Source organism: Astatotilapia calliptera, chromosome 6, assembly GCF_964374335.1.
Source record: "Astatotilapia calliptera chromosome 6, fAstCal68.1, whole genome shotgun sequence".
Lineage (NCBI taxonomy): Eukaryota > Metazoa > Chordata > Actinopteri > Cichliformes > Cichlidae > Astatotilapia > Astatotilapia calliptera.
In genome coordinates this window covers 28,917,771-29,020,783 of record NC_137427.1, presented here as the reverse complement: position 1 = coordinate 29,020,783, position 103,013 = coordinate 28,917,771, and the positions used below count along the sequence as shown (strand labels likewise).

General features: G+C 41.1%; 7 protein-coding genes and 1 long non-coding RNA gene across 8 annotated transcripts; 4 read left to right on the top strand and 4 right to left on the bottom strand.

Annotated features, from left to right (window-relative positions):
- Positions 1-2,121: 2,121 nt before the first annotated feature.
- On the bottom strand, positions 2,122-3,872 carry sfrp2 (secreted frizzled-related protein 2). Its single transcript, XM_026169339.2, has 3 exons — positions 3,195-3,872; positions 2,917-2,997; positions 2,122-2,709 (listed from the first exon to the last, which is right to left on the bottom strand). The coding sequence occupies exons 1-3, from the start codon at positions 3,694-3,696 to the stop codon at positions 2,405-2,407; spliced, it is 888 nt and encodes a 295-aa protein (XP_026025124.2). The 5' UTR covers positions 3,697-3,872; the 3' UTR covers positions 2,122-2,404.
- A 25,625-nt stretch (positions 3,873-29,497) lies between these two features.
- On the bottom strand, positions 29,498-59,091 carry dchs2 (dachsous cadherin-related 2). The gene is made up of 20 exons (XM_026171498.2): positions 57,239-59,091; positions 54,492-54,683; positions 54,173-54,404; positions 53,292-53,528; positions 50,515-51,537; positions 50,238-50,425; positions 49,222-49,321; positions 48,407-48,564; positions 47,249-48,092; positions 46,815-47,054; positions 44,431-44,565; positions 41,485-41,694; positions 40,074-40,934; positions 39,880-39,993; positions 39,094-39,305; positions 38,856-39,007; positions 36,480-36,610; positions 36,045-36,331; positions 35,562-35,703; positions 29,498-33,037 (listed from the first exon to the last, which is right to left on the bottom strand). Exons 1-20 carry the CDS (start codon positions 58,967-58,969, stop codon positions 30,441-30,443), a joined length of 9,786 nt encoding a protein of 3,261 aa, XP_026027283.2. The 5' UTR covers positions 58,970-59,091; the 3' UTR covers positions 29,498-30,440.
- Positions 59,092-59,137: 46 nt separating this feature from the next.
- LOC145429484 (uncharacterized) lies at positions 59,138-62,747 on the top strand. The gene is made up of 2 exons (XM_080303066.1): positions 59,138-62,075; positions 62,304-62,747. Exons 1-2 carry the CDS (start codon positions 61,876-61,878, stop codon positions 62,572-62,574), a joined length of 471 nt encoding a protein of 156 aa, XP_080159192.1. The 5' UTR covers positions 59,138-61,875; the 3' UTR covers positions 62,575-62,747.
- Positions 62,748-62,901: 154 nt separating this feature from the next.
- On the bottom strand, positions 62,902-68,721 carry plrg1 (pleiotropic regulator 1). Its single transcript, XM_026171497.2, has 15 exons — positions 68,572-68,721; positions 68,260-68,366; positions 67,275-67,411; positions 67,003-67,056; positions 66,825-66,918; positions 66,597-66,687; positions 66,413-66,511; positions 66,209-66,301; positions 65,761-65,910; positions 65,365-65,466; positions 64,553-64,655; positions 64,330-64,438; positions 63,796-63,935; positions 63,503-63,696; positions 62,902-63,408 (listed from the first exon to the last, which is right to left on the bottom strand). Exons 1-15 carry the CDS (start codon positions 68,578-68,580, stop codon positions 63,349-63,351), a joined length of 1,542 nt encoding a protein of 513 aa, XP_026027282.1. The 5' UTR covers positions 68,581-68,721; the 3' UTR covers positions 62,902-63,348.
- Positions 68,722-76,018: 7,297 nt separating this feature from the next.
- LOC145429483 (uncharacterized) lies at positions 76,019-77,702 on the top strand. The gene is made up of 2 exons (XR_013909732.1): positions 76,019-76,275; positions 77,072-77,702. It is a non-coding gene; the product is annotated as an uncharacterized LOC145429483 (long non-coding RNA).
- Positions 77,703-80,396: 2,694 nt separating this feature from the next.
- Positions 80,397-83,896, bottom strand: fgg (fibrinogen gamma chain). The gene is made up of 9 exons (XM_026171496.2): positions 83,524-83,896; positions 83,392-83,439; positions 83,084-83,270; positions 82,878-82,962; positions 82,314-82,444; positions 81,906-82,039; positions 81,310-81,494; positions 80,867-81,144; positions 80,397-80,767 (listed from the first exon to the last, which is right to left on the bottom strand). The coding sequence occupies exons 1-9, from the start codon at positions 83,584-83,586 to the stop codon at positions 80,583-80,585; spliced, it is 1,296 nt and encodes a 431-aa protein (XP_026027281.1). The 5' UTR covers positions 83,587-83,896; the 3' UTR covers positions 80,397-80,582.
- Positions 83,897-89,711: 5,815 nt separating this feature from the next.
- lrata (lecithin retinol acyltransferase a) lies at positions 89,712-91,140 on the top strand. The gene is made up of 2 exons (XM_026169338.2): positions 89,712-90,565; positions 90,672-91,140. Exons 1-2 carry the CDS (start codon positions 89,834-89,836, stop codon positions 90,822-90,824), a joined length of 885 nt encoding a protein of 294 aa, XP_026025123.1. The 5' UTR covers positions 89,712-89,833; the 3' UTR covers positions 90,825-91,140.
- Positions 91,141-91,907: 767 nt separating this feature from the next.
- LOC113023319 (lecithin retinol acyltransferase) lies at positions 91,908-94,301 on the top strand. Its single transcript, XM_026169337.2, has 2 exons — positions 91,908-92,400; positions 93,189-94,301. The coding sequence occupies exons 1-2, from the start codon at positions 91,915-91,917 to the stop codon at positions 93,342-93,344; spliced, it is 642 nt and encodes a 213-aa protein (XP_026025122.1). The 5' UTR covers positions 91,908-91,914; the 3' UTR covers positions 93,345-94,301.
- The last annotated feature ends 8,712 nt before the right edge of the window (positions 94,302-103,013 follow it).

Below are 103,013 nucleotides of genomic sequence, written 5' to 3'. Positions count from 1 at the left end.
AGCCCCTTTTATTGAATGAAAATTGCCGACAAGAATAGTGACTGCCGCTCCCTCCCTTTCTTCAGCGTACCAGGACGCGGAATGCGGGGAGGAAGGCGAGGACTCCGCTGGGTTTCCCTTTTACATCACTTCGCTGGACTTTTTTAGTTCTTTGTGACTTTTATATCGTGGCGGATGCCACTGGACCTTTAACGTTGTGTTTTATTGCTTTTTATCGTGTTATCCCTTGGCCAAGGTTGTTTTAATTTATCTTACATTTTTAACTATTTAAATATAATAAATTATATTTTTAATCTTACAGTTTAAATTGTGTGTTTCCCTTGGCGGCTCCACTGCTCTGCCCGTTTTTAGGAAGGTCTCCTTCCTTTTAAAAACATAAAAACAACGTGGAAATAAAATCAGCCTTTCCGCTCCGTTACATAAATGGCGTTGTCGACAGGATACGGAGCCAGAGCAGTTGGGTTAGTCAGGGGAAATGCAAATATATGATGCATGTGTATATTAGTGCCCCCAATAATGTGTGTTTTAGGTCGTATGTCCCCTGAGCAAATGAGTATGGACAGTGTGCACAAGTATGAGTGTTGGCCACACCAAGAGTGAATGGAGGACGTCCAACCGAGGTTGTCATGGGAGGTCAGCTGCAGGCTTGCGGGAGTTGGGGTAATGATTTGCTGCTAGGCAGCAGTGCTTGGGATTAAGCACGAGACCCAGGTTAGGCCTGGAAGTATCCCCACGGTAGCAGCCGGGTGCAGTGTAGGACCTTATGGCTTCCGGGTAGCTATGCTACGAGGACGTGAGAGTGATTGCTCGTTTGTGGCCTTGGACTGAATGGTGCACTTTTTTATATTTTTGCTTGGGGGTAGAAGACGGAACCGGACTTAAAGAAAGCTTCATGACTGGAAGCTGGGTTTTTAGCAGGGACTGCTAATCTTTCAGTGTGGGGGGATGTCACGGGGTGAAACGGGACAAGTTATTTAGGGTTTTATTGTGCATGTTTTGCAATGTTTTATCTGTTTTAATATTTTAATATTGTATATTGGGTTTGTTTGTATGAGCTTTATTGCATGTTTTTATCTTATTTAAATTGAACACCTGTCCTGGAAAGACTCCGCCCCTACCTGATAATAGACTGTTCACACCTGCGAGAGATCCCAGAGAGGCCAATAAGAGGGCCTGGCAGACCAAAGGAAGCAGTTCGACCGAGAGGCTAGAATGACGGCCAGGAGTAAGTGGCGCCAGGCGGCGGCGGCGCCTGCAAGCCGAAGGGGCTGGTGGAGCTGGGCGTTAAGAGGACGGACAGCACCAGCGACTAGGGACGCGGAGCGAACAGGCGGACGGCAGTAGTAACGAGAGCCCAGCTTGTGCACTGCGGGAGAGCAGAGGCGGCGAGACAGCTGGTGCCGACTTGCAGTTTAAAGAAGCGGCGGGCGGAGTTGAGAGCTCTGCCCACCCGGGGTAAGTCTTCGACTTAGCCCCTTTTATTGAATGAAAATTGCCGACAAGAATAGTGACTGCCGCTCCCTCCCTTTCTTCAGCGTACCAGGACGCGGAATGCGGGGAGGAAGGCGAGGACTCCGCTGGGTTTCCCTTTTACATCACTTCGCTGGACTTTTTTAGTTCTTTGTGACTTTTATATCGTGGCGGATGCCACTGGACCTTTAACGTTGTGTTTTATTGCTTTTTATCGTGTTATCCCTTGGCCAAGGTTGTTTTAATTTATCTTACATTTTTAACTATTTAAATATAATAAATTATATTTTTAATCTTACAGTTTAAATTGTGTGTTTCCCTTGGCGGCTCCACTGCTCTGCCCGTTTTTAGGAAGGTCTCCTTCCTTTTAAAAACATAAAAACAACGTGGAAATAAAATCAGCCTTTCCGCTCCGTTACAAAAGCTTTGCTAGTTTTCACTCTCTCCGTGTAAGTTGTGATTGCTCTGGACCTTGGACAGCAGCTGAGTGCAATTAACTGTAACTGATGGGGCCGCAGCAAAGACCATTCGCTGGGGAGGGACGCACAGTTTGAAATTGGCAGCTAGGGGGCACCAATGTTACCGGTGCGTACAAACTGAATGGAAGTCTGTCTGGAAGTCTGATTTTCACAATAAAAACCACAGTTATAGTTTTAGAGTCAAATAAAAGATTTTTGGTTTATTCAAGCGTGTTTATCTATACTTTATACCCCATTTCAACTTCTTCTTCTTTTTAAACATTATCTGTATTCAATGATAAACCAATGAGAGAAACAGTAAGCTGTGCGTCCTCTGGGGCCAGGCAAACGTCTTTGCTGCGCTCTAGAGCAGAAAAACCAGAACTGCGACCACAAAAGAAGGACTCCCTCAACAAAACTTGACCTTCAACCTTAACATGCAGGTACCCACCCCACCTCTTCCTCCCCCCTCTTCCCTAGCACTGTAACTTGCGGACGCTGCGTGAAATCCTTTTAAACTCGCGCTGTCCCTTCTGCCAGCGCTTCAGAGAGGTGATGACCAGATGGCCATCCATCTTCTGGCCCATGACGAGGTATGCGGCGTTGATGTCGTCCATCTCCTCGCAGATACACTGCAGCCCGTCCTTCAGCCACAGCGCCGTCTTCCTGAGGTCTCGCTCCGTCACGCCGTTCACCATGTAGATTGCCTTGCTCTTCGTGTCCGGCACTATTTTGGTGTCGCCGTTGATGTAGGCGATCTCCTTCACTTTGATTTTCAGAGCTTTAGTGCATGCAGAACGAAGAAAGAGAGCGAGAGATGAAGGAAATGCTCACTTATGAAAGACGTGGGAAATCCATGCAGGGGTGGAGGCCTAACTGATTCTCCTCTTCATGCTGCCCTGAGACAACTCGGCGAGCTCTCAGGGGCCCCTAAGCTATGCTGACCTTGATGTACTAATGCTCTGATGCATGGGTTGGGGAGACTTACCAAAGTCATTTTTGCAGAGGTTCTCAACAATTTCGTTGTCATTTTCATCAGTTTCCTTGCAAGCATCGCACACCCTGGGCGCTGAAACGGGAATCAAATGAGGCAAATATTAAAAAATGATTTGTGCATTTACTAAATATACATGACTAGAACACATGCGTCGATTTTAATTTTTTTGTTTAACTTTTTTTTTATGAAGCTGCAAATATGTGTGAATTTTGAGCCAGTGTGCCTCAAAGTGAATTTGGGATTCATGCAGAATGTTTGCGCCTGGTTACCCTCTTTGGTGGCTGGCGCAAAGCTGTCGATGCTTGCAGGCGGTATGCACAGGTCATTGTCGAGTGGGAAGCGCTCGCAGTCCAGCATCTTTGGCCACGGAAAGCCAAAAGCGGACATCACGGGCGCGCAGCCGCGCTTGACGTTTTCACAGAGAGACCTGCACGGCTGTATGGGCTCGTCCAAATCGTCCAGACAGACCGGAGCGAAAAGAGAGCAGAGGAACTTTCTCGTGTCCGGGTGACACTGTTTCTGGACCAGCGGGATCCAAGACGACGCTTGCTGCAGTACTTCGTTCATGGTTTCGTGTCCGAGCAGGTTCGGGAGGCGCATCTCCGTGTACTCTATATCGTGGCAAAGCAGGAGATTTGCAGGGATTGCCTTGCAGTTGTTCTTCTTGTAGAATAGTTCATGCTGGCCGAAGTTATACAGTCCGTGGATTGCTTGCAGGCAGGGCATTGTTATCACCCACAGCACCGCCACGGTCGGAGTCAAAGCTCTCATGCTGTCTGGTGTATGTGAAAGTTTCAGGCTTTGGACGGAGCTTCTGTCAGTGGCAGGCTTCTACTGTGACAGGAGGTTTTCTTCCCGGCATGTCTGGGAGGAGTCTGTATAATATGCGCAAAGACCTCTTCATTCAGCACATTTGGTTTTCCTCCTATCAGGTGAACCATGTGGACAAATTTGTCTTCTCGGTCAAAGATCCCCCCCCCCCCCCCCCCTCCCCGCGAAATTCTTACTCCTTTGGGGCGTAGAGGCATTTTTGATTTCTAATTATGGCTCGTAGTATTTTATCACCAGTCGCTTTCTTGACAGCTTCCCTCCCCCGAGTTAATCTCTGGCTCTCCGTGGAAATTAAAACAAATGCGTCTGACAGGTTCCCCTCATTACGCCCAAATCAACAGACATTCATCCTGAGTGATCCCCCGTTTTCTTTTCTTTTTCTTTTTTTTGCAAATAGTTTAGAAATGTCAGTAGGGGCATTTAGCTCAGTTCACTGGAGCGTTAATTTTCCATCATTAGGAGTGGTGAAATCCTCCGGGCAGGTCTGCAGGTTCCATACCACATGGTGAAATATTGTTTGCCCTGGTGTGAGAAGCAGACCTGCACAAAGCACACCCAGGGGTGAAACCAAATCTGCCTCCTCCGGCACTGCAGCTCTGGCTCATGTCCACTCGCAGACCCCCATGAGCTACAGTCACGTCTGCAGAGAGCAGCGTGGTTATTCTCAGGCTTGAACTTCCTCTTCACATTCACTTGAATGGAGCTGAAATGAATTAGGACTTTGGCCTTTGGATCAGTTCAGCAAAATCACAGAAACATATTTTCCTCCTTAGGCTACTCCCCCGTGGAGATATGCACATGCTTTTGGCTTTTACTTACCCAAATCCAGATATCTGTTGTGAGATGCCTGCTGCCTGAGAGCCCTGCAGCAACGTGGCTTTTGTTTCCAGTGGCGAAGACCTGAGGAGCATTAATTAAGTGCCACACACTGATTCCTGTGTTGTCAGTGCTCCTTTATATTCCTTCGATCATTCCAAAAGGTTATGAGTCACTTGTTCTAAGTAATAGTCAAAAAGGTATTTGAACTGAAAACAGTTGTAGTTTATTTGCTCTGAATTAAACATGTCATTAAAGTTTATGGGTCCACGTGTGCCAGTTTTGAAAGGGCTCGCTTTGCTGTTTTTCTTTCCATAAGAAAACAAGACAGAATATATAAATGATTTGGTGAACCTGGCACATCTAAAGAGTATCTTAAGAACAGTTTTGCACACTTACATGAAGTGTTAAACCGTTTACCTCCTGCAGATACAGCCGCAGTTATTTCCAAGAATCGTTAGAGGACAGCAGCAGTGGTAGCGAATTCATGTCCCAATGGTGTATTTCCTGTATTTGAAATAAAATAATTTTCTTTATAATAATTATAGAAAAAAATAGAACAGGGTTGCAATGTTGCATGCCCTCAAAATTAAAGGTGAAATCTAAGGATTTATGTTTTTCTTATTTGGAATAAATCTCCTCCCAAGCCACACTGAAATTCCTCCACTAGTAAGTGTTGCTTAGTAGCTTATGTCACAAAGTGCCATAGACGTCCACTGTTGTCCAGAACTAAGAAAAAACTTTGCGATGCGTCCAGCAGATAACTGAAGCATTCATTCAAAAGTGGAGAGAAGCATCAGCATGATAGTTCCTCTGGGGTGATGAACTTTTCATTATCCATTTGAATTTTCAGCATCATGTCATTTGCTTCTTAGGAAACAGCTGTTTCACTATGCTGGTTAATTTCTTTTTTTACATCTTGATTTATGCTTTTGATTAAAAGTAAGTCAAACAATTTCTGCAATTTCAACACTCTTTTTTTAAAACAATGAAACAAAACCTTTGCAGTGGCACATGTTACATATTGCCTCCGTGGCCCAATGACAGCTGCAGCTGCGCAGTGCTGTGGGGGTTGAGGATTACACTTTCACCAGTTTAATAGCACTATGATGGATACATTTAACATTCATCCAGTGCCTGTTTGTTCTCATGAAATTCACCTATTCTTCATAGACAATATCCCACTTAGAGTAAGTGACCTAAATGCTATGTCATTTTTGTAATTTGGTTGAACTAACAAAGCAGGGAGACTTTTGACTTTGAAATTGAACACGATTATTAGCATAAATTCCAGAGACTTGTTTCGTAACCTGTTTCAGATTCTTCTATTTTTAATTTTCTCTTATCACCAGCAAATTCAATTCCAGTTTATGTATATATCAAATCGCAACAAGAGTCACCTCAAGGCGCTTTATATTGTAAGGTAAAGACTACAATAATGCAGTAATAATACAGCCCCGCCATGCACAGACACCCCCTTCAGCAAGCACTTTGCAAAAGTGGGAAGGAAAAACTCCCTTTTAACAGGAAGTGACCTATGGAAACACATTAACTTAAAGCCCAAGTGTGATAAGTATGGGTTTGCCCTGTGCTGATAGTAAATTTCAGTTGCAGACGTTAGTAAATCAGTTTGTGCACTTGATTTAAAATTTCTCCTCCCTTTTATTGCACCTTGGGAAAGGAACTCCCAGAAACACATATGCATCAGGGTCAGTTGTAGTTCCCAGCTCTTATACACACTCTTGTCACTGCGCTCTCTTTGTAAGTATTGACAGTACTTTTTTTTCACCAAAGTGCAGTTTGCGATGGCGCAACGCGTTACTAAATCTACCCCCAGGGCCACTAAACAAGATCAGATTTAAGCAGGCCTCATATGCAAACCGTTATGGGAGATATGCTGCAGAATCGCATATGTAAAATATGTGGGCGAACAGACAGAGGAGTGCATCGTCAGGGCTTCATCTCAGCTTTGGAAATTACAAGAACCAAAGTCTTAAATCAAAGATTAACCAGATCCAAAGGGTGGGGGATGGCCTGGATCAAGTCTAACAGTGTTTAAGGGTTTATCTCTCCAAACACAAAGCCTCTATTACAAATGCACTTTCACAGACATTTAAGTTTGGGGGCTCAGCGGAGACGTGAGCTGAGCGTTACCCCAGCAGGTTCTCATTACAACTCTGTGTAAAATCGAGAAGCAGCTCGTCATCCCATCTTTAGCTCAGTAACCTCGCCCCCATGCTTTGACTGTTTTTACTTAACAATGCTCCTCTCATTTCTTTCATTCTTTTTCTTTCATAAAGACTCAAACTACTGACAGATATGATCACAGACTGGGGCAAAGCTCAAAACAAAGTTGGACCCTAGGGGCAAATGTTTCGAGACATCAATTTATTGACTGTTTATAAGACTTGTCTTAGTGTGAGGAGCATCAGCAAACTATGATGCAAACGCAGGCCTGCTGTTTTTCATTTGGTATGTTTTGTTTTACCATTTCCACGCAGACAGGCTCATACAGCTTCATACATTAGCTTTCAGTAAATGAAAGGACAGGTCTGCTAATCATTTATATATTTTTGATTGTCAACAAATCTCATTAAAAAGCCATAAACAAAAACAAATTGATCCAAGAATGAAATTTGCAGCCAAAGGCAAATCAAGTTTCCTTCACTGTGTCACTGACATCCATTACTGTCAGTCTGAAACAGGAAACACATGAATGAGGCACAGCGCTGCACCAGGTGACATGTTTTTCATTATAATGAACAGTGGCTCCATGGTGTAAGTCTCCCCCACATATCCAGCTATTGTCAATGCTCACTGATACACCAACTGTGTGTTGAGTTGAGGAAAAAAGTAGTCCATGTCATGCACGCACGCACGCACGCACGCACGCACGCACGCACGCACGCACACACACACACACACACACACACACGCTCCTGCCTTTATAGCAGAGCTACTGTGACCTTATAACAGCAATCTGATCTTCTGATTAGGGGCTCCTAACTGTTCCACTCTCATTTTTTAAAACCAAAGGCAACAACGCTTTTGAGGTTGGAGCACTTAAACTTTCAAACTTCCTCAGCCTATCAGATCAGCTCAATCTGTATGTTTTTATTTAATGACTGCAGAAAACTCATTTTTATAGTTTAGTGTTTCTTTGATCTTTCTCCTGTTAATTTTGACCATAATCTGTATCTAATGTGTGTAAGTTGTGCTGGACTGCATGTGTCTGTATTTAATGTGTGGATTTTTTTTTTTTTTTGTGATGCACTTTGTAACCACGGGATTTAAAAAGTACTATACAAATAAAGTTATTATTAATAATAATGATAATGAATAATTTTGCAAGCTGGAGTCAAAATTCTTTACTCATTTTTACCGAGATGGTTTTACTTGGTGTTAACTGTGAAACTACAAAATATGCTTAGTCCACTACAAAGCCTTGACTGATAACCTTTACTTATATTCAGAGGCACCAAACTGAGAATCAACTGTACGGCTCTGAACATTGTCTTGAAATGCACTAATGAGCGTGTCAACTTGAATCACTCTTTTTCTACACAAACATTTGGGAAGGTATTCATCCCATCCAAGAGGAATTAATCTCGTTAGAGCCCCTTGAGTTATATAGATCGTGCCTGCTTGGCGTAATTGATGTTCCTATTGTACAGGTCTAATTGACTCAGTATGGGGTTTCAGTGCAGCAGCTGGGACACAAATACCAGGCTTTGGCATAACCAAATCCATATTACAGATGCATGCATTGCACAGAGAAATGGGCAAATACGTGGAGGGTAAGAATATTCATTTGTATTTGTGTGATTTGACCAGTCGTTGTAGGGTGATTAAAGACAGCAATAACTCCACCATTTATGGAAATACATCTGTTTTTATCACAATGTCAAATTAGTGTGTATGTGTATCCTACTCTTATGTCTGTAGAGTATCACCCAGCAACAGGTGTTAGCTGAGTTCAGCTAACCATAAGCTCTGTTCAAAGGTTCAGAGTCTAAAAGCTTGAGGTTGAAGCTGTTGATTAGGAGCAGTACCTTGAAATAGCAAAAAAAGAAAGAAAAGGAATTACTACCATAGTCGTTGTTATTCCTTTACAGATTAAATAATCTAAATTTAAAAAAAGTTGCTTTCAGCTGTTTCTTTATTCATAAGGCATCAACCACAGCAGGTAGCAACACATGCTATATTTGTCAGATTCTTATGCCAGATGTATGGCCTTCCTGACGCAACCTCACAAATGAGTGAAATGTCAAAATGTTTAACTACTGCTCTACTGAGGACTAGTATAGAGTCATGTAATTAGTACTACTCACATGCTGGGTAAGAAATAATAACAGTAATAACAACAAAATGTTTATTTTTTACAACCAAAAGCACACAAAATATATATTTCTGGATCAGCACGGAGAGCAGGTCTATCTGTAGGGTCTCTCTCTTTGACCGCTGACTCATACTGAAACTGGAAGACTCACACCGTGAAGGGCTCTGATGGAATATTTACAACTTTGCGGTGACAGAACTGCAGTCACTAAAGTGCTTTCTAAATTACATGTACAGAATTTCCATCCATATGGTGGAAAGCATCATAAAGTCCTGCCACTCTCCAAATCACTCATTCCACAAAAGTTAAACCCCCTCAAAACTTCACTTTTTTACTCACAAAACTTGAGTGCAAAATAATTTTTTTCTTATCTTATCTTATCAAAAGCCACCATTTACTTGTCAAATCGGTTACAACGACAAAAGAAAGGAATGAGGTAATTTTAAATAGTGGAAATAATAATGCTTATTATTTTGTCCTTCACAGTTTGAGTCAAATAAGAAATACATCAGCAGCTGACTTTTTTGGGTCTAGCTTCCTAAAGCACCTTGCATAAGAATAATACTGTATTGCAGCTTTTTCTGAAATCGAGGCCTTTAAATTGTCATTGTGCTATTGTAGAAAGAAATCGCCTTCAAACAAGTGGTGACCACAGGGCATAGTGTTGCAGAAATGAGTGATAGCCTTCTTTGTTCAGCATCTTTTATGCAATGATGTTTTAAATCTTCAGCACTTTCTCTCTGCACTTCACAAAGTTCATTTTAATTTCCCGTGACCGTGCTTTTTAAAAATCTTAGCACATTTAGCTCGCTCTTCAGTACTGTGCCCCAACCTGACTCTAGGTAGCCGCCTGTTGCTTGATAAAAACATCTCAATGAAGAACTTTTTTGTTCCTTAGCTTTTTATTGTGAGCACTTTTTTAAATATGTAAAGTGTTTCCGAATGCATATATGTTTAATTGAATTCAATATTTTGATAAAATTACATAATTATAGGATGTTAAGTTGCTTCCTACAGTTCTCCAGTACACAAACTAATTAGTATGCTGGTACAAGTCACTGATCATTTGCCATTTGACAGTTTGGGTTGTAAAATATAACCTCACATACATTCATCACAGGACTTTGAGAGGCGGAAAACAGACATTTTAGTGATGGTGGCAGTAGGTTAGCAGCTGACCCACACTGACCTCCGGAATACCAGACATGGGCTCAAGTGTAAATAAAGGTATGGCATTCATTCACAGTTGTGACACCACAACAAGGACACATTTCATAGCTGAGAAAAATGAGATTTTACCCAGAATGAGCCTCAGCAGGACTTAAAAATAGCACCTTCTTAGATCTTAAGGATTAGAGAAAGTAAGAAGCAGGCAGAGGCTGCTAATGAAACACTCTTGATTAGCTGATCATCAGTGACTGTGAACACCTTTATAAAAGTATTCAGCGAGTATTCAAACCCTCCTAGAATGAAAAAGACTGTTAACAACATACAAGACAGCTGCCATGGTCTTCCCAGGAGAACTTCAGTCAACATGTTAAACTTGATAAACATTAAAATTCATGACAGTACGAAAAAAAAAAGTATGGTTTGTTTGGAAGGGTTGCCAGGAGAAAGCCTCTTGTCTTTAAAAAGAACATGGCAGCAGAGCTTAAATTTGCAATGATTTATCTGAACAAACCACAAGACTTTTGGAACAATGTCTTTTAGACAGATAAAAAAATGGAGATGTTTGGCCATAATGCAACAAATACAGCATAGCAGCAAGCACAGAGTCAAGCACAGTGGTAGAGGTGAGTCACTGAATCAACTTTTCTGTATACCAAAGTATTCTGGAGTCAAATGTACGGCCATTTGTCTGAAAGCTAATCTACAACAGAATAGCTGAAAAAGTATCAAGGTTTTTGCAATGGTCCAGTCCAGACCTCAACCTGATTGAAATGCTGTAGTGGGACCTCGAGAGAGCTGTGCATTAATGAATGCCTGCAAACCTCAATGAACTGAAGCAACGCTGTAAAGAAGAGTGGGTCAAAAGTCTTCCACAATGACGTGAGAGACTGATAAATTGATTACTTTAAGTTCTTACATCTAAAGGTAGTTCTACAAGCTACTGAGCTACTCTGTGTACACACCGCTTCTACACTTTAGATTCATTTTTGTTAAATGAATAGTGATACGGTGGAACATGACATGTGCTGTTATTCATCTCAGTATTTAAGTAATTTTCAAACTTGGTAATGACCAGATGTCCTTTTTATTTTGTCCTGATACATAAAACATTACAAGTAAAAAGAGGGTTTACTTTCTTTTTCACGTAACTGTATTTTAATAGTTTTAAAACAAATAAAAGATTAAATATGTTAAATATGTCTATTTTTAAGCTTATGTATCAGCGATCCTCTATGCCTAAAAGTGGCTCAAAACCATGAAACAGGATTGGACTTGCTATTTGCTCTTGCAGTTTGAATACAGGGACAAAACCATTAAATTATAAAGATGTGTTAGAAAAACATACATTGTGCCAACATCCGCCCAACTTTTTTTCCCTGCCAAAAACTACAGGGAGTATAAACAAATGATATACATACGAATGTGCTGTAGAATAACAATTAAAAGCAAAACCACGTGAAGCACTTTGGCTGATATTGGTTTGTTTAGTTGATTTTTTAAATTAGTTTTAATATCGACATAATATTCAAACAAACTGTTACTAGAAGTGTGATGGAAAAGTGACTCAGTAACTCAGGTATGTTGGAAAATAAAGGTAACACCTGTAATGCTTTTATTCTATGAATATGTAAGTGCTGTATAAATGGGAAATGGTTCGCAAGACATTTTACACAACACATAAAATAGTATCAGTGAAAAATGTGACAAAGTAATGGCAGGTTTAACAGTGACGCTATGGCACAAGCATCAGGGAAGCAGTCATGCATTGTGTCTGTTTTCTTAATAAATGAAGATTTAGATAAGGAGCTTTTCCCTCCTTTGGCATCCAGGTTTTTAAATTATACATTGTAGCCCTCAGTTTCAATGATGGTAGAAAAAATGTAAACATAAAGACCATAAATAGAGAATGAAGAATGCAAACAGAACTTAACAACCTAAATATCTTATGTTAACAATTCATTTAGATTTTAACCATGTTTTCCTCAATTCCACCAATAGTAGACAAATTAAAAAAAAAAAAAGTAATAATGAGTTAAGCAACTGAAAAATGTAAGAGTAAATACACTTAAAATAAAAAAATAAAGAAAATTAATATACATAAAAAGGCCAGTAGAGGCTAACTAACCTTATTAGTGTGACGCACATGTACTGTGTGTGAAATACTGATCAACTGCTCAATAATTATGTGTCTGCGTGTAGTTTAATAATTACATTGAATGGCTTTTTTTTATTTATTTATTTTTACTTTTATTGCCAAAAATAACAAGGCAATTCACATCAACAACATGACCTGAGACCAAATCTGCAGCATATAATGGTGAGGGTTATTCAAAAACTTAATTTAAAAGAAAAAACATATATACACATATACATATACATACATACCTAAGCACAGACGTTAAGGCTTGAGTGTCCTTTCAAGATATTCTATAATTAGTCTCCATTTTTTCTCAAAGGTTGGCACTTTTAGTTGTAGTTGAGCTGTTATCCGTTCCATCGTATAGACATGTCTAGTTTTCAGAAGCCACTGGGCAACCATGGGTGTTTCTGGTTTGAGCCAGTGAATTGTTAGCATTTTTCTTGCAGTCATGAGGAGGAGATGCAGGAGAAAGTGCTGCTCATAGGAGAAACCATCAGGAAAGATATCCAACAAAAAGATCAGAGGATCCTTTGGGAGGTTGACTGACAATATGTTTTGTATAATGTTCTTGACATCCATCCAGTACTTTTGTATGTAAACACACACATATGCGTCTGGTCCCCCACAAACCCACACCCTCTCCAACATTTATCACTGACACTACTTTTGGATAGAAAGGTTTTCAGTGGAGTTCAAAAAAATCTTAATTTAGTAGTCAAATTCCTTCCACATTTGACTACCCACCCCTCTATGGCAGCCACAACAGACACTCTCCCGTGTGACATCATCCAACATTATATTGAGCTCCATTTCCCATTGTTGTTTTATATGATAGGTATTATCAGACATGTCAATCAGTAGTTTCTGGCAGATCAAAGACACTTGGTTTTTCAATGTCCCTGACTTTTCAAGCAGTTTTATAAAATGGTTTTCCAACCCGATTGGTTCTCTTCTAATATTGTCCCAGTCTTTATGCCCTTAACTGTAAGTATCTATAATGGTCCCCTGGGGATAAAGCATATTTAGCCCTTAGCTGGGCAAAACTTTTAAGAGTATTCTTTTCAAACAGCTGATTGACTGCAATCAATCCTTTCTCCGCCCACCTCTCAAAACTCCGATCTGACAACGATGGAAGGAACTCAACACTTCCATTTATGGGAACCGCTCGAGACATCGTCAAATTCCCTTTTAACATTTTTAACACTTGGTTCCAAATCTTTACGGTGACCCATGGGTTAGTTATTTTAATCTTTTTCCGTGATTGTGGGTTGAGAAATGGGAGACTCCGAAGGGAGATACCTGGTAATGAATACTCTTCCATAGATACTGCATTTCTGAATCATGAATAATCCAGGCAGCCATTGATTTTAATTGAACTGCCCAATAGTACATTCTGAAGTTAGGCAACTTGAGGCCCCCTTTTTCCTTTCCACACATTAGCATTTTGAGTCTGACCCTTGGTCGTTTATTCTGCCAGATAAATTTAGATGTAGAATGGCTTTTTTTTAAAACTGAAAATGTTAGCCTATCCTCAGAGGTCAGCTGTTTTATATTTCCATCTCCTGGTAATTGTTCATGGTTAATAGCCTCAAAGTGACCATGTCCATTTCACATTTTGGAGAGACAAATCATGAAATGGACATGGTGGACAGGGGTCTATTACACGTTTTGCCGTGGTACCGGGTTGGGATACCAAATGACTCCAGTAGAGTTTTGATCGTATCTTAATATTAAAACAATAATCTACTAAAAATAGTTTATTTTTGAAAATCTAATATCTTTATAAAACAGTTAAATATATCTCATATGTGTCTGACGGAGGTGCACTGAATACTCACAAGGTCACAACACAGCAGCTACACTACTATATCAGCTGCTAACCAAGCTACGACAGCTGAAACTTGTGATCACATCCATATAATGCCGTCTTCTAATTTACAAACATGTCTAAGCAATTATTAAAGTGTAGATGGATGTAAAATTTTTGGTTTTCTGGGGTTTTTTTTGGTTTTTTATCGTTGTTTTTTTAAATCCTTTTTATCGTTAACTCTGTTTCCCCGGGTCTTTCCTTGTGTGTTATGAGTAAATCTTCTTGTTTTGGTACCGCCACTGGTTTTATTTTGTTCTATTTATCCGCGACACCTTAAAGGCTAGTCCGTGAAAATATTGTTGGACATAAACTGGTCCGTGGCGCTAAAAAGGTTGGGGACCGCTGCACTAGGACACATAGCCAGAGAAAGACTGGATGAACTTCATTATGCATTTAATAATTTAATAGCTCATGTTAAAGGTTTTCTATCAAATAAAGTCTAGTGCTCTTATTTTACAGTTCTGCAAGTTTATTTTGGAGACCCTTTCCAAAAGTAGACGTTTTCTCCTATATGGACGTAATCTGTAAAAGTCCCAGTCTTGAGTAGTCCAACAGACCCACCAGACAGAATCACCAGGCTGTTTATTTTTCCTCAGTGCACTCCCAGAAGAGAGCATGTTAGCCCTGACTTAGAGTAGCACCCCTACCTTGTGTCCATGTATGTGTGTGTGTTTCAGACTAATGGTGTAAGGAGGCAGATGGAACAAGCCTGAGGCGGTGCATAATAAACCTGCAGAGCCCTGCTGAGACGAAGAGGAAAAGACCCAGAGTTAGCCGAAAATGGGGAGACACACCACTGCACACATTTAAAGACTGGCCTCACATTTGCTAAATGATTGCACCCCTTTAAGGCTGAGGGCTTTTCCAACCTCAAACATCCAGTGAAACAGCCTCCTCATAAGTTCTGCTCCAATTGTTCGACATTCTGGTTGTTTTGTGTTTTCTGCAGTATCACCACTGCACCAAAAGATGCTACGTGACCAGAGAGAAACCATAGTCATTCCTGTTTTTCACTGTGATTTATACTTAAATGCTCTCCACATAATTTCTTGACAGTCCTGGCTAAATTATGGCAATGGCTTCCAGCGTTGCTGCCAAAACATTTCCTTGGCTCTGCCTCATTCTGCCAGAAGTTACGTATGCCCTATCAGATGACACATTCAGCCTATACAAGACTGAAAATAACATTTATTCTAATCTATTCCATGCATAATGTCTACAGCTAAAACTGCAAGCCAAAAGTGACAAACTTGCTCAGCGTCAAGATAATAGTAGTGTTTTGATTGCCCCATTTCTGGAAATAAATGTTATTTTCTGTTGCTTCATCCAGGAATCAGAAAACAAGATATCCAACGGCTTAGGCTCTCCAAATATGCACAATTGCATACAAGTTCAAGTCTTTCAGCATTTAGGAAATCGCCATCTTTATGGACTGCACACAGTCGAATCTATCAGCCAGCATTAGTCTAGTATAATGGCTTGAAACAAAGAGAAACTACATTCACATTTTACTGAGATTTTAAACCTTGGCTTGAAATAATTCCTTCCACTATCAATTTAACTATCAAAAACCTCACTCTATGGCTGTGTTTTGTCAGGTCTGCTTTGCTTTTTTGCATCACTCCTGCATTAAAACAGTGCAACGGTGGAATAACAGATAATATCTTCGTTATTTCACTGTATACAGATAGACGAAAAAATGTGGCTGTTAATGAACACCGGCTACTGGAATAATTAACAACACTCACAAACACTCAAAATAAAAAATAGAGTTTTTACGCAGTCCTAATGCTCATCAAAAATATCTTCAGCTTAACTACATTAAATTATCTGCCCTTAAGCTAATTGTCTATGATATCTAAGACTTTTATTTGTAATTATTTGCTCTTTATTTAAAGGCGACTTGAGCAAAATTCCATCGTGGTTACAAATTTTGGCGACCGTTAAGTTATATAGAGGCAATTTACTTTGCACATAGCGTGTGAGACAGACTCAAACAGCGAATGTAACATCGCACTGTGATGAAGAAACAAATCCAATATACATTAAAAACAAGAGAATTGTAATTTAAAATCTTTTTAAACAAACATATATATATGTGAGGCAATGTGCGCACAAAGTTTCCTTGAGAGTGGCCGACCTGTTATGGAGGAGATGTATAAATCCTGTTTGGTTCCTATTCTTGCACTTTTGTACTACATCTTCCTTCTATGTAAAGGCTGCACACACACAGTACGTATGTCTTTGTTCGTGTGCTGTATACTAAAATAAAAACACACAGAGTCGCATTCCTTGTACATGCCAGTCAACTAAACATGTTTAACTGCACAGATGCATTATGCTTCTACACTCTCCGTATTATCCGCAAAGTAAAGGGATAAAATGAACTCCACATGGAACATTGTTCCTTCTCTTGTACAGCGCTGGCTACCCCAAAACTCCCACCCCTTCCCCCACCTCATCCACACACACACACACACACACACACACACACACACACACACACACACACACACACACAAAAGTAAGGACCAGCCACAATTTGTCATTTTCCAAAATGTCCTCACTTTGATGGTGTAAACCTCAAACTGGTCCTCACACACACCAACTCCCACAAACACACAAACATAACACACACACACACACACACACACACACACACACACACACACACACACACACACACACACACTCTCTAACCTTAATGACCACTTCTCCACTTCTTCTTATTGCTCAGCTAAACTAACCACGAATCATATCTTTACCTTATGTAAATGGTTTGGTCCTCATAGGGATTATAGATTCCCATAATGTGATTGTGTAAACATATTCAGTCCCCCACAATAAGGCCTATCTGGACTACACACGCACACACACACATGTACTGATTAATTTCCTCTGTCTCACATATCTGTGTCTTTGGGTTTTATTATTTAATACCTCTGCCATTCAAACGTCTCTATGCGGCACAGACACTTATAAGCCCAACAACAAAAACTGACGGGGTCTCTGATTCAGTTATCCTGAGCTAACCAATGAGTAGTTCTGTAGTCAGAGAATGAACTCATGGTACTTACCACCTGTGTTTATTTCACATGTTTGTTGTGGCTGGATTGTGCGTGTGAGTGTGTATAGAGGATGGTAAAGTGACCCAGAAAACAACTTGGGTAATGCCCACCACAGGGTAAGAAAAAAATCTTTGGCTGTGTTTGTTCCAGTCTGTCGGCCTGTCCTTAATTTATGAACGCTCTGGAGGAAGGATATAGACAAAAAATCCCTCACATCGGCTATCCTTTTTTGAGCTCTACTGACATAAGAAAACAAAACTGGCACCACAAGAGATTGATGTTTGTGCCTGTGTCATTTGCTACCTGTATTATTTTTAAGTTTATCTTCATGTCACTGGGTGAAGGACACCCAGTGAAAAAAGAATATGGCCCAGTTGGAAAAAACTTGACCCTTAACATTGTTTGATCCCGTTCATCCTCTTGATGTCTGCAAAGACAAAAATGGACCGACTCTTTTTGGACAAGAAGGAAGGAAAGCTGTCATTGCCGCCTCGTCTACACACCGTCAGACACTGCCATTTGAACCTGAGGCTGGGACATAAATCTCCACCCTCGGGCCAACCTTGACATTCTTTTCCCAGATGGTGCCTCCCCTGCTGTGGACTCTGCTCCATAGGGTCCTGGCATCTCAGATAGATCCATCCATCACAGGACAACCAGACTCTTATACTGGGAACAGGGGCGCACCAGGGAGCACCTGCCCTTAGGTTTTCACCTTGTGGCTAAAACCACCCCCAACGGTCCCAGGCGTCCCCCTTCCCCCACTGTTTTCCTGAGAGGTTAGAGGTCATTTGAGGGTGTGAGACAACTTCGCATGTCCAGAGACACTCTTTTAATGTGACATTCACACTTAAGTCTGTGGCACAATTATGGGCACGTTAGAAGCTGAGATTTTATTAATGTTAACAGACGGCCACACAGGCTACAGAAGAAACAGAACCTGAAAGATAATCACTGCTGGAGTCAAACTGACTGCATGCAAGGAGACAAAAAACACACATGAATATAAAAAAAACAACATGGAAAAGCAGATAACATTTAATTAAATATAAAGGAAAGCTGAAAAGTGCAGGTCATTTTTCTTTAGAAAGAAAAAGAATGCTATTTTTTTTCACTCCAAACAGCTTTTGCAACAAAAGAATCATACTCCCACTTTTTGTCCATCTGTTTTATATATCATAGCCAAAAAACATCACTGATTTGATTGGACCCAAATGTGACGCTTGAGGCTCCTTCATACATCCAAAGTCTGACCCTCCCAACAAAGCTCCTTTTCCCTCTCCCCACTGGCCTTGTTCAAGGGGCTCCAATCCTAAATCTGTGTGTGTGTGTGTGTGTGTGTGTGTGTGTGTGTGTGTGTGTGTGTGTGTGTGTGTGAGACACAACTTCTGTCACAACTCCTGCAGTGACAGCCTGTGCAATGTTAAAGTCATCCAAAAACTTCTGGTACTAGTTGCAAATACTCCTGAAAAGTTGGCTTTGAAAATCTTAGTCTAAGGTAGATTCACATATAGACATTTTATACACATTGCACCGAAAGAACAAAACTAGCAGTGGAGCCAAATAGCAAAACTCCATACTTACACTCTCTATGTTGAGTGCATTAATGTTTCCACTCTATAGACACTCATCAAGCTACAACAAACAAGAGAAATAAACACAGGTGGTTAGTAGAATGACAAAAATCAGAAATCCAAACAGTTTTTTGATCTGTACTGACAAGAAGCTATATGCTTCAAGCTAACCTTTGTTTTCAGGCAGTGATGTTTACGTGCAGGAAACGGTTTTCACTGTTAACAGAATTATTGTGTGGGGATATTTTCAAAAAGCTGCAAATGATCACAACTAGCAGAGCAATAACGGTCGGATTTGTCATACCTCATAAGCTAAGCACTTGCTGTGTGTCGAAATATTGCGACGTTGATTGCAAAATCAGTGCTGCACCAAAACCCTCCTTATTGTTGCTTTGGTTGCTAGGAGATTGTCGCAGTTTCCTCTAGTTTGCATGGAAGATACTCTGTGCAAACACTTGCTAACTACTAGAGGTCATAAAAGGTTGAAAATTTTTCACAGTAAAAGCTGTGCCTCAGTACTACAGCCAACATGTTTGCCAGGGCGCAGCTTTTACTTTGAAGGTAAATGGACTCTGTTTCTAGTTATCACTTTTTAACAGTTTTAATCTTGTTCAGGCAGTATTTAGTGAGTGCTGGGAAACAAGTCTGTGTGCTCCATGAGATTTTTTCCATCCGATCAATCAGGGTATATACATTTTCCCCTAGCAACCTTTGCTTTCCAGAGAGTCACCGACTGGGGACTGTGCCTGGGGCTTTAGCAATCACTTTCCCAGTGCCTGTCATCAACCACTTGTCAACTGGTCAGCAAATACACATTTTTCTGGTGTTGCAAGATGGGCATGAACTGGTTTCTTGGCTCCTACAGTGTCAAAGTCATTGTCACATCCAAAACAACAGGCAAGTTAATGCCACGTGATTGCTAAACCTCAATAGTGTAGTGTTTTAGCTAATCGAAAACTTCAGCCGCCTAAAATCCTTATAATGGAACTGAAAAATATGTGAACCAATACAGAAGCATAACTGAAGATTATGGGTAAGTCTAAAACCAAACAAATCAATTTAAAACATAGAACAATCCATCTATATCTTTTACTCAAAGCTATAAAATACCAGCCTCAGGCTGTGTCCCAATTCAGGGTATGCACGCTTGAAGTACGCACACTACGCGTACTACGGATGGTGCGTACTGTAAGTACGGGAAGTGCGGAAGTGAGAGGCTTGTGAAATGGGACGGTATACGCTTCGTCGCGCTGTTCAGGTTGCCTAGCAACCATGATACTAACCGCGAGACACGGTACATACAGCATTGTTTGACAGAAATGAAGGAGAAAAATGTTTTGTTGGTCATTCATTTTTGTCATGACATCACTGTGATTAGCTGAGTATCTGAGGCTGAGACCACGGGACTGTAAAACATGATTGTTGGGCTTCATTTCTGTGCTGAACAGTCATTTAAGATTAGTTAGTAAATAACAATTAGTTAATGTTGTTCATGAGACTAAAGTCATCTCACTGTGGTAATGTACATATAAGATGGCCAATATTATAGTATTGTCAGATTATTATGATATATATATATATACATATATATACATATATATATATATATATATATATATATATATATATATATATATATATATATATATATATATATATATATATATAAATACACACACACACACACACACACACATATACATATATCACTAACTTTCAGCTTGTTGTGTTTGTGGATATATGACTGACTTTAATTATTAAACATTCGCACATAAATAAGTGACGTCATATTCAGTAGTTTTGACAGTTCACTCTTCGGCCGCTCCATCTTATTAGGGAAATTCCATATATATAAATGTAAATTTCAAAACTCAACCCCATCATTTAATTTGTTTTTGATTGAAATTGAATATTACTTAAACTCTCTTAAATTAATTTCCAATAAAAAAGGTTTATCATTGATTGAAGTTCATTCAGAAATGTTTAAGGTATGAGCTGTCACAGCTTTCAAGTACAAAGTTGTTATGAAGTCTGTCACATCCCCCCCAAAATTATCCACACCCACCGCCGCGCTATGAATTGTGGGATATATGGGACACGAAGCGTGCACCGGACCACGCTTGATATTTGGGGAACTCGACGGCGCATTTGGAGTATGCATTTGAAGTACACTTCGCATTGGGACAGCCGTCGTCGTGTGGCGGTGACGTAACCGCACTTGAAATGCGTACTTCAAGCGTGCAGTCTCTTAATTGGGACACAGCTTCATTGTGGTGCTCAAGAAGTTTTGAAGATGATCGAACCTTTATGACTTTTATGAATCAATGTAAACTAAATTTCTTTACCAAATGTCTTATGGACATTTCTATATATACTATTTTAGGCTGTAACTGGAAACAGACTGTACTAGAGAAGGTGATTGGAGTCCTCATAACAATCAATGCAAAGTGCAACATTTTCCTCTTAAATAGCATAGAGTAAAACTATCACTTATATTTGAATGGAGAATAGTGCTGCTGTTTGTAAGGAACCATTTCGTATATTTAAGAGATATGGATGTTTTCTCTAAATTAAGTTTACTCAGTTCTCCATGCAATCCTGTGGAAACTCCCTTCTTAACATGAATGTGCAGAACAGTTCTAGTCTGTTTCTGCAGTTCTGCAGCGTGAACCCCATTTTCAACCTCTTGTTCCTGGCTCTGCTCAGCTATCTCACATCATGTCTGTATGAATTTTCATCAGGAGCAGGCACAGCAAGGCACTCTGGTGTATATCGTCCCGCACACTTGTCAAACATCTGAAAAGCATCGAAAGGATGTTCCACATGTTTCTGATAAAAACTGAGGTAAATATGGGTACAGAGTGCAGCTTACTTGTTCTGTGATTAATCCTGTAGGTAAATAGCATTGCTATCATTTGTTAAGATTATAAATGTCTGTGGGTAAAGTCTCTGTATTATAAATAAATACTAAACGGTCCTCATTAATAATTAATCACGATGATTAACTTTTCTTTTGTCACCTATCAAATGCGTTGAAGCCTGTAAATTAATCACAGAACGTGCACTCAGTGTGACAATGTTTATATAATCTTTCAGCAGCACAGCATGGATGAGCTTATAGATTTGTGGAGAAATATATATTGTAGCTCTCTTCACGACAACACAGACACAGGTCGGTTCTTTGAAACGGGCGTTTATTACTTGGGCCTTCTCTCCTCAGCTTCACCATCACCAGTACGCCGATACGCCATTACGCCGTGAGAACTGGTCACGAGCGAACAGTACAAACCAATTGGCAACTTTACAGTACACATATTAAGTCCAAACACAAATAAAAAAAACATTTCTCAAATGACAAATACCTCGTTGGCTGCTTGTCCTGAAAAGAGGTCCTTAAGTCCTTGTATTGCCTTTTCTTTTAGCAAACTTTTAGCTTAAAATCGCTTCATGAGAGACATCTGCTCACTCGCAGTCCATGAAAAGTCTTGTGTACTCTCGTTAAGGGTATTCTCACGAGACACTAGCTCTTACACTTTACACATGTACATTTCAAATAAAGACATTTCAACACAAACTATATATATTCATGAAATTATGTAACTTATTATAAATCAGTCATCTACATCATGAAATCTACACAGAACATTTTAACAGCATTTACATATACAGTGGGGCAAAAAAGTATTTAGTCAGCCACCGATTGTGCAAGTTCCCCCACCTAAAATGATGACAGAGGTCAGTAATTTGCACCAGAGGTACACTTCAACTGTGAGAGACAGAATGTGAAAAAAAAATCCATGAATTCACATGGTAGGATTTGTAAAGAATTTATTCGTAAATTAGGGTGGAAAATAAGTATTTGGTCACCTCAAACAAGGAAAATCTCTGGCTCTCACAGACCTGTAACGTCTTCTGTAAGAAGCTTTTCTGTCCCCCACTCGTTACCTGTATGAATGGCACCTGTTTGAACTCATCATCTGTATAAAAGACACCTGTCCACAGCCTCAAACAGTCAGACTCCAAACTCCGCCATGGCCAAGACCAAAGAGCTTTCGAAGGACACCAGGAAAAGTATTGTAGACCTGCACCAGACTGGGAAGAGTGAATCTACAATAGGCAAGCAGCTTGGTGTGAAAAAATCAACTGTGGGAGCAATCATCAGAAAATGGAAGACATACAAGACCACTGATAATCTCCCTCAATCTGGGGCTCCACGCAAGATCTCATCCCGTGGGGTCAAAATGATCATGAGAATGGTGAGCAAAGATCCCAGAACCACACTGGGGGACCTGGTGAATGACCTGCAGAGAGCTGGGACCAAAGTAACAAAGGTCACCATCAGTAACACACTACAACGGCAGGGAATCAAATCCCGCAGTGCCAGACGTGTTCTGCTGCTGAAGCCAGTGCATGTCCAGGCCCGTCTGAAGTTTGCCAGAGAGCACATGGATGATACAGCAGAGGATTGGGAAAATGTCATGTGGTCAGATGAAACCAAAGTAGAACTTTTTGGTATAAACTCAACTCGTCGTGTTTGGAGGAAGAAGAATACTGAGTTGCATCCCAAGAACACCATACCTACTGTGAAGCATGGGGGTGGAAACATCATGCTATGGGGCTGTTTTTCTGCCAAGGGGACAGGACGACTGATCCGTGTTAAGGACAGAATGAATGGGGCCATGTATCGTGAGATTTTGAGCCAAAACCTCCTTCCATCAGTGAGAACTTTGAAGATGAAACGAGGCTGGGTCTTCCAACATGACAATGATCCAAAACACACCACCCGGGCAACAAAGGAGTGGCTCCGTAAGAAGCATTTGAAAGTCCTGGAGTGGCCTAGCCAGTCTCCAGACCTCAACCCCATAGAAAATCTGTGGCGGGAGTTGAAAGTCCGTGTTGCTCGGCGACAGCCCCAAAACATCACTGCTCTCGAGAAGATCTGCATGGAGGAATGGGCCAAAATACCAGCTACTGTGTGTGCAAACCTGGTAAAGACCTATAGTAAACGTTTGACCTCTGTTATTGCCAACAAAGGTTATGTTACAAAGTATTGAGTTGTATTTTTGTTATTGACCAAATACTTATTTTCCACCCTGATTTACGAATAAATTCTTTACAAATCCTACCATGTGGATTCATGGATTTTTTTTTTTCACATTCTGTCTCTCACAGTTGAAGTGTACCTCTGGTGCAAATTACTGACCTCTGTCATCATTTTAGGTGGGGGAACTTGCACAATCGGTGGCTGACTAAATACTTTTTTGCCCCACTGTATAATAGATGCTGCACACATGTTAATTGTCTGAATTTAGTGTCCCAGTGTGATTGATGATAGTGAGGACGATGATGTCTATTTTCTTTGGCACAATGTTGACAAAGTCCAAACAAAATCCATGACAAAAACACGTCCTCTCTGCTGCTTTGAGCTTATTATAGCTCCTAGTAACCAGCAGGGTCAACAATTATAACCATTCTGCAAAAAAAGTTTAATCAGTCCCTCCCCAAAGATTATAATACACTAGTGCATCTAGAAAAAAATAGAATATCGTGAAAATGTTTTTATTTTTCATTTTTTAACTGAAAAAGTAAACTTTCATATCCTCTATATAAATGTTTAGTGAAATATTTAAAGCCTTGGCTTTATTCTTGTAATAGCTTATGAAAATCACAAACAGCAGTTTGAGTTAAATATTATTTAAACAGTGTAAATATTGTGTGTCTCTCAGTCTAGTTCAGTACACAACTGCAGTCATGGGGAACACTGCTGACTTGACAGCTGGACAGATGACTATCACTGACATCCTCCACAAGGAGGCCATAGAAGGTCATCGCTGAAAAGGCTGGCTGTTTGGAGAGTACTGTAAGTCATATTAATGGAATTCTAACTGCAAGAAAAAGTGTGGTAGGAACAGTAACAAGCTTCACACGCAGTGCATTAAGACAGTTTCAGAAAACGGAGGTAACACCGTCACATCACAAATAGCACAGCAAAGCCACTCCAACAGCAAGAGCATCCTAGCTTGGTTAAAAGTGGACTAGTGGTCACGGGTCCAAAGCTTTCAGATGAAGATAAGTTTTGCATGCTAAAGCTGCCACCAAAGAAATCTGGGCATCAAGAACATCTTAGCCGTTCCCAATGAGCTGGCCACACATGGTCTCCATGCCACCCCACACTGTTCACCACGAGTGAACTTACTTTTATAAAGATTGATGTTTCTGCATTGTAGATAATTTTTGGATTAGTCTGTGAAAATACTCGAATAACTTTGTTAGTAGCTTTAAATTAGGAGGAAATTAAGAGATTTGGGGATAGCCAGAACAACAATATTTATTCATTCAAAATCTCCGTTTCATATGATATGACTGTGGCGAACAGGCACAAACTGGACGGGACTGTCGCAAATGCTGGAAAAAACACTGATAGACAACAAACCTTGTTCAGATAAACTGTATCATCGTGCCATGTATTGTGCTAATGGAGAACACTCTCTTTATTGTGATTTTGAGCTAATGCTCTCAGATTGATGTTACAGATGCTTCTCAGTAGTAAACACATGTATTAGGGATCATTTGTGCCAAGTGCAAGTAATGGATATAGTCTATATTTGTGTATTATAAAATTACTGTTTCACAATATGTACTAGTATCAGCAGGTGAACTAGCATTACAAACTTTGTATTTTTTTTTCTTTAAATCCAATGTGTATGGCTAATAATATAAAGTATCAGAACCCTATGATTGCATTAAACTGGTCCTTGCTCAAACTTCCTGATTAGCTAAACACAAACACAAACATATGTGTGAGGTAAAACACACAAATATGCCTCGCAGCATCCTGTATAGTGTCCTATATACTTGTCCATTAAATCGTGATTGTTTTGCCAAAAGGAGAAAAAAAAACCCCTAACAGTCATCAACACCTTTAATGATGAGTATGTAAACAGTTTAATTATAACCTCAGCTGTATTCCTGATTGCTCCTCGACGTGAAACAGTTTCTCAGCCAAGTTGAAGTAACCTAAATTCTTTCAGTGCATCATAGGGCCTCAAGCCCCCTGTGATATGAGCCAGAAACCACAATGCAAAACTTATTTAGAGGCCAGCATATATCTCAACAGAATGCAAATAGAGATAAATATGAAATCCAATCCAGGAGGAGAACACAGCTGGGTTTTATTTGTCAGTGCCTCTTCTTCCAGTTGATCAGGCCGAACGAGCGTTTTTCTTCTTTTCTTCCTTTTTGGTAGGAAAACCTGGTTCAGGAGGAATAGTATTAGCTCGACCTGATCCGACAATAGAGGATCCAGTATAAGCTCATAGTCTTATATAAGTTGCCTTGCGTTGGTAGTTGTGGTGATGCATTTGTCAAAATATATAAACGACAAAAAAACCCCTCTATATAATAAAAAACAAAGAGCTTTGTCTCAGGTCCTGAGCTCAAATAAAATTAACCGCACAAAAAGTTTCCTACCCAAAACACAGCTCAAGTTTCTCATAATCACGTATCCAGAGGAGCGCATCAGAATTAGGAACATTTTATGCCACCCTTAAATCATCTTGTAATGAGCAATAAAATGTACTGTGCTTTGCCTTCAGTCTCACCCAAAATACACAATAAACAGACTTTTCTCTTTGTGCACACCAGGAAACATGTCTGTTTCTGTAGCTATTGGCAATATATATATATATGTGTTGTTTTTACATGAGGCGATAGGCTTTTAATTTACACTTCAACCATCTGCACGTTACAGTAAAAATTAAAGAGTCACTCATTGAGCTGAATGCATACGTCTGACTTGTAAGAAGGTAAAGTTTGCAGAATTACCACCTTTGTTCAGGGAGCAATGCTCCTGGATCCCAAGACCCAAACATCCACCGTTCAAAACGTGTCAAACGGTGTGACGGGACAAGACGATCGGCTCTTTGAAGGCGAAACTGTTTAGTGCTGCTCTCAGTGACTATGCTTCAAGATGTGCTAAATGTTTGTTGCGAAGGAGTGAGCTCAGATGTGTACATAAGAGAAGTGTCTGAAGTGGTTGTGGAGTAGAAGAGAGGAGGAGGTTTTAGAGGCAGCTGTGGCTTTTCTTTGTTTAAAACAGACTGCCTTCGTTTCCAGACCTCTCGATGGCCGAATCTTTGGAATTTTCAAATAGATCGAGTACTGCGCTTAATGACGCACAGCAGGAAGAAGTCAAGAAGAATCTAATGGTTGTAAAACATATGGCTCTTAAATCAGCCTATAGCAAGTCTTCAATTAACATGTCAAAAGCTGACTTACTTGCCTGACAAACTGCTACTACAGCTTCTATGGGTTATGGTATAACAAAGTCTCCTCTCAAACATAAAACAATAGGTTATTGCACAGAGTCAGTCTGGCCTTTGAAGTTAAACAGAATGAGACTATCATTGCGTCAGAATCTGACTTTCAGGCTTCCAGTTCAGTAAGACGATGTCCCGTTTTCTATACTTTCTAAATTCTCGCTGTCATAACTAATGGCTGTGAAGATAGCAGCACTATTTATCACTGTCTTTTGCTGCTTACCATGACTATGGTAAATATGACATGAAGTGACACAGGGTGGCTGTAGCTCAGGGGATAGAGCGGGACATGCCAAAAATCCTTGGGAAAGATACTAACCCCAAGTTGCTCTCTCCTAACAAATCCATCGTTAGATAGAAAGCACTTACATAGAAAAAAAATGCTTGTATGAATGTGTGAATGAGGCGAGTTGTGTAAAGTGCCTTAAGTGCGCAGATAAAATAGAAACGTGCTGCATAAGGACCAGTTTACCCAAGTATCACAAAAAATGTGATGCTCAAAAAGAGTCGTAGTGACGTAAGCCCGCTGAAACTCAAAGAGTGTTACCAGACCGCACAGACGCTAGATAACAATAATAGCAGATAACATGATAAAAATAGACTTTGGCGTATGCTTATTGGAATGCTTTAGCGAGCGAGTTAAACCAAGTAGATTTGTCTTTCACATGCTGGACGCCAAACTTCTAGCCTGCAGTTTGTGAGATATTTCTGATTTTTTAGACCACCTTTTCAGCAGGACACCCCGCATTGTAGCACACAGTCATAGTCTATGTGCCTCACATTTACTTTACTGGGATGTGGTCCCCCTGTGTCCACATAAACATTTATGTAATATTTTAGCACACGGTGGATAAACAATCTGAACAATCTGGTCATGCTGATGATTTAAGCCAGCCTAATATGACGTTAACATTTCTCAAGCATGTGTTCAACATTATTCACAAACCTCTCTTTCTTTCGTGTAAGTACTGAAACATTTTAGTGTGGTTGAGACTTCTTGACCCTTCTTTGTAAACGTACTCATACCTGACTGCCTGAGTGATGGGCAGCGTTTTATAAAGATCCACCGAATAACTCTTAACATTGGTGCAGGGACTGCTGAGCTATGTGCTGAGACACACAAGCTTGCTTTGCCAGATCACCTGATATAGTTAGAGATATCTTTCATCACTGTGGTCCTGAGGCCAGAGACCCACTGAAATCACAAATACAGAAGAGTGGAAAGCTTGTCAAAGCCCTGCGATGTGCAGTAGAGAAGCTGGCTAAGTCAATAAATACTTAAACATCTCTCAGTGGCTACATGCAGGGCACACTTGGCCAGTATAGTTCAAGGCTCGACTGTTTATTATCTTCTGTGAAACTATCTGATAAAGACTTTAGCTCTTCTGCTTCCTCGGCTCATATGTTGCCCAAAGGCAGCACACTTGGATTAACAGCAGACCACGTGGAGCCATGTTGAACCACTTTCAGATCATTTAAACAAGACAGGAGAGATGTGAGGTCTCGAAAACTTGAAATAAAAGGGGGAAACATAACAACAATAACTCATTATTAGGATTATAATCCATCAGTAAGTACTAGGTTGAAATATACTAGTGATGATATTGGCTTTCCTCTATTTTAATCAGTTTGTTTCATAACCTGAATTAATGTTCACATTAGAAAAGCCAGACTCTGATGTTTTGATGTTTAATTACCAGGCAAAGATTTGCTGCTGCTGTATATTTGTAAACCCTGGAAATGGTTGTGTGGACAATTGAAATACTAAAGGACTGGCAAAGTAACTTCAATCATCATTCTGATGCTCAGTTTGAACTTTAGCAGGTCATCTTGACCATGTCTATGTGCCTAAATGGACTGATTTGCTGCCCTTTGATTGGCTGATAGACACATATTTGCATTAAAAAACACTTTAACAGGTGTACCTAACAAAGTGGTTCGAGAGTGTACACATATTATAGTGTTGGTCTATAAAAAGCATTTACACAGGATGTAAATGTTTACATCAGGATCCTAAAAGTGAAGAATAAGAACAGAATCTGTGATAGCGCTGCACACCACCACAAGTGTTCACATAGTTTGAAAACCTTTATCCCATTTTTCTTATGTAAAGTATTATCAAAGAATTTAACCTCTTGTTGCTGTTCAGATGCAAAATATTGAAGCTGACCATGTGAAAGACCAGATTCATGAAAAGAAAACCATCTGAAGCGTAAAATGCAATATCCTGGGAAAACACATCATAAAAGTTTAATGTATTTGTTGCAAAAATGCCTTTAAAGAGCTGTTTTATTATTGCCCCACCACAAGAATCCTGTCTTTATTACTGGTTCATGTCACTAATTCTCAGTTACAGTGACGAAAAAACATTTTTATCACTGGAAATGAGGAAATACGTACACATGCAAATCAAATTATCCTAAAGAAACTCGGTAGCACAAAAAAGCCCAAGAGAAACTTTTTTATTACAAATTATTTACTTACAAATGTTTTAGATTAGATTATACATTTCTCTGAAAATTATACCTAAAGTTCTGTTTATTAACAGGGTGGCCAAAGTTTACAGACAGCACACAGAAACAATCATGAATATATATCATGAGAAAATGACAAAAATCTGGAGCTGGTTCAGGAATAGAGACAGCAGAAACAGTACAATCTGTATAAACTTCGTACCAGTGAGGAATTCCTGAACTGCATTTTGGTTTTGAGAGATAGCTGCACTAACCCAGTCTTTCTTTTAGCTTCAAAAGTATTAAAGTATTAAATTGAAGGAATAAAATGTATTCTGTTTCTCACTGGGATTTATTGAGAGATTATATGAAAAGGGGAGGCAAAAAGGCCTGGATTCAAAATACCATTTTTTATTATTCCAGGAAGCAGCTAACATAGCTAACCGCAGAAAAATATTGCCTTTCTTTGGTTATTAAAGTTAAATCAACCATGAAAAAGTTTCCATTTAGAAGCTGCAACCAACTGCAATAACAAAGTGTTTCATTTTCTGCTCATATACATGTTTACAATAAAACATTCGGTAATTAATTGCTGACTAGAACATCTGCTCTTTTTCAGACATGTACATAACAAGGATATAATGCAAGACAGGTTTCAGTCCGGGTTTTCCAGATATTAATTTAGTATTTTTACTGAAGTGAGTTACGATTTCGCCCGGAATGCAAACCACTACAATAACTTCAATAGGATATTATTGTGTTGTATTACTGTATCACCCCTTAAAACCCTACAAGTGGACAATGAGACTATTATGGAAATGATACCAGGAATATATCTGAATATCAGCAAAATCACAACCAAACTGTGCAGTGTCTCCCAAAAAAATCTTCAAAAGGTGAATCGTAAATGAAAGTGATGTCACTTAAAATCTTTGGCTATACCTGTATTTCTGCCTCTAAAAGGCTAGCAGTGAGGGGTCCTGATTCAAGTCTGATCCCCCCAACTCCAGTGTCTGAGACAACTGGTGAGGCACTGGGGGTCCTTATAGTGAGCGAAGACAGTGATGGGGAGAAATTAGGTGTCATAGCTGAAGGGGTAAGTCCAGTGTTCCTGGCTAAGGGGGAATAAGCATATTTCCGGTAAGAGGGTCGTCTGACGATGCTTGGCACACGCCCTGGCTTTCGTGGAGGAACGGTCCTTATGCCCTGCTGTGCTACCCCTGTTATAAGAGGTGGTGGGTACATGAGACAACTCGATTCTGCTGCTAAGTCCTCACGGCCACCTTCAAGTTCCTCATCAGGGAGCATCCCAATATCAGTAAATACGGAGGCTAGAGTCTGGAAACGGGGTTCCCAGTCCAAAAGGTAGTCCCAGCAGTAGCTACCTTGCAACTCCTCGTCTAGAAACACCAGCGAGGAGAGAGAATCTGCAGAAGCCTGGGCTTCAGAAAGGGGGGCGAACCCTTTTATCCCCATGTTCTCCTTTAAATCTCTCATCCTGAGTATTCCAGGAAGTAGTCCCTCGCCGCCTCCTTCCTCTTTGAAGTGGTAGAGACTTTCTGTGCTGGCTATCCCTGAGACTAAACATTTATTGACTGATAAGATGTGCTCTGGTCCTACATCGATGGAACTGCAAGAGATATTATCTCCTAGTAAGGCAGAGTCTGGGATCTCTGTGGACTTCTGGGCAGATTCGTTTCTTTTACGGCAGGGGTATTCGTTGATCCACTTGATCTCCTGGTCCTCGGCTGTCTCGCCTTCCGCTGAACCTCGCCCGCTCGAGTCTGATGGATTATATGGCTTTGAGATGTCCATTTTAGTCACCATGATGCTTGGGCGTGTAATGTCATGCAAAGACATGGAACTTTGTGTTTGGTTATTATGTCTCGTGAGCGAGCTTGTGCCATGGCTCAAGTGCGTAGCAATGGCAGCAGCCTTTCTGATGGCTGCATCTTTGAGCTTACATCTGAGAACCAAGCTCACAAAAAGGATAAGCAGAAAGAGAAACATGATTAATGAAACAGTCAAACTGAGCATATGAGTATCCAGGGGGACTCCAGTTAGTGCTTCAGCTGAACTAGAGATATTGACAAAAACCAGGCAGGTTGTAGTCCTGGAGCCTAATCTAGGACTAGCTGCAGAAACAACCAGTTCTACCATGTCCTGGCTGCCTGCCCTATGATACACAGGACCAGAAACAAAGATAGCCCCAATTGTTCTGTTAATGGAGAAAAAAGGTGATGAATTCACAAGTGAGTACTCCACCACCCCGTCCACACCTCCATCATGGTCCATTGCCATCACGTAACCGACCGTATCACCAGGCTTGACGTTTTCTGGCAACAGAAAGTGATACTGCTTCTGGGTAAAGACCGGACTAAATTCATCCACTCCCTTGATATTTACTTGGACTCTCACTGTAGCAGCTTTGTCACCTTTATCTCTGGCTTCCACTATAAAACAGTACTCGCTTTCTCGTTCGTAGTCAAAGGTTTGTCTGGTGTGAATGTCGCCTGTCAGGGGATCGATGGCAAAGGCCTCCTTCCTCTCTGGGTTACCGCTGCCATAGTTCATGAAGCAGGAGGACATAACAGAGTAGGTGAGCTGCCCATAAGGGCCTAAGTCATTGTCAACAGCGTGAACAGAACATACATGGGTAAATGCAGGGAGGTTCTCCAGCACAGAACAGTTAACTGTAGGAAACATGAAATATGGGGTATTGTCATTCTCATCCAACACCGCGATGAAGACAATCGTAAATGCCACTTTATGGTTTTCAGATGATTTGCCACCATCCGATGCTCTGATGGTGAGGATGTATTTCGAGTCTTTTTCATAGTCGAGAGAGTTGTTGACTACTAAGAGGCCAGACTGAGGATCAAGCTTAAGGTGACCTTTACTGTTCCCAGAAATTATATCATACCGCACCAGGCCATTGGTTCCGAGGTCGGGATCGTGGGCACTGACCTGGACCAGTTTGGTACCTAACTGGCTGTTTTCACTTACTTGTGCATGGTACTCTGTGCTGGAAAACACAGGGACATTGTCATTGCAGTCTGTTACAGTCACCATGACGACGGTAGAGCTGTTCAGTGGAGGCATTCCTCGATCAGAAACGCTCACTGTTAATGCATAGCTCTCAGTAGTTTCACGGTCTAAAGCGTTGCAAAGAACAAGCTTTCCAACATTTTTAATCTGATTCTCAATCTGAACCATTTTTACTTCCAGACAGAATCTTTTCTCCTCATTTCCTCCAGTGATGGTATAGTCCAAATAGGTATTTTCAGGGCTCCAGTCTTGGTCCTCTGCAGAAAGAGTCAGCAGGGTAGTGTCTATAGGCGTGTCCTCCGGGACGGTGAGTGTGTATATGTCCTGGTAAAACGAAGGTTCGTGGTCGTTGGTGTCCAAAATCAGCACGTCTATGGAGGTAACGGTGGAGTGCATAGGATCTCCTCCATCTCTTGCTTCAACCAGAAGATGGATCAGGTTGCTGTTTGTGATGGCCTTTAAGGGCTTGTTAGTAAAAATAGACCCTGCAAAATAGAATATATTCCCATCAGTTAATGAGTTGCTTTAAAGGACCAGTTGATATTGTTGTATTGATAATGGTTCTAACATTCATGACTGTTACTAAAGGCAGTAACAGTCACAAACAGGACTATTAGCATATAATCATAGGCTTAAAATAAAGGCTAAATTAATATAAAGGCTTTATTCACATCTTTGTTTTTCAACAAGGGGAAATAATTTTTTTTTTTTTTTTACAATACATGCCAAATATTGCAAAACTCTTTAACTCTTTGGAAGTTTAGCCCATAGTTTAGTACTTTGGTTTTGGTTTGGCCTGCAGTCTTCCCAGCTATGACCATCTATGACAGAAATACATTGCTGCATCTAATAATAAGTTTTAATATATATACTGGCAAGCACGGGAACAAAGATAAAACTTCAGGTAGTCAGTAACATGATTCAAAATGTTGTGGATCCGAATGTCTGAAACCACATGTAAAAACATGACCAACAAATCTGGTAATAATCAGATATTTTGACAACCCTTAAAACAGAACATAGTAAAACAAGAACACTGAGAGCACAACTCCATCGAAGGCCAGGGGCTAAACTAAAACTTAGATGTTTTTATTACAACATGCTGACGTCAGCCTGCTTTCATTACAATATGACGACATCAGCCTGTTACGGTGTCTTTGTGACATCATAAGGCGTTACATTGAAAACCTAAAGAGTAAGTTGTACAGCTCCCTCCATGCCCTTTCATACGATATATTACTCAAAATGGTTACTTGAAATTATTTTTCCAAGGTCAACTTTGATCAAATGTTTAGCCAACCAAGGCAGTCATGCCACCCGAGGTCTAATATGAGGTTGTGGAATTTGAAGACGATCTATAAAAAAATGTGGGTAAAATAAAGTTTTACTGACTTTAGTGTGACCATGAGTTGGAGCTGTTTTTGGTATCTACCCCTCCTCCTCTCGGTAGGGAGAACAATAGAATATTTTTGTAAAGCAAGATTTGTTAGACGAAAAGTAATCAGAAGATCACTACATCAAGCCCGACGGACAGAAAACTTCATCACAGATATAGAAATGACTAAATCAAGTGTAATCTGTAAAGCACCCATAGTGATTTCTAAACAAACTGTTCTTCTCTCAGCTTATGGTAGCAACCGAAATGTGTATACAAGAAAACAAAGACTAGAGATAATGACTCTGCCATGGAAGAAAAATCCACAGTGCAACATGCTGGTGGGAACTTTCAAGGGTTTTTTTTGGTTATTTTGGAGTCGGTCACTTTCCCTGAATGGACTTCATCTGACCCAGGAGGAGCAGCACAACACCAGATGCTTCATTTTTCTTTGTGAAGATGGATTAACAGACTCAATGCAGCAGAATAATGATCCCAATGCACACTGGATATTTCAAGAAGCACTCGGAGACTAAGAAAGGTGGACAATCCTGATATGAAAAGAAGCTCATATCAGGAAGCAAATAAATACATGGTTATATGGTCATTTAGACCAAAATATTCTTCACTGAATTCAAAGACCTGGCCTTCAGTTTAAGAAATATACAGTTGAAGGATTTGCTCCTCTTAAGATCAGTGTATTGTAACAATCTATCAATTTATTAAGGGTTAAATCAAAACTACCGTGGTCATTAGACACAGCATTGCAACATTATTTCCATGTGCTGACTGGAAGGGCAATTTTCTTGGTGAAATGCAACAAAGTGTCTGTTCATCTAATTTATTATTCCACTTCAGTGCCACTTAAGGTTTTCTACAGGACGATTGCATTCACTCTGAGGCTCTACTCTAACAGAGACACACCGTACCACAGAAAACACCATACTCGGCAACATTGCTGCAAATTTCCATTAGTGCATCTCACCACAAAACAGGGCAAATGCATTTCTCTGATATTAAATTTGGGGTTCAAACCTGGTAAAAGCCCATAAATTACTCTTAAGTGAAAGAGAACTGGCCAGAACTGAGGGGAGCTGGTTTGGTTTCAGCTATGTAGGATTTATCTTCTTTCTTGGGTTTAGGGATTCTTAAAAGGGAGATAATAACACAGGCACGGCTCATCCAAAGCACTCTATCTTGCTGACTTCTAATCGGCTTTTTTTCGCTCTTGTCCAAGAACCTCACTAGCACAAGACTTCAAAAATATATTTCCACATTGCTAAAATGCTACTGGCAGAAGAAAAAGTCCAAGTATCATTTCCTGCTGTATCCTGAGCTGCTCCCAGTCAGGTTTTCAGTGTGCCGTTGGTTAAGGCATGCATGACTTTAACTGTGCAAGTAAAGATACCTTCAATGTAGAGAGCAACTCCTAAATATAGAAATCATACCACTAGACAGTCATAACATTTGATATCAGTAGAGTATGAGTATAGAGTATAGTAACTCTGGTATACTTAGATACTGCATGTGCCATATACATGTGCGCAAAGAGTATAGAGTAATCGTTTGCTGTCAGTGTTCATACATCATGTATGGGAGCACTTTCCCTTTTCATGAGTTGCACCGTTCCTTACCATCCTCTGGCTGGATGTAAAAGCCTTGCAGGGGAGATGAAAGCAGTCTGTAGTTGATCTTGCCATTGAGTTCAGAATCTCTGTCGGTAGCTGACACGGACACGACAAACGTGTCTGCTGAGACCAGCTCTGATAACTCCACCTCCAAGAGAAAAACAAAGAGCAAATCACATCTGCAGAAAGTTTTCTGAATCTACTGAAAGTTTTTACTCTTTACATATTCCACCTCCTTTTCTAACTTTCATTCAATTAGGCCACGGGCTTTTAGGAAAATGATCCAATCCAAACTTTGATGAGTTATTATATATGTGGTGCTGGTATATGGTATATAAGGTGCTGTCCAGAAGAGCGCAGGCCTCTGCTAGAGGGGGGAATATATATATATATCTATATATCTATATATATGGGGGAATATTTTGAGTACCACATAATTAAGATTATGAATGCTTTCAACCATCTGACTGAAAAATCTTGTATCTGCACCTGGTAGGAGTCCTGGGTGAACGCTGGAGCGTTGTCATTGACATCGAGCACTTGAACTTTAACCTCTCCATTGGTCTGGTGAATTGAGTCAGATGCCCAGACCGTCAGAGTGTACTCTGTCTGCTCCTCATAGTCCAGGGCTCGAGTCAGGGTAATGACGCCAGTATACCGGTCGATAGCAAAGGGAATATTGGTGCTGCTGTTGTCTGAGAAGCTGTAGGTGATAGTCGAGCTCAGGTCAACGTCATTTGCAGTCACTTGGGTCACCATGTATCCTGCTGGCAGATCTAGGCAGAGAATAGCAGATTGTAGTTTAAACTACAATGAACTTGGATTTAAATCTTGTCCTACAAAAACTGTAAGTATTGATGTACTGAAGAGATTCTGCCATTCAAAGAAATGGAAGAGCAGTGCATTGACAGGAGTTAGGCTTACTCTCAGTTATAAGTACAGGATCCATGGGGGGAATGGCAGGGCTGTTGTCGTTGACATCTACCACTTGGACCCTAACGGTGGCGGTGCTGCTCAGTGGAGGATTCCCCCTGTCTGCTGCCTGTAGAACCAGCCTGTAATATAGAAAGGTAGGAAATTAGCAAATAATACAACTGAGCTTTAGTCAAATTCTCAAATCCATTTTTCAGCTGAGCGGGCCTGTTGACTCAGAGTAAAACAGTTTTTTGGTTACACCCACAATCACAAAGATATAATCCTGTTTTATTGTAATGTGGAGGAGGAAAAGTTAGTCAAGTCTTATTCCATCCAAGGTATGGACATTGAGGCTGTGGACAGCTACAGGTACCTTGGTGTTCATCTGAACAATAGACTGGACTGGACTCATAACTCAGACGCCCTCTACAGGAAAGGGCAGAGCAGGCTGTACCTGCTGCGGAGACTCAGGTCGTTTGGAGTGGAGGGCCCACTCCTGAAGAAATTCTATGACTCTGTTGTGGCTTCTGCTATCTTTTATGGCGTGGTCTGCTGGGGCGGCAGCATCTCTGCTGGGGACAGGAAGAGACTGAACAGGGTGATCCGAAGGGCCAGCTCTGTTCTAGGATGCCCTCTGGACCCAGTGGAGGTGGTGAGTGACAGGAGAACGGCGGCTAAGCTGTCATCCCTGTTGGACAACATCTCCCACCCCATGCAGCAGACTGTGACAGCACTGAGCAGCTCCTTCAGTGGGAGACTGCGGCACCCACGGTGTGGGACGGAGAGATTTCGCAGGTCTTTCCTCCCCACTGCTGTCAGACTCCATAATAAAGACTTTAACTGATCAAGCACACACATCCATACATATGCAATAATACTAAGTGCAATAATCCTTTCTGTCATCGTTGTATTTTTACTCAGTTGTATATAGTATTTGTATTTGTATTCTATTTTTATCTTATTGTATATTTATTTTATTCTACTGTATATAGTATTTTATTTTATTCTATTCTGTACAGCTGTGTACTGTATTTATTCTTATTGTATTCTAATTTTTGCCTCATAACTTTTGCACTGTCCACTTCCTGCTGTGACAAAACAAATTTCCCACGTGTGGGACTAATAAAGGTTATCTTATCTTATTCCTTTCTGCTTTTCAAAGAAATGGAAGACCAGTGCAGTGAAGAGGGTTAGGCTTACTGTCAGTTGTAACTACAGGCTCCATGGGTGGCTTAATTCAGATTTATTACGTTGTCTTGGCCCCTTCTTGTAAAAGAGACAAATCAGTACTTTGTAAAAAAAAAACCAAAAAAAAAACCAAACTGCTGCTACCTTGAATCCTGAAAATCTTCACCTGTAGTCATGGTAGAAAAAAGTACGCCCTCTTTCAGTTCTAACATTTTACAAATAAAAATAAAATAAAAATAATCTGGTCCTTAGCAGGTCTTAAGATCAGATAAATACAACCTCAGATGAGCAACAACACATTACACCATATCATTAGTTATTTATCAAAACTAAGCCAAACAGTGTGTGAAAAACCTCAGCACACTCCATCATTCAGTAGCTTGTAGCACCAACTTTGGCAGCAACAACCTGAACTAATCGTTTTTGTATGACTTTATCAGCCTCTCACATGGTAGTGGAGGAAATTTGGCTCATTCTGCAATGTTTTTTCAGCTTATTGAGGTTTGAGGTACTTTGTTTGTGCACAGCTCTCTTAAGGTCCTGCCACAGCATTTCTATCAGTATGAGGTCTGGACTTTCACTGAGTCACTGCAACGCCTTCATTCTTTTCCCTTTTGTTTTGTAGATTTGCTGCTGTGCTTGGGATCTATTTCCTGTTACATGACCCAATTTCAGACTTCACCTGTCAGGCACATGGCCTCATATTTGAGTCTAGATGACTTGGTATACGAGGTGCCCAGGTCCCAAATCACCACACACTTGACTATTGCTAATATGCTGTGTGTGGTTTTCACCTAACAAGACATTTGATCTTATCTGTCCAGCAGACATTGTTCCAGAAGTTTTGCAGCTCAGGAGGCAGAGTGGGTGCAATATGCCCCGTTTTGTGATTTATCTGATATTGTATTTATCCGAGCTTAAGACCTGCTAAGAACCAGATCATTTTTATTATATCCTGATACGTAAAAGCTTAGAAATGAAAGAAGGTGTATCTTCTTTTCACCAGGACTGTAGGAAGATTGTAAAATGCCACCAAAATAATTGCTGTACTACGCCAGTTAAAATGCTTTAACATTTACGAAGAAGTGAAGTAGAAGAAACATGCAACTGTAGCTGATTCCATTTTGGAAGTAGAATCAATTTTATGTGTGCAATAAAGTTTTACTTAATATTTTTTATTGAGCAGTTTGAGCATACTTGTATGATGGAGTGATCTCGCGGTCCAGTAAAACATTGGTCGCAAGGATTCCTCGTACAGAGTCCAAAATGAAAGCTCCATTAAGGTTACCAGAGAGAATGGAGTATTCAATCTGGCCGTTCATGCCGCTGTCAGCATCGGAGGCAAACACCTGTTCAAAATATGAGAAGCGGTCAGTATTAGAGGGATCACTGCATGCATCTCACATCAATGAGGGCGTTATTACCGAAAGTTTACCTGCATAATGTAGGTATTGTGCACTTGGCCCTCCCAGACAGCTGTCCTGTAGCTGCTGTGTTCAAACTGTGGTGCGTTGTCATTGATGTCCACCAGAGTGATGGAGACCCTGCAGTGAGCTGTCTGCAGCCCACTGTCAGCCAGCACCACCAGCTGGATGTGGGGGTTCACCTCAAAGTCCAGAGAGTAATCCTTCTGCACTCGGATTTCACCTACATAAGACGGTAACATGAAGGTAAAAGCTGCACTCAAAAGGAAGTACAGCTCAGTTAATATCAAGCCAATAAGGTTTATTTTTAAAAACACAAATCATAATCTTAATTGACATCTTACTTCACGCCCTTCTGTGAACAGGGCCTTTTCCTCTTTGGCCTCTTTTCACCAAATAATAGAAAAGTCATGGTAAAGTAGTGGAAAGAAAAACACAGCTTTCAATCTGACAACAAAGGCGTCGACAGAAGTACTTTTAGGTTCAAGTTTTTGTGGTGAACGTTCAGTCCAACATCAGTATGAGATTGTGTATTTGACTTGGTGTGTCTGCACGGTTACTTTATGTAGACGTGAGTCAAAAAAAGGAATTTGGGGGAAAATATGATAAAATCATACATGGTTTTGAAATACTTATGTATTAAAAAATGCAGAAGGACCAGAAAAGCTGATTTTTTTTTTTTTTTTGAAAAGTGGTAATTTAGGGATAATACAAAAAACTAACAGAAAACCTAAATTGCGGGATTAGACGGTTTTATTGGTTAAAAAGTTGTATTTAGAAATTAACATTTTAATTACCAGTGTGACGGTTAATGGAGAAAACCTGGTTCTCGTTGCCGCTAAATATGGTGTATGTTATTCTTTGTCTGCTGCTGCTTTGGTCGTTGGCCTCCACCTTTGCAATCCAAGTGCCTTTAGAAAGAAAAAGACAAAAACAATGACTGAGCTGTTCAGTGGTATCGGTGAAAACAAGACAAACAGATACAACGTACCAGCTCTGCTGTTCTCCTTGACACTGGCGTTGTAGACTTTGCTTGTGAACTGCAGTCCTTCGTGTTCTCCCTTCAGATGGATAAAAACCAGGCAGGTAGAGGTCAGAGCAGGATGTCCTCTGTCTGAAACGACAACTTGCAGCTTCCTCCCAGAGAAACCCGCTCTCACTCGTCTTCTCAGCGAAATCTCTCCAGTCTCTGTGTTGATGTCAAACAGATTGTCCTCGTCTGATAACGCATAATGTATTGTCCCATTCTCACCCTGATCCCCATCTGCTGCTGTCACTGTGGTAACTATCTGGTTCGCCAGCGTCCTCATGGAAACCCATGCGTTGAAGGGAGTCTGCTCACAGACCGGCATGTTGTCGTTCACGTCCTCCACCTGTATGGTGACCGACGCCAAAGAGCTCAGCGGTCCCTGAGTGCATCCATCGGTAGCGACAGCTCTGAGGCTGTACTGAGCTCTGCTCTCTCGGTCCAGAGACCTGGTGGTGCGGATCGCTCCCGTGAAGGCGTCGATTAAAAAGGCCCCTTGGCTGTTATCATCTGTCAGGGAGTAGGTCACTTCCCCGTTAGACCCTTCGTCAGGATCCGACGCACTTACACGCAGGACTTCAGCTCCTGCGGGGAGGCCCTCGCTGATAGAGGCATGATAGTTCTTGCGGGTAAAGGAAGGGATGTTATCGTTCTGGTCCAGCAGCACCAGATGGAGCTGGGTGAAGGAGCTGAGTGGGGTGGGGCCATAGTCACGGGCCTGGATGGTGAGTGTGTAATTCTGCATTTCCTCCCGGTCAAGGACCTGTGTGGTGCTAATGGCTCCGGTGTGACTGTTGATGGTGAACCGACCTCTGTAGTCCTCACCTGCAGACAATCAGAGATGACATCAGTGGAAAGGAAATAAAGGATAATTCCACTTTAACTTTGGCCACTCGACTCAACAATGCACTTTTGATGTCTTGAAAGCAAGCAGTCAGACATTCATCCATTTAGAATTTTGCTTGCTTCATTTATCTGAAGGTCAGACTAAATGTATGCTGCTAATGGTCTCTCCAAGCAGAAACATTATATGCACACAGCTCAATATTGAACCAAGAAGTTAGTAGATAAGCTGTGCTTGTCCCTTCACTACAGACAGTTTGTGCAAGTCTTTAACTGTTAAATAAATGATATGCTCTAAAATACTGGACTACCCACAAGTTACGCACCTACAAGAGCTGCTCAGACTGCATCAGCACTCAACTAACCTGCTCTGCAACTTTGCCTGAGCTGCCACTTTATGCGAGCCAATAATGGACTTGTTGCAAAGGTGGCATCATTACAGTAGTAGCCTTGAATTCACTGAATGACGGCATGAAGTACAGGTAAAACTTTCAAGTTGCTTGAAATACAAAACAAGGTCTGATCTTCTCACCAACTATGGAGTAGTGAATGGTGCCATTTTCTCCATGATCTGGGTCAGAGGCCTGGGCGGTGTGGATGACCCCAGGAGGAAGGTTTTCCGGGATGCTGATGCGGAAGGATGACTGCATGAACTCTGGGGGGTTGTCGTTGTCATCCAGCACAGAGCACATCACCGTCGTCGTGCTCGAAAGTGGCCGAGCGCTGCTGTCACGAGCCTGGACTGGAGATAGGAACAGAAAGGAAGGACACAGAGGCTTCCTCACCAGTTCTTTTTTAATTATTTACTAAAATATTCAAATGCTTGACACCCACAGGCTTTATAATAAGTACTGATGTTTTAAACAACAAGTGCCTAATACTATTAGCATGTTCTTTAGACCCTTTTTTCTATTTTTCTTTGGCATGTTTTAAATAGCATCCAAATAGCACCAAAAGCAAAGTGTAGCTATTGTAAACCTGATGTCTTAATGTCTGAATGTCTCAGATATGTCACACGCTGTTATTTTAATAACTCATTCAACACTAGAGTATAATTTTAAAAAGCCATGCTGTACACATTATATGTAACAATTTTACTCAAGATTCTTTCTTACAACACAGCAATGAGGCAATTATTGGCTGTGTGTCTGGACACTGTGTGGCCAGATTGGATGTTTAATAGCAGTAAAAACTCCAAAATCAGTCAACGGAAAATAATGAGACACAGCTTTTAACACATGCTGACAAGAATTTTTTTATTTCTTTCCAATTCATTTCAGTGTTTCCCAATAAGCCCTGTGAGATTTTGGCGTGGCTTCTAAATATTCAGGCCTTCCTGTTATTATATTTAATTACTGGGACTTTATTTTTAATTATACTGGCAACTGTACAAATATTATGGTAAAACATGTGAAAACATTTCACCAAACGCTGGTGAATCTGTTGAATGTAATTACTGCACGGCACCCATGTGAGAGCGAAAGCAAACTCTCGAAAAGACAGAAGGGTGTAGCGGCGCAGTCAGAAGAGGTTAGCTATACTGTAGCTCAGCCCTTTAACAGTCTTCTGTTTCCTTAACATAAATCAATCTGCTGAATAACGTTGCTTTAACGGAGAAAGTCGACCTTAAATTCTTTACGGCTTTGCCGGTGAAGCGTGACAAAGGAGAAGGTACAGAATGAAAGTATTTGTATAACCCTTCAGATGCAGGCTCTCACCCAATTATCGTTGTGAGTGTGTGGCTAAGCAAGCAAGGTCGTGATATGAAAGGAATCAAATTCCTCTGTTTACACAGCTGTTGTCACATTAGCTGGGATGTCTTTGAAACCAGTTTTCCTCAGGACATCTTGATCATAGCCATTAGTGATGCAATAACAGGGCAGCTCAACACAAACATCACCTCCATACAGACTGCCTCATCAGCAGATTGTATCTTCTGCCTGACAGGCTGTAATTGAACAATTACAGAAATTTGCACTGACTTTAAGTACTGTGCAAAAGCCTTGAGCCACCCCTTATTTCTTTATATTTTGTGTCTTGAGCAATAGTTCTCCAGGTCTTTCTGGAGGTTTTTCAAAGTCTTTTTGCTAAACATTGGCTGCTTTTTCACTCATTCTCAGTTTCATTTTCCCTTTGTTTCTAGCGCCCTGCCATAAAAACACATCTCATCGTTGGTTATATCCACAAAAAATACCAAACATAACACATTTGACAGGAATAGTAATGTATTTTTGCACCAACAAGATGATTCTTAAAGACCTGTTGGCTGAAAACTTAGTGTGCACCACGTTCTTATAAAATCTGAGGAAACTGGAGGAAAAAAGAAGAAATGGCAAGAGTAAGAAACTATCTGCAGGAGATGAACAGAATCTAAAAGTCATGTCCTTAACAAATCGGAAAACAATCCAGCAAAGACCTGACAAAGCACCTGAGAGATGTATCTGTCCCTTCAGTTGATCCATCTGCTGTTCACTAAAGCTTCATCAGAAATGGTCTTATTGGCTTTCAAGAAGCTATTCTTAAAGAATAGAAACAGGAGAAAAGGTTGAAGTTACAGAAAAACTAGAATGAAAATCAGGTCTTATGGAGTGATATGAAAATGAATTTGAAATCTTTGGCTCAAATCATCTTAATATGTGGGGAAGAAGTCAGAACAGAGATCCAACAGTGAGTGTCTACAGCCATCTGTAAAACACGGTGGAGCCTCAGTCATGGTCTGCGGCTGCATTCCAACCAGTTATGGACGTAGAAATGTACCGTCAGGTATTGTTCAACTATGCAATATTATCTGAAAAGTATCTGATTGACAATGATACCAAACAGACTGCCAATGCAGTCAAAGCATACCTGCATAGAAAAACACACCATTAAACACCATCAGTCTTGGATTGGCCTCCCCAGAGCCCGGACCTCAACATTACTGAAGCAGTGTGGTATCATCTTGACAGAGAACCGAAAAAAAGGCAGCCAACATCCAAGGAAGAGCTCTAGATGTCCTTCAACAAGCCTGGAGAATTATTCCTGAAGACTACTTAAAGCATTAGAAGAAAACTTTTTTACACGTTTCAACAAACTCCTCCACCTATTTCCCAAGACTTTTGCCCAATGCTGTACGACTGACTGGCGCGTTTGTCACGACACTTGACAAACACAAGATTTCCTTTTACCACTGTTGTTGTATTAGATTGCTCTGATTTATTACAGAAAAAAATCCATTTTGGTGATGAGTTACTTAGTTTCTGAGCATAATTCTGATGTCTTCAGAGTTATCATTCTGGAAGTCATTAAACATGTGACTTTTACTGCATTGTTTTGCACAACTGCCGATTTTCCCTTGAGTTTGTTAACCCTGAACTTATAATTAAACTTTCTCATTTTTGTTAATAGATACGTGCTTTACTTCTGGCTTTTATTGTTGAAAACTGTTATTTAAAATGTTATTGCTCAGGACTAACAGATGTTTGCTTATGTGTCCTACCTCTGAGAGTAAAATGCTGCTGCTGCTCTCTGTCCAGGTAGGAGGTGGTGGTAATCAGGCCGGTGTACGGGTTGATGCTGAAGAGCTCATAGCCGGGACCCGGCAGCAGACTGTACCACACCACAGCGTTCTCCTCTGAGGACATGAACACAGGAGGCGAATGTAAATGCTGTCACAGACCTCAAAACAAATGCTCAAGCAAAAAAAAAAAAAAAAGGAAAATCAAGGTTAATAGAAAAAAAAAATCAACTTGATCATATATCAGATGATGCTGCATAATTACAGAAATCCAGTGATTTACATTACAGATATGCTCCCCGACAAACGATACACGCTAGTTTCTCTATTGAAAAAAACATTTCCAGTTTCAAGTAGATATAAATGGCCTTAACACTGGTGAGACAAAAAATGTGGCTTCTCTAATGAGACTATGGATGTCAAAAACAACACAGTGCATTTTTATGCTCACGATCTCCAGAAAAACCGATACCTCTAGTCGTTGAATCGTTATCTACCTCACACATTCAACTTTAGTTCAAGTCCATTCATGTTTATTGCTGCTTCTGTTTCAGGCAGCGCTTATCTCAAGGAAAAGAGAACAATGTGGCCACTGAACTTCACAAGGCAGTTAAAACCTCAGCGAAAGCCTGCTGCTTGCAGCTTTTATGGTTCTTGTGATACGAAGCAAACGCAGAGTTCACTTCAACTTTACGTGCAAGCTGTGGTCTTGATGACCATCACAATGATGCACGTTTCACATCACGTTAGTTTCAGAAGATAGAACAAGGCGAGGAATGCGTATAGCATTTAAGGCTATGATTACTAAGATATCTTTTATGCTGATAGCAGTAAAACATTTGAATCACGGGGCATTTGCACGTTTTTGAAATTACGGTCTATTCACACACTTGTATGATGTTTTATAAGAGCATAACTCGATTACTAGACTTCTTCTGCTTAGCTTTGTTTGGTTCACTGATTTAATTTACATTGCTGTTAACTTGGTTTGCTTGGTAGGTGTCAAAACTACAAAACTCTGTCAATGTCTTCTTCATAACTCTTTTGGTGTAAACCGTGTCACTTTTGTCTCTTGTGCATAAACAACCATAAACAATTCCCACTCCGGGTACTAACAAACAAAAGTGTTCCATCAAAACATTTAAGTTTCAGCCAAAGTGCAACCCTGGCACAATGACCAAATCTTACCATCAAACCTCTTTGTAAATAATCAAACTCTTCTTTTGAACACAAAGACAGCACAGTTACTCTTTAAAAAAAAAAATCCCTCCCAAAATCTCAACTCTTGCTTAACAAAGGGAAATCCAGAAGGCTCAGAAGTTTAGCTGTCACACTCATTCACATTGCAGCTCTTCTGTGATTGACTCCAGCACATGGAAACTTACATACATAGATCATCAGAGACACAAAACAATGGTCATCTCTGGTGAGAGTTTGCAGGGAAAAAAGCAGCACAAATGATAATCAAATGAGACTGGTGGGAGAGCAGGCCGGCCTGCCAGACGAGGCGATTTGAGGAGATGGATGAGAACACACAGCGCCTATTGGCACAGATGGCTTGGATTATGGAAATCATGATGAGAGAGGACCTTTCAGATTTCCCAGAGGAGCTGTCTGCTTGCTGTTCTTGGACAATTCTCACCCCCAAGAATGTTAGTTCACATTGAAACCCCTCCTGTACAGGTCCCCCTGCCGCACGCCCTCCATCTCCAGTATTTAAAAAGAATCCTACTGTCAACAATGAGGAGACGAAAAGGGATGTAGAAGGCCCCGTGCGCGATGTGTTAAAATAAACAGTGTCGATGTGTAGATTTGGGAATATGATTAAAGAGTCGGGTGAATGAGATTCGGTGGGATGTGCAATGAGCAGAGCAGACAAACCGAAAAGCATATGAGGAAAACAGCAGGGTGTGGTTTCAATTAAACTGTTAATGGAGTGAAAAAACAGCAGAGCTGAAGTTCGACAAGGAAGCTGAGCTGCATTACGGCACATGGTACGAGAAAAAAGTAATAAACATGGACTGTTGTACTTTGTCTTGCCAGGAAAAGCTGTAGTTTTGCAATTTGGCTCCTACTTTATTTTGATGCCTTCATCTTTTCATGGTTAGCGGATTTATGGTTTTAGGCTTCATGGACATGTGCTAGTGCTGCCATCTAGGTAGCTCACAGGGAAACTGCCGTCTCCACTTTAATATCAGGGCAATTTCAAACTAAATTTAAATGCTGTGAAATATAATCAAAAATTAGGAATTTTTAAATAGTTGGAGCTCAAAATTAAATGTACACTACCTCAGTATAAATGTCCCATTTCAGCCATTATTTGTTGGTATTACCTCTGACGTATCGCCAGTCAAATGAATTATTACCTGAATCCTCATCAGTGGCAGAGACCCTGATCACTGGTTCTCCAGGGTCTCTGTTCTCTGCCACAGTGGCGGTGTAAATGGTTTGACTAAACACAGGCGCCTGGTCATTCACATCCCCGACCTCCACTGTCAGAGTCTGGGTGGAGGAGAGTGAGGGCAGGCCTTGGTCCAGCGCACGGACGGTCAGACGGTGGAAACGTTCTGTCTCATAATCCAACGGGGCAGTGAGAAGCAAGAGGCCTGAAAAAGAAGGAAGGAAATAAAAGAAGAATTAATTTTCACATTTAAAAGTGAAATGTTTGATGTTTGAATTCACTGTGAATCAGCAGACGTTCATATGTCTGATATTCATGTGGTGAGTCTGATGAGTTTTTTTTTTTAGGTAAAATTTTATTTAGAATAAATTTTTTCCGCTGTGCAAAAATCACAAATACCTGTCTTCTCCTCCAGTGTGAACAAGCCTTTCTTGTTTCCAGAAATAATAGAGAAGGAAACGATCCCATTTTCACCTTGATCTCCATCTATGGCCACAAAATGATGCAGCAGACTCCCCACCTCTGCGTCCTCCATCACCTGAGCTGTGTCTGCCGATACGAACACCGGCCGGTTATCGTTCACGTCCAGCAGGAAAAGCTGAGCCGTCACCGAAGCCTGTTTACGCTCATTCTTCTCCTTCGCCTGATCTGTGGCTGTTACAGTGAATGCGAAGCTGGGGGTGCTCTCGCGATCTAAAGGTGCTGCTACAGTCAGGCTCCCCGTGTAAGGGTCGATCCGAAAGGGGAAGGGTGATGATGACCCGCTGACTTCAGCGTCAAAGGCGAGCTCATAGCGGAGGGCACTGTTTGGAAAGGTCCCGTCAGCGTCTCTGGCATGAAAAGCGTACGCCAACGATCCGACTGCAGCGTCCTCCCTCAGACCAAACATCACCAGTTTATCAGGGAACCAGGGCGTGTGGTCGTTCACATCCTCCACTATCACGCAAATCAGAACAGACACATTCACGATGGGAATGAGGCTGGCGTCCTCAGCACGAACCACGAGGAAGTACTGCATGGCAGCCTCGTAATCCAGCGGCTGGTTGATGTATATGTCACCGAAGGAGCTGTCGATCCCAAAGTGAACACCCCCGTCCCCCTCAGTGATGGAATAGTGAAATCTCCCTTTATCTGAAACATGTGCAGAGCCAATAACAGTCGCAGGCTCCGTGTCCTCCCGCACCAAAATGCGTCTCACAATTTGGCGATCGGAGCGGCCGTACGGATCTTCTAATCCATGAATCTGAAAAGCACAAAAAAAAGACAAAGTTTTAGTTTGCTATAATTACCTTTTTTCCCTCCGTTTGGATTATGGGAGGAAAGCACTTGTCCAAACCCAGCTTTACTCTTTACGGTTATTAATTTAAAGTTAGCATGAAAAGATACAAACAATAAAGCAATAAAATACTGTACTGTATAAAAATGAGTGTAAACTTCCAAAACAGTTAATGCAGTATTTTTGTAAAATCTCTTGACTTAAAGCTGATCGTTCATACTGCAATTAAATAATATGTCACTGTTTTTAAAGGTGTGGCCTAACTGGAGCACAGCCCGTACCTGTACATGAATGACTGCAGTGTCCTCCTGAGAGATGACTCCGCTGTCCCTGGCGGTCACTTTCAGAGTGTAGTACGCTTTTGCATCTTGGTTGAAGAGCTCTGTTGTTGTGATATCTCCAGTTTCGCTGTCAATCTCAAAGTGCTCCAGATCATCATCTTCGAAAGCAGACAAAAAGAGATGCGAACAGAGCGAACTGTTAATAACACAGGTCTGCAACAAAAAAACGGCACGGGATTTTCTGACTGTTTCTTATAGATTTTTACTCACTGAAACTATGAAAAATATCTTTTAAATTCCATCCTCGTCAGGTTTGCTTCCACAACTCTTGTTTTTAGTCTAATTAAGCGTACGATGCCCCTTTTTAAACTGAAGTCTGGTATCCTATACTTGAGTCAAAAAAACATATCCAATAATAATTTCTTACATTAATTTAATATTTCTAAGAGTGAAACTCAAGAGAAATATAAATAGAAAATGTGAGGAATTGAGGACAGGGGGTCGGGGTGCGGTGGGCTTGGTGGCATGAGGAGCTCAGATGATCGTGTCCCAACAGGTTTATTTTGTTCATAGTGAAAGGTAAGGAATCTCAGAAACACTATGCATAGTTAATTGTAATAATAATATTTATTTTTTTCCATCGCTGTTTTTTATGTGAACTCACGTGATTACGTGATTGAGGGAAATGGAGATCATTTTTAGATTCAGCACCCTAAAAACCATAAAATTTACCAAAAACATCCCATGCAGCTAAAAAAAAACTTTTTTTCAGACCAAGTCTGTATAGTCAGTCAGGACACACGTTTACAGCTCACCTGTGACCAGTGAATGAATAACTGTTCCATTCTCTCCTGCGTCCAAGTCTTTGGCAAACATGTTCGTGACCAAGGATCCTGACTGTAGACCAGCCCATATCTGAAGTGAACACGTAGAGCGCATAACTACATCTGACAACATAACAACACATACACTAAAGATATAGTGTAGAATTTGCACAACTGTATCTAATCTTAGACACTAAGTCATATTTATCTCGAGTTCATTTTTTCATGGCACATATATACGTTTATGTTCACAGTAAATTAGTGCTTGAAGTAATTTATGATATTTTGATATTTGCTCTCCTTAAACTTGCTTTTTAATGTGTGCTGATAATATGTTGTGTAGTGATCATACATGGTCCTTATTAGCATATACACATGCTACAGTATTACTTAGATAAATTATCCCACTTAGATCATTTTTGCCTGGTACTAGGTCTTTGAGAGACAACACGATGACACCAAAATCTATAATATATCAATTTGTGTAGCATGTATTGATACATGTGGGGGATGTTGTGACGGTGTAATAATTTCTAATATTAAATAATGCTGGTATATGGGGAATATTGTCATGTTTTTTTGTATTAACTCGTCGACCTGTACTTAGTTTTCACGTAGTTTTTCTTTTCCATGTCTTTAACTGCCTGCTTCATGAGCTGCTCTGTGTCTGTCTTCACTATTTCTGTGTCTTCTTCTTATTTCTGTTTTTTCTTAGTGTAAAGGACTTTTTCCTGCCCTTGTGCTTGTCATTTTGGTTAGGTATTAATCAAAACAACATTAAAGTACCTTTACAGACTAACAATTTGTTTTTTGCCTAGATGTGAACTTCCTGAGTTTTACCGCTAAAGTGACAAATGCATTTCCTGATGCATCAAAAGGCAACAACAGCTAAATGTTATTGAGAAGCATGTGCAGTTTGGAGCGCAGATGTAACTGTAATTTATCAAGACTGCTTTTGATTGCATCAGTAGTTGCATCACGTTGTGATGAAGACGCATCGTTCTTACCTGCACATTCAGCTCTTTACTGGCTGGCAGGTAAGTGAACTGCGGTGCGTTGTCATTGATGTCGGCGATCAGGATGTGAACGATGGCGGTGGCATTGAGACGAGGGTGACCCTGATCTGTCACCATCACCTTCAGACTGTGCTGGCTGTACTGTTCCCGGTCCAGTGCCACCCAGTTGATGATTTCACCTGGCAGAAAATGGAGAAAGGTTAATGTCACATAGGTGACCATGGAGCACAAGGTAACTTTAAGGTGGTGTTACTTGATGTGTTTGTACCTGTTTTAGCATTGATTCGGAAGAATTTCCCATCTGAGAGCAGGAGATAGGACAACTGGCTGTTTTTCCCAGAATCCTTATCCACGGCCTTGACGGTTCCCACCAGACCTTGTGGCGACGACCCCTCCAACACAGTGAAGTAGTAAACGTCCCTGCTGAACACCGGGGCGTTGTCATTGATATCCAGCACCAGCACCGTCACTGTGGCCATAGCCGTGGTATTTGACAGTGAAGCCTCCGTAGCCAACACTCGAAAATGATACTTGGACTCTGTCTCATAGTCCAGGTTGGCTGAGAGATACAACCATCCCGTCTTTGGGTGAATCCGAAACGGAACCAGAGGGAAGCCAGGTTCTCCTTCCAAAGAGTAGATGATGCCGGAGTTTGAAATGTGGGCTCCACGGGTTCGGTGAGCCCTCGCTTGGATGACCCGAGCATCTTTCCTGTAGCCCTCCCCAATCTCCACGTGATAGATCAAGGTCTCAAATGCCAGGCTGTCTTCGGCAGTCGTTTGGTCTACGTTTACTGAGAGGGTCAGGGTGGAGCTCAGGGAAGGTTCTCCTTCATCTTTGGCCACAATCTCCAGCTTGTATCCCTGCTGATGATCCATCTCTAAACTCTCATTTAGCGTAACCGTCCCGAGATTGTGATCAATAACAAACACGCCATTTTCCCTGCTCTTCAGGTAATACTGCACCCGACCATTGGCACCGCTGTCATAGTCATGCGCGTGAGCGATGAACAACACGGTTCCCGGTCGAGTGTTTTGTGACACCGTGATGGTGTCACTATGTTTGGGGAAAATGGGGGCGTTGTCATTAACGTCAGCTACAGTGATGTTGACTTGGGTGGTGCTGTAAACGGGAGAGGCGTCGGTGTAGGACTGAAGAACCAGAAGAGCGTACGACTGAGACTCGTGATCCAGGGGCTTGAGGTTAGTGATCAGACCCAACTTTGGATGAACGGAGAACAAACTCTGAGGGTCTCCAGAAGAGATTCGATAAGATACAGATTCCATGGAGTCTGTAGAAAAAACAAAAAAAACACTTTCTTCCCTTTGAAATAGTCATAAAAATTTAAAGGGCTTACATAAATTAGACATTTAAAGACATTGTTCTAGATGTCTTGGGGTTTAATCAGATGTAACTTTGAATGCACACACACACGCTAATACACTTTAAGTAATTAAAGCACAGGCCAGAAGATCCCATTAATCCCCTGCAAGTGTTTGTTGTGCTTCGACTGTAAACTAAAAACTCCTGAAACAAGCAGAGAGCTTAATGGTGCTTGACTCCTGTCAAACAGCCCCAATTCTGCTGTTTCTGCTTTAAGTCGAAGTGTTAATCTCTTAGGTGATTAGACAGCCTTGAATGACTGTCTAGTGCTGTTGGGGCGTTTAGCTGTTGAAGGCATTCGGTGGAAAAACAAGACTATGAGGAGATAATTATGAATCCCTTTACTCTTTGAAAACCATCTACGCAGAGGTTTTTTTAAGATACTGAGAATAAAATTATAAATGATATCCACTCTTCTATTACTTAAACTGTTGCCACCACAACCTGCTGTTATATTTAACAGAAAGCGCCCAATAAATAAGTTTAGAACAACAAGGAAGAAAACGAGCAGGTTGATCTGTAGCAGGATTGTTTCTGATGTAGATGCAGTACACTGCACAGCTACTCTTTATTATCTGTCATGTGTTCGTGAGACTCAAAGGGATTAAAGATTAAACTTTAGCTTCTTCATGTCTGAAAGGAGATTTGAGCAACTTTTCTGTCGCAATCATCTGTTGGGATATTAATGCCTTTGTGTAACAGCCACCTATTCTGAATGTGTCTAAATCCAGTTATTATGTTTCAAGAGACCTATGAAGCACGATAATGTCAGTACCTACACTAATCCACCTCATATTAAACAGCTGTATAGGTTTAAAAAATATATATTTCAAGATACAGATGTTAGCTTTGCTTGTTTAGCTTATCTTACCATAAAGCTGATAAAGTTTACGAACCATCCGAACTGAATTTCTTTGAACTGGAGGCCAAAAACAAACTCAGTGATTTTCAGAGTTCTGCTCACACAAACGTAACTCTCAGCAGCACGTGATTACAGCAGGACGCTGGAGCAGGACTAGCTTGAAGCTTTTACTATAGCTTTATTATGCAAGAACACTTTTACGCTTTGTTCCTTTTGTTTGCACTCGTGACAAAAGCATAAAGAAGAGAGAAACTTATAAAATGTTCAAAATGTTTTTCAGCTTTAAAACTGATGTTTTATTTTGAGGGACTGATTCAGATCCTTTACTGAGAGTTTGAAGCTCTCAGAGTATAATTGGACTGACAAATTACACTATATGAACAAAAGTATTGGGACACACCTCTCTGTTATTGAACTCAGCTGCTTCAGTCCCATTGGAGTATAAAATTTTAGCATCATGGTGCCAAAATGGCTCAATGAATTTGAGAATGTTACTTCAACAATGCAACAAGTAAGTTTGTGGGATTTCGTCCCTCCAAGTGATTCCCTGATCACCTATTAGTGGGGTTACAGCCAAGAAGCGGCAGAGCAGGTGAAGTTACAGGTGACCCCAGTGCTTTTTTCCCCCATATGGTGTATGTTGTGTCCTCTACAGTAACTCAACAAAATCTTAGTTGTTAAACTTCTCCCGTTGCTGTAGTGATGTTCAGCAGAGGTAGAGTCTGGGACCTTGTGATGACTCTCTCCCAGCTGCTCTAACATCAGTTTGGATAATAAAGAGCAGATAATACACGTCTAACCTGTTGGGTTGATGGCCTGCACCGTCCCCACAGGTGTCCCTGGTGGTGCGTCCTCAGGCACTGTGAAAGCGTAACGTGACCTCTGGAACACAGCTGGAGCCTGAGCACTGCGTAAAACATTGATCGTGACCTCTGCAGGTCTGACTGAAATCGAGCCTCCTCCGTCCTGTGCTGTTATCAAGAGCTTTACATTAGCTGTGCCCAGGTGGGTCAGAGTGGAGGTCAGGAGAAGCATTCCTACAGAAGAAAAATACGACATAAAGAAATTAATTTAAAATGTTTTTATTTTTCCCCAGTTCCTTTCTGCTTTTCAAATGTGTGAAATGAGATTCACAACACTTCACATTTATTATATTGACAGATGGGAAGGACAGGGCTTGTTTTTGTAACCAAAATGCATCTTATAAGTGCAAGAGAATCAATATATGTCTATATAAACAAATGCAGGCAGAAAAGTATCAGATTAAAGTTTTCTTTTCCTATAATTTATCCATTTCATGGTGTTAAATTTTGGCTGAGCACGAATCTTATCTTACCCCTTAGCCACCTGGGGATCTAAGCCTTTTGGGGCTTTCTGCATCACCCCTGCTGAGCTGTGACATTGACAATCATTTCATGGGGACTTACACAAAGTAAGCAGTCGTTTATCCCTGAATAATGGAGCCTGCCAGTCACACGGTTTACTTAAAGACTACTGATTGGATCAATGTGACAAATCAAGCTTAAGAAGTCAAAATGCTATCCTTTACCAAGACTGAAACCTACACAAAGCTTTATTTATTTCAGTATTGGAAAAGCAACAGTTGGTTCACTGGAAATTGTGTCCACACACTTATGTTCAGACTACAACAGAAAGTGTTCTCACATCTTTACGGCCCTACCTGTTTGTTTATCCAGCGAAAACAAAGTGGACATGTCGCCAGGAAGGAGGTCGTAGGTAACCTGGCCAAACCTGCCAGAATCTCTGTCAGTGGCAATAACGCTGACGATCTCTGTGCCAGGCTGCGCGTGGCTGCTGATGCTCACGGTGTACTCCTCAGGGCTGAACACTGGAGCGTTGTCGTTCAAGTCCTCGATCTCAATGTGCACATAGGTTTGAGCACTCAAGCCTCCCTGAGGGAGAGAATTTTATTAGGACCCAGAAATTAGGGACGAATTGTTTAAATGAAATCCACTGTTATATATCTGCGTGTCACTCACTGGATCCTCAGCCTTGATCAGGATGTCGTGGACTGTCTGTCCCGTATCTCGATCAATATCCTGGGAGACGCACAGCTCTCCGGTGTGGGGGTTTATTTGGAAGAGCGGATGTGTGGCCTGTTTGTCGAAGCCATCAGACAGAGAGTAGAGCAGCGTCCCAAACTCAGGGCTGTCTGCATCTGTAGCGACGACCTAAAGAGAAGAGAAATGCAGGCATGAAAACAGGAGGTGCAAAAATGAAAACATCTTAAATCATTTCGTTAACACAAAAGACAAATTCAATTAAAACCAGTGCTGCAGAATAACTGGGAACAATTTAGTGTAAAACTTATATATTCATATCTAAGGTCATATGTGGGAAAAAAAAACATTAAATAATTAATTTAAAACCTATCATCAGCCTATAATGTGCTATATGTGCTGCATATGGTGTAATTATGATCATCTAAGATGATTTTCTTCACAACTTTAACAGGTAACTGTTACCTTTCTGGTAAAAATGGTGCCTTGATCCTTTATTTCAATAAGCACATGTTTAAAGGGGAAACCCTAAACAATTACACTGTAATGCTAAAAATAAAACAAAGGTAAAACATGTAATATGTTTAATAAAAATATAAAGAATTAAGAGAAACACTTTTGAAAAATGTCCACAGGTAGATTATTTGGTTTAGGTGAGCTTAGATTTTGTACCTGATACTGCTCGTTGAAAATGAAAATAATAACAAGGCCTTTATCAATAACTCAACAATATAACTGAACTTATATGATGAAGCGAGGAAGAACACCTCCTTAAATGGTAAATGGCCTGTATTTATATAGCGCTTTACTAGTCCCTAAGGACCCCAAAGCGCTTTACATATCCAGTCATCCACCCATTCACACACTGGTGATGGCAAGCCATATTGGAGCCACAGCCACCCTGGGGCGCACTGACAGAGGCGAGGCTGCCGGACACTGGCGCCACCGGGCCCTCTGACCACCACCAGTAGGCAACGGGTGAAGTGTCTTGCCCAAGGACACAACGACCGAGACTGTCCGAGCCGGGGCTCGAACCGGCAACCTTCCGATTACAAGGCGAACTCCCAACTCTTGAGCCACGATCGCCCCTTAGTTAGTGATGATTGAATGATTACGACATTTGTGTTCATCGCTGCCCAGTTTTTAAGTGATCTGAGAACGAAAGAGTTCAGTATGAAATGACATGGACGTGATTAATAACTGACTAATTATTATTAATCAATAACTGCATTAACGAATATATTGTTCTTGAATCAAAGCACACACTAGACAGTCTTTGTGGTTCATGCAGTTTCACATGAATTCATTCATGCTTTGTGTTTCAATTCATGTCCCTCATCTTATGAAGCTTGTGTGCACATAACTGCAATATATATATATATATATATATATGTATATAGTAAATTATGAAGTGCTCCTACTCAAATACTTTATGTAAAAATTAGCAGTTTTTGGTATGTTTAAGTGTTTATATATTAGAAGAAATATTCCTTGTAAAACAGCACTCCCATACTACAGTAACTGCCAGCTTTTAGATTAAGCTTTGTACTATGAATCATAATACGCGTCTTCCTTTGACAGCGAGAGTCAACATAATAAAAGCATAAAAAATCCCCACAATCAAAGGGCGAGGACCATCCCTGCAGTATAAAGATTATAGTAAAAACGCGCCTTATATCCTGTGCAGCTCCTTTCATGTCTGCCTGTGGCTGTGACTGCAGACATGTCTCACAGATAGAGCGCTCATTTTACAGTCATAAAGATGATATCACCTCCCAGTTTGTGAACTCTGATCAAAGGAAGTTTAAAGACACGGGTCAAGGTCTGGACAGTCACGCAAACCCAGTCAGTTTTTTGAAGCTTGCTTCTTAGAATAAAGCATATGTGCTGCGTTTGCAAAATCATGCGACAGAGGGGGGTTCCTTATAGACGACTTCCCAGATATTCTGGTTACCTCTGCTCCTGCTAGTTCTCGCATTTATTTTGGATGACATCTTCAGTATTCTGAAGCGTCGTAGCTAAAGTTCGAATCGGGAACTAAACAACTAAAAGTCAGCCAGATGTTTAGAAATTTTCAGTCCTTATATATTCATCAAATCTCTTGTTTGCAGAAAATGTGCCCTTAAACAAATGTTCCTTTGTGTTGGGATGCACTTTGTGCCAGCCTGCTGGAGTGTGGTACCAGGCAGCACATCTGTCATACTAAAGCCACAGAGCTAAGCTGGAAAGGGTGCATGTTGAGCATCTTTAGGAGGAACACTGACGGCTTTGTGCAAACAGACTGAAGGCTACTTTTGTCTTATAAGACGTAAGACAGACACAGCAAAAGAGCACAAGATGCTGGATATTTACTGTGAATCTTTCAGAACCTACAAAGATATCTTTATTTTTGTTTCTGTGAATCCATGTTAGCTGATATTTTACTGAGATGAGTGCCAAGTCAAGTGAAACGCTCCCCTGGTCTGTGTGTGGATGTGTTCTTGTAAAAAAATAAATAAATATGCATGTGATTTCATATGAGTGTCAGCTCCCCAAATTGTAAAAAAAAAAATATATTTGTTGCCTTGTTAATAAGCTTTTCTGATTCAGTGCCAATTATTATTATCATTATTATCATCTTGTGGATCCTTCTTGGACAGAAAATGTAATTAGAACCATTCAGAAACAATAATGTGTTGTTCTTTTAGATAAGTCACCAAAATGATGCTGAATATCCTCCAACATACTTGTAAAAAGCAGCTTCCAACATCGCTCTGCTCTAGTATGGACACATTGTACAGCTGCTGCTCGAACACTGGCTCGTTGTCGTTGACGTCTTCCACGAGCACCGTGACTGTCGCTGTGGATGACAGAGCCGGTTCTCCTCCATCCGCTGCCACCACCAGGAACCATATCTCCATCTGCGTCTCTCTGTCCAGAGCTGCAGCTGTGGCGACCAGGCCTGACTCCGGGTCGATGTCGATCAGGCTGTCCTGGTTGGACTTCAGAATGGAGTATCGGACCTCTGAGTTTGCACCCTCATCTGCGTCTCGAGCCTGAAACTGGATGAGAGAACTCCCCTGAGGAGCATCTTCAGAAATACTTATGAGATACGCATCCTTCTCAAAGACTGGGTAACAGTCATTCATGTCCGACACCTTCAGGAGGAAAACCGTCTCACTGCTCAGGGGAGGGTTGCCAAAATCTGATGCCTGCACCTTCAGCTCATACAAATCCTTCTCCTCCCTGTCCAGCTCAGAGTTAACACACAGTGCATACAGAAAGTCATCTGTCTGCTTCAGGGTGAACTTCCCATCACCTCCCTCGAGTGTGACAGTGATTCTCTCCCCCTCGAGGTCGGGGTCCGACACTGAAATCCGGGCTACGTAGTCCCCGACTGCTGCTGATTCCGACACCACAGCATCTCCTGTGTCACTGAGAAACAGTACACTGATGGTGGGGCTGTTATCGTTGATGTTAAGCACTCTGACACCCACGAAAGTGCTGCTGTACTCAGGCTGAACCCCGTTGTCTCTCGCGCTGATGATCAACTCATGAAAAGCCTGAGTCTCAAAATCAAGCGGCTTGTTGAGATAGACCACCCCGGTGGTTTCATTGATGGAGAAAACCTCATTTGGGTCGCTCTGCCTCCTGTTGATCTCATATGTGAGTCTGCCATTGTCACCCAGGTCATAGTCAGTGGCCTGCACCTGACACACAGCAGACATGACTGGAGCATCCTCACGCACTGAGGTGTGATATTCAGTCTGGTTGAACACAGGCGGGTTGTCATTCTCATCCAGGACGTGGATGTTCACCTGAAGAGTCCCAGTCCTGGCTGGGATCCCCCCATCAAAGGCCTCGATTGTCAGCGTGTACAAGTCCTGCGCTTCTCTGTCTAGCTTATTGTTAAGAACTAGATCCAGGTTGAGGTGGTTCTCAGGTCCACTGCGATAATCCAGGTGGAATAAGTCACTCATCTCACTCTCTGTGATCCTGTATCCCTGAGTACCAAACTCGCCCTCATCCTGGTCTTTAGCACCTTCAATCTGAAACCGACTCCCCGGTGGGCTCAGTTCTGATATTTCCAGCTCAACCTGCTCGGAGGGGAACACGGGAGAATGGTCGTTCACATCTTTCACCTCTATTGTCACTTTTATCATCTCACCTGTGAGAGTGGCTGCCACAAATTCATACTTATCCCTGCTCTCTCTGTCCAGGACTACAGCTGTGGAGATGATGCCCGTGTCCGCGTCTATTTCCAAGTCTCTGAAAACATACGAGTCTCTGCTTTCTGAGATGAAAAACCCAGTGCTCGGCCTGCTTAGTCCCGCTCCCAGATCTCCAACGATAGTTCTGGCCGGAAGACCCTCTTTAACAGACAGCGTGAGGTTGAAGACCTGTCCCAGCGACTGTGCGCACAGCAGGGACAGGACGAGCGTCTGAAGGAGCGAAGCTGAGGCATCCTTGCACCCCATTCCTCCTTTACGCGTGGCTTTGAGCTCTCGGTTTGTTGAGGTCGATGCCCGCCAGCATATTCTCGAGTCGAAGTCCTCAGTTTTGTCCTCACGTTTGAGCGCACTTTTCCGAACCGAAACGGACGAACGCGTTTTTGCGCGCAGGGCGACTGCGAGCGGTCATTCTCCTTCACCGTACTTCAGTAGCTTGTTGCGTGAACCGTTGCCTAATCAGCCATGGCACAGTGCAAATCCCCCTTTGGCTCCTTCACATAACTCGACACCTCTGACTGGCACCAACTGTGCGCCGTGAACACTCCTCCTGGCAGGCGGCGCGTCCCACGCTGGTCGGCTCCATCTGTGGCCCTGATTGCTTAAGATTTAATTAGGCTGAGAGATTACCTTCAGTGCCTCTTGCTGACACGTGGCCTAGTATAGCTGACCTGTGGAAGAAGTCAGGTGGAAAGTGGAATAAATACGGATGTCACACCAGTTGAGCCAAAACGGTGTCCTAAAAGGCCCCTTTGTGGTAATGTGGTTAGTATGAGCTTGAAGTGATTTAATAAAGTGCTCCCGTCTAAGCAAAGGAACATATAAGTGTTAGGGTGGCTCACTCTGCTGGTAAAAAGCAGAAACTGTACCACTCTTTAAAAGGAAAAGAAAGGAAAAATCAAGGCTATCCGGTCACTTAGTCCTAGGGGGGTTGGGGTGACGATGTCTCCTCAGGTCTAAGGATTCTCAATGTAACATCCACACGAGCTTCTCAGCAAAATACTGAAGTTTATCAGGGCCGTTTCTAGCTTTTTGAGATTCTCTTTGGGGATCGCTGTTTATAACACGATAACTGGGAGGGTGGGGGTGGAGAGGTTAAATTCTTTAAGCTGATCCAATGATCCATGGTGATAATTATGTATCTCAAATTCAGATGAAAGACCTAAAAATTGGTGCAAGCAATTAAAATCTACATAAAAGTAAATAATGAAGCTTCTTCGCACAGTTTTCCTCCAAAATTTTCCAGGTGAACATAAAATTAATGAAACCGCTATTTCAAATCAAAACCTAACTGGCATCCACACCGGTGTGAAAATTACACCATAAGGTGAAAATAAAGTGAAATACCATATTAAAATACAAAGAAACTATAGCATCTATTTTAAAGTTCAAATAAGAAAAGCCCAACAACAATAAGAAGAGTAATACATCCTCTTCAACTTCAGCTTTCTGTTTTTGTTTTTATTTTTTTATTCAAATTCTGGCTCCTCCTCCACAGAAGCAAATATTTCCTTTATCATGGGCATATTTCTGTAGATTTCTTCTTCTTTTCTTAATTTTATGCTTAAAAAATAAACACATTTTGATGCAATCCGGGTTTCACTGCAGCCTGGGCCACCCTTACTCTCCTCGTGAAGATGTGAGGCTGTCAGTCATACATCATATGCAGACTTCATTCACAACAAGATATCCTAATGGTGATTTTTTTTTTTTTAATGATCCACCACAGCTTCCCTGTCGTTGCAGCCAAGCTTTGGCAATATCCCACATTTCAGTTTTAACCACACAAGTGTTTCAGTAAACACACAGAAGAGAGCAGCTGGCTCCAAATGAAAACAGGTCATTTAAATATTTTCCCAAATATATGAGGATGAGCTTGCAGCTTGGGGTCCCCCTAGTGGCTGTGTGGGGGTTGTGCATTTGCAAAGTCCATGAATAGCTGAGAACCAGCCTATTCATTTATGTCCTCTGTAATGGACATTTATTCTTGGTCTATATCTTTTGACTTATTTTAGCTATCCCAATAAGTCCTGCTGTACCAAATAGAGGACATCCTGGGCTTTACATTGATATCTCATGTTCAATGGGAAGATTCTTGCCACAGCTCTCAGGAGCATAAAGCAAGCAAGAGCTCTGAAATGTATAAAAGATGATTACTGCATGGGAGCTTGCTTCCTTCACTGGGGAAAAAAAAACAAAAACCTATTTTATATACAATTTTACAGTTTTACAATGATGATAGTTAATTTTTCCTGAATATTTCAATGTTTCTGCATAAAATATTTAAAACTTCACAAACAAGATACTTTTTTTATGATTTTCTCTTTGAAACGGAAGCATAAAACTAACACAAGATGAAAGAAACCACCCTGATAATAACGACATGATTGCAGTTTGTTAGCAGCTGATACTAATGTACAAGGATTTCTGAATAAATGTAAATTTGTTTGTGCAGTTTGTGCTTCTTTAAAAACACTGTTGCATAAAAACCTAAACTAATTATATTTAAACCAGAAAAACATTACAATAATATCCGTCATAGCTAAAGTAAATGGTATCATAAACACAAATAGGGCGTTTCTTATTTCTTCATAACAGACTTCAGTCTGTCTGTTGTAAGTCTAAACTGTGCTCAGTATAAATAATAAATGGTAGGAATGGCTGGAAAATGCTGGTCTTACAGTTTACTGTCATTGCTGACCTCTCGTTTGTCCTGCAGCTTGTAGTTGCGATCATGGCCTGCTGCAACCGCACAACAGGTGTAATCTGACCACAGTAAACAAGCAGCATAGCTAAGGGGCTCATTGTCTGGGTTAGTTTGCTCAGCAACTCAGAAACCACCCACTCCAAAGCATCACAGGACTTTTTCTTTCTCATAAATCTAAGTAAAATTTAAAAAACCAAAAAAATGCCGTCTCACATTTTGCTCTCCTACCAGTGGGATGATCAGCCTCTTGTCAAGAAGATATACGATCACCTGAAAGATGAGGGGCTCCCTGTGTGGATGGACACAGGGACATCGAAGGAGGGGTGACGGGCAACATCAACGACGCGTGAGTGCAAAGTGACGTGGATAACAGGTTTCATCTGTTCTAATCTCTGATGGGCTTCATCACTACTGTGTTGTGCATATTAAATCTGTGTGCGTTTTCAGCATGGCTGCAGGAGTGGAAGAGGCTGCTGTGATCTGTCCGTTTATGACTCCGGCTTACCAGGGATCACAGTGCTGTAAGAAGGAACTCAACTATGCCGAAAAACAGCAGGTCATCATTGTGCCGGTGATGTTGACAAACAACTGGGAGGCCAGTGAGTGGCTGGGACTGATCACTGCAGGCCTGCTGTGGGTGGACTTCAGGTGAGGAGCACACGTTTTAAAACCTGAAATTTTAGCAGGACGGAAACTGCATTTGTTAGAAAGTGTCGTCCTTCAGTCACACGTGTCCTTGAATTTCCTGGAACAATGTCACCATTTCATGTTGTCTTGGAAAAAAATATCTTAGCTAAATAAAATATATTTTAGAGATCACAAGTGCACCTAACTGTAACATCTGAACTCTCAACCATCAATGCTGTCGTCTCCCAGAAATGCAGAGGAGGATGAAGAGCACTTTGACATGTGTCTCAGGTCTCTAGAAGAGGAGATCATGTATAATGCGGGCCACCTACTGACGGTTGAAGAACCTCCGAAGGAGGTGGAGGAGCAGCCAGAGCCAAGAAAAGCCCGTCTGAAGAAGAAACCTGGCCGAGCCTTCTGTCGTTCTCTCTCCAAGCTCTACATGCAGGACTTAGGTAGCCATGGAAACATTAACAAACAACACCATGTGCCAAAGGATGGTCTCAAAAAGAGAAAATAACCAATGAGCAGTTCTCTAAGTGAAGATATTTTCAGAGGTCAGAAGAAATTTGCCAGACTGTTTCGTAGCTGAGCCACATTTTCATAAAAAACTTAGTTGAACATCGTTACACAACAGGAATAATAAATCCCCCTCAATAGAAAGGTTGTCTGGTAAAAACTCGCTTTAATGAAAGCAATTCAATTACTGTTAACTGGGAGAAAAATATGGAAAATTATTCATCAGTGCTAGATCAAGGGTGACGGCTGTAAGTACTACAGGAACGCCTTCACCCACGGATACCTCGGTGAGTACACAAAACCCACCTCAACTGAACAAACGCAGGCATGTGAAAAATGTGGTCTTTATTCAAATGGAGCATAATAAACTTTCCATGTCTGTACAAACACCAATTCTGCTGAAACAATACAAGTTTTTTCTTTCTTGGCTAAAACTTCCAAACACATTTCCTTTGAAGGGTTTGACTTGAGCAGGTCCACTCTGAAGTCTGTCCTTCTGAAGGTGAAGAGTGGCTACTGTTGGTGGACGAGTCGGATCAGAGCTATCAGAGAGCCGTTATCATCAAGAACAAACGCTCGGGGAGGTTCCTGGCAGTCCGTAACGGCTGCTTTATCGGACTAACATCACACAACGAGGACTGCAAATGGTTTTTAGAATAAAGAGCATGCTTCTGAGAAAGCTGAGAGTTTGCCTGACAGAAAAAGCACAAGCAAACAAAAGTTGGTGGAAATATAATTCACTGCTGTTACTGTGGCAAGAAAAACAAATAAATCTTTAGAATCTTTTTCTCTTGAGGATTTCTGGTTTCCAGTTGACTGGGTGGCTTTCTTCTGTCTGCAGGAAAGAAAACATGGTTATTATTTATTTTATTTCCTGCTGCATAAGAATCGGCACAGAAATACAAGTAGAGTGTAACAGTGTAGCGTACAGCGGTGTCATCCTCCTTGTAAACTTTAATGGTCTTGTCAGCCTCTGCCGTGATCAGTCGGCTTTCAGAGTGGTCGAACATGCAAGCGAAGATTCCCGACTCGCTGTCCAGAGATCCGGGCTGCACGGCTGCGTGGATACGCTGGAAATTGTATCCGGTCCTCCAGTCCCACATGTGGATAGTTCCATTGTCGGCTGTGTGTAATGAGGTCAACATTAGCCTCAATAAAATGATTTAAAACAAGCAAACAAAAAAGGCAGACAGTTAAAGACAGCACCGCAGCTCTTTATTACCTCCAGACACCAACACGCCATCAGAGTTAACAGCCAGAGTGTTGATGATGGCGTTGTGGCCCGACAGGTTCTGGATGAAGTTTCCATCTGGGAACATCCACTGCTTGATGTTATCGGCGGATCCAGAGGCAAAAGTATATCTGCAAAACAACAAATATGACATCGATATCTGAAGAACAACAACTCTTAATGAGTTCTTGCAATTAAAGTTATGAACAAATGTGCTCCTGTAATCCTAAATCATGACTCAAGCTTTAATTTATCTTCATTATCAATCAAAACTTTATTTCTTTTAAATTACAGGATTCACTTTGGCATCAAACAGGTAAACAAAGGTGTTACTAATCACATTAATTAGGCTTAAAACTAACTGATGCGATTAGTAACACCTGCATTTACCTGCCTCATGTCGAAGGAGCTTCTGTAAAAACATATTTATAACAACAAACCAATTTTGAATATGCATTGTTTGAGGAGTCTGCATGCTGCGTTTCCTCCACTCCAACCAACGCCACCATATAAAACACCACTTACTGTCTGGGGTGCAGGACCAGAGTTCGCACAGACTTCTTGTGGTTTGTAAGAGTTGCTCTGGTTTTCCCAGCAATCAGATCCCACAGCCTGATGGTTGAATCGTGGCTCCCTGCACAAACCAAGCACACATTAGGGGCAAGAGTGAAGAGAAACCACTTTAAAGCCTGTCTTACTGAGGGGTTTATACTGCTGTTGTGAGCGATTTGAAAAAACATAATTGTACCTGTGATAATTTGTGGTTCTGCTGCTTGACATCTCACCGTGGCCACAGTGTTTGTGTGACCGGTCAGTGTGTGCACATTTGCCTTCGTCCTGATGTCCCACACCTGCATGGACCGGGAGGACAAGCAGTTAGTGTCATCTCATAACCCACATCACATCTGAACACAGCCCTTTAGTGGAAGAGTCTGCCCCAGGGCAGCTGTGGCTACAACTGTAGCTTGCCGCCACCAGTGTGTGAATGTGAGAGTGAATAGTGGAACTGTAAAGAGCTTTGAGGGTCTCGAAAAGCGCTATATAAATGCAATCCATTATTATTATAATATAGTACTGTGCAAAAGGGTTGAGCCACCCCTCGTTTCTTCGTATTTTCTCTTCTCTCTTTGAGACAAGCTTTCTTGTAATTTTAAGTCTGGGCTTTGTGGTGGACAAACAAAGCTCTTCTTTGGATGTTGGCTGTCTTTGGTTCTCTCCTCTGTGAAGATGATCCCACACTTTGAGGTCTGAGCGCTGGAGGGGGCCGATCCATGACTGGTAAGTTTCTTTTCACTAGTACCTATGTGCCTTGACTCTACTCTGTTTCGGTCATTTTCCATTATGATTAACAACCACCTCAATATGTGAGGGGTCGTTATACCAACGCAGTTGAAAGTCCCACGATGAAACATCAACGGAGAACATTTAGATGACGGTATGCCTGCTGCTCAGTCTGTGGCTGTTTGTCACACAGTTTTCTGCACTGTACTGCTTAAACCTGATCCATTTAGGTCATTCCATCAATGTCATTCGCTGATTCAACACAAAGTAAGAGCTTACCCTCGCTGTGGCATCTCTGCTGCACGTCACGAGCACGTCGATGGTTGGATGCAGATCCAGATCATACACTGCGCTGAGGTGTCCGTGATAGTGCCTAATTACCTAAAATATAAACCAATATAGTCAAGAAACATCCACAACATTACAAGGAGAGAAAAAGAAGAAAATGAGCCACAACAGAAGCAAGTTAGCTAGTTTCAGTTGCACCTTTATTCACCAGGGCTGTGCCTGTTTTATTGGGAAAAGCTTTTATGCCAGATGCAGCCCCCAAAAAACATTTGTGTCACCTCCCAAAGGAACCTTCACAGGTGAATGTGTAAATCATTACAGCATAAAGCCGCTAAATAAACTGTTTTGAATGACACAAACCAATAACTCCCTTGTTTGAAAGTATACCTTGTTGTACTCCAGATCCCAACATTTGACCTGCTTGTCCTCCCCGCAAGAAAAAAGGTAAGGACTGCGGCTGCTGACCGCCACCCCACGCACTGTGCTGATGTGTCCAGTCAGAGAGAGTTTCAGTTTTCCACTGGCCAGGTCCCAGATCTGTCAAGACAGGCAGCCTTCAAGTCAAATTAAGATAATCTGAGATTAATTTAGAAACATAGTCAGTTTAATAGGTAAAAATTGGGCTTTTAGTATAACTTAATCATCTGTGAAGAGCAGGGTATTAAAGTTGCAAGCAGGCACTGTGGCATGTTGGAGCCTACAGAAAACAATCTATGAAACAAACACAGGTAACGATCCCGAGGAGAGATGACTCGGAGGAGAGCTAATTTAGTCAGTCCATGTCAGATGAGCCATTTTTAGTTTGTCGCTTACTGTTATTTCCTGCTTGACTCACCTTTATAGTCCTATCAGCAGAGCCTGTGACAAACCACTGATTCCCAGGCTCTACAGCAATGGACCTCACCCAGCCAAGGTGGCCGCTGATGACCTACCAGACAAAACAAACTACAGTTAAGCAAAACACAGAACCCAGACCTTACCCACTGTATCGTGTCGAGCAAAGCTTAAACTTAGAAAAGTTGAAATGATTTATAGTTACCCGAAACAGTTTCCATGGCGGATGCCACTGAGGTTTGGGCATTGTGGGCGCTCTCCTCATGAGGGCAGAATTTCTGGTCCCACCTCCCTCCAGGAGTGACTGAAAACACACGGATGATCAGTTTTGCACTTCTTTCTTTCAAACCGATAAGGCTGAGTAAAAGTAGGAATACACTGTGACCTACCACTGCAGATGACGGAGGGTGAGATCGCTCTGCTCCTCCTGCATGCCGGTGGATGTCAGCAATACTGGCTGCTGTGCGACTCGCGTCCTGCCTACAAATGACCCACAGAGTAAATGATGGTTTATGTGTGAGTAAGCATCATTTTGTTATTAGTGCTTTTATGCTAAATTACTACTGGTGACTGACTCCCTTTGTACTGTGTTTGTGTGTGTGAGGGCCAAAGTTTACCTAGCTTGCGATGGGGGTAAAACTAACGCCATGGAGTGTACTCCGGTGTCACTGGGATTCCTGTGCATCTTTGTGTCAGTGGTCAATGCCACCCCTGGCGAATAAAAAAATACTGGTTATAAACGCTCCAATTGGATGATGAAATTAAATTAAAAAGTCACAAATTGAGAGTATTTACCTGGTCCAGACGGGTAGGCATGTGTCCCAGTGATCAGGTATTCTGGGTCCTCACCTAAAACATAAATAATATTCCCAAAATGTCTTTAAATCATGTAGTTTTGAAATAAAAGGTTTCAGAATAACAAAGAAAAGCTAAATTTAAAGACAAACGGAGCTTTTTGACAGCAAAACATAATAAAAAAAATATCTACATTTCCACATATTTGTTAATAATAAATTGTTGGCACACTTAAGAGTGACTCTGACATGCAGTGACACTTTCATCCTCACCTGGCTGAGCGTAGTTCTGGTGGCCTTCCATGCTGCCCGAAAGGTGTGAGGCTCTGTCTTTCCCTTCCCTCAGGATGGGCAGGTGTAACACTGCACCGTAGTCTGCTTTCAGTTTAACCCCCATCTTCAACTTGTGGCTGCAAGCAGATGACATAATGATGCATTTCCCCTTAAAACATCTAATATGTTTGATTAAATTAGCATAATGATATTGAAACACATGAACAACACACAGTAACACACAGAGATTTCTGTTTCTTGGAGCAGGAAATTGATAGCGCTTTAACTTCCTACTTATTACCATAATGTCAGTATAAATTTACAGACAAAAAGAGTTGCTGGTAAACTGAAAATAAACTCCTGACAAATTGATGCTCTTTAGTGTTGCATCTACAAATCCTTCTTTTTTGACTGTTCCCCAACAACAGCAGAACATATGTCTCCTTCTCACCCTATCCTGAACATCGTCCTGTGTCAAACACTCTGCATGTCCTCCTTTGTCTTTCTCTCCTGCTTGGGAGGTCAATCTTAAACACCCTTTGTCCAAACCCTCCTCTGCACATGTCCAAAACATCTCCGCCTTGTTTCTCTACATCCAGCTCTCTGTCTTCAAAGTACTCAACCTGAGATCTCCCTGCAATATACTCATTTTTATCCACCCCAGTCACGCCCAATGAAAAGATTCTTCAGCTCTGCCACCACCAGCATCAGCTCCTGTTTTTTGTCATTGCCAATCTCTCCAAACCATAAATGATAGTAGGTCTCACTACTGGCAAAGATTTTTTTATTTACATGAGATGCCCTTCCTGAGGCAACCCTCCTCATTTATCTGGACTAGCGAGCAATATTAATACAAAGCGCTAGTACAAAATTGTTCAATCGAACCTCTACAACAATTTCACATGACATTAGAGCTTGCTATGTGAATTTAATTTACCCCAAAACACAACTTCAAATCATTAGAAGGTAACACTGTGACGTTTACCTTTCATCATCCAGCGCGATGGACTTGGCGTGATCAGACACAAACATATCATGAGTCCTTTTAAGAGATCTGAAGACCAGAGTGTGGACTGAGTGCTTCTGAACATCCTGTAGATGATAATAAATAGTAAAACGTGGGTTTTAAACGAGTGCAACCACGGCAAACTTTGGGAGTAATTACTTTTTACTATGTGTAATGCAAACAAAACCATAAGCGTGTGGTTGCAGTTATTAGCCGAGCGGGGCTATGTGTCTGCCGGGCGGGCGGAAGCACAAAAAAGACAAAAAAAACGGACTTCAAATATCTTCTTACCTCAGTCATTGTGGCGGTAAAAATAAAGCAGTATTATAAAGAAGCGGAAAATATCCCTTTTTTCAGTAAACAAAGCACGCTCCCCGAAAAGTATCACGGACGCAAAAACATGACTACCGCGACGCTCCAACGACCGAATACCCCGGAAGTAAAGAGGTAAAAGGACAGCTAGCAGCTTATTAGCGCCACCTATAGGCCAGGAGGTTGAAATGGAAAAAAGCCAAATCTTTAACCTCTACTCTTCCGAATCTCGTTATATTTCCTGCGTGAAGCGAGAACACAGCATGTCCTTCTTTTCTTGACACTAATAATAATAATAATAATAATTTGTGCTCTCCAAGTTGCTTTAACCAGTTCAGTCTGCGCTCTACTGCTCCTTTCTTTCTTACCACTCCTGCTAATTGTAGAAATAATGCCCTATTTCCATTGCTGTGGCCACGATTTTTTTGTTTTTGCACTTAAAAGGTTTATCATTAATAGCTGCTTGTTCTGGATTAGCATTGTTTCTTTACATCCACAGGGATCAAATCTAGTGGTGTCCAGCCATTTCCTGACATAGTCCAAAAGAAAAAAAAATGCATGGGTTTATCAGTGCTTCTAAATTGCGAGAATGATTGTCTGTCTGTTCAGTGTACTGCCTCTCGCCCCACAGCACAGGCTACAGCTACCTGTGTGACTCTGAACTGGACAGTTAGCTTCCATTGGTATTAGTCATACCCCACTTACCTGGTTTACCTCCTATCTCTCAGACCGCACTCAGTTTATCCAACTTAAATCCCATTCTTCAGCTCTCTATCCTGTTTCTGCTGGTGTGCCCCAGGGTTCAGTATTGGGGCCTCTTTTATTCATTATTTATATGCTTCCTCTTGGTTATATATTCCGAAAATATAATCTAAATTTTCACTGTTATGCCGATGACACCCAGCTCTACCTTTCTTCTAAACCCAATTCATCCCTCCCACCTACCTCCCTCTCAGACTGTCTTATTGAGATTAGATCCTGGTTCTCCTCCAATTTCCTCAAACTTAACAGTAATAAAACTGAAGTTTTACTTGTTGGTACACCATCTATCTTAACCAAATCCCACAGCTTTTCCATTAACGTTGAAAATTCTCCCACCCTTCCCTCCCCTCAGGTTAAGAGTTTGGGTGTCATACTTGATAATACTCTTTCATTCCAGTCTCACATTAATTACATAACACGGTCTGCTTACTTCCATTTACGTAATATTCACCGACTCCGTCCCTTCCTTACTCCCCATGCTGCTGCCATCCTTGTCCATAGTCTTATTACATCCCGTATTGATTACTGTAATTCCCTCGTATTTGGTCTCCCTAAAAGGTCCCTTCATAAACTCCAACTTCTTCAAAATTCTGCAGCTCGGGTCATAACTTGCACTCCGTTAAGTGCTCATATTACCCCAGTTCTTCAGCAGCTTCACTGGTTGCCCATAGAAGCCAGGATAAATTTTAAAATCTTACTTCTTGCATACAAGTGTATCCATAAATCTGCTCCTTCATATTTGTGTGACCTGCTCCATATCACCACTGTTTCCCGCACTCTCAGATCATCATCTGCTATTCATCTTACTGTTCCGTCCTCACACCTTATCACTATGGGGAACAGAGCTTTCAGTCGCTCTGCTCCTCGGCTCTGGAACTCTCTTCCTCCTGCACTAAGAAATATTGACTCCCTCTCCGTATTTAAGACACAGCTCAAAACACATCTGTTTAAACTGGCTTATTCGCTTTAATGCTGATTTTATCTGTTGTCACGCTCTGTTTTGTAATTTTAACTTATTTTATGTATTTTATCACTATTGTTCCTTTTATTAATTGTGTTTTTTGTAAGGTGACCTTGGGTTTCTGAAAGGCGCCCTCAAATGAAATGTATTATTATTATTATTATTATTATTATAAATGGTTCTGTCTGTTTACTTCTGATCACCTTGACTGCTTATTTCTGGACTGACTAACCTCTAACTGATGAATAGTAGCTCATAATATACAAGGTCTTGGTGATTCCCAGAGGGTCCTATTTTAATGGATGGCGACAGTCAAATTATTGTCATGTTTAATGTTCAGTAGATGAACAAAGAACTGTTGGGACATAACCATATTACACAAACTTTCATTTGCTCTAGTCCTCGCCTAGTTAGCAGTGAACTGTTTCTTATGGAGTCAAAGTGGCATTTCTTCAGCTTCCACTCAGAATGTGTGAGCTGGAACTGTTTTCATTGTCCCTAATGAAATCCTTAATATAAGAGCCTGAACAAATCCACATTGGCAACATTGGGTTGGCTGGAAGACTGTTTACTTAGCCTAGCAGGGCGAAGGACACTGTCTCAGCTGAACTCTGGACACGCACACACATACTCTGTCAGTGCGCCCCAGGGTGGCTGTGGCTACAATGTAGCTTGCCATCACCAGTGTGTGAATGTGTGTGTGAATGGGTGGATGACTGGATATGTAAAGCGCTTTGGGGTCCTTAGGGACTAGTAAAGCGCTATATAAATACAGGCCATTTACCATTTATACATATACACTGATATGCACACACTCATCTCTCCTCCCTTTCCAAACGCCTTCGATGCTTGTTCCCTCCTGGGAACACAGTGGGTCTGAGCCCGCACTGGAATGGTAGCGCTGGGCAGGATGGCTGCTGTGTTTGCTTCGGATTACTCCTCACCCCCCACCCGACCCTGTGGCTTGTCACGTGTTCCATAATGTTGTGCTGTGGAAATTTTATTGCTTTTTTGTGCAGAGGAGTTTTTTTGTTTCCTGTTCTCATGCTTTCCTCCCAGGAGCCCAGCATGAGTAGAGGTCTCTTTTTTTCCTCTTGTACTTTTCCATTGTAGTGTATATTTCAGTGGTTTTTTTTCTGTAATGCTACAGATCTCCGACCTGTATCCCCATGTAATGTCTGTGTTGTGTCTGTAAGGTGGGGGTGGGGTGGGGGGGTCCTATTTCACTGCAGGGCAACCTGCACGTGGCGAATAAAGCCTTGATTGATTGATTGATTGTTTCTATGCCACACAGTCATAAAGCTTACTGAGTTCAGGGCTGTATGTATATTTCAACGACACTTTTCTTCATCATTTTCTTGATTTCCTGATTTGGTGTGCTTGAGATTTGGTGAGAGGACAGGGCCAAATTTGGTTTTGCTTCCTTCTGTGCCAGATCATGTTTGCCCAGCAGAGTACATCTATTAATGGTTATCCATTTCGAATTTGAACCTAAATGGTGCAGTGTGTGTGTGTTGCGTTATTGTGGCAGAGTAAATTTAAACAGTCATGTTTATATCAGTGTTTTTCAAAAATTTCTGAGGCCAATTTAATAAAAAAACAAACAAACTGGCTTTTGAAAGAGTCACTGGCTGTACTAACATAATGTTGTCCTGTTAAGAAGCTTTAGAAATCTGTGCATTGTTCGACAAAATCACATGCCAATAGCTGGGCAGAATTTGGATTATCGATGTGAGTCTGGTGATGCACGGGGACATGTACTACAAGTTCAATGCAAAGTAAATAAACTGTGGCTCAAAATAAACAATTCAACTGAGATGCTCTGAAAGCTCTGCAACAATGTGACAAAATGGTTTTCTGTCCTCAAAGATTTCATTTCACAGTTTGTTCAGTTAGGCATTTTTTTTAAAGATAGTTTATCTGGGCGACCACAGGAAAAGAAGATAATATTTATTAAAAGTCAAAATTTCTGCAAACTAAAATCTAAAAGTCACAAGTAATATAAGTAAAAAGTAATAAAATGATTAAAAGACTGATTATCCAAAGCAAATTATTATAATCATTTAATAAAACAAAGTCAGGGGCCATGGATGGCATCAAGAATATCCTTACTAAGCTGCTACATCCAGAATCCGTTACAACAACGCTGAGTTACTGTAACTGGAGAATGATCTAGTTACATATCTTGTATCCATACAGGACTGTTTCTAGTGTGTCATTTATATCACAGTGCTTTGAGGGTCACTGGCGATGCTAATTAATTACAATTAATTTTATGAAAAAGAAAGTATTGATGAAGTATGTTTCTAAAGAAGGCATGCTGAACGTTGGCATGACAGTTGACAACTGCTCTCTCTAAAGAGAGTGTTTTAATGATTTCTGGAAATGTTCCTGAGCCCATGCAGTGATTCCATGGATGAATCATGCCTGTTTTTAATGCAGTGCTACCCGAGGGCCTGAAGATCACCAGCATACAACGCTGATTTTCGGCTTTGTCTCTTACAAACAGAGATTTCTCTAGATTCCCTGTGCACTGCAGATGATGATGAAATATTAAAAGTCTTCCATATTTTACACTGAGGAACATTATTCTGAAATTGTTCCACAATTTGTAGCCTCAGTTTTTTGCAGATTGATGAACCGCTGCCCATCTTTACTTCTGATAACTCTGCCTCTCTGAGATGCTGATTTTTTATACTGACCTGCTGTCAGCTAACCTAATTAGTTGAAAATGCTCCTTCGGTTGCATTTTCTTGTCAGTTTACTTGTCAGTACCACTTACTTCAGTACCAGCACCACTTATGTTCAACCTTTTGTTATCCTGGTCCCAGTGTTTAAATTCAAATTCATACAGAGTTAACATCTTTCAAGAGGAGCCGGGTTGCAAGGGCAGCAGCTTAAGCAGAGGCGCCCAGAGCTCCATGTCCGTGGCCACCTCCTCCAGCTTGTCCAGGGAAACACAAAGGTAATCCCAGGCCAGCCGAAAGATATAATCCCTCCAGCGTATCCTGGTTCTGTCCTGGAGCTGGAGCCTCCTCTCAGTGGTAAGTGCCTGAAACACCTCACCGAGGAGGCATCAGCAGGTAGCCTTGTCAGATGCCCGAACCAGCTCAACTGGATCCTATAGATATGGAGGAGTTGTGGCTTTACTGTGAGCCACTTCCGGATGGCCGAACTCCTTACACTGCCTTGTCCCTTACGAACAGAGGGAGGGGCCAACTACCCTTCGGAGCTCATTTCAGCCGCTTGTATTCGAGATCTCATTCTTTCGGTCTCTACCCAAAGCTTGTGACCATAGCTGAGGGTGGGGATGTAGATCAACCGGTAAATCAAGAGCTTCGCTTTTACACTCAGCTCTCTCTTCACCATGATGGATTGGTACAGTGTCCGCATCGCTGCAGCACAAATCCATCTGTTGATCTCCCGCTCCACTTTCTCCTCACTTGCAAACAAGACCCCAAGATACTTAAACTACTCCACTTAAACTTGTCCCGGACCAGTAGTGAGCTCTCCATCCTTTTCCGGTCAAGGATCATGGCCTCTGATTTGGAGGTTCTGATTCTTATTCCCGCCACTTCACACATGACTGCGAACTGCTTCATTGTGAACAGTGAGATTGATCATTGAGAGGAAAAAGGTCTGGTCCAGTGTTGCATGACTGAAATGAAAACCACATTGTTCCATCTGTATCAGAGGTTCAACTAACGGTCAGATTCTCCTTTCTGTTTGGAGCTCTGGGCGCCTCCATTCAGATTCTCCATCGGTTCCAGTTCCATCAGTTGACAGCTCAGCACCTCCGAGTGCCCAGAACATATGGCCACAGATCTAATTATACAATTACAAAATTGATCATCGACCTGAGGCCTAGGGTCTCCTGTTGCCACATGCAGTTATGGACACCCGCAGGTGCTTGTTATGGACAAACTCTGGTTTGCTTCAGTAACAAGTCCAGTAACAAAACACCACTTAGATTCAGATCTGGCCCAATCAAACCCCTCCAGGGCTCACTGTTAATGCCCACATGAGCGTTACAGTTTCCCAGTAAGATGACAGAGTCCCTAGGTGGAGCACCCTCAAGCACCCCACCCAGGGAATCAAAGAAACCTGGTACACTGAACTGTTGTTTGGCGCAAAGATGCAAATGACAGTAAGGACCTGTTTCCTGACCCGAATCCTGCCATCTATGTTGGAAAACTCCACCCCCTCTCCAGGAAACTAGTTCTAGAGCCCAAGATGTGCATTGAGGTGAGCCCAATTATATCTAGCCAGTACCTCTCGACCTTATGCACTAGCTCAGGCTACTTCCCCACCAGAGAGGTCATGTTCCATGTTCCAGTTGCTAGTCTTGGTTGTCGGGGATCGGTCTGCCAGGGTCTCTGCCCCTGAGCGCAGCCAGCACACATTGCACCTGACCCCCAACGGCAAATCCTGAGGGTGGTGGGCCTACAGGAGGGTGGGCCCACGTCCCTTATATGGGCTGTGCTCGGCCAGGCCCCATGCACTAAAGCCCGGCCACCAGGTGTTTGCCCTCGGTCACCCTCCCTGGGCCTGACTTTAGGGCAGGGCCCAAGTAACTCTATATCAGGCAGGGTGAACTGCTCCCTGGATCATCTTTTCATAAGGGTTTTTGAACAGCTCTTTGTCAGGTCCTTCACCCAGGACAGCTTTGACATGGGAGACCATAGCAGGGGACAAAAGCCCACCAATAACATAGCCCCTGTCACGGTTCTGGGTCAGTTTGACCCAGTATTTTGAGTTGTTGTGTTTTGGTGTGTTTTTGCATTATGGGTTATTTTCTTATTCTCTTGTAGTGCTTGTGTTGGTGATGATGATGATGATTATTATTAATCTATGTTTCAGTTATTCTTGTTTAGGGATTAGTTCTTAGGTTAGTGTGTATTGTTTCTTGTTTTATTTTGAAGGATTGTGTCTTATGTCAGTGTGTCCAGCTTTGCTCCTCCTGTCTCGTTAGCCCCAATGTCTCCCAGCTGTGTCTCCCGTCTGTTTTCCATTCCCTGATTACTTCCTTGTGTATATTAGCCCAGTGTTTGCCCTTGCTCAGTGTTGTGTCGTACCTTCAGAGTCTACCTGTGTGTTCCCAGTTCTGGTTCATTGTTCTGTTCATTGCCAGCAATAAAACTGTGGTTTTCTGTTGAAACTTGGCTTCACGAGTCCTATCTAAGGAGTTTTCAGAGCTGTTAGTGAGAGCATTAAAAATGTCTCTCTTTTAAGCATCTCAAGTCCACCAAACTGTTTAACTCCAGCCTGCTGTCCTCCTGCTGTGATGCGGCTGAGGGGAATGAGCTTCATGGTGGTCTCTTTCAGGGAGTACCAGCGGTTGTGCCACGTGACCCAAAGGATGCTGTTGTTGAAGCCATATTCACCAGCATCCTTTTCAGTGTACCTGCCACCTGCATAAAGATAATGCAAACAGTTTAGACCTCACATTAATTAGTACTTTTGTCTCTGTCACAGAATTGTGGATCTAAAGTTAGTTTTTGGTGACAACTGTTGAGTCATTTTTCTTCTTCTTATAAGTTAACCTCGCTACTAGAGCAGTCGTGTTTGTCTTGTCCACAATTCCTGTCTTACATAATCTGTTATCGTGTGTGTGAGTTTGTGTGTGTGTGCCTTTTGTTGCCCTCTCAGTCAACAAGCTGTATCCTGAGCACAACTTGGAAGTTAGAGCTAGTAGTGAGCAGGTAAACCCTCTCATTGCTTAACCAGAACTCTGTGGTGAGAGATAACCGAAGCCCTCCTTGTACTGGGCCCAGTTCTTGTGGAAGTACAGACTGCCATCACGTCAGGCATTAAGAAATGAGCAGAGACAAGAACCATTTGTTAAATTCTGACAGATTTTTCATCAAAAACTGACGACAGAGGGAATTTATGAAAAATTATTATCGAAGATCAGAAAACAAATGTTTTTACACCTGGGACAGGCTCCAGTCTCACAATAGGTCAGGAATTGCTCTGTTTCTTTTAAGGGTTTTACATAGTAAAGACCACTTTTGGTGGCTCTCTTATTTGCTCTGTCTTGGCAGTGTAAGGAAAACCAAAATAAAAAAAATCAAGTAAAAACCATGCAGAAATTAAGGCATTAGATGTAAGTCACGTAATAATTTGCCTTGTGTGCTCCAGTAGGTTCATTATGATCAATTGACCTATGCTACTGCAACTCAGGGGGACAATTAGCTTCCCTTTTCTGTAGAGAAACAGTGGTGTTGTATTATTACAATATGGGTAAATTACTCTCCAAGTGCATATTTTTAGAGGCAGATCCATTAAAATCATCAGGATATAACTTCAACCACTTTTCATGTGGTTTTGTTTAGTTTTGATTCTGACAGCAATGTGTGGTATTTTGCATGATTTTGCATAATTGAAGGTAGTGGAATGGCACACTTTAACCCTAGACTTTAGTGCTTCCTAACATTTACTCACGTCCGCCCCCTGCTGGTTGACACATATCAGGCAGACAAGAAAGATTTTAGTTTATAGTGCTACAGCTAACTTTCAAATCTGCAATGATGTGGGAAGAAAATAAACTTTACATGGACGGGCATGTGGTTCCTGGGACACTTACAAGGAGGGCAGAATTTTTTTTATAATAGCCAAAAAGAAGGAAAAAATTCAGGAGAGGGAAATGTAAGATGTAAGAAGAGAAATAGATCCTACAAGAGTAAACCGTGTAAAGACTTTCAGATAAGCAGAAATATTCTAAAAGTATGTTGTAAAACATGTTTTATGTTTTAGATTCTTCAACATAGACAACCTTTGCTTTGATTACTGCTTTGCACACTCTTGGTGTTCTCTCGATGAGCTTCATGAGGTCGTCACCTCCATCTCATCCCAAACCATCTCAATGGGATTTAGGTCAGGTGATTGTGGAGGCCAGGACATTGTTCCCCTTCTTGGTCAAACAGCTCTTACACCGCCTGGACGTCCAACTAAACATAAAACGGGTGGCATGTTGCTGCAGGATGCTGTGGTAGTCATGCTGGTTCAGTGTGCCTTCAATTTTGAATAAATCCCCAACAGTGTCACCGGCAAAGCACCCCCACACCATCACACCTCCTCCTCCATGCTTCACAGTGGGAACCATGCATGTAGAGACCATCTGTTCACATTTTCTGCGTCGTGGAAAGACACAGCGTGTGGAACCAAAGATCTCAGATTTGGACTCATCAGACCAAAGCGCAGATCTCCACTCATCTAATGTCCTTGTGTTTCTTGGCCCAAACGAATCTCTTGTGTTTGTTGCTTTTCCTTAGTCGTTGTTTCTTAGCTGCTATTTGACCATAAAGACCTGATTCGCATAGTGTCCTCTGAACAGTTGATGTAGAGATGTGTCTGCTACTGGAACTAAAATAAACTGTGGCATTTATCTGGGCTCTAATCTGAGGTGCTGTTATCTTCAGCGGTAGAGGGGACTCTTGGTCTTCCTTTCGTGGAGAGGTCCTCATGTGAGCCAGTTTCGTCGTAGTTCTTGATGGCTTTTGCAACTTCACTTGAGGACACATTTAAAGTTTTAGCAAGTTTCTGGACTGACTGACCTTCAGTTCAGTTCTTAAAGTAATGATGGACTGTCATTTCTCTTTACTTAGCTGATTGTTTCTTGTCATAATATGAAGTCTAACAGTTGTCATATAGGGCTGTCAGCTGTGTACCAACATGACTTCTGCACAACACAACTGATGGTCCCAACCCCATTAAGAGGGCAAGAAACTCACAAATGAACCCTGAACCAAATAACATGAGAACTCAACATTGATGCAATTTAACAGAAGAAAGACAAAAATACAAAATAAACTCAAAACGCTGGGTCACAGACCCAGCCCCTAACACTTAATGACAACAAAGCAAGTTCCCAATAACAATTACTCATTTTTTGCATTGAGGAGATGATGAAATTGTTAGATTTGGATTTGCAACTCAAACCGAGTCTCTTTTGTAACATACTTTATTTACCTCGATAATTGTTCGAAATAACTCAAACAAAAGTAAAAGTTGACTACAAACTACAGCATTCGACTACGATGTAAACATAACCAAAAAAATCATTACATGGGAACATAATTTCAATCGAGGAGTAAAATACAAAATATCAATACATATTATTATAAGTCTGACTCTCTTACTGCAGAAAACACCGAATGATTTATACTTTTACACAGTATTCATCACAGAAATGTCAGAATTTAAAACATTTTTTTTTATAAAATGAGAATGTTATTTGTTAATTTGGGGTTGGGGGTGGGGGGGGGGGTGGGGGGGGGGGTGTCACGGGCCATAGTTTGGTTATCCCTCCTCTTGTACCTGACTATGTTTGCCCAGAAGAGAACATCTATCAAAGGTTATCCAGTCTAAACTTTAACCTAGCTGTGTGTGGGCGATGCCTGTGCCGTGGGATGGCAAATTCAAACAATCTAGTTTAAGATGAATATTTTACTGACATTATTGTGAGATTAGTTTAAAAAACTAATAAAAAAAAACCCCTAAAACAGAACAAAAATATCACCGACTGTCTTTGGTCCGTGTTCATAGCAGTTCATGTGTCATTTGGCATAATTATGTACAAAGGATCTGGTGGAATTTGAACTCCATGAGATATTGATGTGAGTCTGATGATGCGTCTGGACAAGAACAACCAGTACAATACAAAATAAATAAATGGTGTTGGTGTGGTTCAAAAGAAACACGGCAGTGATTTTCCAATAACTCTGCAACAATACGACAAATGGCTTTAGGTCAGACAAGCACACAACACGGTTTGTTCAGTTAGCAACATGCTGAGATCACACAGTAACTAATTCATTAGACCACCTGCCATAAAAACAGGAAAACACAAATACTTTGTAAATCTCTCAAGAAATTGTTTTAAACCAAAATTATATCATTAATGACGATAACAAAAATTATGTTGCTATTTTTTAAATTTCAATTTCTAATAGACAAATTTGATCTGGCACACTGAACTTCTCACAAATTAATGGAATAATTATTTCAGTAAATGTATTTATTATTCAAGTAAATGAATAACTATTTTTTAAAGCTGCATTTTTTTCTGCTTTTTGAAAAACAGTAAATGTGAAAATTCATGAATAACAAAAATAACTATATTGTGGCATTAAAAATATTATGTTTAAAGAGCTTGCACATAAAAAATAATAAAGAATTGCTAGTCAGTATTTTTAGTACTTTTACTTGCTTTTACACAGCTATGGCATAAACCTCCCTTGCATTGGGTGGGGATCTAATTAATTTGTGAAAAACTGTATCCATATATATATATATATATATATATATATATATATATATATATATATATATATATATATATATATATACATATACATATATTCGTGCTGTCAGCGTTAATCTCGTTAAAATGGCGTTAACTCGTTGATTGTGTCCAGGGGGGCAAAGATGGAGATGGAGATCTGGAGGGGGGCGGGGGGCAAATATGGAGATTTGACGTGTTAATGCGGTTATGGCGTTAATGTTATTCTAACGACATTAACGCTGACAGCAAATTGAATGAATTCTTCGATAATAAAAAGGTTGAAGGTATAAGGGGCATGCTTATTAAGCTCCTACCTTACGTTTCATTACTGTAATGAAGATATTCTCTGAAGAACCCTTTATGTACTCGTACTGAAGTGTTTCCAGCTTTTTGGTGTTGTGCTTTGATGGTCGCTGGCAATGCTGATATTTTACAACTGCTCATTTTATGAAAGAGAAAAAATCATGGCCTAGTTTCCGTGTTTTGTTGCTTTTAGAGTAAACTCAGTTGGCAATAAGTTCTGTAAGAGGGCTTTGATGTGGCATTCAGTTTGTGGGGTTTATTACAGCAAATAAAGTGGACACAACATAAGTATTTAAGGTGGCATTTATGTCAGGGCATGTCTTCACACACAGGTGTATATAACTGACTGTTCATTATACCTTAAGACAGATTTTTGTTTCATTTAAACATATTTTTTGTTGGTTTTATAATTCAGCAGCTAGCCAAACTGACTTTACATTAATGTATATCTGAGCTGACAACAACTTGATCCATATAAATATTGACCACCCATTTCTAGAGAAGCAAAGAGCTTTATTTAAAGATGTGAAAAACAGTGAAGAGGAAAAAGGAACTCAGATATTCTGGAGACATTACAGAAAAACAAAAAGTCAGTAAGTTTCTATGGAGGCATTTTATTTAGTCTAAGGAGTTTTCAGGGCTGTTAGTGAGAGCATAACAAAAACCTGGTCCCTTTTTTTAAGCATCTCCAAGTCCACCAAACTGTTTAACTCCAGCCTGCTGTCCTCCTGTTGTGATGCGGCTGAGGGGAATGAGTTTCATGGTGGTCTCTTTCAGGGAGTACCAGCGGTTGTGCCACGTGACCCAAATGATGCCATTGTCGAAGCCATATTCACCAGCATCCTTTTCAGTGTACCTGCCACCTGCATAAAGATAATGCAAACAGTTTAGACCTCACATTAATTAGTGCATTTGTCTCTGTTTATGCTAACTATGGCTGCTCTTAGCCAGGAGGGTTTTACCCTGGTAGTATTTTCCATTCAAATGTGCAGCATGACATCTGTTCATCCACCAGCCAGAGCCATCCTGCTGAGCACAGTTTCCGTCGTACTTGTCGTTGTCCTTGTCAAAGGTGCTGAACTGCATGCCATTGTGTGCTGTGTAGAACTTGTCGCTGGGGTCCTCTCCAAAGTCAAAACCATCAAATGCATCTCCTGCATCTCCACCAAAGTAGAAACCGTAGGTCATCCGGTACATGTCGATCTCTGGTCCCACTCTGAACATGTTATAGTCGGCATACCTGGAGAAATACGGCCACCGAGAATCGTGGATCTAAAGTTAGTTTTTGGTAACAATTGTTGAATCATCTCTTTTCTTCTTCTAAGCTAACATCGCTACTAGAGCGGTCATGTTTGCCTTGTCCACAAGTCCCTTTCTTACATAATCTGTTATCGTGTGTGTGTACCTTTTGTTGCCGTCCCAGTCGACAAGCTCTATCCTGAGCACAGTGGGGAAATTGGTGCTGGTAGTGAGCGCGTGAATCTTCTCGTTACCTAACCAGAACTCTGTGGTGTCATCTGGTGAGAGATAACCGAAGCCCTCCTTGTACTGGACCCAGTTCTTGTGGAAGTCCAGACTGCCATCACGTCTCTGTAGGCAGGAAGGCGTGATCAGATTCATCAGTTTATTGGGTGGTTTCTCCACTTACTTAACAAAACATTAATGATTTAATGCCTTCGTGGCTTAATGAAAATTGTAGTGAATATTTAATTTTACATAAATTTAGAGATTAATTAAAATAGATCACAAACGTTTCATTTTATGATTTCTGTTATTAAATCACTGTCGTGATTTCTCAAGTCAAAGGGACGGTCCAAAGAAATGCTAATGACACCGAAGAGGACTTGTTTTTAAAGCCAAAGCCTCGATTTTTGGTTACTCTTAGGTTTCACATGTACGTGACTTTTGTCTGACTCTTATTATTCATTTCCATCCCAAAATAAATACACAGGAATCACTTAATGTAAGATCAAGATACTTATTTCCTCAGATGATACGTACCCTTTGAATTACTGTGAAGCCACGTCCAAAGCTGTCAATCTCACAATAGACCAGGAACTGCTCCGTTGATTTTATTGGCTTCACATAGTAAAGACCGCTGGTGGTGGCACCCTTGTTTGCAACGTCCTGGCAGTCTGATTAGAAAAACGCATTTTAAAAAATGAGCAGCCTATTATGAAACACAAAAACCTGAATATTTTCTAAGTTGGGTAAATAATTATGTAATCACATCCACTAGAAAAGGTCACAGGACATTACATCTAAGATAAATGTTTGCTCTGCTCTGAAGCAGCATATTGATTTAGCCTGTGACTAAACGCTGAAAGAGAACAAATGTTGTTTGGATGAGACAAGATTGAGAAACTTGTTGTGAAACGGACCTAGAGGTCTGTTTCTTCTTTTTTTTACCTGTTCCTGTGGTGGGTTGGATCCCAACTGTGTCTCTGCAGGGCTCATTGCATTTCTGCTGCAGCTGATTCGAGAGCTGTTTCAAGTCTGCCATTCTTCTGTCATTGGAGGAGATTACGTTCTGAAGTTCACTGGAAGGGAGGATTACAGTCTATGACATGTACCTTGGTTTTATACATAGATAAAAAGCTGAGATGAATCCTGAGTATGAACCCAAACTTATACAAAGATCTAATATAACGTATAAGATCAAAGATTTTTAGGGACATAGGGTGGGTAACAAATGTCTCCTGAGTGCATTGAACTGTGGGAATAGGTGGACACTGATGCTGCTATGTATCGAGATTCAGTTTCAAGCTTCCTTTAGAGTTTTGTGTTTTGCACATTGAGAACATGACAGAAGTTCATGTTTATTCAGCAACAACACATTATATTAACAAAAAGAATCATTTATATGTTGTTGATTTAAAAAAAATCAATCAACAGATGAGCATTGTAACCAAATGCAGTGGAGTAACTAACTGTTATAAGAGTATAAATTGAACTTTTGGTAAGGTAACTTACAATATTTGCCGTTCTTGAGCAGTTATGGTCTTCTGAAACCGAACAACATCATCCAGGATACTTGTTGACTTTTTGAAATGCACGTCTGAAATGGAAAAAATGAGCCGGTTTGACCGTATTCTCGATTTCGCATCAATATGCTGCTCAACCTGATCGCATCAATGTAAGTGTTAAGATGATTAGATGTCACAAAATAACTGCGTTACCCGGGTCAGAGCTCTTTTGATGTGCCACAGCTGTATCTTTCATGTAGGTAATTGTTTCTTCAGCCCCTCGAGTCAAATTGGCAATTGTTTCCAGTTCCCTTAGCAAGCTGTCCAAATCCCGGTCCACCGTTTCTGTATATGTTTGCATGTAATCAGCAACTCCACATGTGGTTGGACAGTATTTTCCCTAAACACAGATGGAGCATGTCAACAAAACAAACAAAACTCTTTACGATAGTGTGCTTTTATAGAAATATAATCCATCCCGAAAGAACATTTAAAGCTTTGACTTAAAGCTGCGCACTTACAAAGCCATCATTGAGCCTGCATTCTTGTATGTTGTCTCCTCGGATTTGCTGCACAAAAAAGGAACAATCAATACAATTTTTATGCTCAATAAAACTACATCAGCAAAAGTGCAACAGTGCTCAGTGACTTACTGCTGACGAGAAAGAGAAAAGTAATAAAAGTCCCCCTGCTGTTGTAAGAAGTGATGGAGCCATGTTTCTTTGGTTGCCAGTTGTGGTTTCGTCTCGTTGGAGAATGAAGAGCAGCTCGACTCTGTTGGTTATTTATCTGAACAAGGTCCTCAGTCCAGACTTTGATAAGGGGTTCATAGGTAAACAATCCCACTCACTTTGTTGTGAAAATCCTGTGACTCAAATGTCCAACAGCCATCATTGTCAGGAGCTGACGCGGTCTGAAACTCATAGCTGTGGTAAAGGACACTTGTATGAGATCGCCATGTACTGTACGTCTTTGTAAACTCTGGTGATGGTAAGGCTGTCAGCAAGTTTGAAGAAATCGTGACTCATCTTGCACTTTAAGACCTGACAGTATTATTGAATTTGGAAACCAGCGTAATTGAGCTCGTTCTAGCCAAGAGTTCAGATTGTAACATAGTTTATTTACCTTTCTTAATCTTTGCTTGATAAAACAAACAACAAGCAATCCTTGTAAAAATGCCATAATATGTTCTTGTGAACAAAAACTGGATTTTATATTTTAGACTGATTAAAAATGACAATTATTAACAACACAAAAGATAGTGTTAAGTGTCCATACTGACAATAACCAAAATTACACATTAATAAATTATTCTGGCTTGCTTAATTTACACTTGCATGAATGAGACTTTTCTCCCTACAACAGTAATTTTATTTAATGATCACTTTGATTCTCAATCAGCCGGTTAAAATTATTACTATTCTTTACTATCCTAACAAGGGTCCCCCAACCCTAGCAAAGTAGTTATCTGTGGTTTCTGACATGTGATGATATGGTCATGGTATAAATCAGGAAAGGCCTTCATCATAACTACAACGGGCAGCCTACTTGTAAAGCCTTTAAAACCTTTCTGTAGTGAATCCACCAAGCCTTATAATGTCGCTAAAATATGTTTACTAGATAAACTGTTTTACAATAACAGGGCAGGCTGTGATGCTTTGAAACTTTTATTTTGAAAGTTGACTGCACGGGCATGTAAAACCAACCACTAGTGGCTGTGGAATCACAATAGACCCCACAAGACACATACTGTATACACAGGACACCAAACACACCACCAAACTGATGCAGTGAACTGACTTTTAAATGGTTATTTTTTGTTGTTGTTGAGCGAGAACAGACAACTCTAACACCATTTTCAGAACTATCTAAATCTTTGAAAATAAGCTACATAAGCAGCACTGAAGTGCACCAAAGTAAGCTTTGCCTTACTGAAGTTTCATGAAAACAAGTTTCTGTTACAAAGTGTCTGTGAACAAAATGCTGTTGGAAATAATCATAGTGGAATAATCCCTGTGGACTTTGCAGTCTGTATGTATGCAGGGGAACACTAACGATCCTCTTCCTTAATTCTGCAGGAAAAATCTACTTTTCTAGGAAAACAAAGCAGCTAAGTTACAGGCTTAATTTATAAGGAGCACATGTGCTGCTGCGTTATTGTTGTCTGAGCTGGAGTCAAACTGAAGCAAATACAGACCAACGTGAAAGAGCAAAGAAAAACCCCAAACTGTGGCGTGTGGTCAAAGAAAGCTCAGATATGATTAATGAGTAACTGCAGCACTCTTTGTCAGTGGCTAATTCCAATTTCATGGACACATCAGTGTAACTAACAACAGCTTTGTTGTGGATGAATCCATTTTAAAACATTTTTTAAAGTTGCTTTATTTTAGAGGGACATATAGTCCCATTCAGGCCATCTGAAGTAATCTCATCATCAATGAGCATTTAATCTGCATGCAGGGTGAGTGTTAGCAGATTACATTTTTTAGACAATACTGTGTTTCTGAGGGAATTTACATTTTTATTGCATTCATCAATAGTACTTAGTTGTTTAATACCCATAAGACAATACATGAACACATAGTCAGATTTACTCCACAGTGTCCGCAGACACTGCAATAACAGTAGTATAACAGCTAACTGAGTTAATGAACCCAGTGCATTTGAGCCCTGAGCCTTCTTGCTACATAAAAATACACATACTGATACATGTATACATCATGAGGAATTTTTTGCTAGCCTTTATACTACTCACCCTTGGGGTTCCCTGTTGACAAATCAATCAACAAATCAGCTAATATATGCCATCACACAATGCTCTGGGAACGTGACTGTAATCCCTGCTCATACACGTCAAATGATCAGGTCAATGGTCAATGGTAACTTTATTGTCCCTGATGGGAAATTGATTCGCAGTATGTCAAAACAAACAACAACCATACAACCAACACATCACGTACACTCATTAAAAAAATACTATGGGTATTAAATCACTTACATCAAGTGCTGTGGGGGCAGAGAAGCACCTAAAAACCTAAAACAAGCAGTTTCAAGGACCAGAGTTTAGAAACCAAACATTATTGGGGCGATTGTGGCTCAAAAGTTGGGAGTTCGCCTTGTAATCGGAAGGTTGCCGGTTCGAGCCCCGGCTTGGACAGTCTCCGTCGTTGTGTCCTTGGGCAAGACACTTCACCCGTTGCCTACTGGTGGTGGTCAGAGGGCCCGGTGGCGCCAGTGTCCGGCAGCCTCGCCTCTGTCAGTGCGCCCCAGGGTGGCTGTGGCTACAATGTAGCTTGCCATCACCTGTGTGTGAATGCATGGATGACAGGTTGTGTAAAGCGCTTTGGGGTCCTTAGGGACTAGAAAAGTGCTATACAAATACAGGCCATTTATATTGTAATGCAACTGCATAATGTTGTAGGAAATGACATACAACTAAATTAAATCAAAGTGTTCATATTTTTAATATGTTTTTTTCAATTTAAAGAGATGAAGGAGACACTAGTCTTAACAGCAGCTGACATTACGTCCAATCCGGATTTGGCTCCTTGAAGGATTGCTTCATCCCCGGGTCAAAGTTCAAACTCTCTTCTGTGCCTCGTTTTACTGAATAGTCTTGTGCCATTAAATTTTTTAAAAAACACAACTAAGTAAACAGATCCTTCCAAAGATGGTGTGTAGTTTTAAAAAGGTGTAGCTGCTGAAAATAGTTTTTTCTGTGGCCATCTCTGCAAGGTGCTGTGAGCAAACACACCTCTTGTTATTACAACAGAACAAACAGTAAAGATACATGTGACTTAATATAGCTTAATAATGGTTGATCTGTGGGCCCCATGTTGACATTAAATGATAAACCTTGACTACCTTTGTGTGACCAGGTTTTATTATGTGGAAAAAAAAACAAGCCCAGGATGGATATAAAGCCTCGCTGACCTGAGAATGAACTGCCAGGCCCATGAACCTAAACAGTGTTGAACTTTTGCTGAACTTTCTAGAGACACCAGATGGAAAGTGCCTCTTTCTTTCTCTAAGTGCCATGAAGACACAGGCACGCTCTCTAAACACCGGGTTCAGGATGTTTAGATGTGTTTTGGGCCATTGTCGATGTGTTCACATGCTCATGCCCGACTGACATTCTTACACTGTTCGCGCGTTATCAGGATGCAAAGCAACCAAAAAAGCAAGTTTTTAGTTTTCTTTACAAAGACTGTGCATACTCTGGAAATAGGTCACAAGAATATTATGCAGAATAAATGCAGTTTTCTTTAAAATGAAAACATCCACATTCCACATCTTAGGAAAATACGTCCTTATGTCAGTAATCAACTTAAGCACCAAAGCTGAAAAACAAAGTCAGCATAGTTCACAGGTCATCTGACCAGGAATTAAATTTAAAGAGCCTTGTTTGGATGCTTCAGCGGTCACAACTATAATTCTGGAGCTGTTTGACTGTGGCGTAAATCTCCCCAGGATGGAGGGCAAAGGTTTGCGGTTTGGCCACATTCGGGTTCAACCTGCGGTCACGTTAAGTCGCCTCAGCTGAAGGTGGTGTGATCTGCAGTAACACATGCGGGGACATTGACACTTTGTTGTCCACATATCACAAACTAATGAGTAAAAAGTACATTATCATCATCAGTAATTCTTCTAATATCAGGATGTAATGTAACAGATTTGTAGTCAGCTTAAGTCACACAGACTTTATTTGTTTCTGCTGGCGTGTTTTTGTGGAAATAAACTTTTTATGTTAATAATGCAACTACCTGTGTTTGTCTGCTGTATATGCACATTCATGTGTTAATAAGAAATACATCAGATCGAACCTTTGTGGAATGCATAACAATAACAATGTTCTGTGCACTGTTTGTGGCCCTCGCACTCATCAGATACAAAGTCCTGAATAGCCTAACATTACTCATGATTTCCTTAAAACTGGACCACGAAGCAGTTTTTATGAAACATTACTTCATCTAGAGCATTTACTTGGCAAGCAAAAGGTCGCTGGTTCCAGCTGGAGACACAAATCCCTTTTGGGATTGTGTCAGAAAAAGCCTCTGGTGCAAATCTCTACAAAATCAAAAATTTGGAGTCACCCACTGTGGGGAGCAGCTGAAAGTGGCTTCTTCTTCATTATCATCCACAGGTGAATTCACAGCTGTGCGTGCTACTTGTTGCCCGTTGATGTTTTTTCGACATTAGATGTCAGCTACACAGAGAAATAACCCCCAGCTAAGAGCCAAATATCTCGTTGTTTGCTACTGCTAACAACCATTGCTGCCGTGAGAGACTGATATCAGTTTTTCAACTGATTGCAACCCATTGCTTTTTACTTGGGTCCTTCATTCATCACAATTAGAGTTTTTAATGAACTCTCATTGTAAATATTGTTTTAGACACTGAATTATAAATCAGAGAATCACTTTACCTTTAGGTCTAGATGCAATACCTACACATTGTAGGTTTTCCCTTAAGCAGATATTGGCATTTTTAGACTTCATCTATCCAATAATACTAATAATAAAAGACAAACATGTCTTACTAATACTAATTTACGCTGAAATTAAAGTGATTAATCTTAATTAATCATAATCATAGCTTAAATTAGGACACCTCCAGCACAAATATTGATATGAGACTTTGATCCTCATCTTTGCTTATAATTTATGAGTGTAACTCAAGTTTTATAGTGAGCTGTATAGCTTATTGCTTTTTATGGTCATTAATCAAACACACACCTCATTAAACCGGCTTTCTCACAGACACAGTCAAATACCAGCAACGATTTATCCTTTTCTGAAAGGATTTTGCAGAATCGAGGTCAGCAGACAAATGTGCAACAAATGATCCAAAGACAAGCACAAAATGAAACAAGCTGTTGTGTTTCTCAAAGTATTTGTATCTGGGTTAAAGATAAGCGTGTAAGTGAAGCCTGAAGGATTAAGGTAATCTCATCATATGGTTCCTCTGGGAAAGTGTAGGCCATCCAACTTATTTTGGTAGACTGATCCTGGATTGATGATGGAAAAGGACGGATTGTGAGTCAACAAAATCCACGGCCCAGAAATGCCTGTTTGGGTGATAATCAGCTTAATTGTCCAATTTGAAAACACAAATAAAAAAACAGTTTGCATGACAATAATTAGCTTGACAGAAAAAAGCTCCAATGAGAACAAAGTTTTCATTTAACTTTATTTTTTTTAAATACTCTTTTATATTATTCTAGTTGTTTTATGTACAGGTATCTAACACCATCGAACTCGGTTGGAGCAGTTGGAGCAAACTCAGTTGGAGCAAAGTGGTGAGCTGGTTAGAACCATCTCCTGACAGCAAGACACCCCTGGCTTTGAAACCCATGCAGATGTGGTTGAACCCACATCTGCATGGGTTCTTTCCACAGCTTCCTCCCACAGTTCAAATACATGGATATTAGGTTAACTGTTGATTTTAAATTGGCCACATGTATGTGACTGAATGATTTTGTTCATGCAAATGTTCTTTTTCTTAAGCTTGTGCTTTTAAAAACGTATTGATACTGAATATCCAGAAATCTGTCATTTACTAAGTAAATAAATAAAAAAAAGGCTTTGCTGACATGATGCAAAATACAGAAAAACACAACTTAAAAAGAGATTTTCCTTTGTAGTTATAACTTTGCTTTTGTTTGTCTCCTCCACTTTTAAACACAATAAAGGCTGGAGCACAAGTGGCTATCAGAGCAGTACAGTTGTTATGAATAGAGTTTATAGAGTTTATACAGCCTCTGTGAAAGAGGACTTCCCTTAACTTACAGTGTATTCAAAAACTTTTGATGCATATCATGATGAGTTCATCTTGTTTAACATTTCAAATCTGCAGTCTGAACGCAGACGTACTCTGCCGTTCCTCGTTGAACTAATATTTCACACGAGTTCGTTTTGCGCTCAGTGAGACAGATTAAAGCGGTTTAGAGGAAAACAATTGCGCATGTGTGCACCGCAGAAAACAACTAAAGGCAAGATGCTAAAGAGACGAACTACGAAGAATGCGCACGTGCGCAAAGTTACTCCTGGCCAATCGTGCCCTTGGGATTTTCTGGACGGTCTTTCTCCTCCTCGTGCGAGGAAGGATAAAAAGGCCATTCCACACACGCACTCTGGTGTACTTCCTCCGCATATGTTCACGATGCTGCAGCTGCTGACATTCTTGGTGGAGAAGGTCTCCCTTCTTTTCAAGTTCAAACTCTTTGAGTCCAGCTGGTTAGAAAGCCGGCAGCGGGAGCGCGCTGAGCGACGCACTCCATCGCCACCCCTTCGCAGGGGAGACGTGCTAGAGGTTCCCAGATCCCTCTTCACTCACTTCGGCATCTATTTAGGCGACAACAAAGTAGCCCACCTGATTCCAGACATCCTCCCCGTGCTCACGAGCAACGACAAGCTCATCAGCTCTGTCATCACAAACGAGAGGCTCATCCTCGGCTGCATATACAGGTGTGCCACGGTGCGCGTAGACACGCTGGAGGACTTCGCGTATGGCGCCAGCATCCTCGTGAACCATGCTGATAAGATGATGAAGACGCCACCTCTGCCCGACGACACCGTCGCCAAGAGAGCTGAAAAGCTCATAGGAGCCTTTCCGTACAGTTTACTGTGGAGTAACTGTGAACACTTCGTGACGTACTGCAGGTACGGAGCAGCAAGGAGCCGGCAAACAGAGCAGGTAAACATCCCGAATTGCCTGGGGCCATGTCTAAAGTATGCCGAGACTTTTAAGAAATGTTACAATGATAAATAACTTTTTTTTTCCTGTTTTCTTCCCTCCGCAGTTCTGTGAGGTCCTAAAATCAATCATCAGGGACCAGCGCACTGTTATCGTTTCCGGGCTGCTTGGAATTATCTCTGTTGTTTACTTTGGTATGGCACCTTTAACTACATTACCCACAATTCTGATTCCCTTCACTCTCTGGATGGCTGGTTAAAAGAGCTCAAGGCAAGAAGCCAATAAAGAAGATGAACTTTTACTTGGCAAAACCTCCCTGAACACTGAACTCCAGCTTCATGCTTTGTCACAGTTCTCTGATTTCACTGGCCAACAGTGTTTGATGTATTATGTTGTTACTGCATCATTAGTTTCTTATTTTACTCTCAAAATGTGGGGACTAAACTGATTTCTTTATTAGAAGAATACAGTGAGTTATTTTTGCTAACATTGGACTAAATCAATAATAATGTTGTATGTAAATAAAGGTTATGAATATGACAGTTGTTTAATAAACAATGCATTTTTACATGTTTGCCTCGTGTGAATCTGACTCTTCTTACATCGCCACATGAATGCCAGTGGAAGAAGAAGCCTGCATCACCCATGCTAATGGCAGATAACTGGTCATAGGGTCAGCTGTGGAACAGGCTGCGTGAGAAAGCCTCCAAAACAATAGTTGACAAACAGATAGAGAGCAAGTGATGGATTATCGCAAACCTTTATACTTTTATATCAAGAAAGAGTCAAACCCATCACAGGACTACATTTGGCTTTAAGGGTATTTGACATGAAATTATAAGAACCTATCTCAGCTGAGAGTCGGGGTACATCCTACACAGGCTGCCAATCTGCTGCTGGACAACCAGCAACCACTCACACCCAGACCTACGATAAATACAGATCACAGATATCTATCTAATATATTTCTCTCAATATTCAACAAATCACTGAATAATAATGAGACTGGTTTGAACACTTGGAGGCCGATCTAGTCTGCAACAAAGAAACTAACAAAAGGTGCTTCTTTGGGTGTAATGGCTCAATAACTGTGACCTTTAAATTGGAATTGAACTTGTTGCCCAATTAGCCTTCCTGATGGGGGCGCTTCACCTTAATACCCCACAAATAGGCCTGAATTTCAAAATCCAACCACACAGAAAAGGGATTAAAGAAAGCTCCTTTGTTTTCCTGTGAAATTCACACTAAAACATTGAGCAACATTTAATCCTCCTCGGCAGACTCGGCCCTCCCATTTCTGTTATAAATAAAACGGTCAGGTGTCAGCCTGTGTGCTGCACACTGCCATCATGTTTCTCTACCAACTGCTCAGCTTTTTCTTTGTAGTTTCTAAAAAGGAAGAGAAGCCCAAATATGATTTATCTCTGTACAAGCGCGGCGACTTGCTTGAGGTACCCAGGACATTATTCACACATTTCGGGATTTACCTGGGGGACGATCGTGTGGCTCATCTCATTCCGGACATCCTGCCTGCGATCACCAAAAACAAATCTGCGATTGCAAAGATGGTAACAAATAACCGCCTTATCCTGGGGGCCATCACCAAAGAAGCAAGCGTCAGAGTGGACTCTGTGGCAGATTTTGCTTATGGCTCCGAGATCCTGATCAACCACGTGGATAAAGTGTGCGCACAGCCTCCCTTAGATGGAGACGAGGTGGCTCGGAGGGCAGAGAAACTCCTGGGCTCAGTCACCTACAGCCTGCTGTGGTACAACTGTGAACACTACGTCATGTACTGCAGATATGGAATGGCCATCAGCTACCAGACATACCAGGTAAACTCCACACAGAAAGGCCTCCCAGCAGCAAGACTAAAGGATGAAGTTCACTTTTTTCCAAGTCTGACTTCAAACAAGACTAAATAGGTTGTTTGTCACTGCGTTTAAACCTCGTGTCTATTCTTGTTGTAGAAACATAATTTTTGAATACCTTGCCACACACAGAATAAATGCATTTAAGGAAGTTAGACTGCTACAAAATATTTGTTTGATTGAATTTTGCAAAGTATTTTTTTTAATAAAAAACCTATAGAAGACAGTAGATTTTGCTATTCACTTTATTTTGAAAACCATATTAGAAAGAAATCTACTGGTATCTATTGCAGACGGGAAATATAATTAAAGCAGCCAGGACCATATATATTGTACCAGACATTTTATATATAAATTTTTTACATAGGTGTTATTTTAGAAAGGAAAAACATTAATTTAGACTTTTCCTCAAATAGGGTGGACTTTTTATAATTACCTCACTAAACAGTGTGTAAAAATGGTTTATTAGTACTTTTTAGGGATTTATATTGAAACAAAGACTTGCTTTTTAAAGGTTATGTTTATTTATTTATTTATTTATTTTGGGGGGGGGGGGGGGGTTAAGTTTTCCTGCATTTGTTATTTTGAACTTAACTATTTCCTGAGGCGAGCAGTTCCATCTAGTGTTACTTTGTGTCCACATTGTTGTCATTAAGACTTTCCCTTTTCAGAACAAGCATCTTCTACTTTTCTAAATTTATCTCACACACTTTGTCATTTATCACAGCCTAATGTTGACATTTTCCCCCCAGTTCTGCACTACGATACGGAAGATCGTGTTCAGCAGACTGAGCGCCCTTTTGACTGCACTGTGTGGCGTGTGCACTGCGCTGTATGTAGGCTGCGTGACGCCGCTGATGTTTGTACTCATCCTGCTCGTCTCATTCACCATCTGGATGGCTGCCTAATGACCCCTGGAGAGACCGACCTGAGAGAAAGGACTCTGGCCCTGTTTTTGCTGTGTTACTGAAAACACTGGAAACAAGGTTTCTAGGTTGTTGTTTCAACTTCTTATATATGGCTGTTTTAATTTCTTTCTTTTTTCTTGTAGTTTTCTGAACTGTTAAGTAAGCTGTGATATTACTGTAGTTTAGCAGGTTTATTTAGCACAAATGTATTATGACTCAGGTGCAAAACTTTAAAGACTTTGAATAAAGCTCAAAGACATTTAAATAAAATAATGACTGAGATATATGATAGAGTACAGGGATGAGCTGTGCAGTAAGTGTGATAGATGGGTTCAAGGTGGGGGTGGAATTACATCAGGGATCAGCTCTGAGCCCGTTCTTGGTTGCAGTGGTGATGGACAGGTTAGCGGATGAGGTCAGGCATGTCTTCAGATGACATTGTGATCTTCAGTGAGGGAGTACCTGAAAGGATGGAGTTGTGCTCTGAAGAGGAATGAAAGTTCAAGATGTTAAGATTTTAATTGGGAATGAAGATTATATATCAGAGGGACAGCTCAGGTTTCACAGTGAGAGAGGAAAAGTTGAGATGGTTTGGACATGTGATTATGATGGACATTCCCCCCCCCCCCCCCCCCCCCCCCAAGCAGCAGGAAAAGAGAAAGGAAAAAGAGGAGGTTCGTGCATGTATTGAAGCAGGACACGCAGCAGGTTGATGTGACAGAAAAGACCGCTAAGGATCGGGTGAGATGGTGGCAGGTGATCTACTGTGGTGACGCCTAAAGGGAGAAAGATGATGAAGAAGAAGACGAATACAATATATGTCAGTGTGATGGTGTATGCAAATTGTATTGTGATAAGACTCACAGAAATGACACAACTTGTTACTTTTGTATGTTGTAGAATAAATTACTGTTTGTACCATGTGGACAAAAGCGCAATAAATTCCTTCTATTGTAATTCGTTTTTGTTATTCTGTTAAACAATTTGAATTTCCCTTCATGTTGCATTACTTTTATGGCTCATAGGTCATATCATTACATTATTATCTGCTGCTATTTCAATCGTTTTTGACAACGCCTTGTCTGGGAAAAATAGGCGGAGACAACAATGCTCAGAATTAAATGTTTTTGCTGCTTACTGCAGAGACTGTTGTTAATCTTCTCCCATTTCAACAGTAACAAGGAAAGTGATATATGCAGTACAATGTTGTGAAATCATCTTAATAAATTCTCTGTAAATATTCAGTATATGGCTATGCAAACACACAGTTCAACTTAGACTTAGACTTCGAGCTTTTTATTGTCATTGTGCAGTTTCTTGCACAGCGAAATTGGGTAGCTGAACCACAAAGGTGCTAAAGTAAGAAGAAGAGAAACCAATATACAACAAAGGCGGAAAATAAATAAATAATTAAATAAATAGAATAAAATAAAAAACAGTGTATATGTATACATATGTGAGTGGAACTATATACATGGTGTGGACCAAAATAATTGCACATGAGCCAAAAATATTGCACAGAACATGGAAAGACTGAGATATTGCACATAGATGATCAACAGCAGTGTCAGGGTGGATGTGTTGGGGAAGTCTTTACACACTCTTAGTTTGCATTAAGAGTTCTGACAGCCCACGGGAAGAAGCTGTTCTTTAGTCTGTTGGTTTTGCACCTGATGGATCTGAGCCTTTTTCCAGAGGGCAGGATGTTGAAGAGGTGGTGGTTAGGATGGAGGTGGTCCTTTATAATTGCCCTGGCTCTGGAGAGACATCTTGAGCTGGCAATTAAGTTCAGGGAGGGGAGTGGACAGCCGATCACCTTCTCTGCAGTTCTGATGACCCTCTGTAGTCTCTTCTTGTCAGCTGTTGTGCAACCAGCGTACCACACAGGATGGCGTGCACCAGCACACTCTCGATAGTGGCACGGTAGAAGGACACTAGGAGTTCAGTCTGCAGCCTGTTCAATCTCAGAACCCTCAAGAAATGGAGGCGCTGCTGGGCTTTCTTTACTAGGGCTGATGTGTTTGTGGACCAGCATAGGTCCTCGGATATGTGGGTGCCGAGGAACTTAAAGGAGGACACCCCTATCCATAAAAGGTGATGATAAAAACAACAACAACAGCAATGATAAAAAAAACAAAAAAAAAACAACGTCAGTACCCACAAATCTTTATTGTGATTTTTTTTGACACATCTGTGTTTGCCTGCAAAGCGTTTAGATGTGTGCAGCTCTTTGAAACAGAAATAACAGATTTCAAACTGACCTAAACTGACTAATACATTCAGGGGTTCCTTTGCAGAAGTATCAAAACTGAGAAAAAAGTTTTGCAAAAAAAGTAAAGAGAAACATCCTTTTTTAAAGAGGAGAATATTATCTGATTGACTCAGAGAAGAGGGCGTTTAATTCCAGGATTTATAGATAGAACTAGTGAGATGAAAGCAGACTTTACGCCAGGCAAGCGGTCAGAACAAATCCAGGAAAACAGATGCTAGAAAGAACAACAGGAAATGTGAAACACTGAGCAGGTATATATGTGTAATGTAGAGCTTATGAGGGGAAAAATATAAAATATAAATTTATATTTGTCATGATGTAAACACAAGATGAGACACTTATCAGAATTTCACAGCATCAGATGCAAAGACTCTAAATGTTCAGCCTGGCCAGAGCGCTCTAATAACTATAACTGAGCCCGCCTCTGTGACAACCTATCCGGTTGTTAAGTCTGATGTCACTAGCCGTGTCTGGGCCTAAACTCTGCTGCAGGTCCATATATCAAACGATCACTATGGCATTACTGAGAGTTGAAAAACTGTCTAAAGTCTTTCATCTTTTTTTTTTTTTAATGTATTTATTTATGCAAGTTTCAAATTTTTTTTACACATTCACAAACAGCGGGACAGAAGAACACAGACAATAAAGACAATAACAACCAAAAAAACAAAAAAAAAACAAAAAAAAAAACAGAGCAACAAACCACACAACAGGGTACAAGGCCAGCACTTGTTAAAAACAGCAGAGAAGAAAACAAAGCAACTGGTATACATGTCAAACAACTCACAATCTAGTGAGTCCAATCCACAAGATCAAATCCAAAGATCGCTAGGAGGAGCTGATAACAATCATGCAAAAACAGTTATGGGCAACAGCTCAGAATGAAAGCAGTTAAAACAATGTGGTCAGGACCCAGGGCGTGGACTGTCCTTCTTAATATGGTCTATAAAGGGCCCCCATATCTTCCTGAACTTCTCCATGGAATCAGACGTAGAGAACCGAATTTCTTCCAGGTATAGACAGGAGACCATCTCCTCGAGCCACCTCTTGAAGCAGGGAGGGGAGGCAGATTTCCACTCCCCCAGAATCAGACGTTTGGCAATCACCATACCAAACATGAGGGCCTGTTGAACAGCAAAGGGAAGTGCCAAGGAGTCGCCGGAGCAGCCCAGGATCACCATAAGACAGTCAGGATACAGTTGCCTATCATAAACAGTGCTATAGAAACTAAAAATACTAGTCCAAAAGGCTGTAAGCGTAGAACAGGACCAAAAAAGATGGCCAAGAGTACCGTCCACAAGTTTACATTTATCACATTTGGGGGAAACGTTAGGAAAAATCTTGTTCAATTTAGTTTTGGAATAGTGCAGTCTATGGACAACCTTAAATTGAATTAACTGAAGCCGGGCGTTAACAGAGGATAGTTTTATCCGACTTAACACTTCAGCCCATAGATCGTCAGAGATAACCAAACCAGTGTCCCTTGTCCAAGCCTCTTTAATATGGCAAGAGGGGGCTGCCGAAGAAAAAAGGTTGACAAGCCGAGAAATTAAGTGTTTTGAGGTGGGAGGTTTGTTCATCATATTGTAAAAGACATGCTGTATGGGGATGGTATCTAAATTTGAGAATGCTTGCTTGACATAATTCCTAATTTGTAAGTACCGAAAAAAATGACTTGTAGGGAGATTGTACTTTGTCTGAAGCTGAGCAAAAGAGGCAAAATGATTGTCAATATAAAGATCCTTTATAGCAATTAACCCTTTGACAGGCCATTGTTTGAAAGCAGCATCCATTGTACTAGGCGTAAAGCTAGGATTGTGGCAGATCGGGGCAAAAGTTGACACTACCGGGAGGTTCAAGATTCTCTTAATTTGATTCAATATTTTTATGGAGTTGCAAAGAATAAAGTCATCACATGCACTTTTAATAACCGATTTTGAAAATAAGATAGCTGGCAAGGATGCTCTAGTGTGCTCGATAGCAGTGCTAAGCTCCAATTCGAGCCATTTAGGGCTGGACCTGCATCCCACAGCATCACCAACTATAGGCAGATTCCAGAAGACCCAGGCTCTGGCATTACAGGCCCAGTAATAATGTCTGAAAACTGGAAGGCCCAGACCACCCTCGTCCGAGGGCTTTTGCAAGTGAGACTTCGAGATGCGGGGGGGCTTGTAGGCCCAAACAAAAGGCATGATAATGGCATCCAACGCTTTGAAAAAGGAAGACCTGAGAAAAATAGGAACGTTCTGGAATAGGTACATGAATTTAGGGAGCACAACCATTTTGATTATATTGATACGGCCAATCATTGAAAGTGGGAGAAGTTTCCACCTATCTATCATACACTTGAGCTCATCAGTTAGAACCGAATAATTAAGCCTGAAGAGGAGTTTTGAGTTCCTAGGGATGTTAATACCCAGGTATGAAAAATAATCCTGGGAGACCTTAAAGGGCAAACTAGACAGGAAATCAGGGCCCAGACCAGACGACAGCGGCATAAGAACAGACTTCTTCCAATTTATGGTGAACCCTGATAGGTGGCCAAAGCTGTCAATCAGCTTAAGAAGTGGAGGAAGGGAGATCTTTAAATCTGAAAGAGCCAATATGATATCATCTGCATACAGACCGATGGTGTACTCTGATGTGCCACAATTTATACCAGAGATATGGGAATTGGCTCTGATGGCAATGGCCAACGGCTCAAGAGCTAAAGCAAAAAGCATTGGAGAGAGGCAACAACCCTGCCTTGTCCCACGGTGTAAGAGGAACGGGAGCGACCTCTCATGGTTGGTAAGGACCGAGGAACGAGGGCAAGCGTAAAGCAACTTAATCATATTCAAAAAATTCGACCCAAAACCAAATTTTTCAAGAGTAGCAAACAAATAACTCCATTCCACCTGGTCGAAAGCCTGCTGGGCATCGAGTGAAATCACCGCAGAATTGGGCAGTGTCGTTGAGTACATCGCATTTAAGAGACATCTAGTATTAGAAAAAGAGAATCTATTGGGGATAAAATTGGTCAGGATGAATTATAGAGCCTATATGCTTATTTAACCGGTTGGTTAGGACTTTAGCAATTATCTTTTGGTCTGAGTTGAGAAGACTTAGGGGACGATAGGAAGAAACATTAGTTTCGTCTCTGTCTTTTTTCAGGAGGAGACATATATGGGCATCGTAGAAAGAATGAGGGAATGAGCCGTTTAACACTGCGCAATTTACCATCCGAAGTAGCAGGGGAGCGATAACGTCAATATGTGTCTTATAAAGCTCTATCCCGAAACCGTCCGGACCACAAGCTTTTCCATTAGGAAAGGAGCAGATTGCATTTCTAATTTCCTCCAGCGTAAAGTCTGCATCGAGTAAGCCCCGTGCAGCCTCAGGAAGAGTCGGGATGTCTAAAGCATTAAGAAAATTAGTGATTTCAGCAACTGTGGCCATGGTACTAGATGTGTATAACAGACAATAAAAACTGCGAAATCTGTCATTTATCTGCTTGTGATCAGACAGCAACTGGCCAGTTGCAGAGAGAATTCTGTGTATCGCCCTTTCAGCTTGAATGCCCTTCAGCTGTCTGGAAAGCACCTTGTCAGCCTTTTCACCAAGCTCAAAATGCTTCTGTTTTAATCGACAAATACAATTCATGACCTGCTCCCCCAACATGTGGTTGTAGTCATATTTCAATTTGAGAATGGTATTAAGTGTGTCAGCAGCCCCGGTATCGCGATACTTCTCCTCCAACACAGCCAGCTCTGCCTCAATATTAGTACGCAGCCTGAGTTTGTCCCTCTTCTGAGAAGCTTGATAAGCAATAATATGACCTCTAATAACGACTTTAAAGGACTCCCACAAAACAGAGTCTGAAACTACACCATTATCATTAAATTGTAAAAATTCTGCGATTTTAGTAGATAGGTAAACCGTAAAAGAGTCATTTAGATATAAAGAGGGGTTAAATTTCCAATTGTATTGGGGGGTATATAGGTTGAAGTCAATTACCGTTGAGAGAGGTGCGTGGTCCGAAACTAAAATACTGTGATAAGTGGAACTAACCACCTTCGAAATAAGCCTGGAATCAATAAGAAAATACTCAATTCTACTGAAGCTGCCATGGACAGGGGAGAAGAAAGAGTATTGCTTTTCTAACGGATGCTGGTGCCTCCAAATGTCAACCAAGTCCAAAGATTTAGTAAGAGTATTGAGTACAGAAACAGCTCTCAAGGTTGGGGCCAGGGACGCAGAAGACCTATCCAACAATGGATCGAAATAACAATTAAAATCACCACCGATAATGATATTATGGTCATTGTATTGTGAAACAAGATTGAATATTTTACTAAAGAAGTCAGGGTTGTCAAAATTAGGGGCATAGATGTTCAAGAGGACTACAGGGGTGGAGTTGACTGTACCTGTAACAAGTATGAACCTCCCACCTGGATCACATATCTGAGTTTTGAATATAAAAGGAATAGTTCTGCGAACAAGAATGGCAACCCCTCTCGCCCTGGAAGAAAAGGCGGACTGGTACACCTGTGACACCCATACCGATCTTAATCGCCTCTGCTCTGAAGGTTGGATATGGGTCTCCTGTAAAAAAATTATATCAGAAGACAGAGATTTTAAATGCGAAAATACTTTACCACGTTTAAGAGCTTTGCCCATACCCCGACAATTCCAGGTCGTAAAAGTGATGTGGCTCATCCCCATCTTAAGTGAGTGGATGGTGTACGACGATGTGGAAGGACAAAATGAAGGCTTTGAGGTTTGAGCTGGCACTTACATCAAAAAACAAAAACGACACATATTTAGAAACAAGTAGACCCCCCCCCCCCCCCTCCCACCCCCACCCACCCCACAAACCGCAGAAAAAAAGAAAGCGGAACACCCCCTATATCCAACAGGGAGGCAGCCTGGAATCAGGGCCAGCCTGACTGAACGCTAATACTCAAAAAAAAAAATACCGTGGAGCCCCGTGCGCCCCACATATAATCTATTTAACAAACATGAAAAACAAAATTGTGCACCAAGTACGAAAGATCCAACTCAAATATCTAGATGGATATAAAACTTTAACCGTTGCAACAAAACTGCAAATATGCAGAAATGAGACAGAGCATACAGAAACATGTGCATATCCCCAATATCACAACGTAACACAAATACTGCAGAAGCAAAACCCAATAGGCAAAATAGGCACTGTACACCGTTTCAGTGCGGGAAAGAGATGAACTCTACAGTATGTAAATCACAGTATGCAAACCAAAAAAACCTTTATATTGCGCATTGATCAGCTGAGGACAAAGATGTTGGATCAAAACATTCAACATAGCTGGGTAGAGAACATTACTGCAGAAAATGCGCGAATATGTAAACATGTCGTGAAATTAGTAAGTCACTTGTGAATTATTATTCATTTGCAGAGCCAATGGAGTCAGCAAACCGTGCAGCTTCCTCCGGCGACATAAAAGTCTTCGATGTGTTGTTATATTCGACATGGAGCTTTGCGGGAAAGCAAAGAGAGCACTTAGCACCGGCGTCGATCAGCCGCTTCCTCACACCACCAAAGGCCTGCCGCTGCGCCGAGACCTCCGCAGTGTAATCAGGAAAAATGGAAACTCTGTCTCCACGGTACAGCAAAGGAGACCTTTGCCTGCTGAGTCGTAGTATGTCAAACACATCCCGGTCGTTGTGGACTTTAGCGATGTTGACACGTGGCCGTTCATTGGGCTGTGGCTTCGGTCTCAGGCTACGGTGGGCTCGGTCTATTTTTATCGGCCTGCTGAAGTTCTCACGACCCAAAAGCTTTGGAAGTAGGTTAGCAACGAAGTCGGTAGGGCTGCCTTTCTCATCCCCTTCCTTAACTCCCGCAATCCTCACGTTGAGTCGGCGAGAGCGCCCCTCCAGATCGTTGACTTTAGCTTTGAGGAGAGTGTTAACCACCTGTAGCTCTTTGCACGATGCTTCCAGCGCTGCTAATCGGCTATCGTTAGCGGACATAGGTCTTCAAACCGGCGCTCAGACTCATGATATTTCTTCTGGAGAGAAGTTAGCGTTGCATCAATTGCATCGAGACGGCCCTCAACCGACTTCTTCAACCCGTCCACGAGCGAGGTTATTTTGGAAAGCTCAGCTCCATGGTTAGCGATAGCCGCTAATATGGCATCATTACCTGCCGCCGACTGACTCGCCTTGGACGTATCCCTCTGGCTCTCATCTTTCTTCGGCATGATGACAAAAGATCGGCTCCGACAGTCCACGAAACAGATTTTAAAACTACCCAGCTAGAAATAAACTTAAAGTGCAACTTTATGAGTGAGAAGGCACGGAGAGCACAGAAAACACGTCTACTCCATAGCTGCACACGAGCGCCCCCTAAAGTCTTTCATCTTTAATAAAATGATCAGTGTTCTGCTCTACCAGGTGTAACAATTGAGTTTAACATCAAGGCATCCATGAAAACGGAATTTATGACATTTAACGGAGTTAGAAGTTAGCAGGAAGTTAGCTCGCTAGCTTCTATCTAAATACAATATAGCATGTCCTGACTGCGGGGTTTTGGAAACAAATTAAAACGTGCAGCTTTGTTATCACTTCCAACATAAATGAAGACAGAAAACTAAACAGCAGTGACGTTTGTAGGGTTACTGAAGTTGGGCTAGCTGGTATATAATGATGTGCTACGTGACCGCTAGCGACACAGCTATGTTAGCATAATATAAACAAGCTAACTTTTTTTTCCCGCTCGATAAAAGTTAACGTGAGTGTTCTCGGTGGTCAGGAACAAATGTAATCGCATGGCAGGATGCTGTAAAAGGACCAAACTTCAGCCAGGAGAACAACTGAGATAATCCATCCACAATACGAGGTTAGTCATTCATATACTGCTGCATGGGCTGGGCTGTAGTTACATCCTAAAGTTTTAAAAACTGAGCTTAAATAAATGATTAGCGGTAATAAAAGCCGAGGGAGGTCAACAGTGATCACTGACTGTTTTAGTAGACTGTTTAAATAGAAGAAAATACAAAACATTAAACATGTTAACAACACAAAAGCCATATTAAACGCAGACTACTTTAGGCCCAGAAGTAGGATTCGTCGTGTCATCACTGAACAACCGGATTAAGTAGATCATGAATTAAGATTAAGATCGTGGGCAGTCGCCACTGGTGGGGTGAGGAACCAACACATGTGAGCATGAATGGGTATGTCTCTCCTGCCTTTATCAAATTAAAATTCATTGTGGTCACTGTTTTTTTATTGTTAAAAATAAGAATAAATGATAAAAACACTGATATGTGAAGTCAAGTGAACTTTATTCATTTTTTTTAACATACAAACACATTCAACAACAATAGTGGAGCAGAGAAAAGCAATACAAGCACACTAACACTTAAAATGAC

Excerpts from the sequence above, each read along its gene's own strand:
- sfrp2 (XM_026169339.2), bottom strand. The coding sequence starts at position 3,696 with ATGAGAGCTTTGACTCCGACCGTGGCGGTGCTGTGGGTGATAACAATG. Across the intron at positions 2,998-3,194 it reads TGCGCCAGCCACCAAAGAGG|CGCCCAGGGTGTGCGATGCT; the intron begins GTAACCAGGCGC and ends TTCCCGTTTCAG. Across the intron at positions 2,710-2,916 it reads CCTCTGCAAAAATGACTTTG|CTCTGAAAATCAAAGTGAAG; the intron begins GTAAGTCTCCCC and ends CATGCACTAAAG.
- dchs2 (XM_026171498.2), bottom strand. The coding sequence starts at position 58,969 with ATGGGGTGCAAGGATGCCTCAGCTTCGCTCCTTCAGACGCTCGTCCTG. Across the intron at positions 41,695-44,430 it reads GCAGCATTTTACTCTCAGAG|TCCAGGCTCGTGACAGCAGC; the intron begins GTAGGACACATA and ends TCCTATCTCCAG. Across the intron at positions 36,332-36,479 it reads TCCTGTACTTATAACTGAGA|ATCTGCCAGCAGGATACATG; the intron begins GTAAGCCTAACT and ends TTCTCTGCCTAG.
- LOC145429484 (XM_080303066.1), top strand. The coding sequence starts at position 61,876 with ATGGCTGCAGGAGTGGAAGAGGCTGCTGTGATCTGTCCGTTTATGACT. Across the intron at positions 62,076-62,303 it reads CTGCTGTGGGTGGACTTCAG|AAATGCAGAGGAGGATGAAG; the intron begins GTGAGGAGCACA and ends GTCGTCTCCCAG.
- plrg1 (XM_026171497.2), bottom strand. Across the intron at positions 66,302-66,412 it reads CGCCATGGAAACTGTTTCGG|GTCATCAGCGGCCACCTTGG; the intron begins GTAACTATAAAT and ends TTTGTCTGGTAG. Across the intron at positions 63,697-63,795 it reads TGGCGTGTTGGTGTCTGGAG|CCGACAATGGAACTATCCAC; the intron begins GTAATAAAGAGC and ends CATTACACACAG.
- fgg (XM_026171496.2), bottom strand. The coding sequence starts at position 83,586 with ATGGCTCCATCACTTCTTACAACAGCAGGGGGACTTTTATTACTTTTC. Across the intron at positions 82,963-83,083 it reads TCAAAAGAGCTCTGACCCGG|ACGTGCATTTCAAAAAGTCA; the intron begins GTAACGCAGTTA and ends TTTCCATTTCAG. Across the intron at positions 82,445-82,877 it reads GCTCAAGAACGGCAAATATT|TGAACTTCAGAACGTAATCT; the intron begins GTAAGTTACCTT and ends CCTCCCTTCCAG.
- lrata (XM_026169338.2), top strand. The coding sequence starts at position 89,834 with ATGTGTGCACCGCAGAAAACAACTAAAGGCAAGATGCTAAAGAGACGA. Across the intron at positions 90,566-90,671 it reads GGAGCCGGCAAACAGAGCAG|TTCTGTGAGGTCCTAAAATC; the intron begins GTAAACATCCCG and ends TTCCCTCCGCAG.
- LOC113023319 (XM_026169337.2), top strand. The coding sequence starts at position 91,915 with ATGTTTCTCTACCAACTGCTCAGCTTTTTCTTTGTAGTTTCTAAAAAG. Across the intron at positions 92,401-93,188 it reads TCAGCTACCAGACATACCAG|TTCTGCACTACGATACGGAA; the intron begins GTAAACTCCACA and ends TTTTCCCCCCAG.